Consider the following 144,179-nt stretch of genomic DNA (forward strand, 5'->3'; position numbering starts at 1 on the left):
ATCTTGAAATTTAGTAAAAACAAAGGGTTCCTTTCTGTGTCTAATGGTTCATGTGTGTCTTTTTCTGTGTGAAAGGGTTAGAATATCAATCCTATAAACGTTGTGCTTTGAAATAATTGAGGCAAAAGTTAAAAAACCTATTTTACATATAAAATTAAATGTAAAACTTTTATCCTACCAATCAGAATTAATTCTAGCCTTCAAAACAGAAAATTGCTCAAGTCTTTCAAGATTCTTAACTAGTGCAAAGATAAAATAAAGCCATTTATGCTAGTTATTTGCACATTTGGATAATTTGTTGGAAGGCAACAAGATAAATATGGTTTGATATTTATTGAACAATATATTTATATTATCTGCTCTTCTCTCTTTGAGGTCTGAAGTACTGGTAGATGCAGCAGAAGTACTGGTAGATGCGGCAGAAGCTGGGAAAAGTATTCGTAATGCCTGCCTGTCCTTCGCCAACTACAAGACCAAGATGACTGCCTTCCGACGTCCTGATGGATCCATCACATTCTCCAGAACGACAATGGAGAAGATTATCCATGACTTCTACTCAAATCTCTTCGATAGCCATGTCCACTTGCCGACATACCAAATTCCACAGGATGGATATGTCGTTCCCAATGTTCTCCCTTCCGAAATCCGACACGCCATTTCGTCGGTAAAGAAACAAACAACACCCGGCCCAGACAAGGTCAGACCTGAACACCTGAAGAACCTGCCGTCAGTACTCATCAATACACTGGCTCGGCTCTTCACTCGCTACCTGTCTGAATGCAAGGTTCTGTCCCAATGGAAAACCAGCAGGACTGTACTACTGTTCAAGAAGGGAGACATCCATGACATTGGCAACTATCACCCGATCTGCCTATTGTCTGTCACCTACAAGTTGTTCACTCGAGTCATCCTAAATAGGATTGGCAGAACACTAGATGAAGGACAACCATGCGAGCAAGCCGGGTTCCGCAAAGGATTCAGCACCATCGACCATATCCACAAGATATCCAAGCTCATTGAGGTTTCTCGGGAGTTCAAGATGCCGCTCTGTTTAATGTTCATTGATTTAAAGAAGGCCTTTGATTCTGTTGAGATGGAAGCGGTCATTGAAGCCCTAGCCAATCAGGGCATTCAAGCCCAATACATCAAGATCCTCCGTGTGCTGTATTGCAGATTCACTACCAGGATCTCACCATTCTACAAAGAAGTGATCGTTGATGTCAAGAGAGGGGTTCATCAGGGTGATACCATTTCACCAAAACTCTTCAGTGCCACCCTCGAGAACATCATGCGATGACTGAAATGGGAAGGAATGGGAGTGAAGATAGATGGTCAGCAACTACACCACCTCTGCTTTGCTGATGACATTGTTTTAATAACACCAAACATCAGCCAAGCGGCACAAATGCTGGCCGACTTTGACCGTGAATGTGGAAAGGTAGGACTACAGCTGAATCTTACAAAGACAATGTTTATGAGAAACAGCCTCGTTCCTGATGCCCCATTTGCTCTCAATGGAATTACCATCTCCGAATGCAACAGCTATGTGTACCAGGTCGAGAAGTCAACATGACAAATGACCTGGCACCTGAGCTGTGCAGGAGGAAGAGAGTGGCTTGGAACGCCTTCAAGAACGTCGAAGAAATAGCTAAGAGGACGAAGAACCTCTGGCTCCGGGCACATCTCTTTGATTTCACTGTTCTTCCTGCATTAACATATGCCTCAGAGACCTGGGCCCTATGCAAACAGGATGAGAATGCTATTCAGGTCTCCTAAAGAAGAATAGAAAGAGCTATGCTTGGAATATCACGTTTCACTCAAATGAGAGAAAGAATCCCGAGTTCTGACATCCGTCAACAATCAAGAATCAGGGATGCTGTCTCATTTCCCAAGGTGTCAAAAATCAGATGGGCTGGTCACGTAATGAGATTTAAAGACGACCGCTGGACTAGAGCTGTTACTGACTGGATTCCACGGGATGTCAAAAGACCGCGTGGCTGCCCACCTACCAGATGGTCAGACTTCTTCGTCAAGATCATGAACGATCGGTTTGATGCTCTTCATGTTCCCAGAGCGAACAGATGCCATTGGGCTACACTAGCACGTGACAGGGACAAATGGAGACGTTACTGGCGCCCGCTCGAGCAAATCGATGACTAAAGGGAAGTTAAGTGATAAGTGATTAAGTGATATTTATATTATATTAATATAGATATTCAGAAACATCTCAAAATTTTATGCATCTAAGAATATTTGACCACTGAAACTTTAAGTAACTTAAATTTCTAAAGTTACTTATTATTTTTTTTAAAAAAGGCGTTTGCACTAATTGACGGTTTCAAAAAATAGAAACCGTCTGGAAGGACGGTTTTGGGTCTGGAAGGAAACCCAGCTCCAGAAAATGTATTGTCTGCTTGTTAAGAAGTTATCTATTGTGGAGGAAAAAACTGTTTTAAAACTCAGTCCTTGCTGCAAAGAGCCACTTTTACTTCCATGGTTTCTAAAAATTGAGAATTGGCAAAATATGTGGAAAATAACTGTAGCCATCTTTTTCAGATTACATTATTAGGCTGCATAACAAGAAAATGCATGCTATCAAAATAACTTTGTTTCATGTCAGTTTTGTCACCAGATCTCAAGCATACTACTGACCTTAGGAGAGCTTTATTTGGAAGTGTGAATTTCTTGCTTGTCTCGTGGTAGTTTACATGTTTTAACCCTACAATATCATGACTTTTTTTCAGAAACCAAAGTTCTAAGGATAAAAACTCTTTAAGATAAGTATGTTCTGGTTGATTCATAACAGAGTAAACTTTTTTCCAACTGTAACATGTAAGAGCTCTAATTATGAGCATACTATAGTATTTTGGACATCTATTGAACTGATATACTGTTTTTATTCAGAGATATCTGCCACAAAACTTTAATAAAAAGTACTATGGAGTACAATTATTTTGGGGAGACACGAGCTAAAGGTGAGGGTCATGATAAAGGAAAGAATCAAGGATGACTTAGGTTGTCAGATTACTTCTGGGTGGTTAGGGTTCTCCTAATTGGGGAAGAAAGGAATAGTGTGAAGAATCAATTCCTGGATGCGGTAGGAATCAAGTTATCCAAATAGAGAGCTATCCAAATAGAGAGCTATCCAAATAGAGAGGTACCCTAGATACCTATGCAAGGGTATAGTTCAGAGGTCAAGGACAGACATCACCTGCATGAAGATGGCAGTCATGTGCATGGGAGGTGCTGAGGTCAAGACAGAGTGGAACGAAGAGGGGGAGGAGAGGTGAAGAGAGGGAAAAAGAGAAGGAGAGATGGAGATGGAGACAGGGAGAGATGGAGTGGGGAAAATAGAGAGGAGAGGGAGAAAAGGGGGGAAGTGAGAAGGAGGGTGAGAGGCAGAAGAAAGAAAGGGAATGAGAGAGGCAGAAAGGGGAGAGAGAGAAAAGTGGGGAATGAAAGGGTGAGAGGGAGAGAAAGGAGAGTTGAAGATGGGACTGAGAGAGGTAGAGACGGGAAGAGAAAATGAGAGGGAGGATGAGAAGAAAAAGTGAGAGGGAGGATGCGATGTCACCACCATCCTCGACTTCCTATTAGTGGAGCCTGTACAGAACAAGGAGTGACAATTTAGGAAAGAGACATGGGAAAGGAAGGGAACCCTGGGTGCCAAGCAAATGAAAGAGTTCAAGAGGAAGGATGATCAGTCCTGATGAGACTGAAGCAGAGAATAGGAAAATGAAGGCAGGAAATCGAGGACAGGAAGAGCTTCTGGACTTGGCCCCGCAGATGCTGGTGGTGGCCTCAATAGGGGTCGCTTCCAAGGCAAGATCAAGGGAGACTCAGAGCAGGTGAGGAACAAGTGGGAGGTGAGGAAGAAGAATGTGAAGAAAAATATTAGTCAAATTTTCTTCCTGGATACCTGGTGAAACTATTTTGGGTGAGATGTGATGTTCTCTGTCTTGGCACATACGCAGCCGAACACAAGAAGTGATCTTCAGAGCTTGCTTGTATTTGGCTCCATGATGGCCCAATTACCGTTGCCACAAAACACAGCAGTACAACAGTCCTTCTGTGCCTGTGCTTATCATTTTGTGGCTTGGCCTGGCATCTCTGGGACTGGCTCCTGTGTGAGGTAAACAATGGCTGCGGCTGTGGATGACTGAAAGCTGGCCTGAGGGTTCCGCCCTTGTGGCCAGAGCTGATGCTAGCTGCAAACCAGAGTGCCAGTCCATGGACTTTTTAGTGTAGAGACCTCACTGGACTCAGGCTTCTTACATAGCACCTGGCTTCCCCTAAGCGAGTGTTGAAGAGAACCAGAGTCAAGCTGTTATTTTTCTGATGTGGCACCAAAAGTCACCTAGTGTTACTTTGGCTGTTATGTAAGAGCAGACACAGGATGGCCCATATTCAAGAGGAGTGGTCATAGATCCAACCTCTTATGAGAGGATGCCAAGTAATTTTGTGGTCATATTTTGAAACTGATAGCTATTACTAGGTTTTGAAAACCTAGCTATTACTCTGTAAGTTAACCTGTCTTTCAACGACCCCCAGTTACTCAATCCTTCAACTGCCAAGCTACCACCAAGAGCCAAAAAGAGGAAAAAGGATTCAACAAGGTGTATAGAGATAGCTTTTCCTTGTTGTAATGGTGTTGGCAGTGGTAGTACTTGAAGGCCAGGGTCTATACCTGTAATACTAAAAAATATCCATTTTCTACAGATGAAAAGATCCAAGGACCAGAGGCATCATACAAGGGTACAGCTATGCCTTAGACTATTGTCAGTCTCAGTTTGATCTCTGGTACTGCATATGGTCCTCAGAACTTCATTCGGAGCAAGCCCCAAGCACAGTTTAGTGTGGGCCTCCTCTGAAAAGAAAATTGGACTTGTGTTTTTGTTACTAGAATCTGATCTTGTCGAACCCTTCTTTCTCGATGATCATTCCCCTGTGGAATGTAGGGTGCTCTCTTCTCACACAGGTCTGGGTCAGGAGGATGGGAGACCCTACCTGGGCCAGCCCCAAGGAAGGGCAGCAGGAACTTTGAGTAGCATGGCTTTCTACCAGCCCCCTCCCTAGCTTTGTTTTGGCCTGCTGAAGGTTGCATGGTGGACCCTCTGGGGAAGACAATAACAACCACTTTGTTATGAATCAGCTGGTTAGAACTGGATATTTGCTGGTATATTGGGAAATGTAGATAGTCATCAACTGATGTGAATGTGTTCTTCCCAGATTTAACAAATCTGCCAAACTGCATGCAATTGAACAAGCCTATTGTATTGATGAGTAATCAAGAGAAAAGTGCAAGTTTCCCACCTCTGCCATCCTCTCCCAGGTCCTGGCAGATGCCCCAAGCCCCATTATCATAAACTGCCACAGTTAAACTTCAAGTGGCTTCAGCCAGATATGTGGGTGACTTATGTTCTGTGGCCCTGTCTTCCAGGGTATGGTTATGCAGTTCTTGAGTCTGTCCTCTCCTTGTTCTTGCCCTTTCCCAACCACCCCCCCCTTTTGTTTGCTTTTTGGGTCACACCCGGTGATGCACAGGGGTTACTCCTGGCTCTGCACTCAGGAATTACTCCTTGCAGTGTTCAGGGGACCATATAGGATGCTGGGAATAGAACCCAGGTCAGCCACGTGCAAGGCAAATGCCCTACCCGCTGTGCTACCGCTCCAACCCCTTGCCCTTTCCCTTTTAAAAAACACATTCTTCTTTTTGCTATCACAGTGATCCATGAGAAGTCATATGTGTCTTTGTGTCTGGAGAGAAGGCAAAAATTTTCCTGAAGATGACAAGTGAGAATTGAGACTGAATGTGTGTGTGTGTGTGTGTGCGTGGGGGGGGGGGGGCAATAGGGAGGGAGGGGCCTCTTATTCTGTGATAACTGCAAAAATGTTCCCAAATTTTTCACTTTTGTTGGTCCCCACACCCTGACAACATGACCTTATGACCTCTCCCTCAAATCGGTGACTTGCTTCAATCAACAGAATAAGGCCAAGAGATGTGTCAGCTCAGAAACGAAGGCCTCACTCTCACCACTCAACAGCCCCTCTTTGACCAACCAACTGACCAGACACAGGAATGTAACTGCTGAGATCTGGCAGCCATCCAGGCTGCAAGCATGTGACTGGCACTCCCTGGAGCAGAGGCCAAGCACCAGCAGACGCATCAGTGGACCTAGCATGAGTGAGTCCCAAAGAAGTTCCTAGTCAAACTGCAGACTTGTGAACTAGGATTTGAGTTTCTGGCTCCAGACTGCTTGTTCACTGTATTACTGTCCTCCCATTGTTCATCAATTTTCTCGAGCGGGCCCAGTAACGTCTCCATCATGAGACTTTGTTGTTACTGTGTTTGTCATATTGAACATACATCACGGGTAGCTTGCCAGACTTTGCTATGTGGGCAAGATACTCTTGGTAGCTAGCCAGGCTCTCCGAGAGGATCAGAGGAATCGAACTCAGGTCGGCCGTGTTGCCTGCTTGTTGTGTAGTGCTATTGCGACATGATCTAACTGTGCGGTCTTTTGCACCAGCATGATGCCAACTCAGGGTTTGAAGACCAAGCACAGCCAGAGCGAATCCTGGTTTGTGAAAGAATTCCATTAAAGACACCATCTCTCATGGAGAGTATCATGCTAAGTGAAGTAAGTCAGAAAGAGAGGGGCATAGAATGACTGCAGTCATTTGTGGAATATAAAATAACATGAGACTGATACCCAAGGACAGTAGAGACAAGGACCAGGAAGATTGCTCCATGGTTGGAAACCTGTTTCATGAGCTGAGGGAGAAGGCGCTGGAATAGAGAAGGGATCACTAAGTCAATGATGGTTGGAGGGATCGTGCAGGATGGGAGATGTGTGCTGAAAGCAGATAAAGGACCAAACGTGTCTGTATTGCAAACCATAATGCCCAAAAGTAGAGATAGAGTATGGGAGAAAATTGTCTGCCATGCAGTCAGGGGTAGGGTTGGAAAGTGGGGGAGAATACTGGGGACATTGATCGTAAATGTGCACTTGTGGAGGGACAGGTGTTTTATCATTGTATGACTCAAACTCAAACATGAAAGTTTTGTAACTGTAGCTCACGGTGATTTCATTAAAAAAGCAAAGATACCATTTCATCTATGTTTAAGTGAAAAGTGAGCTTGTGATGAAATTCAGCCCCACACGCCCACATAACCAACCTGGTCTGGATAAAAAGGAGCCTCCCTTCTTGGAAGGTGGCCACCTTGGGCCTGTCCCGCCTGGTCCATCTTTTGAGCTGAGAAGGTCCAATTCCTCCCCAGTGAGGAGACACTTGTGGGTTTCAGTGGGAGGTGCCAAATCTGAAAGCACTTCAGTGCAGACATGCCAGGAGGGGTGAGGAAACCACAACAATGTATGTCCTTCCACAGAGCTCGGGCCGGGGATGCCTGAGGTGGACACACATCAAAGACCAGAGGTTAACACTCACGCTTCTGCGTGGTTCTCACCAGTTTTCTTCAGAAAACAGTGGGTGTGGGAAGAGTAAGAGGCTGAACTTTCTTTGAACCCGATGCCAAACTGAGTGATTCTCACAATAGCTCGGCGCCCCCTGTTTATGGTGGCTCCAGCTTCAACAGCTCCCTCAAAAAAAAACACAAAAAAACCCAACAAAATCTGTTTCCTCACATAGCGAGAAGACATTTTTCGCTGTCTATTTGCTCTGCGAATGAATGTGGGTGGGCAGCGCCTGCTGCTGGATTTTTCCCATGCAGCTTCAAACCCAGAGGACTGACCCTGAAGAGTGTCCTTCGGAGTCACCTGGGAACCTGGGGATCCTCTGCTGGAGCCCACAAATCTTTAGGGGACCTGCAGACACGGAGCTGGGCCAGGATTGCTTGGGATGAAGCACAGAAAGATCTTGGCTTACTCAAGGCTCAGTGGGTCAGTGGGTGGGATGAGTGCATGGAGGTGCTGATGCCAAGAGCTGCAGAGTGTGGTGCTTGATGTGGCAAGCACCACCGCATCTCCTCTCCGCCCCCCCCCCCCCCCCCCGTCAGACACAGACACACAGACAGACACACGCACCCAGTACCATATGGCTGCCATGCCTCTCCAGGGGTGTCCAGTTAACAAAGGAATCCTGGAGGAAACCAATCTGTCCTTATTTCAAGTGGCTGGCTGCATAGAGGCTTGTTCTAAGAACTTTGGTCATTGAAACAAGAGGTGCTGAGGCATCAAACTGTGTGACCAAGTTCCCCTCCAGCCTCCTCCTGCAGGCATCCCATTGTCCTCCTCTGCCATAGGCATTCTCTGTGCTGTCCCATGACTAACGGGATTGTTGATGGTCTTACAGATGCTCCTGGCATTGGGACTGGCCCCTGACCCAATGAGGTGATGGGTTTCTCTTGTGTCTAGTGTGGTGCTTGCTGCTGTGGGAAGGAGGTGGTCAATGAAACATGGGCCTTGCTCTGGAGAGAGAACCTGGGTGCGAGAGAGTGTGGTGGGAGCGACTGATCCTTGAGCAGCTGATTAAAGGAGAGTCCCACTACTCCGTGCCCCCCGGAGCAGGGACAGGAGGGTTGGAGGGAGGTTCGAGGTGTGCTGTGAGGCTTGGACACTCACAAGGAAAGAAGCCCATCATTCCTGGTGCAGGGTGGTACTGAGAAAGCTGGGGAGGGGGTCTTCTTGACCTGAGCTCGATCCCTCTGTGTGTGATAAGAATGTGGCACTCGTGGCCCATGTCCAGCTCTGCGCTGCAGGGCAAATTGTTGTGGAGGGGCCTTTCGTTCAGCTTTGTACCCTGCGCCAGTGAATCGTGGTTCTAAGTGCTCCTTGTTCTAAGCGAACTGCGACCCCCAGCCCTGCTGCCACAGGACTCTGGGAGGTCAGAGTTTGGTCTTAGTTCAAGGGGAAGGGTATCGGGGTTGAGGTCAGCGCATTAGAGAGCGTGCGGGTCAGAGATGATGAGGGTGGTGGTGGGGAGGTGGTACCCATGGGTCCCTGGGAACATCTGCTTGCTCCAGCCTTTCTAAGATGCTATGTTCCAAGATAATGCTCTACCCTCCAGCATGGACTGCCACTTAGACCCCCACTGGCTGATCTCGTCATTCCCGATAGCTCGTTGGAATGAAGACACGCTTCTGTCAATGTCATAGTGTTTTGCTTTATTTAGAATCCTGAGATTATAAAGAAAACATTTCTGAATGGTGCAGCGGATGCTTACAAAGGATTATGTTTTGGGATAGAAAAGATATCCCCCCCCCTCCCAAATGTGGCAGGTGGGGTGCTGACATTTGATGTGCTTCTGGGTAACTCTTTGGCAGATCAGAATGAAATGGGCTTCTAGGCCTGCTATCTCCGAAGGCCCTGAGGATGGAGGATGAGTCAATTAAAGTGCAATTCTAATTCTGAAGCTGCCCTCAGAGGCTTAGGCGCTGCTTTGCAGTCACCAGAGAACGCTCCTTAGGGCGTTCAGAGGAAGCCTTTGATGGAAGATGTCTCCTGAAATTTACAGATGCACCTTTACTATGTTGAAGACTTGCATCAGAGGAAGAAAAAAGGCATTCGTTCAGTCTTCCAGGAAGGTGTCACAATCAGGGGAAGCGCCTACTCGAGGCGCCACTAAAGTGTCTGGTGGGTGTTCTGTAAACGGGATGGCTGGTTCAGCAGCGCCACGGCTGGCGCCTGGCGTTGAGCAGCACGCACACACATGTGCACCCTGCTTCATCCGCAGCACCTGGGAGGCAAGGGTGAGGTTCACACCTGCGGTCAGTGGACACTTCAGAAATGAAACCCCAATCAATGAAACTCTGTGGACATCAAATCGTAAGACACAGACTGGAGAGGTTTTCATCCCTAAGGGCGGATTTCCTTTCCCAAGTCTGGAATGGCTTTACTATCTTAGGGGACAGGTGGAAATTTCAGAAAAACTGTCCCCTTTGTTTGTATGTTACATCCTGTGGCTTCTCATTTCTACACTCCAGTATCCTGACAGAGGGTTTCTTTGCCCACAGTTGGCCCTGTCCACCTGAGGCAAGTGAGTCCAGCCAGGAACGCGCTGCTCCAGCCACCTTATTCCCACAGATGTGTACGCATGCATGTCTGGTTGTGGCTGGCCAGTGTCTTCAGAGATACAGTGAGGCTGGCAGGGCAGCGGGTCTTGATACTGAACAGTGAGTGTGACTGGGATTCCAAGAGCTGGGCCACCAACGGGGTATTTGTCCTTTTCCTTTGAATAAGGATCCCAAGGACTTTTCCTTCTTGGCGATTTCCAGTGTAATTCAGCCTACTGGCTGGGACCACCACTTGAAAGAGCTGTGTTTCACGGCCGTTTGTGTTTCTAAATATCAACATTCAAAAGAGGAAGTGACTTACATACAAAGCCACACTGAAACCGACCGAGACAGGTCCTGGCTGGGTGGCACACAACAAACCTGAGTGGACACAGCAATGGAACAAAGGGCAAATGTCCACTCTGCACATGGTATGAATCTGCCGAGACTCTTCTGTGGTGGAGGGAGAGAGACACAGACTGGGGTGGTGGTGGGTGGGGAATCTCCTCCTCCCTGTCCAAGAGGTGGAATAGGATCCTCATGTCTGAACACATCTCCAGGGGTCAGGCGCTGGCCGAGCAGCAGGTGGTAGGCAGCATGGATGCCAGGGACCTGGCAGGTGGGGAGTGGGGTCCAAGACCCGAACAAAGAGGATTTCTGATTCACCTTCAGGTGGGAAGACAACTGAGACTCTCTTGGATGGGAACTTGCTGGAGCCCTTAGAAGCTGCAGGGGTTGAGTGCTGGTGCAGTGTGGTTTAAAATACATATACATACACATATACATGTGTATGTACATGTCAATGTATATGTATGTGTGTATATGTATTTAAAATAACAGGTATTTAAAATAACACACATATATGTGTATGTATATGTATATGTGTATATTATGTGTATATATACTTACGTGTGTATTAATATGCAGATATATACACATATATTTAATTTTAGTGATTTATGGGGCGTGTAAGTAAAAGTAGTGTTTCCTGTCGATAAAGTGTAAAGTGAAGCCATCGAAATCCAGGTGCTGAGGCTACAGGAAATCACTTCCATCATAGATCACAGGCCGGTCAACTGTCAAGTGGTAAAACACCTTCTTGGAGACAAATCTGAGGAAAGAAAAAAGAAAAGGAGGTTATAGGCAGCAGCTGCCCTTGGGGCAATGACTGGAAGGATGTGGCTGGCTAGCTGAGCTGTAGGATAACACTGGTTTTTCTTTTCAGCCTTGCCACAGGGAGCTTATGTTTATTGGGTTACTCCCATCACAGCACTCCCATTCCTCTGTTTTATTTGTAACCTCTTTGTGTTTTGCTTTCTCAACCAATCAATCACCTTTCTCTCTTAATCAGACTCTGTTAACTTGTATATATTGCTTTTCTCTTCTCCTTAAGTCCTTTGCACAGTTAATTCAGAGCAATGTCCTTTTTGTATAGACACAGGAAGACAGTTAAATGCTATGCTTTTGTAACTTGGGAGTTAATTGACTCCGAATGATATTCACTCCTGGGCATCTGTTCTCTTAATTTAAGCCTCAGTTGCCCTTACTTCCTAGCAACCCAAAACAAGGGACTGGATGGACCCAAGGCAAGCTGTGAGCTACCCTGGCATCAAAATGGGCCAGGCCAAAGCACTATAATACTTAACTATAAGCTAACAGCATGGTCATGGACAAATTCTGTCATGATCCAAAAAATAACAGCTGGATTAGGACCCTGCTAGGGTTATAAAAGATTAATCTGGCCTGAGCACTGTAGTCTGAGATCTATAGTGAGATGTCCCCAGGAGAGCCACCCTACAAGCTTAATATATCTCTGTGACCATACTAATAACTAATATTAAGAAGTAGAATTAAGTGGTTAATTAAGATGTTAATTTAGTTATTGGACTAAGGAAAGGAGAAACACCCCCAAGTGGTATTTTGCCCTTGAGCAGAAGAAGGGCTTTCATATGTTGATTGTGCTACCTGATGGGGTGTTGATGGCTACCCCCAATGTGGGAAGTTAGAGAGAGACTAGAGAAAGACCAGGGTGATGAGACAGAGCACAGAGAGACGAGCCTGGGGAACAGGAGGAAACAGGAATGAGGGCAGTATGAGACTGAAATGGGGTGCTGAGTGAGACTGGACAGACACGTGGGGAGAATGGAATAAAGGGCAACTGATCACCAACTAGCTTGGCTCTTGTCTCCTCCTTTGTGCGCCCATGGCATTGGCTGTCCCGGGTGGGGAAGTGGTCTGAGACTACCGAACACAGGTGATGAGAGAGAGCCGCAGGGTTTCCTAGTCGCCTGGAGATTACACACTGAGCTATGTACTCATCGCTAAGTCTCATCCACCAGAGTTCTCTCCCGGCAGAGGGTCAGAGGATGTGGGATGTGACAACATGAACTCTGCCAGGACTTGGGAGCACAAGTGCATCTTTAGACCCCTGCTGTGAACCATGCCCTGTGCTGCTGCTCTGAGGAGCCCAGGGATCTCGGGGCTCTGGGTGGCTTTGACTGCAGGAGGGAGTGGGGGGGGGGGGAGCAGCACCGGGATGAGGCATATGGTGGGGGTGAGCACAGGCCTGTCAATCTGCTCTATTATCCTTGACTTGGAAATCTCCGGAAGCCCTGGAGTTGATGTCAGTAGACTAAAGTCAGAGTTGTCAGGGCACTGGGCCTCAGTGTCCCTCTCCTGCCTCTCTACTGACCCACACACAGAGGCTGAGTGAGGCAATGATGATGCTCACGGACATTAGGAGGAAACGGGCCACTAAGGCCACAGAGAGCAGGGTGGAGCATGTCACTGCTAGATGCCATAGGTCAGCCCTGACTTTTGCCCCCTGCTGCCTGGAGTCACCCTAGACTAGGTGGGGATTGAAGGCCGCTCTCTGTCCAGGGAGTCCTGCAACCCCCAGGCACGTTCCTGTTCATGGGGACAAGGACACTGTGCAAGTCTTACCCTCCTGGCCTCTCCTTTGATGGATGCTCTTGGCTGTAAGCTTGGGGGAGTCAGGGCCTGAAGTTGGTGAGGAGAGGGCACCACTTTCCCCTAGAATGTCTAATCAAGCGATCTCTAAAAACCATCATGGGCTGGAACGGGGAAACCCAAGATGCGATGTGGCCACTAGTTCAGGGTCCAGCTCGGAGTGGATGTGGCTGGTTGTTGGGTGCTGAGTATGTCCAGTTCATAAAACAGGCAGTCCCAGGAAAGAGCTTATGTTGAAGTCAGAAGTGTAAGAGAGAGGAGTATACCCTTTCCCCACAGTAGCCTAACCACTGCCTCATGTGTCCATGGAGTAGGGCTTCTGGCTCACTGTCCATGCTCACTCAATACTGACCCTCTACCCACCACTCTGCCTATGGTAGTTCCACTGACCCTGTGGGGACGGTGGTGTGAGTGCGCACTGCCACTCTCATCTCACAGGTGCACAGCGCCCTCCTCGGTGACATGGAGGGAACAAGCCAGTTCCTCACACCTGGAAATGCTGTGGAACTTGAGTGTGTCCATCAGAGTGGACCATCTCGGACACAAGGACAGGGCGAAGGCACTGCCAGCATGAGCCTGTGACCACAAAGGCGATGGCACAGAAACACCACAGTCCAAGGGGAGGGATTCCCAGAGGGAGTGGCGATAAATCACCAACAGTTCAACATGGTTTAACTCTATCCCGGAGGCCCAGTGGTGGGTGGGCGGGCTGGGTGCTGTGTGAGGTGGCCCTTACCTGGAGAAGGTGTTGTCGAAGATGAGCATGTAGATGCCGGGTGTGCGGACCTTCAGCTGGCCGCGGATGCTCTCCTTGTGGGAATTGCATCGGGTGGTAGGAATGAGTACCTGAAGGGGGAGGGCAAAGGAGAAGTGATGGAGGCTGAGAGGGTCCCTCAGAGCCTCAGAGCCCTGACTCTGAGCAGGGCTGGGAGCCCAGAGCAGCGGCGGCTGCACACAACACCTTCCACACACCCTGGGTTTGCTCGGAAACTACAGTGGAGGAGGGCCGTGAGTTTGAGTTTCAGCTAAACTCACCAACTGGCCGGAACCCGGAATAAGTGGTGCGCTAGCCTCCTTGGACTATGCCCAGAGCTCACCTGCTTCTCCACCAGGGCAAGGAGTACTTCTCTCTTTCTCCCCTAGAAGTTGGAGTTTATTCTAATAAAGTCTGTGGGAATGGCTCCCTCCCGCCCTGCTGCTGCCACGAGGAGTGGGGGTCTCACAGTCCAGGACAGGTCTCCTTCTATACCTTTTTGTCTGCTTTAGCACAATGCCGAGCAAGAGTTGCTCCCAGGTTCCTCCCGGTGGTGCCGAGATTTGAACCCAGGGCCTCGTACAGGCAAGGCAGCGCACTGTGGCTGGGCCACCTCGTCCCCATCTCTCCCTGCACATTCTCACTCGCTTGGGAAGCTGTTGGGCCCACTCCCCTCCAGGCCAACACTCTGGGACCCACTCTCGGGTCCACCACAGGCTGCCACTTCTGGCCTTGTCCTGGTTCATCCACATGTCCCAGAGCTCTTTCACATGTCCGAGTCCTCAGCCTCTTTACTCTGCATTCCACAAGTGCCAGACATTTGTTATAGGGGACATTTTCTCCAGATATGTTTTAACATCCTCAGGGTCAGAGGGCAAATCTGAGCAAATGAACACAAAGTCTGGGTGCCTGAAAAGGCCAGCCTTTTCCCCATGAGTGCGGTCTTCAACCCATTGACCAGCAAAGACACTTTTCAAAACCAAGAATGTAATAGGAGACAAGGAAAAAGGAAGTACCACAGAAGTAACCAAAATTAGAAAGAAAAATTTTTTCTTAGAAGGAGCGCTTAGAGAACTTCCCTCGTGATGTCTTCATTTCAACCTGAACGTAAACAAAAGTTCTCCTGACCGCTAAGTGGCTTCTCGGGCAGCTCTGAGCTTCTGTGGTGACCACTTTCATGCTTTACAAAACGAATGCTTCTTTTTCACTGGGTTTGGTTCTAATTTTTCCATTAGACATTTTTTTTAAACCTATAACATGTTTTAAACTCAAAACAGTTATAAAGATACAATCACTGTTTCAACTTAAATATAGTTGCATATTTCTTCCTGGCCACAAAGTCCCCAGAGTGAAGAGGGTACCCACACAAGTCTCTGCCCCAAGGCAGAGTTTTACGGATATAAACAGACAAGAAAACAGTCTATATGGCAGCTAAAAGCGCCAGGAGCAAAGTGGAGTAAGGACAATCTTCAACATGTTTGTGCTGGTAAAAGTGCAGTGACTTTGCAGGCCCCAAACACGAATGTTAACATCATCAAAATCATGTTACCTCAATAATTAGAAAGAAAATGCTTAACCACTAAAGAGTATAAATAAGAAAAGTGCCAGGACAGGAAAACTGGGAGAGATGCCTCTTCCAGACCGAGGGAGGGGAGAGGGACAGGATGTCAGGGATGACTTCCCTGAAGAGGCATCACTGGGAAAGGTGTGGGGGGCATCCGTTCTCTTCAGAGTAGTAAGAACACCACATCCAAACACATGGAAGATATGGCTAAGATTGATCCTCTCAGAAAACAATGGAAATAAAATTGACAAAATAGAAAACAAATTTAAAAACTGCTGTGGGGGCAATTCCCGGTGGTGTTCAGATGGTGTTTGGGTGCTACCTTGTTCTCCCATGTGGTTCTTGGGAGACGGGCATGCAGTACCAGGCCTGCACATGGAAGGCAAGTGATCTGCCTCACTGGCTTATGTCCTGGTTTTCATTTGTTTCTAGAATTCTTAATTTCTTTTAAAGTTTTTCACTGACCCAATAAGCTATTCACTAGCATGTTTATTATTATTGTTATTATTATTATGATTATTATTTGGCTTTTTGGGTGACACACGGTGATGCACAGGGGTTACTCCTGGCTCTGTACTCAGGAATTCCTCCTGGCAGTTCCCGGGGGACCATATGGGATGCTGGGAATCGAACTGGGGTCGGCCACGTGCAAGGCAAATGCCCTATTAGCTGTATTATTGTTCCAGCCCCCTAGCATGTTGTTTAATACCCCAATATTTATGATTTCTTCATATTTTTGTTGTTGTTGTTGACTTTGAGTTTCATACCACTGTGATAAGAAATGATGCTTGAAATTATTTCAAGTGCCACAAATTTGTTGAGACTAGTTTTGTGTCACTGAAAATGTTTCATGCAGAATTTCAAAGTATTCTACTCTTTTAGACGGCACTTTATGTATCTATTCAGTCCATCTGGTTAAATGGATTGCTACGACCCTTGTTTTTCTGTTGAGTTTCTGTCCCAATGATCTACCCACTGATTTAGGTGGGACCTGAAGGTCTCCCACATTCTACTGTGTTATCAATGTCTCCCTGTAGGTCTGATACTATTTGCTTTATATATTTTCGTGTACCTGTGTTGGATGCATACGTATTAGTAAGTGCAGTGTCTGTCTTTTTCATTATTAAATCATGTCTATTTTTTTGATATCTTTTTCAGTAGGAGACTTTTACCTGCTTGCTGTTCCTGATTTCTTTGGTTCCATTTCCTTGGAGAATTATTTTTCCACCCCTTCATTTTAAATTTATGTTTAACCTGAAGCGGAACTCTTGGACACATCATATAGCTGAGTTTTGTTTTTAAATCGATCTACCCAGTCTGTGCCCTTTGGTCGAAGAGTTCAGTTCATTTACATCTAGGGTCATTACCGAGGATTTCTGCTATCATTTATTTTAAATTTTCTGGCTATTCTACATATTCATTGTTCCTTTCTCATGGTGTTTTCCACTTGCCATTTTATTTAGGTCAATTTCTATCTTGTTTTCTCAGTTTCCTTCTTATTTGTGATGTGTCTCTGCTCCAGATCATTGTTTTGTGGTTACTATGGGGTTTGTATAGAATGTTCTCATAGCTGTAGTAGCCCCTTTTTGTTCCTCTGATGTTTCCTTGGCCCCATGCAGGTCACTGAACTTCTCTGGTCCCGAATAGGCCTTTTGCCTAGTACAGAGCCTGGGTTTTACTCTCTCAGCGAGCTTTCAGGACAGTTTAGCCAAGAGTAGCCTTAAGTCCTTGATTATATATATATTTTTTCAAATTCACAACTTCTAATCTGAGTGTTGAGGTCTGACCTTGATGGAGGAAGTCACTCTAGAGAGGTGGCCTCAAGTGGTCACTGCTTGGAGAGTGCCACCTGGCCTGGAGCTGCTTGGGCTGCCCTGTGCTCTCTGCTGGTTGCTTCGCTGCTCACCCTTTTCTCCTTTCTCACTCACAACCACTTCTCCTGGTTCAGCCCAGCGGTGATCTGCCTTGATTAACTCAACACATGCACGGCCACCGTGCCTACATCTTAACACACATCTCTTGGAATCGGGGTTGTCTGTTTTCTAGGGCTTTTGGATAACATGGGGTCATTGTTGCCCCAAAGTTTCTTTCTCCCCTCTGTGGGTCCTAGAGGGCCCTGGCATACAGCAGAAATGCAATTCGTGGTTGTGAACAGACTGCAATGCACCCAGTACAGTTCTTTGTACTTGTATTTCCATAATCGTGAAATGTGACTGGTATGATTCACATGATAACCTGTTTTTTCCTAAAAGGCCTAGGCTGGTCAGGGCATCACAGAGGGTCGACCAGGAGAGAAACTCTGGTCAGGAACAAATGAAAGCCGCTGACAGGTAAGAGAGGGCCGGGGCAGGGGAGGGTGGGGGTGGAAGGGGGGGGGGCAGCGGAATGTCTGAGCTTCTGTCTCACCCAAGCTGTAGGATCTACAAAGACGACGGACTCTTTCTGCCCCCTAGCGTCCACTGTGGGGAAAACGGCGTAATCACCACTTCCTACTTTCTGCCTGGAGAAGTCAAAATACTGTGTCCTCTGTCTCAGGTCCCAAAGTTTCTCATTCCTACTAGGAGTCACACAGGACTCTAGGGCAATGAGGACTTGGCAGGTGAGGGATAGGATGAGGAGAGAGGCCCACAGCTCAGTTCTGTGAGGGCAGGTAGAATGGCAATCACGTGGACATGTATTTAGTCACCTCCTCCCTCCCCTGCCACAGACACTCATCAGTGTCTGAACTGGGAGGACAAAGTGCCCGATGTTCGGTCGGTGCTGGGAGTCTGAGGGCAGAGAGCAAGGGTGCTGGTGGTGAGCTCCTGACAGTGGGGCTGCTTTTAGAAAAAGAGCTCACCAGAACGATGCTGTGAGATGCTGCTTGAACAACTGCCCGAGTGAAGCACTCTTGAGTTCAGTGTCCTGAGCTGAGAACTTTGTCCAGGACTAAGATCTTTCCCCCACAGAGGGCACCCTCTCTGTGCGGGCTCAAGCCTGAATCCACTCTCAGGGTTCAAACCCCAGGACCTCCTGGTTAGAGGTTTGGAAGCTCTCAGGAAGGGCAGGCTTCAAAGCCAGGCATGCAGGGAGGCTGACGTGTGCAAAAGGGAATGACATATGGGGACTGCCAGGACGGAGATCTCGGGCTTCGCCAGGAGTGAGCTCTGAGTGCAGAGTCAGGAGTAAGCCCTGAGCACTGCCAGGTGTGGCCCAAGAACAAAGGCAAAACAAAAAACAAAAAAGGAAATGGAAGGCAGTGGAGTTTTTAAATAAGAAACTAGATGAGACACCAATGATCAAAGCCATATTGTGGGGACATGTTTGGAGTGAAGTCACAGAGGCCAGAGAGGACAAAGCAACCTCCCAGCAGCAGATGCAAACTGGGTAGGGATGGGAGGGGCACAGGCTCCTCTGGACACTTTCCTCCATGAGGATGCTGGAACTGGTGTGGACACTGCAATGCACCCCACTCAGCATCAATTTGACTTTCCTGTGGCTCCAGGCCTTCCCGTTCCTCAACCTGGGCCTCCTGAGGGCACCCAAAGGGTCACACAAGTAAGGGGCCAGTGGATGTGACTGCAATGACTCCACACATGTTATGTTTCACAACAATTTCAAATTTCCCTTCTCTATCTGAATCCTTTTCATTCACAGAAAAATGGAGATTCTACAAGTATTTTAGCAGCCTCGGCTCTCCTTCGAGTGCAGGTCGGGTATGTTTTGGCTGTCCTTATCTTTCCTTTCCTTTCAAGTACTATTCATGCTTCCACCCTAACCAGTTCTGCCTCCATCTGCCCTTGACCCCTCTCCACAGAGACTGTGGGCATAGGTCTCCCCCTTCCTCTCCCAAATCAAACAGAATCCTGCTCTCCTTCCTGCACTCCCCTCTATCCTCTTCATTCCTGGGATCTGGCCGTCACTCATGGCTGCTCCCGGGAATCACCTAGGGATGCCTGGAGATTGTCACCTAGTGGTATGGGTGTGGCCTCAGGATGACCTCAGAAAAGCTGCCCAGGTACTTGTCACATGCAGCCCAGGCTGAGAACTGGAGCTGACGATTGTCAACATTTCATGACGAGGCTGTCTTGGAGTGTATGAAAGTGCCAACAAGATACTTAAGCCCAGAAAGTGAAACAAAGGGTATGTCTCTCCTGACATCTTTAGGGGGAGATGCTGTATACCACAAGCTACCTTCAGAAGCAAAAAGTGGACTTCCTCCCATGGGGACCCTCTAGTTCGGGTCAATTTTCTTCCTGTCCTGGACAGTTTTGTTGAAATACAAGCCTTAGATGAAGTCATCTATGTGGATTTCTCCAAGTTTCACCTGCAGATCAGACCAAAGCCCTCTGAGAACAAGACGGCCTTCAGGATGAAATCTTTCTTGGGTCCCCGGGTTCCTCTTCTCCCAGCTGAAGAAGCCCAGGGGCACTATCTGCTCCTTGTGATGCAGCTGACAGGGTGCCCCGGTTCTGGTTCCCTCCTGCCCAGCTGGAGGCGAGCTGGCCCCAGCCCTGCTCCGGGAGGAGGAATGTACGAGTGGCCTTACCTTACACTGATCCAGCGGTGTGTCCTCGGTCTCCTGGAAGACAACGCTGAAGGAGATGCTCTTGGGGTCAGAGGAGAAGACCCAGCTGATGGTGAGGCCTGCCTCAGCCACGGTGATGGGGATGAGGCTGTAGGTACTAGATCTCACGAACAGTTCCCTTTTGCTTTCCCCAAAGTTGGTGATTTCATCAACCGTGAGGGGCAATTTTATCCTGAAACAGAAATGCAGGAAAGGGCGTGATCAAAGGAGTCTGGGTCCGCCGGCCAGGTCATCTGGGGCCTAGAGGTGGCTGGAGATCCTGGAGGCTCCTGAGAGGACAGAGCTTGACCGGCAAGTTTGATGATGGGAGAAGCACAGCTCACACCAGCAGATGCTTCCTGAGCACTCGGTACACACCATCGTTGCAGGTGCTGGGCATAGAGAGCAGATAGTGAACAGTCCTTGCTGGCACAAAGCTGGAGTGGCCGCTGTAAGCCTGGGGCAGTGAGAGGCTAGCGGGATCCACTCCACGCCTCTCGTGGACAGGTGGGCACTGAGCCTTCTGTTTGCAGAGCTCTCCTGGAGTGGCCCGCTAGGCAACTCCTGGCAGCCTTCTCCCTGGCTCTGGTCAGTTTCCTGCCTTGCCCCTTTACTGAATGAGCACAGAGGAAGCATCCTCTCCTTGGGAGTCTCTAGACTTGTCGGGGGTCCCTCTTCATGCTGAAATCGGAGGTCTGCTACAAGACTCTGAGCAGGCACTCCTATGAGTTCTCATATGCAAATGCCTCAACTCTCTCTAAAGCAGGGGTGGCAGGGTGGTCCTGGAGACAGGGGCTTCTAGCCCTCAGTGGGTGGATAAGAGCCGCTGTCAGAAGCATTATAGGTGTACCCTCTGCCCAGGGCGCCTTCTCTAGCTGTGTCTTGACACAGATCACAGAAACACAGTGGTGTTGGTGCCCCTCTCCACTTCGTGGGACCCTGCACCTCCCTGCCATTCTTGGGCTGGGATGTGCCTGAGGTCACAGGTCAGGCTCTCCCGTCCAAACTGCAAATCCTCCCTTCTTCTCCTCCTGTCTCTATATCACAGCAAGCATCACCTTGGAGCACATGGCACGATTAATTCACTTACCTACGATTACTGGCTATCAAGCACTGTTAGAACAGAGACTTCATGGGGGCAAGAAAGTGTGTTTTGTTCACTGCTGTTCTCTAAGGACCTAGAACAGTCTCTGACAGGCAGATGGCATGAAAAAAAAATGAGGATGGGCAGCTGCCTGTGTTTAATTATAAAGTCATGGAGCATAAGAGCAGAGGAAAAGTCTGATAAAGGAAAATAATGTAGGCAATGTGAACTAAAATGTAGACTCTTAATGTACATTAAAATTATATGTATAAATATATATCATTTATCTATTTAACTACAGCATCACTGTCACTGTCACTGTCCTCCTGTTGTTCATCGATTTGCTCGAGCGGGCCCAGTAACGTCTCCATTGGAGACTTTGTTGTTACTGTGTTTGGCATATCGAATACATCACGGGTAGCTTGCCAGGCTCTGCTGTGCAGGCGAGATACTCGCAGTAGCTTGCTGGGCTCTCCGAGAGGGGTGGAGGAATCGAACTCGGGTTGGCCATGTTGGCCGTGTGCAAGGCAAACGCCCTGCCGCTGTGCTATCGCTCCAGCCTTATTCAACTACAGCATAGATAATTATATATTTAAAAATTATATACGCATGCCCAAAAAACTCTATACCAAAGTAGTCTGTTACCTGAATTTTCCTTTTTAATGAAAATGCAAAATGAAAACCACTTTTACAATAAGAAAAAAAGGGCGGCATTAATTAAAAGAGCTGATATGAAAATGAGTCTGTCCATATCATAAATGATTGGATCCATAAAATGTGATACATATATTCACACACATGTATATACACACAATGGAGTACTATTCAGTGATTTTAAAAAAAGCATGAAAATTTGCCATTCACAGTAAAATGGAAAGAACTTGAGGAGATTATGCAAAACATAAGTCAAAAGAAATACAACAAGTATGGATAATTTCACTCACATGTGTAAGGAAATAAAAATCAATGCACAGGAGAAAAACAAAATAAAAATAAGCCAGTGAACACTTACAACAGAACTGAGTTCACCTGATTTACTTTCTTCCCATTGAAATCTAAAAAATATTAGTAATTATAAAAATATAAAACCAAATTACCATTAACTGCTAAAAATTAGAAACTAAGAGGCTGGTGAGACAGTACAGTGGGCAGGGCGCCTGCCCTACGTACAGCCAACTGACCCAGGCTGGATCTTTAGCATCACAATGGGTCTGTCTCCCAAGGCTTCCTGGGGGGAGCCCTGAGACCAGAGGCAGGAGTAAGCCCAGAGTAAAGCAGGTGTGGCCACCCCCACTATCCCTCCCCCCCAAAAAGAAAAGAAAATATAGTGTAAGGAAGAACACACAGGATGGAGCGAGGGAAGGGGGTCCAAAGGGAGCACTTTTGGGGGGACATGACAGTTCTCATCTTCATCATGGTGCCTGTGGGGCCTGCATTGTCCCCTCTGGCAGAAGCAGACAGGGAGCTGGCAGGGTGCTGAGGTCCCCAGCGGCGGAAGCCACTACCGAGCGAGCTGTGCGCCTGCCAGGCTGACTGGTGGCCACACTGAATTACTAATTGAAATCCCAGCAGTGGAGTGAGGCTTGTCAGAAGGAATGAACAAACCCGGGACAAACGGAGGATTGAAATGAGTCAGATAAAGAGAGGTACTCAGTTGTGGAATATAAAATAACATAACATGAGACTGACACCCAAGGACAGTAGACACAAGGGCCAGGAATATTGCTCCATGGTTGGAAGCCTGCCTCATGAGCTGGGGAAGAAGGCAGCTGGAATAGAGAAGGGATCACTAAGTCAATGATGGTTGGAGGGATCGTGCAGGGTGGGAGATGTGTGCTGAAAGTAGATAAAGGACCAAACGTGATGGCCTCTCAGTATCTGTATTGCAAACCATAGTGCCCCAAAGTAGAGTGTTTGGGGGAAAATGTCTGCCATGGAATCAGGGGTAGGGTTGGAAAGTCGGGGCGGGGGGGGTGGGGGGGTGGGAACACTGGGGACAATGGTGGTGGAGAATGTGCACTGGTTGGAGGGATGCTTGTTTGAATTGTATGACTAAAACTCAAACATGAAAGCTTTGTAATTGTTGCACCTGTATCTCACAGTGATTCAAAAACAAACAGAGTGAGGAAACCTCAAACGGCAGAGGCAGCAGGAACTGGGAACTGCTCTTCAGTGGGAAGCTCGCTCATCCTGGGCCAGGGGATAGGAAATATGGAGGGTAGCAGACACTCTGGGGCCTCTGATGTATGTGTGATGCTGGCTATTAACAGTACTGTCAATCACGGTGCCTAAAATAGAACTAGTTAAGAAAAAGGAACAACCCAGCAGTGTGAACTACAAAGGAAATACTGACCCCTTCATGAACAACACCTAAAGCGGAGGAGAGGTGAGCCAAATCAGCCAAGTGTGCACCTCAGGGTGCTCCCCAGCGCAGGCCAGGGAGCACTTCCCCCCCCCCCCCCCCCCCCACCGTGGCCTCCCTCAGGGTGGCGTGCGTCACTCACATCAGTTCTCCGGAGCGCAGCAGGCAGATTTCGGCATCCTGCCCCAGGTGCAAATCTTCCACATCCTCGGGCGTCAAGGAGTTGGATGTGGTATCCCTGGAATGGCAGGAACGAGAGAACAGCCACTGAGCTCTGGGGGTAGCAGAGTCCTGCAGCCAGCCTCAGCAATGCCCACAACACCCACAGCCACACCTGGGGGAGGCACGGGAGCTTGTCACCTCCACCCCCTGCCCCCTCAAAATCCAGGGCTCCAGGGAGAGTGCAGCTAGAAATAAGGGGACAGACAGCACCCGCATTCTCAGCAGGCTCTGGCCTGTCAGGGAACCCCTCGCCCCCTCACCTTGGCTTGTAAGCGATTCTCTGCCTGGTCAGTCTATACCCTGGAAAGCAGGTAGGAACATTCACCTTCCTGTGGGGGAAGGTGTGGGCATCAGTGGGCAGAGAGGCAGCAATGCCACATGCTTAAAGATGTATGGGAAGGGGAGCAGAGAGATATAGCAGTCAACACCAGGTGCTGGAGGCCAGGGGCACCCCACCAACCCACAGGAGCCTGGGACGGCACCTATGGGGGTCCCTCAGCTCACGACCTCCCTATGCCTATGGAGGCATTTAAAGACTCTGGATCAAGCCAGTCCTGACAGCCACTCCGTCGGGGGCTGGCAGGGATCAAGGCAGCACTGGGGCCTGTGTGTGGTGACAGCACTGCTCTGGGAGCAGGTGACGGGGAAGGGGGCAGACAGTGATGCCCCAGGGGGGCGTGCTGCATCCACACATTGTTGCTGTGTGTGACCCTCGGGGGCTAGAGGGTTGCACGTACTACAGCCCCAGGTTGGGCGGCGTGGCATTTTGTGACCAGCGCTTTACACAGTCTATACTTTGCTGTGGGCCTCACGACAACAGTCGGGTGGCATCCGGGGTCCCCGCGCCTCTCCCTGTCCCTCTTCTGTCACGGTCCTGCCCATACTGAGCTGACTGCCTTGTGGCCACGGACTTAAGGCTACTTGCAAAACTTTGTACACGGGGTGTGCATTGCTAGTGTGCAAATGCGGGGATCGGAGAAGGAGGAATGTGGGTTGCTGAAAGTAGACTATCGACCAAACATGATTGCCACCCATTGCCTCTTTTGCAAACCACAACACCCAAAAGGAGAGAGAGAACAAAGGGGAATGCCCTGCCACAGAGGCAGGGTTGGGATGGGGGGCCTGGGGGGTGGGAGGGATACTGGGACCCGTGGTGGTGGGAAATGGGCACTGGTGGAGGGATGGGTACTTGATCATTGTATAACTGAAATCCAAGCACAAAAATTTGTAAGTCTACAACTGTGCCTCATGGTGTTTCACTAACAAAAATTTTAAAAAAACATGTAAATGATGGAGAATGGGCACTGGTGGAGGGATGGGGACTTGATCATTGTATAACTGAAACCCAAGCACAAAAATGTGTAAGTCTACAACTGTACCTCATGGTGTTTCATTAATAAAAAAATAAAAAATAAATAAGTAAAAGTAAAGGCCCTCCCATTGATCATCGATTTGCTCGAGCGGGCCCAGTAACGTCTCCATTGGAGACTTTGTTGTTACTGTGTTTGGCATATCGAATACGTCACGGGGAGCTTGCCAGGCTCTGCCGCGTGGGCAAGATACTCTCGGTAGCTTGCCGGGCTCTCCGAGAGGGGCGGAGGAATCGAACTCGGGTCGGCCATGTTGGCTGTGTGCAAGGCAAACGCCCTACCGCTGTGCTATCGCTCCAGCCAAAAATAAATTAAAAAAATTTAAAAAAGAAGAAGAAATGTGGGCGTGGTCAAGAGGCGGTCTGGGGACAGATTCCCTGTGGCGGAAGTCCTGAGTGGAGGAATGGCACAGAGTGTGGGTGAAAGGGTCTGACCAGCGCCCGAGGCCGCTCCCGGGATTTCCTGACACAGAAGCCATCTCTCCCACCCGTCTCTGAACTGCCAGCTGCTTGGGGAGGCTGGACACGGCTTCACGCAGCAGCCTGTGCCTCATGCCCGTTTGCTGCCTGTCCCTGCAGCTGCTTCCTCTGCCCAAGGCTCCCAGACGGTGCTGAGGTTGTGGAAATCTGGGGACAGGGCCTGACTCGGGCAGCCCCCAGCAATGCCTAGATAATCTGACCTGCATTAACATCCCCAATGGGAGGCTCCCCCTGCCCTCCTGGCCCCCTAGCCCCCTGCCTATTGGGGGCAGAGCCTGTGAGATCCCCAGAGGGGTGCTCCTGGAGCTGGCGCTCACCCAGAGGTCAGGGGAGACAGAGCCAGTCCCAAGGGGAGTCACTCTGAGGGGCTCTGGCCTGGGTTCTCTGCAACTGTTTAATTCAGGGGGTGGGGGTTGTCCACGACCTCCTCTGGGGCACCAGGTTCCACTAACTCAAAAGGCTGCTCGTGTCCAAGGGTCCTGAGAAGAGTTTTTACAGAGTCCACAGAAAAGGAAGCCCACCCTGGCACCCGGCGCGGGGCTGCCTCCCTGCGCCCCTAGGGCAGTGCACACAGCACCCTACAGAGCCTGTGCCACCTCCCCAGCCTAGCCCAGCAGCTCCTTCACACGAGTGCTCCTGCCAGGCCCCCAGGTCTCACCCCAGGACAGGTCATCACAGAATGCCCGCAAGAGAAGCAGCTTGAGACTATGAAGTCTAATACCCCCGAGAAAGGCAGGGAAACGGGGTCCTGCGCAGAGGACACAGGCCCGAGATCACGCAGGCCCACCTTGGCTTCATTTGCTTTTTTTTTTTTTTTTTTTTGGCTTTTTGGGTCACACCCGGTGATGCACAGGCTTTTCACTCAGGAATTACTCCTGGTGGTACTCGGGGGACCATATGGAATGCTGGGAATCGAACCTGGGTCGGCCACGTGCAAGGCAAACACCCTACCCGCTGTGCTGTTGCTCCAGCCCCTTGCTTTCATTCTTTTCCAAAGTGCCAGGATCATGAGAAAATGAAATAACCCTGAACATGCAATGGGTTTCAATTTTCCTATATTTGGGATGAGATACTCTTGCCAGTTCATTTGCTTTAGTGGTTCTTATTTCACATGAATGAGGGCATCAGTAATTGTCTCTTCCTTATTCATCTTCAGTATAATCCACAAATGGGATTGTGCATGGGTGAATGATGCAGTTTTGGAGGTGACCATTAGGGACAGAGCCTCAAGAGAGTGAGAGAGCAAGAGAGAGCAAGTGAGCGAGCGAGCGAGAAAGACAGAGAGGAAGGAAGGGGGGGGAGGAAGTGGGAGAGAGGCTGAGAGGGAGACAGAGAGGAAGGGAGGGAGAGAGAGGTGCCTGCCATAGAGGCAGGCTGGGGATGGGATGGGGGGTGATGGGAAAGAAACTGGGGACACTATAAATTGGGAAATAAAAAACACTGGAGGAGAGATGGGTGTTAAAATACTGTATGACTGTAACCTAACCATGAACAGCTTTGTAAGGATCTATTTCATAGTGACTCAATTAAAAAAAATTAAATTGATTGTAATTAATCTATCTCATAGTGATTCAATTAAAAAAATATTAAATTGACGCCAGAATCTGGAAAAAACCCCAGTGCCCGAGAACAGATGACTGGTTAAAGAAACTATGGTACATCTACACAAGGGAATACTATGCAGCTGTTAGAAAAGATGAAGTCATGAAACTCTCATATAGGTGGATCAACATGGAAAGTGTCATGTTAAGTGAAGTGAGTCAGAAAGAGAGGGACAAACATAGAAAGACTGCACTCATTTGTGGAATATAAAGTAACAGAATGGGAGACTAAAACCCAAGAACAGTAGAGATAAGTACCAGGAGGACTGCTCCACAGCTTAGAAGTTGGCCTCGCATGCTGGGGGAAAAGGAAGCTCAGACAGAGAAGTGACCACCAAGTAAAGGGTTCTAGGAAGGCCTGCTCGGGATGGAAGATGTGGACTGAAAGCGGACTATAGACCGAACATGATGGCCACTTAATACCTTTACTGCAAACCACAACACCCAAAAGGAGAGAGAGAACAAAAGGGAATGCCCTGCCACAGAGGCGGGGTGGGGTGGAGGGGAAGGGGCGGGGGTGGTGGGAGGGATGCTGGGACCATTGGTGGTGGAAAATGGGATGGGCACTGGTGGAGGGATGGGTACTTGACTATTGTATGACTCAAACACAAGCACAAAAGCTTGTAAGTCTGTAACTGTACCCACGGTGATTCACTAATAATTTTTTTAATTATGCTAAAAAATTAAAAATTAAATTAAAAAATAAAAAAAATTGAAAAAAATTACTCCCTCCCTTCTTTCCTTGAACTTATCCCTGGCTCTGCACTCCAAAATCACTCCTGGTGGTACTTGGGGACCATACAAAATGCTGGGCACCCAATTCTGGGTTGGCCATGTACAAGGCAAACATACTTCCCACTGTACCATCTCTCCAGCCCTGAGTTTGCTTTTCAAAGACATTAACAGACCATGAATCAGGGAGCCACATAATGGACTGGGAATCAATTTTTTCATAATTAACACAAAAATAAGTATAACAGAAATATACACACTGCCTGTCAGGACTGTTTTATGATGCTGTCTTTTTGATTTTATGTCTATGTGCAGTGGCAGTCAAAAGAAAAGTATTTCCTACCGTGGAAAGACCACTAGAGGGCACCCTTTCTCCGACCAGAGCCAGTTCCTTTCTTGCTGTCTCTAATTTCTCAGAAAACTTCAAAAGCAAACACACTGCCTTCAAGTGACCTTCCTCTTCCTTGGACCACGGGTGCCTTCTGCCTGCTAGGGGGCCTTGGAGGGCTAATGGCATGTCACCCTGTCCTGCTGAGTTTCTGCTCCTGGACCTGTCTTGTCTGAGGTATGTACATCTGTCTGGCCATAACCAAGAAAGAAATCAAGGGGGTGACCAGTGAACAAAGGGTTTGTTGAGGAAGCACCTGGCAGCGTGGCCCAGGGGGTCAGGCCTCTATGGACGGTGGGTCCTGGGAGTCGGGAGGATGCCTCCAGTTTGATCTTTGTAGCCGGAATCTAGAATACTCTGGAATCCTTTTACAAACCGAACTGTCTTCATTGAAGCCAGTACTGCAGACTGCCTGGTGGGCGGGCAGACAGGTGGGGGAAGGGACCTTGAAAGGCCCATGGTGTGAGAGTTTCACTGGTGAGTCTTCTCTGGGGGTTCATTTGCTCCTCAGTCCCACGGTGGCCTCCACTGAGAACAGCCCCAGTGAGCGGGGAAAGGTCATGGCCTACACTGCTGGACTCCTAATGTGGTAGCTACTGGTCTCAAGTGACCATCCCAACCCCGCGTAGGACTATGCTTGTGGGCAGCATGGAAGTGGGGTGTGCCCGTGCGTCATCCTAGAGGCGGGTCTGCCTGCCAGCCTCCTCGGGTTTGCTTTGAGTGCTCAGTGGCCTCTCCTGGAAGTGACTAAAACCAGGCCTCCTCCATGAAAAGCGTTCAGTTGGCCCACTGAGCTCTCTCTCCAGCCCCGTGCACAAGCTTTTATTTCACTCTTCATGTCAATTCCTAGTAGGTTTTCAATTTTTTCTTTTTTCTTTTTTTTCTTTTGGTGGGAGGTTTTTGCTTTTGATCACTGTCTTCCTTCTGGCCCTGAAGTAAGTGAAGAAATACACTCTAGTATCTTGGTTTCTGATTGTTCGGTAACAGTGGTCTGACTATAAGACAGGCAAACTTGTGAGTACCTCCTGGAGCCGGCTCCCCAGCACCTCCAAACACACCTCAGCCAGCACCCTGGCTGCAGTCTGGTGATGTCACTTCTCTGAGGCTCTCCCAGCTCATGAACTGCAGCCTCTGAGCCCCCCCCCCCCCAACACACACATATACACACACCAACAATGGCCCCATACTTGGACTTTTTCTTAGCACCAGGTTCTAGAACTGACTGGGGACTCTCCTCCCTGGGCCCTAGAACCGACATTCTGACGAGGACTCCAGCTGGAGATGGTCAGGGCTTGGGCGGGCTGAGCAGGCCCACAGCCTGCCTTCGAGATGACCGCAGCCGGCAGCAAACTAGCTCTATTTACCCTCCCGTCAGCTCTACTCAGAAAACTGGGTTTCTAGGGGGAATCCCAAGACGTATGGTTAGGCCTTGCCCTTGAGAGGTTTAGGGTTTTGTTTCAAATGAAAAGTGATGGCCCTGAGACCCCCCCCCCCCAAGCCGGCCCATTTTCCTCTCAGTACAGCGGATGGAGTACCATAGTGGCCCCCATATCATGAGTGACTCATCTCCTCCAGCTGAATCGCAGGCTGCACACTGCAGGTTGATTTTGATAAATGCGGTGGTGGTCTCCCAAGTAAAAGCACTGCCCCTCCTCTTAAGCACATGACATGCACAGAGTCACGGGGGGCATCAGGAGCAGACCTGCCTTCCCCCCAGAGGGTACAGGACAGCACACTAAGAGGGAAGAGCATGTCTGAGCGAGCGGATCTGCCAAGGCGTCGGCCACCCTAGTTCCACCTTGTGAAGTGGTCCCAAGCAAGTAAGTTCCGGGGAAGAGCCCATCTCTCAATCTGACATGTCCAAATGCCGGCCTTGCTCACTCTCAAGAAGCCGGCTTGCCCCGATAGATCTCCTTTGGAAGGAGGTTGCTTTGGCTCCTCTCGCCTTCAGATCTGCTTGGGTCTGTTCACTGGCTAATTTCTTCTAGCCATCTTTCCATCTGTCTGCACAGCCTCTGGGCTTCTGCTTTTCACTGTAACCGGTTTGATAGAGTAAGATGTTTGAACTAGGCTGCTGATAAGAGACCCAAAAATCCATGAGAAGTCGTCATACTTTTTTTCTCCCCAAGGCCCCAGGGATAGCTGCATACTCAGAATGCTTTGGACAGTGAGCCTGACTTGGAGTCAGACTCCTGGTGAGCTAATCTTGATCATCTGCTTACTCCTCTGTCAGTGACTAGGGTTACATGATGGTACCTGGGAGTATCCAGGACAGGACTCCAGCTCCTAAGAGAATTGAGTATTAGTCCCTAGATCTTGGGGCTATTTCCAATGCCTAAAACCTTGCCCTAACGAGGAGTCAGAGGTGAAGGCTTGGGGACTGGGGAGTGATGGGGAGAGAACATCAGTCCTCGAAGGAAACAGGCTAGATGCAAGTACAGCATCAGAGAAGCAATGCCCGGTGACTCTGAAGAGAGAATCTGCTTCCAGGAAAGCAGAAACAGAGTCCTTGGAGTCCTTCTCCACAGAGGAGAGCTACCAGGGCACGTAACTCACGCAGACACTGAATTCTCACCTCCTGAGGCGCTTTCTGCCAGGAATGCCTGCATTTGAGGGGTCATGATTGATCATGAGCAGAACTGTAATGTTTTCACAGTTCCTCAACCTGTGGGGTGATCCCAGGAGTGGAGCGGGCAGTCTTGAGGACCCGCAGCACAGCCTATGGGAGTCCCGGAGTACAGGGGGACAGGTGAGTACAGCCTGCAGGAGCCCTGGAGTACAGGGGGACAGGCGAGCACAACCTACGGGAGCCCCGGAGTACAGGGGTGCAGGCGAGCACAGCATACGGGAGCCCCAAGTATAGGGGGACAGGCGAGCACAGCCTACAGGAGCCCCGGAGTACGGGGGGACAGGCGAGCACAGCCTGTGGGAGCTCCGCAGTCAGGTCAGCTTAGGAGGCAGCGCTGCAGCAGGCTCTCGACAGTCTGTCTGACCCACTGATCTGGAGACCCCCGAGACTTTGGCAATTAGCCATGTGGGACTGTTCTGGCTGCAGTGGTTCTCAGTGTTCTCTAAAGTCAAGATCAGTCCTGCCTTACTTGGCTGCGAGGGGGCTGGGGTCCCAGCTGTGTAGGGCCTGTCCGCCCACAAGCACTAACTCAGGTCAGAAATGCACTTGGCCTTGATCAGGCCCCAGACGGCCCCAGGGACAATCCATGACTCGTGACCGAAATACAGTTCAGACACCAATGCCACCATTTCCAGTAGACTGCCAGAGCCAGCTCTATTTCAGTGCTACAGTACAGACCCCTGAGCCAGGCAAAGGGGAAGGGCAAAGTCTTCAGTGAGGAGGCGGGTTGTGGGGAGATTCAGAGCCACTGTCTTTGGCCCGCCCCCGGCCCCTCCAAATATAGGCGGAGTCAAGTGACTCCTGACCTGTGATAATGGGATAAGCTTAGCGCTCATATTCACCAACCAGGAGCTCTTCAAAAACTTTCATCAGAAGCAAGGTTCACATCACAGAGGAGCAGAGGCAGACCTTGGCAAGCTCCTGTCTGAAACACACACAGTGCATCTCTGCTGGTAAGCTGTTTGCCTTCCCTTGATAGCTAAGGCAGGGGCTGACCCTGCGATGTTGGGGTTCTGACTCATGCCACCGTAGCGAAATTCTAAGCTTTGATGCTTGATGGTTCAAAAGCCACATCTTGTCATTTGGTGCCATGAGGGTTCGATGACTAATATGTGCAAATGACTTACCGTGGCTCTGGGCACAGAGTAAGATTGGGTATGGTGATGGCGCTGGTAGGCAGACAGTGGGGCTCTCCCAAGGAGAATAAGAGTCTAGTCACACTGTATTTGTTCCCTGAATAATCACTCCTTCTTGCATGTCTTCAACTTCTTTCGTGTGTCATTGGAGAGGCTATTAGCCAAGACTATTGCTTACTTTCTTTTCTCAATTTAAGTAAATGCATCATGACAGAAACCTTGAAAGTATGGTGAAATGTTAAGGAGGAAGGGGCTCAATTCCCTAGACACAAGTTTGACTTGTGTCACGCATTAGGAATTCTTAAACAAGGTTCCTCTGGAGTGTGTGCTAGACGGGTTCAGCGGATCATGAATGTACAGAGCTATAGGCAGCTATTCTGCATTTCTGAGGAAAATGCCTACGGCTTTCCTAAAACTCTCAAAGTGGTTTCTGATCAAAAACATTAAGAATCATGATCACAGAAGGCTCAGAAACATGAAGAGCTACAGATCATATTGCCTTCAATTCACTGTGCTAGTAATTTGCATATAGGTTCTTATTTGCTATGAAAGTAAGATGAGCTACTTTTGGAGTCTTAGAATTCTTAAAAATCTCCCATATACATGAGTGACATCAGCATTTCCAGATTCCCCTAATCGTGTCAAAGAGGAATGTTTCAAATAAAGGGGGGATGGGTGAGTAGCCTGTATTTATTTTGTCTTATTTTGGGGAGTCTCCCAAGCAGTGCTCAGGGGAACCAGGCCTGACTGTCAGTGATCTCTGGCCAGCAGAGCAGCAGGGCCATGCCCAGCCAAGGAAGTGAGGCTGCTCCTCTGACCTGCTCTGTGTTCAGACCCCACCCAGTACTTACTGTGTGTGTAAACAGTCCTGAGGGACCAAAATGCATCTACGTTTCCCTAAACCACTGAAAGTACTTTCTAAGTTTAATAGTAATACTCTGTTTTATGCCTGAGTAATAATCTGCTTCACTGCCAGTGACAAGACTATTTCTAGCTTTATATATTTCCAATTTTCAGAAATCAAGACTAACTTTATGGAAGATAAAGAAGAAAGGGATTGTTCTACAGCGTGTGTGTGTGTGTGTGTGTGTGTGTGTGTGTGTGTGTGTGTGTGTGGCACACCCAGCAGTGCTCAGGGCTTACTCCTGGCTCTGTACTCAGGGATCACTCCTGGCAGACTCCAGGGACCATATGGGGTGCTGGGGTTTAGCTATGTGCAAGGAAAATGCCCTACCTGCTGTACTATTGCTCAGGTCCCACCTCTAGATTTTTTTAAAGTCAATCTATAAGCCTCATTATGCAGAGAATTGTGCCATCTAGTTAGTTAACATTATATTCAAATCTACCAATTATAACAAGTGAATTGGTGTCATCCTTTGAGAAAAGAGATAATGCTAGCATAAAGATCATAAAGATGATTTGAAAAGGCAACTCAAGCAATAATGGGAGATTTGACATATTCTTCAGGAAAGCAAAAAAATCCCGTTTCACAGTGATGGGGGGAAACTTTTTTTGTCCTCATGAGCAATAGTAACATCTAAACTTTGACATTTGACCCAAATAGCCCCGAGAGCATCAAGAGCAGTGGGAGGGATGGCCGCAGGCTGGCCCTTTACTCCAGAGAGCCAACAGGCTGGCCTCAGAGCATACACTTCTCACTGTGTGACCTCACCCGGAGGTGAGGTCCTTCTCAGGAGAGTGTGCTTAGCCCCAGGAAAGATGGGGTGCCAGAGCTTAGCCTGGCACTATTTCCAGTCTGGACCAAGACCAGGAAAGAAAGGTCTCCAAGTAGATTAGAGAAGAGAGATGGTCTTTCCTTTTATTTGTTCTTGACTGGATGGTCAATATGTGGCTTTACTCAATCAAATTTGCTTTTCTTAAGACATCTTGAGGTGCTGGTGGGTTAATGGAAAGGATTCACTGCATGGTAAGGAACTGCAGGGCCAGGCAGTACAGGGTCAGTGCTACTCTCACATCAAGGGTTAGCTCACCCTGATGGCTGTCTGGCCCTCAGCAGGATCAAAGGGCATAGAGAAGGTTATAAGGAGAAGTAGGTAAAGGGACAAACAGGATAACCTTTCAGTACCTGTACTGCAAACCATAATGCCCAAAATAGGTGAGGGGAGGGGAGAGAGGGGGTAAAGAGGAAAGGAGAGAGGAAAGAGAAGAGAGAAAATGAGGGAGAGAGAGAGGGAGAGAGAGAGAGGAGAGAGAGAGAGAGAGAGAGAGAGAGAGAGAGAGAGAGAGAGAGAGAGAGAAAGAGAGAGAGAGAGGTGCCTGACATAGAGGTAGGCTGGGGGAGTTGGGGGAGGGGGGCGGGAAGGAAACTGGGAACATTGGTGATGGAACATTGTATGACTGAAACTGAATCATGAACAACTTTGTATCTGTGTATCTCACAGTGATTCAGTAATTTATTTACATATAAATATCAATTTACTATATAAATAAAAATATATGTTATATCTAAATATACATAATGATAATTTAAAAAGAAGATGCAGTGTTGAAGGGCTTGGGGGCCCCAAGCAAGGCCTGGCAGGGATCTATCTGAGCTCTCAGCCTCAAGGGAAGGCCGGTCCAGGACTGACTGCAAAAGGCTGTCCTTCTCCTGTCCCATTCCCTGTGAACCACCTCAGCGCTATACTGCTGATTCTCAAAGTTAAAGCTGGGTTCCCTCCTGGAGAAACGAACCAAGAAATCAGGAAATGAGGCCCTGATAGTGGGATGGCGAACTGATGGCAGACAAAGCGGAAAGTCTGGGTCTGGGCAGAAATGCTCCATTCCTTGATCCTTGGCTTTAAGCCAACTCTTCCAATGCTCCTTGTGTCCCCCTTTTTTCATTCTATGCAAATGAGGACAGGAAGAGGCAGGATGGACCCAAGGCCTCGGGAGAACACCTCTTCTTGCAGAGTGAGGGGTTGGCAGGGTGGGCAGCTGCTGTGAGCCGCAGAGAGATGAGGACAGGCCCTGCCTGCCCAAGAAAGAGCATGGCTGTTCCTGCAGAAGCACACTGCGTCCATTCTACCACCTGCAGCAGACCTCTGTTCTCAAGACCATTTAGGGCAGGACTTTTTGCACTGTGGTTTGAGTTGTCTTCCAGATGGGTAAGATTATGAAGATCATAGTCAGAGTGAAAAGTCTGTCAACTAGTTAGAGCGATTTCCCCCTCAGAACTATATCTGGGCTGGGCAGGCATTTAGCCCAAGTGGGAAGTCTTAGGAGGAGACTATTTGCCCTCCCTGAGGGCCCTGGGCAGTGGGAAGACAGGAGGTGGGAGGGGCATCCTCCGACCCAAACAGAACTTCTGTGTCTGACTCACAGGGTTTATCAGAACAGACATCATGGCCGAAAATAACCTTGAAGACCTTGAAGACCTACTTTTCCTCAATACTTCGGATGACAGCGACCAGGAGCATCAAGCCTTCCTGCACTTCAGAAAGTTCTTTCTGCCCTGTACGTATGTGGTGGTGTTCCTCTGTGGCCTCATGGGGAACTCTCTGGTGCTGATCATCTATGTTTTCTACCAGAAGCTAAAGAGCCCGACAGACATGTTCCTGGTAAACCTGCCCCTGGCAGACCTGCTGTTTGTCTGTACTTTGCCCTTCTGGGCCTATGCGGGCTTCCATGAGTGGGTCTTTGGTAACATATTGTGCAAAATCCTGTTAAGCATCTATACTCTGAACTTCTACACATCCATGCTTTCGCTCACCTGCATCACTGTGGACCGCTTCATGGCCGTGGTGAAAGCCACCAAGACCTACACCCAGCAGGCCAAGAGGATGACGTGGGGTAAGGCCACCTGCTTATCTATCTGGCTGATCGCCTTGCTGGTTTCTTTGCCTCAGATTATCTATGCCAAAGTCAGCCACACAGACAAGGGCTACTGTGGCGTTGATGAAGAAAGACTTTCCACCGTGGTCCTTGCCACCCAAATGACACTGGGCTTCTTTGTGCCACTGCTCACCATGATCATCTGCTACTCAGTCATCATCAAGACCCTGTTTCAGGCACGGGGCTTCCACAAGCACAAGTCCCTCAAGATCATCTTCCTGGTGGTGGCTGTGTTTCTGTTGACCCAAACGCCCTTCAACCTTGTGAAACTCATCCGCAGCACAAACTGGGAGTACTCCACCATGGTCAGCTTTCAATATGCCATCACGGTGACGGAGTCCATTGCCTACCTGCGTGCCTGCCTCAACCCCGTGCTCTATGCTTTTGTTGGCCTGAAGTTTCGGAGGAACTTCTGCAAACTTCTCAGAGACATTGGCTGCCCTTATCTCAGGGTCTCAAGCCAGTGGAAGTCTTCTGAGGACACGTCCCGCACTTCTGCCTCCCACAATGCAGAAGCCACCAGCATGGTCCAGCTGTAGGCCTTTCTGAGATGAAGATGGGCTTGCAGGAGCTACACAGGAGTTGACAGGACCATGGCTGTCTCCTCTGGGTGTGATGGACAAAGTCTTTGCTTACAGCTTGTGTATCTCATAGAGAAGTAACTAAATGTGGAATGCCAACAGTTCCAGAAGAGAGGATCCACTGCCTACCTTCTAGAGGAAGACAACTCTTTGACTGGTCCCAGGTGTGATCTGCACCCGCAAGAGGGACTCATCAGCCCTGGAGATTTCCAGCAGCACCCCATCACACCCCCTCTCTGGCCCAGCGATGCACTCCCACATCCGTGGGCACATGGCAACCGTACGGATGCTTGCCACCTTCTTTGACTAACAGAATGTAGAGCTGCTGTTTCTATGCTGGTAAGAGACAAACCCTCTGCCACATCCTGGCAATGCTCATCCTGGTGCATTGCCATGGAAGACTCAAGACAACTTGAGAGAAGCTTCTGCACGATACATAAAAAAGACCCCAGAAGGCAGCATTGGATCTGGCCTCACCTCTGGCAGATTGTGCTGCACATGCTCCAGGTACTAACTGAGCTAGGTGCTCCTGCTGGTCTTCAGGACTTACAACGCCTATGTCCCCCTGGCTGTGTTGGTCAGACCAGGCACGGGAGACCCGTGATTCCTCTAGAAGAACACCAGGCCCCCGTAACCTGATTTAATGATCCATGCCCCTAGCCTGGGCAAGCTCCCTGATGTGGCAGGCGCCAGAGTTTCCAGGTTACCAGTCAGGACTCGACTTACCTCTCCCAGCAACAAACACATGCCCTGCTCTCTTCATTGCATCCTGAACTTGACCCCTTAACCCTCATTCCCAAGGAAACCCAGAAAGCAATTATTTTTAAATTACTCTACTTTTTTTAAACTTGCCAACTTCCTTCCTTTTATTTTTCACTTCATTCCTTTTTTGTTTATTGAATCACAATGAGATACACAATTACAAAGTTATTCATGGTTGGATTTCACTTATACAATGTTCCAACATTCATCCCTTCACCACTGTATATTTCCCCCCACCAATGTCCTCAATTTTCCTCATTCTGGTCCTTTTGCTATCCTACACTGCCTTTTGGCCCCCCACACACTGTGGCAAGTTTCCAACCACTGACCAAACCCTCTGACCTTGTTTTTCCTGGCCTTGGATCATTAATCTAATACTATTATTTTTGTATCCAAAATGAGTATAGTCATTCTATACCTCTGCCTCTTCTTCTGACTCATTCCAAAACCCAAGTTACAATTAAAAAGTCTAAGTTTTACTCAGTGACCAAAAAAAAAAAAAGAAGAAGAAGAAGAAAGAAAGAATAAGAAGAAGCAGAAACAATCAAATGTTACAGTTGGTGTTGGGTGCAGGAACATATTTTGTTCTCTTCTTCAACACCCAGGTGGGAGATCCCCAGAAATGGTGGCACCATGGGAATGAATGATATGGGATATGGAGGATATCAGGTTCTTCACCTGGGAGTGGGACTGAAATTAGAGAGGGCTGACAATGCTGTTGGTGACAGATAACGCTATGGGCTCCCAGGTTCAGAAGATGCTTCTAGCTCCCGGGAAGCAAGGGTCATCAGACGGCCATAAAAACAAGAGCAGCTGGCACATGGCTCAGCCCTCCTTTAAAATGACCCAGGTTATGCTTCTCCTTAGGGTCTGACTCATGCCTCTACATGCCTCTATTCTCTTTCTGGCTAATCTTTGGAGGACTAACATCAGAGAACACAAAATGAGCCCACATAAATCACAATCAGCTGAGAAGTCGAACGGTCCACAGGAAGCTAGAAACCAATTTTAGACTACATGACTATAAAGAAGCATTTCGGACATGGATTTGCTCACTTAAAAACAGAATTATCCAACACCTCACACCACCTCCCTCCCAAACACACTATTAATACATAGAATAAAAACAATAAAAACCCACTCATATAATTTTTGTGACTAGGAAAGAAAACTTTTAGATAATCTACTTTATCCTTCAAGGTTCTTTTATCATTAGGTACATTCTGATTTAATGTGGCATGTCTGAAATCTACCAGAGATAATTAAATGTAGGCTCAGAACATGAGAAATAGGTTGAAATTCAAATTTTCAGGCCACTGCTCTGTCAAGGAAATGGAATGTACCCGTGATGATAACACTTAACTGTGGTTTTCAGCCTCCTGCCCAAAATGTGAGGGGTATTTGTTTAACCTCTGCCTTGCGGTCACAGAATGAGGCTGTTTTTTCAAATGTCAGATGCTTGTGCACAGTTATTTGATCCCTGTAATCACTCAGCAGGCTTTAAAGTTGCCTTTTTGTTTCAATAATAAATAAATAATAAAGAAATTAATTTTAAAAAAAGGCAATTTGACTTTTTGGCTCACACAGCTCAAAACCATTCACTGGATGTTAGAGAACCAACAGGTGGATAGTGCGCAGGTAAGTTGCCCAGAACTGGCACCACAGGGTGGCTGTGAGGTCTGGAGAAACCAGGAAAAATCCCAGCTCTGTTCCTCCCTCTTCCTGGTTGGAGAAACAGGAACCAAACAACACCCGCCTTGCAGAGGACTTGAGCTAAGACTAGCTGGGTTTGCGGTTCATGCGAGAAGGGTTCCAATAAGTCAGTAGTCATTCCCTGTCTCTGGGAAGAATTAGCAAAGCAACGTGGAACCTTCCACCATCCCCTGGGAGCTGGCAAAGCTCAGGGACACTTGCCTCCATGCCTCTAGGAGATGTGCGCATGCCACGTGCATGCTGGTCCTTCCCAGGACAGGACAGCAGGCCCGTGGCTCCTACCCACATTTCCTACATGTGTCAGACACATCCTTGAGAGAACAGCACTGCTGTGACCGAGCCACACAGACCTTCAGGGTGTCAAACACCAGATCTACCCTCTTTTCAGGGTCTGACGCTGACCTCGGTGTCAGAAAGGATGTTTCCTGCATCTCCCCTTGAGCGCCCAGCTTGATACTGGGCACGGTCAGGTGGGAGGCGGCTCCCCGGCCTCCCCAACTGTCCCACCCCAAGAGACTGGGAAGGAGCGAGGAGCAGGGAGCCCGCCTGCTGTGGTAACCTCCCCACGTGGCCCCATGAGGGAGGGCGGCTGCTGGGGTGTCGGGGCCCCGAACTCTGTGATGGTCCCAGCTCTGCGCATCCATGAACCAGCCACTTGGGCCCCCCTGGCCCATTTCTCCATCCACACTATTGACTCGTCAGGGCCCTCGTGTGAGGAGAGCCTGGGAGCAAGGCAGTGCTCTGCAGTGATTACTGGGCAGCTGCAAGGGACTCCCCTGGGTTATCGCCAACCAGGTGCCTGTCTGGTTGTGCTAGTCAGTGGAGAGCAAGCATACACTGAGCCGTGTCCACCCCAAACCTGCCCTGCCAGTCGCCTACGCCCAGCATAGCAGCTGTGCTCCCCCTGCCTTGGCCCCACACACTCTGGGCCCTTTCCATCATAGTGGGGTAGAGAGACCAGCCGGCCAGGCCTCTCTGGGGCAAATACCGTCACTGCAGCAAACATGGGCAGCGCACCTCGCGAGGTCCAAGGGACTCTTTCATCTAGGCCCCTGTGAAGGGCCAGTTTCCCCCTCAAACCTGCGCTTCCTCTGTCCGGGGTCTCTGCTCACCCCATCACCTGATGTCAGCCCTGGGGAGGGGGCAGGACTCACACTCCCCCATTCCCCAGCACTTGTGGTCTGGGTGCGTTAGTGATGGCCATGGGGTGGGGGGTGCTCCATGGTCTTCAGTGTGGGAACATGGAGTGACTCTGGTTCCAGAGGCTCCCCAGTAGCCCGAGCCCAGGGATTCTGTGTGTGTATCCAGGTGGAGGGCACAGGGCTGCAGAAGTGAAGTGGACAGAGTCCCAGGGGTGGTGATGGCAGCAGACACAGTATGTAGAGCCCAGAACAGAGGGTTCACTCGCATTTCCTCTCCCAAGGAGCTCCAGAGGCTGTGCCCCCTCCCACGTGTCCAGCTACAAGGCTCATGGGAACAGCCAAGGCCCTCGGGTAGGGGGCCCGAGACTACACCCCACTTGCCTCCTTCATGTGAGGAAACCAGTTCAAACAGATGAGTGGAGGGAGTGGGGGCCAGAGGCCCTGCGGACAGCTCTCTCTGCCCCCATGCACTGCCCCAGGGTGTTCCAAGCCACTTCAGGGCCTCAGTGACTGCCAGTTTCGATCTGGGTGCTGGTAGAGACACTGGACTAAGCCGAATGCAAGGTGGCTTTCTAGCCTTAACCACCATGCCATATCCTGTTCTCATTTTGTTTCCAAGCTACCAGGCATCAAACCTCCTGGTGGGTGACAAACCCACCAAAAGCTCTCGGAAATGCTCTGACCGCACGGCAACAGTTCTAAAATGGCGACAGAAAGTCAGCCTGTGAGTCAGGCGCGAGTTTCTTGAGTCGGTCAAGCTCGGCATCGTCTGGGTTCTGGGGCACCTTTCCCTGGACAAGAGCATGGCGCTGAGTGCTGGGTTCCAGGGCACACAGGAGGATGTCTGCATGGGTCAGCCCCTAGCATCGCCAGAAGACAAGGCCCGGTGCCAGGAGGCTTCTGTGTGCGAGGCTCAAGGCGCAGGCCTTTGTTCACACCCATCTCATCAAATCCTCCCAACCACCCTGGTGGGAGACACGTGTCTGCTGGGCAGGCAGGGGCACTGAGTGCAGGGGGCAGAGGTCCCCACATGCCAGGGGGCCTAGAGTGGTGGCCAGGGATCTGCAAGGGTGCCGGATGCTAAGGCCCTTTGCTGCCACATGGTCAGTGATCAGTAAAGAGTTGATGGCTGGATGACTGGGCAGTAGCTTGGCAGGTAATGGAGCGGAACATGGCCAGGGGAAGGACCATGGACTCCGGGGGGCCTGGGAGAATCTGCAGGGTGAGGCACAGAGAGAAGGCTCCAGAGAGGGGGTCAGGGTCAGGAAAAGGCAGGGTCCAAAGCTGCAGAAGCAACAGGGACAGCCTTGAGCTGGCTAAGGGAACTGGCATAACCGTGAGGCCTCCCTCAGCCGCTCTCGAACCTGAGACTAGAGGCGAGTGCAGAGATGCACAGAGGCGAGAGCCTCAGGGAAAGGAGGCACCACGGGAGGATCGACTCTACGAATCCATTCCGGCCTTCCTCTGAGAGCAGCACTGCCAACCGTGATGCCGGTGGCACAAGCGTCACGAAAACCAAACGGAAAGTAGAAGAGGAAGTGTCCGTCTCTGGAGTCACGTCCAGTCCCCTGAGTTTCTCTGCTATGGAAACAGCCGCGGAGTCGGAACCAGAAGCTGAGAGACAGAGTGAAGCTGCGGGCAGAGACAGCTGACCCCACCCCATGGGTTCTGAGACGTCAACTGCCAATGTCCATAGTAGGGGGGCACCTTCCATGGTTATTCCATGTTTTTAAAAAGGAGCCCTCACAAAACTCTGCCCCTACCACCCAAGATATAAAATTGTTCCACCTGAAAAATACACACTGATGGAAAATACACACTGAAGGTCGCCCTGGAGCCCACACTATCAGCGCCCAGGCCCCCGGGAGGATCTCAAGATAGTGGAGATGGTTTGAGGGAAAGTCCCTGCAGGGCACAGGGGAATGGACTTGTTTGGATTGGGGGGGGGGGGGGGGGAAGGCATTTCTACCCAAACAAAGGAATCTAAATCCAGCTTTCCTTTCTCATGGCACCATTACCATCTCTGATCAGCGGCTCCACAAGATAAATGTGATTTTTATTTTTATTCACTCATCTTGGGGCTGGGCTGGAGCAATAGCACAGTGGGTAGAGTGTTTGCCTTGCACGCAGCCGACCCGACCGACCCGAGGTCGATTGCTTCGCCCCTCTCGGAGAGCCCCGCAAGCTACCGAGAGTATCTTGCCCGCATGCCAAAGCCTGGCAAGCTACCCGTAAACGTATTCGATATGCCAAACACAGTAACAAGTCTCATAATGTTACTGGGCCCGCCCGTGCAAATTGATGAACAACGGGAGGACAGTGCTACAGTGGTACAGTGCATTTTGGGGCTAAGGGGGAGTACACCTGGCTGTGTTCAGGGCATCTGGGTGGCTCAGCGCTGGGGATGGGGGGTAGGGGAAAATCACCCAGATCTACATGCAAGGCAAGCACCTAACACCTGTACTATCTCTCTGTTCCCTGAACACAGTTTTTAAAAAGGGACCAATTGCTCTGTGATGGCCCTGGCTACCACATAGAAGGGCCTTCTTAAGGGCCGAATTGTGGCCCCCATGGTTGCTAGCATGAGCCCCCAACCCCCACCACACTTCAAGAATGGGACTTTATTTGTAGACCGGACCTTTAAAGAAGTCAGACCATTAAAAAGAAGCCAGTCTGACACTACGGTGGGCAAACACTGAGGGAGGAACAAGTGTGGAGAGTGAGAGAGCACGTTTGTGAGCCGGGAGGGGCCTCAGGAGACCCCACACCTGCTGGCCATTGGGTCTCTGACTTTCCACACTCCGGCACTGAGAGAAATCTGGGCTCTTTTGTGATGACAGTGCTGAGCAAATTAATACACTTGCCCCAGCCCACAGACATCTTAGGAGAGATGCCAAAATCAGGGGGCTGTGATAACGCTGACCACTGACCACTCCCTATCCCTGGTGCTCTTCAAGGGCGAGCCAGCCCCATGCACCAGAGTGAGGCCCCTTCCATTATGCAAAGACACCTAGGGTTGCTTCACAAATTCCACAAGTCCCCAGAAACCCAGGCATAGGGGCCAGGGCTGGCTGAGCGCCAGGCTGGGAAACATGGTTTCTACTCACTGTTCAGCCATATTCGGGTCAAGAGAGTCAGTCTCGGTGGGCGTCTCGGGCAGGGAAGAGCCAGACTCCTGGATCTGGCACAGCTCCTCGTCTGTGATGATGTCAAACACGGCGTCATCTGGGGTCTTGCAGTCTGGGTTTGAATGCGGGACACAGAGGCAGGCAGGGAGAGAGAGACACACAGTGATGAGCCAGCAGGGGATGAGGTCTGGGCTCCCCTGCCCCCTGGGATATGGGGGAGAGGGCATCTAACACAGGACACCCCAGCTCACAGTTGTCTTGCGCTGCTGCGAGAAAACAGTGCTGGGGACATTCCAGAGGGAATAGGAGGGAACCACAAGTGAACCCTTAAGCACTAGGGAGACTTCTTTCCGTCGGGATGTAGAGAATGTTCAACCTCCGCCATATTCTCCACGTTCCCTTATTTAGAGGGAAAAGGCCCTACCCAAACCTGACTAGGCAAAAACCTGATGGAAAAGGAAACACTGATGCCTTTGAATCCTTGTTCCACGGGACAAGGGCTCTGCCTTCTTCTGCTCTGAACGTGGCGTGGGGGTGAGAGGCGGGGGGTCTGACTCCAGGAATCACCTCCCCACCCACCCCCTCAGCTCACATCAAGGTGGGAGAGCAGCTCCTGGGCTTGAGGAACCGCAGCAAATATCATGCTTCTGACCAGAGCCCTGGGTCTGGCTCCACAGGCCCCTCAGTCGGAAGGACACTGTGGGACAGCCCATACCAGTCACCTAACCACAAGCACACACTCTGCACATGTCATGGAAAATATGGCCTCAGTCCTTGGGTATGGGTATGTGTGTGTAAGTCTGTGTGTGTGTGTGTGTGTGTGTGTGTGTGTGTGTGTGTGTGTAGGGAGGGGGAGTGGGGGGAAGTGGGGGGAGTGGGGGAAGGATGCTAGTGAGAGGGAGGGAGGAGAAAGGAAATGTCGGAAATCAATGCAAGTGACCTCGGAGCCTTTGTACCGTGGCACTGCAGTGCCGTGTGCAGTTCCTGACTGCCCGCCATTGTGAGGCAGGGCAAGGGACCGATTCTTGAGCTATTAGCAAGGACAGTTCCCAGCTGGTCCCACTGCTTGGCTGCTGGGGCACACTGTGCTTGAGAAGGAAGCTCCTCCTCTCAGCCGCAGTCCGCTGGGTTGGGGACACATGCTGAAAAGCGGGGCCAAGGGCTGGTTTCCTTCCACAGACCCGGCCACACTCCTGAGCATGCCTTGGAAGGCTGGCAGAAGCATGGGGAAATGAGCAGTGGGGATTCAAAAGTATGTCCATAGAGGAAAACAAAAATTACTGAAAGAAGAGCTAAATAAGTTAGAGAGTTCATGGGTGATGGGTCAGAAGACCCAACTATACTAAGATGTCAACTCTCCCAAAACTGATCGAGAGATTTAATGCAATTCCACACAATACTTCATCGGGGGCTATCTGTGTTCTTGTTTGCAGAGCCAAGGACCGAAACCTAGGACCTCCACGCGTGAGGCTTCCACTCTACTCCTGAGCTGCATGCCTGGCCCTCACTAGGATTTTTCTTTCAGAAATTCTCAAACTGATCCTAAAAGCTCCATGCAAAAGCAAAGAAACCAGCATAGCCAGTTCTTCAGTTGAAAAACAATTGGAGAACCTATTCTATCTGATTTTAAGGCTCAGAAAACTACTGCTGAGCATAGCAAGTATGGTAGTGGTGAAAGAAAGGACACTTAAGGAGGTTGTTTGCCTTGCTTGCAGGAGACCAGGCTCAATCCTCATCAGCCCAGTTAGTCCCCTAGCCCTGCCAGGAGTAATCCAAGGAAGGAAAGGAAAGGAAAAGGAAAATGAGAGAGAGAGAGAGAGAGAGAGAGAGAGAGAGAGAGAGAGAGAGAGAGAGAGAGAGAGAACACAGACAAATGAACAGAATAGATAGTCCAGATACAGACCCACTCATATAAAGGTTTTTTTCCTCAGTGTAGGGCTCAGGGGACCATCCAGTGCTGGGCACTGAACACGGGGCTTCCACAAACAAAAATGCCACATGTGCTCCAGCCCTTTGAGTCATTTCTCCAGCCTTGCAACTGTCTTTTGCTTGTCTATTAATTTGTTTGGGGACAAATATGGAGGTGCTTTGGAGTTACTCCTGGCTCTGAGTGGAGGTTGTTCTGGTGAGGCTCAGGGGGCTCTGCAGGGGTTTAATCACTATCAAACTCAGGCCTCCTACATCAAAAACAGGAGATAAGCATTTCATTCATTCAAGCCACTGATATCACTTGGCTCCTCTGCAACTGATTTTCGACACAGGTGAAAAGGCAAGTCTAAGGCAAAAAAAAAAAAAAAAGGCTTTCAACTAATGTTACTATAAAAATTGGACACTGTATTTAAAAACATGAACCTCTAATCACAGCTTTCTGCCTACAGAAAAGTTGCATCGAAATGGATCACAGATCTAAATATACAACTTAATGTTCAGAAGACTTATAGGAGAAAACAGGTGATCTTTGAGTACTTGAGTTAAATTCAGATATCTATAATATCAAAATACATATATATCAAAAACAACTGATCCTTAAAAGAAAAAAATGATATAGACTGGATTCCATAAAAATTATAAACTTTGTTGCTCTTTGAAAGAAAATGCAAAGGTAATCTGTAGATTGGGAGGTTATAAAATCTGACAAAATAAAGGGGGAAAAAATCCCTTATATCCAGAATATATGTAGCACTGTCCTCCCATTGTTCATCGATTTGCTCGAGCAGGCCCAGTAACATCTCCATCATAAGACTTGTTGTTACTGTGTTTGGCATATCGATAGGTAACTTGCCAGGCTCTGCTGTGTGGGCAAGATACTCTTGGTAGCTTGCCGGGCTCTCCGAGAGGGGCGGAGAAATTGAACTCGGGTCGGCCAGGTTGGCCGCATGCAAGGCAAATGCCCTACCACTGTGCTATAAAGTCTCAAAATTCAAAATTGAGAAAGCCAATCATGCAATGGGCATAAGGTTAGTAGAATATATACTCACACTCCAAGCAGAGATTTGTACTGGATATGAAAAATGGGCCTACCAACCTTCCCAGTGATTCGGTTAAACTAAAGAGAGAAAGAGCATTTCTGAAGGCTGACTGGCCTGGACTATGTCAAAGGCCTTGCAAGTGATATAAACTGCAGGCTGTACTGATACTGGAGCACAGATGAGGCTGACTGCTGCCCAAGTCCTTCCAGTTCTGGCTCCCTGGGCCCTAGATCCACGTCCAATCCTAGAGAGGTCAGCCTGGGCCAGCCGAGAGGCTGTGCTCAGAGAAGCAGCAGCAGAAACTCGTCCGGCTTCCTTTTACTCAATTAAAGTAGAATATATCCTCCTTGGTAACTCAGAAAATGTGACCAACAGAGAGAGCACAGAATACCGGTCACCTGGGAGGGTTGGATATTGGGGCCACGGTTCTGGGAGACAGAGTTTTCCAAAGCGTGGGCTGCATCGGTGGCACATGGGTGAAGAGGTCCACACCACAAGGTGGCACAAAGATCATCGGGCTGGAGTGCCCGCTTTGCAGGCAGGAGCCCCAGGCCTGATCCCTGGCAAGACAGGGCCACCTAAGCACTGGTTCAGGAGCAGCCGCTGAACAGGCCCGGGTGTGGCCCAGAAACCAGAAACAAAAAGGGTGCAGACCTTAGGTGAAGGAACTCTGAATCATATCAAGTGAAATTATTCCCTTTTCAATTCTCTTTCAATCCTAATCACCTCAAAAAGAAAGTCCCAAAGTGGTTTTAGTACCTCTTTAAATGCCTGTTTGGAAAACATCAAATTAACCTGAGCCGCTGGGGTGGCAACAGCACCCAGGGCCCGCTCAGGAGCCTCACCTTGGCCTCCTCCGGCAGGGGTCCGTGACCCGGCTGGCGATGACGCAGGGCTGGCATCTCCCTGGCTCATGCCTGAGCTGCTGCTGTCGGGGGAGCTGGGTGCTCCGCTGAACTTGTGGAAGCAGGCTCGGCAGCAGCGTTCCTTCTTGCCGTTGGGCTTGGTCAGGGCGTAGTTGTTGCAGCAGTAATAACAGAAGCAGCGGCCACATATCCTGGGGGTGAAAGCAGCACGGGCTGGTGAGGACGGCGCCCTGGGCAGCAGCTCCTGGGCTGTGCCTGGGCCCCGGGAACTGGGTTCCGGGTGCCACAAGACCCGCCTCCTTCCAGGCCCACTGCTCAGATCCCAATGACGCCCTACGGGTGTGGCAAGCAGGACACGATTGCGTCTGCCAAGATCCTGGGAGGCAGGGGGCAAAGGTGTGAGGCCGAGCCAGTGGTCCCAGATGCAGCCCTGCAGGAGTGCATGCCAGGCTTCAGCGTCCAGGATCTGGGCAGGCACTGACTCTCCCAGCCCATGCTGATGGTTCCCCCTCTTCCCATAACTCTGAATCATATTCAGGGAAAACTATTCCCCAGGTGAAGGCATTCATGCGTGTGTGTGTGTGGGGGGGGGGGGGGGGGGGGGCGGGCGGGCGCTGGCTCTCTGCTGCATCCCCTGGCTCCAGCACAGTCGCTTTCCTTCTCTTCCCTGCAGGGTCCCCTGGGTGTCCTCTTGGGACCCATTCCCAGAGAGCCAGCTGAGCTGCCCGTGCCCCCACCCCCAGGCTCCTGGGGCTGGGCCACCGGCTCTGCCTCGGGGCAGTGCCCACTGACCTGCAGTGGTGACGCCGCACCATCCAGCTGAACTCCCGCTTGCAGTCTGCGCAGTGGTTCACCTCTGCTTCTGCGAGTCCCTTCTCCTCAGCACTGAGCTTCTGCTGGAATTCCAAAGCATCTGACTTCTGCCAAAGAGCATCCTTGTCCCTGTGACAAAGCCACAGGAGAAGAGCAGAATCCATGAAAATGAGAGAGTCATCCCCGACGCCTTACAAGAGGTTGATTCCACGTGCGCCCATGGCAAGGAAGGAAAATTCATTCTGACTAAACAGCCTGGTGTCAGTCTCATGTGCCACCCCACCACTGCCCCCCGCCCCGGGTCAGCCCTGATGGGATCATACCCCACTCACACGTCTCCATGGCAGTGTCTGCCCCTGGGAACTTTAGCTACAACCCACACTCAGTTACACAAAGGCCCAAGGACCACGGGTGTCTTCCATGTGCTCTGGGGGCTTTTACACTCATATTCCATTTTTGGCTCATCACTAGAGAAGAGAAAATATGCCCTAGGTTGAAAGTCTCATCGAGTCCACACACCCCAGACACCACCGCGAGCAGTGGGGGGCTTCCAGGAGCACGTCTGATGCCAGGAGAAGATGCAAGTAGGCCTTTCTTACTGCTGACAGTGGTCATTCTGAGAGTGTGGGAGGGTTTAGCTCTTTATTCCAACCAACATCCTGTGGGTGATGGGGCCCAGTGGCTCCTCAGCCCCAAAGACTCACATCAGACTCAGGTCAAGAGGTATGGGCTCCAAAAGTAGAGACTATAGGGAAAAATTGTCTGCCATGGAGGTAGGGAGAGGGCTAGAAAGGAGGGGTATATTGGGGCTATTGGTGGTAGAGAACGTGCACTGGTGGAGGGATGGGTGTTTGATCATTGTATGATTGAAACTCAAACATGAAAGCTTTGTAACTGAATCTCATGGTGATTCAATAAAAAAAAATTAAAATTAAATAAATAAAAATAGGTATGGGCTCCATCAGAGCCAAGGTCTCCAACTCAGCAAGACTCTCCCTCTTACAAAGGCCAGAACACTGGCCGGAGTGGTGGCATGCAGGACCGGGACCACTCCCCCAGCAGGTCCACACTCTGCCTGTTCGACCAGGAAGCCAGGCACTGGCCCAGCCTACGACGGGTGAGAGCCTGGGTGTTCCCCTCACAGTCTTCGGGAAGCTGTGACTGTCAAGTTCCGATCTGGCACACTGATGGTCTGTGGCTGCAGATTTTAAACTTCAAAATTAGTCGTAGTTCAGTATCACCATGTTTCAAGCCCTGGTGAGTTAGGAGATACAGGCACTGTTTACCTACGACTGCTAACACAGCAAAGAAGGGGCTAATCAGATTTTAACCACATCAGATCTCCTGTAGTTCTTGAAGGAAAGAGTCTAGACTGTGAACCGACTCTATATGGCACCCTTGCCCATGTGACTGTATCTGGGTCTGAACCAGCTGCCAACGGAGCTGGGGTTCTGGGCTCTGGCTACCTTGACAACAGGACTGCACTCCGGGCTCAGATTGGTTGGCGTGGACCGGGCATCATTTTAATAGCTCCATTACTGATCCTACTCTGTAGCCAAGGTTGAAGGCTACTCAACCCACTAGTTCAGAAAATATTCTAGTTTTACCTATCAATGAGGAATTATAAAGGTTGGGAGAAGCTGTTAATGGCTTCACAGGGCAGGGCAGAGAGGGCGGGGTGGGGAATCCCCATGAAGAAAGGCCAGGTTATGGGGGAGTCCTGGTGGTATCTACCCTAAAGGAAGGTCTTCCAGATGAATGACCTGGTTTCTTTCAAAGTTAATTGCAAGAGAAAGAAGAGGGGGGGATAGATGGCAACTGAAAAATCTAAAATTAGATAGTTGATAATACTAAGGGTTAGTTCATCTTAAAGCAGGGCAATGAATGATACCGTAATTGTTTAAAATGGAGGGTCCCTGTTGTAGAAAAGCACATGCTGAAATGTTTGAGGGTAAGGAGATACTATGGCTGGAATATGCTCTAAAATAATCTAGAGAGGTGGGGGAAAGCAGAATGAAACCAGACTGAGTGTTGTGGGCTGAGTAACGTAGAAGCTGGGGGTGAAGGGGGGCAGCTATACAAGAGTGCAGTACGTTAGATTATTTTTGTATATTTGATTATTGTCATAATCACAAGGAAAAGAGCTTTTGGAATGACTCTCCAATGTGGACAATCTTGAGTGTCCACTTTCCCTTAGGAAGGCAACCTGACCGCTGAGCTGGGGTCTGGAGCTGCAGCATGCAGTGGGGACGCGAGCGTGTCCACTGTCCTGCGGGTCCAGTCCCTGCATTTACAACAGCTGTCTGCTCCCTGGAGACACTGGAGTTTGGGAGCCCTCACACCAGGGAAAGTGGGGTGGAGAAGGGGAAGGGAGGTTAAGAAAGAAACGCCAGGTCATGGGGAGAGGCCTGACGGTATTAAGATGTGCCATCTCTTTTGCGGTTCAAGTACACAGAGATTTTGAAAATAACTGCGTCAGCATTCTGCATGAAACCACACAGTCAGCCGAACTCCAGTGGGAGCAGCGAGTCCCGCTCTGAGGTCACTGGGGACAGAGCAGGCCCTGGACATGTGTGTGCAGCCCTGACAACTGAACACAGACAATGGGGCCCGTTTCCTGTGAGACATTTTTGTTTTTTTTCTAGAACAGCTGAGTTTCTTCCGAGAAAAACCCAAAGTGCGGGGAGCCCCTGGCCCGCTGTGGGCCCGACACACACCTGAGCAGCTCTATCAGTCGTTCTTCCAGGTATCGCTTGGTGCGGTTCAGGTCGTCTAGGTCGGCAAGGAGTTTCCGGTCACTCTCCTCCCTATTCGTCACCTCCTGGCAGAGTCTGTCATAATACTCCTGGATTTTTGTTTTGGCTTTCTCAAGTTCCTTCTGTGTCCTGGAGGAGGAGTGGTCAAGGTTTGGTGGTCACCCATGGTGGTCACCCGTGGTGTCCAGCCATCCCTGTGCCTCTGGGCTAGCCCAGACCACTGAGGAAGGTGTCTCCGTGTATAGAAGAATCCCCCTCTCATTTAGAAACTCTTCGCACTCAGCCCACCACACACACACACACACACACACACACACACACACACACACACACATCACAGACCAGGGTTATTCCAGGAGCACCCAGAGATCTTGGGTTGTCAGGCCAGCCCCAGATGGTGAAGGCAGCACCGCTGGTTTCTGAGGCAGGGACTGAGGTGGCGTGGGGAGGCCACATGAAAAGGCGCACATGCACGGCAGGTGATGTAGGGATTTGCTCAAAGACAGGGGACTCAGAACCGAGAAGACACGGTCTGCTACCTAGAGGGACCACACTGTCTTCCAGGGCTCAGCGGGGCTCCGAGTATGGGGCGGAGACCAGGCAATCAATCTGCACTGAGGGGCCGGGGGGACCTATCCTGCAGGAATTCCGCCCGGGCATAGCAGACTCTCTCGGACTACAGCAAAAGGCCCACATCCTTCCTGCCCTTGCCCGCTGCACTCTCAGCTCACCTATATCCTGAGGCAGTGGTTTCCCCAGGATGCCAGCAGGAGGTTCACAAAAGCTCTACAGAACACAGGGCTCTAAAGAGACAGACCAGTCTGTACATGCACGCACGACCAGACCTGGTCAGGTGAATTATGCAACCGTGAGCAGCTAAAATAATTGCTCTGAGCAATCTAACAAAGAGCTGCTGTTATGGTTTTTTTTTGTTTATTTTGTTTTGTTCTGGACCGCACCCAGCTTAGTGTGGTCAGTGTGGTTACTGCTGGCTCTGCACTCACTTCTGGCAGGATTCAGGGACCATATGGGGTGCCCGGGATCAAACCCAGGTCGGCTGCACGCAAAGCAAGGACCTTATGCGCTGTACTGTTTCTCTGGCCCTGTTCTATAGCATCAAAGAGAAAGACAAAAAACATCAACTTGGGAGGTTCTCTGTCTTCCCACTGTCATGTGAAGAAGCTGACCACATGCAGTCAGAGCCCTGTAGTATTAGAATTCTGGAAATACCAGTTGGGAAGAAATGGATATCCAAGTGACTGAATCTCCAACGTGCCCTGTGTCTCCCCTCCAGCTGGGGGCAGCAGACGGCAGTTCAGTCTCAGATGTCTCTCACCATGACCCTGGACAGGACTAGCTTGGCCCCATCCACCAGGTGACCAGCTCAGGTTCACGCTCTATGGGGGTCCCAGTTCTGAAGGTGATGAGGCTTGTGGATGACTCAGGGCTGGCCACAAGCCAGGCTGAACTTGAAGGCAAACGAGTCACGATGAATGGGTCATGGAGTGATGGGCTCTGCACAGGGACACGTGGTCCCTGTCCTGGGAGAGGTGATGGAGTGATGGGCTCCGCACGGGGACACGTGGCCCCTGTCCTGGGAGAGGTGAGCCAGTCCCGTTCCTGGCACACGCACTCTCTGGCGAGTCTGGGAGAATTCCCCCTCCTGACCCCGCTGCACCTCGGGGCGCAAGACAAAGCTTCATGGTGAGGGAAGACAGGCACTCATGCCAAGCTGAAACAAAGCCCAAAGGATCTCTGCATTGTAAAGGAAACTGCCGAGGGAACCAGACTCCGGAGCCAAACGGGCTGGGCTGCCAGCCCACCACTCTGACTTGCATACCTTCTGACCTTTAGCTCCACTGAGCCTCGTTGCCCTCTGTAAAATGGGAACAAAGAAGGAGAGGACCAGCCTCCAAGGACTGGAGGGAGGGCTACCTGGGGAAAGAGCTGCAACAAAGTCGAAGCAGCGCCTACCTCCCACCCCACCTCCACTGAGGCACTGTTCAAACGTTTGCTCCTACCCTGACCATTACGAGAGCCCACTTTTCAGTTTATCCTGGTTCTTCCAAAACATCTAGTTCACTGAACTGGAAAATGCCCTGCAGAGATAAGGAAATGGAACCGGCAGAAAGGTCCTGCGGCTGCCGATAGGGCACCGCGGGCCCCTTGCCAGGGGGCTCTGACGCCAGCATCTGTGGCTTTTCTCGCAGAAGAACTTCTCGGGGCCTGGTATGAGTGTCTGACTTTCTAAATGACTTTCCACCAGAGCTGCCTTCCCTGCAGCTCGCTGCCCCCAGGGAGGGGGATGGGAACCAACCTGCTCAGGCTTTCTCGGAGGGCGGCCCCCTCCTCGTCCTTCTTCAGCACGGCCGCCTGGCACTCGGAAAGGCAGCTGTTTGCGTGGCTCAGCTTCTCGCTCATGTCCTCCAGGGCAGCCTGGCACAGGGCATCAGGGAGAGACATTCAGCTCACAGAAGCCCATGCTGGTTGCCCTGAGTGACAGGTGTGCCCGCCCCCCCCTCCCCACACTGAGCTGGGTCACTTCCAATGGGACAGACTTTAGTTTGTTTTTAAGTTCCATCGTGGAAGGGACGTGACCCTGTTTGTCACTGTCACTGGGTCCTGCGGCGGCAAGGGCGGCAGGATCGGGCCCTCTGGGGCAGGGGTGGAGGTGGGGTCGCCGGGAACGAAGTTCATTTGGAAAAGTCCCTGTTCTGACACTGGGTCTCGGGACCACCCCCTGCACCAGGTGGAATCAGTTAACTGGGCAATGCCTGCGGAAAGGGCCACAAAGGATGACCTGTCTCCTTCCCACAGGCCACTGGGATGGACAAGAGACACAGCTGGCAGATGTCAGCTGTCAGGTGTCCAGACACAATCAGGCTTCCAGGTAGTGGGAAGGGGCTGTCCAGTGATGACAGTTGCAGCATGAGGGTGGCTAGTTCCGCGGGAGCCCTCTGAGATGGGGCAGGGAAAGGGAACCAGATCCTGCTCCTACAGTGACCCCTGCCCCCCTCCCCCTCCCCTGCCTGCACTCACCACCCCACTGCCCGGTGCCCTCTGGGGCCTGTCAGAGCTCCCAGGTGGGCTCTCCCGGGCTGCCCTGGCCAGCGCCTACCTTCAGCTTCTCCATGGCCTCCTCGGCAGCCTGCAGCTTCCGGCCTTGCTTCTCCAGCTGGGCCTGGAGGCTCCTGCATTCCTCATTGGCAGTCTGGAGAGCAGAAACGGTGGTAGAAGGGGAGGGAACTGTTCTGAGACTCCTCTGACCCCAAGGCTATAAAAACAATGTCTCCCCTGCCCCCTGCCCCCACAAACTCCATAAACTTTGGACTTCCGTGGTAACAATATCTTCCAAGTTTACTAAGAGACTTAGCTTGACTCCCAAACTTTGCATTAAAATTCCACAAAAAAAAAAAAAATAGTGGCCTCTGAGAGTCCCATGGGGTGGGAAGAGCTCTGTGGAAATGCCACAGCTCCTTGGAGGAGGGTGAGGAGCTGTAGGAGACACACATGCCTGACACACACAGCCAAAGGCACAGCACCAGAAACCAAAGCCCCACGGACAGCCTCCAGGCCCCCAGTCTGCGCCCATGGAACCTTCTTCAGGCTGGCAGGAACCCACCACCCATTCTAAGTTCCTGTATCCTGGGGTTTTGTGAAAAGGCACCATGTCTGCTCCCCAGGCTGCACCTGGTTTCAGGCCAGTATCTGAAGGATCAGAAAGGCCAGATGGCTGTGCAGAGGCCTCGAACAGAAAAACACCCCATGCCGTGTACCTCCTTTGGGGTGGGTCCACCACCCAGGGCCTGCGGCCTGCCACCGTATAGAAAGGAAGGCACAGGTTTCAGGCCTTCTGAGATCCCAAAGGAAGTCCCTAAGCTGAGTCGGTCACATCCTGCTCTCCAGCTTCAAACATTCCGTGCGGAACAGATTGCATGCCGTGGTTTTGAGTGGGGAGGTCCAGACCGAGGCCCCTAGGGCTGTGCGTGAGGAGGGCAGGAGACCTCACTCGCCCGCCCCCAACCCCCTACCCCGGTACATCCTGGGCCCTCACTCACGAGCCACCTGGACCAAGGGGCAGCCCTCCTCCCATGCACCCGATCCCCACTCCACCCCCAGGAAGCGGACGGGATCCGGGAGTGCAGGGCGAGGGTTACCTTCAGCTTGCTCTGGGAGTCCATGATCTCGGTGCTCATTACGAACTTGAGGGTGTCGTGCTCCTGGCGCGCGGCCTCCTGCAGGCTCTGCACGCGCTGCTCGGCCTGGGTCAGCTGTGCCTGCAGACCCGGCAAGGAACTGGCTGCTTCCTGGGCCGCCCCCAGCTTCTCCTGCAGGCTCTCCTTCTCCAGCTGCAGGCTCGCCACCTGGCACTCCAGGGCCTGGCGCTCCCGGCAGGCGGCCTCTTTGGTGTCCTGGAGTTCCTGGACGGTGCGGGCCAGCGTTCCCTCGACCCGCTCTTTCTCGGCGGTCAGCGCACAGACCTGGATGCCGAGCTCGGCCGTGTCGGTGTTGGCCCGGTGCAGCTGTTCCTGCAGCTCAGCGTGCTCTGCCTCGGCTTCCTGGGAGCTGCACTTTGCCTGGGTCAGCAGCTTCTGCAGGGCCTCCAGGTCCTGGTCCCTCTGCAGGGCCTCGCCGGCCCTTTCCTCCCGCAGGGCCCCTTCCCGCTCCGAGCACTGTAGCAGCTCCTGGACATGCGCCCTGTTGAGGGCCTCGTTCTGCTCCTTCAGCTGCTGCACGAGGACCTTATGGTCCCTCAGCGCCGCCTCGGCCACACTCAGCTGGCTCTGCACCTTCTCCTGCTCCCCCAGGGCTGCCTGGAGTCGGCTCTGGAGGTCCGCCACCTTGGCCTGCAGCCGCTGGGCCTCCCCCTGGTGGACCTCCACCTGGGCCTGGGAGAGAGCCAGCTGGCCAGCGAGCTCACAGGAGGCACTGTCTTGGGGTGGACCGAGCCCCTGCGGGTCCTTTGCTGCTGGGTGTGTCTCGAGCAGCCGGGTCTGCCGCTGGCACTGACTCTGGAGAGCCTGGATCTCCTCGGCCTGGGCCTGGGCGAGCCGCCGGCTCTCCTCCGCCTGCTCGCGCAGCTGCTGGCATTCGGCCTCCTTGCTCTGCAGGGCAGCGTCCTTCTCGGCCACGCGGGCCGTCATGGTCTCCTTGGCCTTCCTCACGGCCAGGAGGCTCGCCTCCATCTGGTCGCCCATGTGCCGGATGTTGGCCTGCTCAGCCTCCAGGGAGGCCACGGAGCCCTGGATAGACGCCTCCCGCTGCTGCAGGGCCTGGTACTCGGCCTGCAGGGCCTGCAGCTTGCCTTCCAGGAGCTGGTTGCGCTCCAGCACCCTCTGCAGCTCCTGTTCCAGCCCCGCCGTGCCCTGCTGGAGGTTCTCCTCCTGGGGGCTGCCCGCCGTCTGGGCCTCCCCCACCTCCTCCAGCTTCTGGCTGGCCAGGGGCTGGGCGGTGTCTCGGGGACCCAGCGTCTCCCTCTGGTCGGGGTGCCGCTCCCACATCCCCACCTTCTGCATCAGGTGGTCTTTGTCCTGGATGAGGCGCTTCTTCTGCTCCTCCAGGTCGCTCACGTGCTGGCTCACCTGCGCCAGCTGGGCCTCCAGCAGGGGCAGCTGCCGAGTGAGGGAGCGGGTCTCCTGCTCCAACAGCACCTTCTCATCCCGCAACCCCTGCTCCTCCCGCCGGGCGTCCTGCAGCTCGGCCTGCAGGGACAGCCCCCGGCTCACGGACTCCTGGAGCTCCTGGTGGAGCTGGGCCACCTGCTGCTGCTTCCTGAGCAGCTCCTCCCGGAGAGGGCCCATCTCCTCCACCTGGACCTCCAGGCGGGCCCGGGCCTCCTCCTTCAGCTGCAGCTCCTGGAGCAGCTGCTCCAGCCGGGCACCCTGCTGCCGGCTGAGCTCCCGGATCTGAGCGTTTTCTCCTTCCAGGGCTCGGAGCTTCTCCTCTGGTGCCTGGAGCTCCGGGGCCGCACTGAGAGGGGTGAGCTCTGGTGATCCCGTTGGCTTGGGCACCATATCCGCCTTGCACTCGGCTGTGCCCAGTTGCCCTTGGATGCTGATCAGGTGCTGGTTCTTCCTGCCTAGTGCATCCTGGGTGGCCTCCAGCTCCCGAGCCAGGGGCTGCAGCAGGGCCTCCAGCCGCTGCAGGGCTGACTGATAATCCTCCTCCTTCTCGGCTGCGCCCTGTTCCAGGGCCTGCAGGCATACCTGCAGCTCCTGCATGGTGCTCTGTGTGGCCTGCGTGACCTCCCACTGCTTCTGGAGCTCGGCCAGCACGTAGGGGAGGTGCATGCTGTTCGCCGCCGCCACGCGACCCCGCTCCTTCTCCTCTCTCAATTGCTCTTCCTGCGAGCGGATGGTCGTCCTCAGCTCCTGGTTCTCTCTCTCCAGGTGCTGTATCCGCTCCTGCAGCTGCTTCTCCCGCAACTCCAACTGGTCCAGCTCCACCCGCATCTCATCAAAGCCTTCCAGAGCCTCGTTGTTTAAGGAGCTGTTCAGATCAAAGCTGGAGGCCATATCCTGGGTCTGTGGTGGCAAAAATAAGACAAGTGGCCATTGGAATGAAGCCACAGAGCTACCTGGGAAGACTTAGTGTTCACTGAAAAAGAAGTAAAAATGCAGAAACTAGAAGACCTACAGCTAGTTTATAAAGAGCGATAGCACAGCGGTAGGGCGTTTGCCTTGCATGCAGCCAACATGGCCACCCGAGTTCAATTCCTCCGCCCCTCTCAGAGAGCCCAGCAAGCTACCGAGAGTATCTCGCCGGCACGCGGCAAGCTCCCCGTGATGTATTTAATATGCCAAACACAGTAACAACAAAGTCTCCAATGGAGACGTTACTGGGCCTGGTTGAGCAAATCGATGAATAATGGGAGGACAGTGACTGTATCCCCTGAGTGCACAGCAGCGGACAAAGGCGGCAGGCGGCACAGCAAAGCCCAAGGCTAGGCCACGAGTCCTGCTGAGGCTCCTGCACTCGCCATCTGCCTTGCACTGCAGCTTCAGCAACAGCAGCGGGGCTGGTTCTGACACACGTGGAGTTTACTGAGACCACAGTCAACCCTGCTCACCCACTGCACCATTAACTTCTGCACCATAACATCTGAGACGAATAAACCTTGAAACAGGATGAGAGATTTATCTATTTCCTACCTTTAATACTTATCTTCGTCAACTTTTATTGGTTGATTTCAGTTTCTTCCCGTAAAGCAATATGTAACCAAAAATGTTTCCTGTTTCTAACAAAACTAACCCTCCAGCAAACGCCCATTAGTCGGCAAACACTCATTAATCGCCTGCTTCTGTCAAACCCGGGAGCCTGGTACATTCCGTCTCCTGCCCCACCTCCATCCTCCCGCCCGCCCCAGTGGGCTCAGAGAGCTGTCATGGTCCTCATTTTCCAGATGAGAGATCTGGAGCTCTGAGAGAGCAGGTCATCTTCCCTGGGCCATACAGTTGGCAGAGGAAAGACCGATTTGCCTTAAACCGCTTCTTTGAAGATATTTCAAAGTTGGCATAAGAATTAAAAGGTTCATAGGCCTAGATGCTACTAGGCTGTCGGAATCTGGGGGGGAGGGCGGGCGGGGCAGGTGTCTGAGGACATGATGCTGCGCTGCTCAGAGTGAGGGCAGACCCTGGTGCACTAGAGAGAAGAAGGCCTGGCCGTCCTGGCATTAATTACCTGCAGGTAGCTGCTCACCAGACTGCTCATGCTGGAACTTCGGCTGGGGGGTTTCCACAGGTAGGCAGATGAGCCAGGAGTCAGTGTCCTCCTGTGGGGCCACAGAACAGACATGCTCAGATTCGCACAGGAAAGAACATGGACATATACACACTTACTCAGAGGACAGATGTCGTTAGGCAACTAGGTGGTTGTAGGGCAAAGCCTCCTGAGTAGAGTGTACAGTTTATGTCAACCTTCAGCACAGGAGCACTGGCACTAACATGCAAATGTGACAAGTTTCCACTTCTTGCCAAAACAGAACTAAGTGAATCTAACAACAACTGATTTTTGGCTTATGTTTTCCTTGAACCTTTCATGCCTACTCTGGTCTGTCCACTAGGGAGGATCAAGCAGCTGTGGATCTGGTAAACAAAGGTTGCATTGTGCTTACAGGCCCCTGGGTACCACTTAACAGTCTATCTATGCAGTGTGGCTGGAAGACCCACTTCTAATTCAAGTGCATGCACTGGTCAGTGCAGACATGGAGTATTTCCTTTACTGGAAGACAATTCAGTTGACCGCACTAGTCTAGAAACACAACAGCTTCTTGTTTGAGTGGGAACACTATAAACTAGACACATTTTTACTTAAATTTTAAATTTTTCTTAAAATTCATATTTTACAGAATTTTCTCCTTAATCTAAAATTGTTCCATTTTAATTTATTTGGTTTGGGGGTCACATCTGGTGATGCTCAGGGGTTACTCCCACCTCTGAGCTCAGTAATCACTCCTAGCAGTGCTCAGGAGACTATATGGGATTAAACCATGGCTGGCCATGTGCAAGCCAAACGCCCTACCCATTGTACTACTGCTCTGGCCCTAAAATTGTTCCATTTTTAAAACCTGTGTCCGCAAGTCAGCAATTCCGCTTTTCAGTGTCTATCTTAAAGACAGTCACATAGTACACAGAGAGAAACAGGGAGCTACTCCCAGCAGCACTGGCAGGAAGAGGAACCAGCCTAACTCACTGCTAGGGAAACCGACTGGTTTATATGAACAACAGACTCTGCATCATGAATCGCTTCTACCCACAGGTCTGCAGACCAGTCAGTGTCAGTCTGTCGGCATCAAGAAGACAAAAATCACTGGCCTCACTCGGTGGTTATCGCAGGAGCAGTGCTGGGCCAGGTGCCTGTAGCAGGTGTGAAAGGGTAGAAACCATTGCTCTTCACCACAGGGCAGCAATCTTTCCTTGCAGAGAAACAGGATAATACCGAACCTCAAGCATATTTCTATCAAATACAAATACAGGCTGGAGCGATAGCACAGCGAGTAGGGCGTTCACCTTACACGCGGCCAACATGGCCGACCCGAGTTCAATTCCTCCGCCCCTCTCGGAGAGCCCGGGAAGCTACCGAGAGTATTCGATATGCCAGACACAGTAACAACAAAGTCTCCAGTGGAGACGTTACTGGGCCCGCTCGAGCAAATCGACGATCAACGGGAGGGCCTTTACCTTTACCTTTACAGATAAAAAATGACTAGCTGCACCCTCACCAACCACCGTGGCCAGCCACCAGGGCTGACCTTGCTAGTGGTGAGCATATTGGTACTGTATGTCTGACGAAACAAGCAGAAGAGGACACAATGCCAAGCATTCTCACCACCAATGCTGAGCCTGAATCTGCTAATGAGGAAACACCAGACAATCACAAATGAAAGAATGCTTCACAGGAAAAAGAACAGGGCCTACACTTTTCAGGCAATTTGGAACAAAGACTGCTAAACTTCCAAAGGAAAGAGGACCAGAGAGACTGTACATACTGCAATATGTGATGCTGGATTGTAAAAGACATTCTGGGGATAATTCTCAAAAGTTGCATAAGGTTTAGATAGCAGTACTGTATTGGTGTTAATTTTCTCATTTAATAAAAGGAGGGCCATGCTTTCAGGAAATGCACAATGAACTGCTTGGTCTAAGGAATTAAGTGTATAATATACTCCCAAATGGCTCAGAGAATAAACCAACATAAAGAAAAAGAATTTTTCTAAGAGAAATAGAAAATATTGATAACTAGGGAATTGAGGTGAAAGACAGATGGGTACATGACACTATTTCTGAAACTTTTCCGAAATTGTAAAATGGTTTCACAGTTAAAAAGTTTTTAAAAAGATAAGTAACATAAATATGACAAAATGTTGGTTTATAACCCTAGTGATTAGCACTTGCCCCCTCAGATATTTCTCTAAAAAAAAGTATTTCCTAATGAAAATATGAAAATTGAAATTCAGAATGCCTCATTGAAGTAAAGCAAAACAAAACAAGGAACACTGGCTTTCAGTTTCATCAGACTTGAGTCTTATGTCTTGGTCCTGCCATTGATCAGTAATGTTTTTGGACAAATCCCTCCACTTTTGTTTTTTTTGTGTTTTGGACCCAAACACCTTGGCTTTTGTATATGTATTGCCACAGACCCACACCAGTTGGTAAATTAGGTTAATTTAAAGTTGGAGCTTTCCAATGTTATTATATTAGTTATGATTCAACAAAGTCTGTAAAATTAACAGGCATATGAGTTGCAATGCTTTATGCAATGTACTGAGCAAGTAACATGGCTCTGAGTAAACTGGTGTCAGTCTTCAACATGACAAAACACCTTCCCCTTTGTCTTTTAAACCAAACACATCTTCAAGGTACCTGGCGAAGGTGGGCCAGGCAGCATCCAAGTCATAGCCCCTTGATGCCAGGTCAAACTGAACATCGGTCAGCTCATAGAGTTGGCCCACAATGTCAGAGCTCGCCTTTGGCTTCAGAAAGGGACTTCTTGCATAGTACCAGTCACTACAGGGAAAAATGAAAGGTATCAATTACAAAAGCAACCAAGATAAGGAAAGAACGAATTTAATGAGTTCTTCCAGAATGGCTCTACCTTATCAAATTCTAACTCAAGGTTACAAAATGAATTACAAAATCAGTTAAAGACAAAAAAAGGACAAATTTAATTTTCATAGCATAATTATATAACTCTCAAACAAACTTATTCCTCAAAGAAATTACGAAAACAAATGAATTATGTAATAACATATATTATATATGATATATCTTTCCCAAAATAGATGCAAGAAAACATATCTAAATTGCTTGCCAAGAAAGGTCTGTTAAAGAGGATTAAATACTTCTTTTTTAAAAATATAATGTCATCCTCTATTTCTTCTGGAAAATTCAACACAAAAAGCTGAACTTATGGCTAATCTCTATGCTGACAACAATTTAAAAGCCAAGTGCAAAGAAAAACTCCACTTCAAGGTGATAATTATTTCATGGAAAACAACAAAACAAAAAATTTAAAGTGAAAACTTTTAAACAGATGAATTTAAAGACATCATGTAGCTGATGTCTGTGAACTGTGGTATGCCGGAAGCCCCCGCAGTTTATGAGGGCTTGACCAAACATCTACAAACCACCATCAAATCAAGCAGGCAAAGGTTCTCAACTCAAAGGAATTTACAAGGCCTACCCATGCAAGAGAAATGGATCTTTATATAAATTAATTTTGAAGGAGACAAGATGAAACAAAAAATTTTCCACCTTTTTTTTTAAATTCAGAAGTGATTTGTTTTTGATCAGCTGGGAAGACAGGCCAAGGGAGAGGAGAGGCAGAGCCGGAAAGGGGTGCTCGCCAAGCCCAGCTGTTGAGTATCCGCCAACTCCTCTCCCCTGCATGGGCTCAGTGCCTCCTCTCTCCTCACTTCCTGCTCTCCCAGGGTTCTGCATTTGAGTCACCAAGGCTAACCACACGGACTACCCAGGGGGCCACAGCAGCTTCAGACAGGCCCAGCAGGTATGACTCAGTATCTCTCCCGACATCAGGTCCCACTGACATAAAAAGCCTCACCAGTGATTCTGCTGAGTACCCAGTTCAGGCCAAGCACAGGGAAAACTACAGTATGTCAGGAGGAATAAAGAGACCTGGGCCAAAGTTCCTTTAGGGCCCAGCACTAGTGTAGCCAAGAAAACGGCATGAATCCCTTCCTCGCCTGCCCTGCATGCATCAAGGGTGGTGGAGGAAGAGGAGAAAGACAACGGCTGATGTGGAAAGACTTCACTTGAGGCGTGACACCAGCAGGCACAGCAGCATTTGTCTTCATCACTGAAGATGGGATTTTAGTGCATTGCTGAACATGAGAGGCGATTTACCTGGTTACTTTGGTGTTCATGAAGCATTGCTGCAAGGTGTCTGCCAACCTCTGGTGCACCAAGGAATAGCGAATAAATGCTCTGCCTTTGCCCAGAGATGTCCGAAGCTGCAAAGAAACAAGATTACATAGAGACTGACAAACTTTCCACTCCAAACTGGGCCTGAAGGATGCCTTTCAAAACAGAGAAACCAACTAGAAAACATTCCCCAATTTGATCCTTTATGCTGGTTTTACCCGTGTCCCTCAAAAGATGAACGTTGATAATGTCAGCCCCAGAGAATGAGGCCTGACAGTATGGACTCCTTTCTTTTCTTCTCAGATGCCACCAGAGATAAACCTGTGGACTATGGCACACACACTGAGGAGGACATCCTCGTGAGCAGCCCTGGACCAGATGCCACTCACCTTTTGCTGCTCAGCTAGCCTCTCTGGGTTTGGAGTCCCATTGGAAATGGCCTGATTCCTTTTGGAGTATGTGGACTGAAACAAGGAGGTAAACAAAGAGCTTCTCCCACAAGAGGGCTGCTTGGGGAGACTCCATCCAGCTAATAATGGGCCACAGAAGGCCAAAGGGGGGGCGTGGAAGAGGGACTTTTAAGATATCTGAATGGAAGTCGAAGTACTTTGTGTCCTCAAGAAATCATCAGTAAAATTCACGTATCTGTCAAAGCTTTTCTAGTTGGACTTATTTCTTTCCAGATATGCCAACTCATATTATTTAGAAGGTGCCCGGGGGTGAAATGAGGGACATCTCTGGATGACTCAGTCATGCTGGAGTAACAACAATAGAAAATGCCCATGGTTCTGTGTGAGGTGAAGAGCGCAGGCGGGGGTTAGAGGGGTTGGTGTCCAGATGGAGGCCTGTCTCTGAACCCTCTCCCCATGGTGCCAAAATACAGCTTGTGTTGAAAAAGGGATAGGCTGCTCAGGGATTTGGCCACACAGGGGTCAGCCAACTGTGAGCACACAGCTGCCAAGACAGATGGAATATAGGGGACAGTTTGCAGAGGACACTTGAGACCAGCTGATCCCTGCAACTTGGGATCCCCAGAAGCTCAAAATAAGCAGGTACAAGTTCAGAACTTCTAGGCCTGCCACACGCACCTGTTCTAGCAGATGTGTTGGGCAGGGTAAGCAAACGCCTATACCCTCCTCGCGCCTTCAAAGGTCAAAAGGTTTGATTCAGGGCTGAGGGCAGGGGCAGTCCTGTTGAACTCAAAACATTATCCCAACGCTCCATCCCACCGAGAAAAGACTGGACAGGAAATCTGTGGTAGCCTTGGCTCTGATACACTTATGATGGTGTAAACATCCTGGTGTTTACAAATTGTTCCTCCTCAGAGCATGCCCTTACTATTGACGCAATACCTTAAGTAATTAAAAAAAAGAAAAGAAAAAGGTGTGAAACCTCATGAACAACTGGGGTTCAGATGCTTCTCCAAGTTAACTCTGTGGGTTTGGGGTCACTGGCTTTATACAAATTGCCAGGCTATGTCTGCAGATGGAGGGACTTTTAATTCGTTTGGCTTTGTTTCGGTGGGCCAGCTCCCAGGAGTGTGGCTCTCACTCAGGGATCACTCCTAGCAGTGTTCGGGGGCCATATGTGGAACCTGGGTAGGCCACAAGCAAATCAAGGGCTCTACCCACTTGACTCTCTGTACCCCAGGAGGGAATTTTGATGACGCGCCCTGTCCAAACACTTTTTTGTCTCATGAGGGAAGAACAGAGTATTGTGAGACTAGTACCCTGGGGCAGATGAAACAGAGTTGAGTGGGACCCTGTGAAGCCAGACGTGTCAGTCATACCACGACACCCTCCCCAGGAATCCTGAAATTTCCCCAAGAGCCTCAAGTCACTGTTGTGAGGTCCCAGGGATGGGTTTGTCCTAGCAAAGCAGTTGTCCTCACTGCACTGAAGACATCAAAATTTCCTTAACGGCAAATATTTGAGGCTGTATTTTCAACTGAACCTTTGAGCTGAATTGACAACCTGCAAAGGGAGCTTTTTTATTTCAAAGGTATTTAAAAACCTCTATTGAGGTTACAGTACAAAGGGAAGAGAATCATTCCTTTGTACTGTAAATAAAACACTCAGTCACATCCTAGTTTTTGTTTCTGACACCACAGGTCTGCTCTCATTACCCAGTTCCTTAAATCGGTTTTCATCTAATCCCAACTCCATTGTGCTGAGATGCGAGAGCATGAAGGGCAGGAAGTCTATAAGGGCCACAGGAGGCGACTCTCCATTCAGGCACAGGGACCCAGGAGCCTGGACAGCGGGACAGCCTGTTTTCATCCAATCCATGGAGGGAACACATGAAAAGTCGGGGCTAGACTCTTTCAAAAGCACTTGAAGCAGTGCACCAAAGCATTAGACCATATTGTCCAAGTGGCTGTTTCCAAAGGACCCTGAGGGGCCCATGGGGAATAGAGTGGGTAAGGGGTGATACCTGGCCAGGCTTACACCTGGCTCTGTGTTTAGGGATCACTCCTGGCAGTGTTTGTGGGACCCTATCTGATACCAAGGATTGAATCTGGGTTGCTGCATGCAAGGCAAGTGCCCTATCAGCTATACTACTGCTCTGTCCTCCTGGTAATGCTTCATGTAGATTAATGTTTACCTTCTGGTTTGTTGGCCTGGATGAAACTTAATTATTATTAAAGTTACCCTGCGTATGGAACAGCCCATTGCCCAGGTGATATTCTAGGCTGTCCTACCTCATGATGCCTCTGAGAGGAGATTTCAGGGAAGATGAGACGAGTGAACCCTATGGGATGTGGGGAGCCTGTGACAACTTCCAAGGAACCACCAGGTCCCGTACAAGCAGGGCTGATACTCTGAGAACTCAGGTTCCCTGCCCCTGACTGTCAAAGGGTCTGGCTGCATCATCAGAAAAGGAAACTAGCCAGAAGTAGTTGTGTGTATTTCATAACCCTGGGAACTGAGGATTTCCCACTTATAACTAAAACCAGATTTATTTCCAGACTTGAGCTGTCTGAAGTCACAAGACTGAAGTCTGTTTTTGCTCTGCAGAGTGGAAGGGAGAGCAGGGACACTGGGAACCTTCTCTGATTTCAGGAAGCAACAAACTCTGCCCGATGCCAGCAGCTTGAGCAGCCTCTGGGAGGATCCCACAAGACTTGTCTGAGCCACAGAGTGTTTAGAAAACCTGCAGAACAAACTGGCCAGGGCCTTCACTCTCTGAACTGTCAGATGGTGCAGCTGGTGGAAAATGTCTAGCTCTCAATGCTGGTGCGGCTCAAACTGTCCTTCTCTGTTAGAAGAAACCCACCTGCCCCAGTGGGCAGAGTGTGGGAGACCTTCCCAGAGCACGTGACTCTGACCTTTCCGGGAGGCCAGCCAAGGGGCAGGTCTCCTGATTTTACAGGTACTGATACGGGAGAGATGAAACAGACAGTCTTAGTCCACCCTGCCCCTATGGTTTACTAGATTGGAGAGAAGTGGGGGAGGAAGAGAGAGAGAGAAAGAGGGTGGGGGGGAGGGAGGGAGAGTTGGAGAACTGAAAAACTGAAATTGCTTATTAACACACCAGCATTTGCAGAAATCTCATATCTCTTAAGATGTCATCTCACTCTCTTCATTTTAAGCCCAAATTTCCTGGGCAAAACTGTAAGGAAAGTAGCTTCAAATACCAAATAATCTCATCTAAAAATTTAACTTTTAGAGGTGGAAGCATCCTGTGCTCTCTCCTCCCGTGGATACCCAGACAGACATCAGGGCCTGCTGTACCAGGCATGTGAGGGTCCTATGTACGACCTGTCGGGGTGGATGGAGTTATTCCTCGACTTGGAAAACACTTGCCAAGGAGGCTTCTGGAGCCCAATCCAGGGCAATAGTGGACAACGAGTCTACCTGATCTGGGTTTCACTGGGTTTCACATCACTTGCACACCCCAACTTCTGCATTTGGCTGTCAGCAGCAAAAATATCTGCATGAGACACCAGGCAGAGGAGAGGAAGACGAGGCCCGGAGCGGCTGAGCTTACCTCCGAGATGGACTTGACAAACCGGATCCCGTCATTGGCGCCCTTCACCTTCGCCAGGCAGGCACAGAAGTAATCCCAATAGTCCTTCCTGGTGCCTAGGAGGGTGGCCTTCTCCTTCTGATCGAACTGGGCAGGGGAAAAGGACAGAGGGAAGCGGTCTGAACCCACTGCTGGCCATCTAGTCATTTAAACCATACAAAGTGAGGATAACTTTGTAGCCATCCAGCATTAGGCAAGGTCTTTCACTGACCTTATTTTTATTTTGTGCTAATGAGGGTATTTCGTTCTCCAAGTCGCAGATGAGAAAACAGAAGCTAGGAGAGGTTAACTGGCTTAAAGTCACATAACTAGTGAGATTCACAAATTACTGCCCCCTACCCCAAATCATCCCTTGAAGGGAATTCTGAGTCCAGGACTGAGAGGAAGACCACTGAAGTTGCGATTAACAACAATGATAAAGACACACAAGGGTACAACATTTGGGGTAATGACTCTCTCAATGAACAGAGATGAGTTAGTGACATTTTTATCCCCGTCACTCAAGTGCCAAAGCTGTCTCAATAAATACAATAAATTCAGGTAAGTGTCAACTATGAATCATCTCAAATCCAAATCCAAAATGAGCCAACTGGAAAACAAATTTCCCATCTATATTTCCCAAGGCTGAGATGCAGCTGAAGAGGCCTGGGCAGGGCAAGCCCATCTGTGCGTTGGGGTAACTCATCTGGGGACTCATTAGCAATCTCATTAAGATCTCTAGATGTGGTCCTACTCTCTTGGATGAGAGCATAAAAAGACTCACCACAGCCATGCTCCTGGACCCCGTGCCAGGCTGTTTCATTTGGGGCACCCTGGAGGCGGGTAGGTGAGGCCCCTCCCTGCCCCAAGGGACCCAGCCCTGGGAGCCGAAAACCTCCAGACCTCAACTGCCATCATGCTCACAGTTGCTCTCCACACCTCAGGCCGAGCCTCATCCACAAGTAAACCTATCCCTGGACCACAACATCTCATACCTCACACCACTCATACTCCAAGAGTAGTGCATCACATTTGGTGATGTTTAAAGTAGAAGGCTATATATATTTATATAAAAGCACACAAGGCTCAACCCTTAACAACATATTAGTAATCTCTTATAGAAGGGCTTAATAGCCCCTGGGTGAAATACAACAATCTTCACACACTCTCCTCTAAAGAAAGTTTTTTGGAGCATTTTCAGCGGTTTATTCATAATAAACAATTTTGGTTTTGGTTCTGCTTTGGAGCAGGGGTTGGGGCTAGGGATGGAAACATCCAAAATACGGTGGTGGGAAGGTGTAACGGTGATGGAATTGGTGTTCAAATATTAAATGTAATCAAATATTGTGAACTACTTTATAAAAATAAAATTGAATTTTAAAAAATAATTTTTTTAAAAAAAGATTTCTAGATGTTTTTGTGGTCATGACACCACAAACCACCGGTTGTTCAAAATGACACGGATATCCCTTCTCTGTAACAACCTTCATTTAAAAATGCCTTTTTCTGATTATAGCAGGAAGATATGCATATACTGTTAAGAAATCCAGGTCAAACAGTAATCATAATTTTTTGAAAAACCCATAAAGCGTCATCCCACCATCACTAAGAATGTTCAGTAACACTGTGCTACCAGAACAAGGTCCGCTTCTGGCAACACTGCCACCTTTTCCTCCTGTCTGTTAGAGTCAACTGCACTTTTCCACATCTGCAGAGTTACCCCGTTAATGGTGTCCAACCATCCTGACACTGGCAGAGCAGCCCTAGAGGTGGAAACCCACTGGTCACAGGAGATGGTACTCTGGGCACAGAGTTGACACCAGCATCGCAGGTGTCAGTCATTGTGAGCAGGTCGGAGGCTTCCTAGAGGCACCGACTCAGCAGGTCAGGATGGAGCCACAGCAACGTGTCTAATGTGCTTCCCCCACGATGCTATGGCCACCGGTGTCACAGCTCTGGCAGGAGCCTCCAGACAACCTGCTGAGGGGCTGCACAACCCAGCGTGAGTATGAGGGGTGTGCACAGATATGCATGTCTGCCTGGCGAGAGATCCCATGGCTTCCACAGTGTGTCCAAGGGGCAAGTGGCAGCCCAAAGGGATGAGCCCTTCAACATGGGGATCTTGAGGCCTACTGTAAGATGATCTAGATCACTAAAGAAAATTCTCTATTTCCAAAACCATTGTAAGGGGAGATAGTCTAGCTTTCCAGAGGCTCGAGCCCACAGCGGGCGCTGCTCTGCTCTTCTGTCTACGCAGGGATGCTAAACAGTCCCAGGGAGCTTCTGGATTCATACCCTGAATGTTAAATGGTGGCCAAGAACAGAAACAAGAAACAAGAAACGGTAGTACAGAAAACAAAATGTTCCAGGAGTCACTTACTTGAAGGAGGTACTCAAGTTTATAGGAAAACTTGTGCAAGCTGGTGCTGTCATCGGTGATGGGTTCCCCTATTTCCTTAAATTCGTTGCTTAGTTCTGTCACAGCATCTGTATGACAACAAACGGAACAGGGAAGCAGAGAGGGAAGCTGAGTAAGCCCGGGAGTGTCAAAGGCCAATGATGGCAAAGCTCCTGGGCTCCAACCGCATCCCTGTGGAGGTGTCCTGAGAGCAGTCACTTTGTAGCAACACATGGACCGGACCTGGCTGACCCTGTGTGCCCACCAGCTGGGGTTCCCTGGCCAACCACTTAGGGTCATGTGGCCAGACAACTGAGAAGGGTCGCAATATTGATCCCAAGGTGCCAACCCTTTCCTTGAGAACCTGAGGCTGAAATGGAAGACGGAGACTCTGAAAGTCGGGGTTAACTCAGCTCTGCAGGAATGTACATTTCCGCAGGGAGCGCACAGGTGTGGTAAAGAGCGCCTGGTATGTGTGCACACACTGCTGTGTGGGGCCTCAGGGACGTCACCAAACTTCTCTCTGCCTGTCTCTATATCTGCAACATGGGCACAGCAACGGTTTCTGCCTCACAGGCCCAAGTGCAGGTGCCTGGCTGGTTATCTGTGAGGCACCATGTAGGACTGTGTCTAGCACACAAGAAACACAGGTAAACATCTGCTCTCAGAGGCCCTGAGCACTCTGTAAACAGAAGAGAAGGATGAGCAAATGCCGTCATACGTCCTTGACTTTTGACCTCCAAAATGAGGGCTGGACTGTGGCTGTAACCAGCTACTGAGCACTTAGGAATCTGCCTTCTGTATGTCAGGAGTGGCCCTGTGTCTCTGTGTCTTTGTGTCACAGAAGTGGTCAGCTTCTGGCTGACTGTTTTATAAAAATGGGCCATGCTCCAAAGAGGCTCTGGCCTGGCACTCAGCAGAGGGTGGGAAACTTGCCAAAATACTGACCCTTGGGGTATCACGTGGACAGGTGAACCTGGGACCCTAGACTCTGCAGTGCACTGCCCCTGAGTCCACACCTCCTTATACATGTCACACACGTCCCCTCCCTGCCATTCTCCAGTGAGGCGGTGACATGCTAGCCTCTCTCACTGGGCAGTGCTGGGCTCAGGGAAGTCGGGAGACTGCGGGCCCAGAACTGGAGCGCGTCACAGGCCAGAGGATTGCCAGCTAGGTTGGAGAGCAAAACAAGAAAGACGGGTATCTCATCTTCCTGCTGAGAGCAGGGGAAAATCTTACTCCTCAAATGAGCCAACTGAGCCCAGAAGCGCGTGATCCAGCCACACTTAACAGGTAACTCGAAAACACACACACACACACACACACACACACACACATACACACACACACTGAAATCAGACCCTAACCCTGGAAGGGAGGTTTTGATTTTGTTCACAGAGTGGTTTCACCAGGCCCTGTGAGGAGGGCCCAGCCAACTCCCCCAGCCTTACATAAAGAGGCCAACTGAGCCTTAAATACTTCACTAAGATGGGGTCGAGTTACTCCCAGTGGGACCAAAGATGAAAGGACTGGATTTCAGTTGGCAGCAGCCAAAGCCCAGTCACAGACCCCTCTAAATCAAGCCCGTTGGACCCTGGGGCCTAACTGTACCTTGCAAATCACGGATAATTCTTTGGAGCTGGCTCTCGGAGCTAGCAGAAGCCATGGCCACTGGCTGCAGGCCACCTTCCTGGGCTGTGTGCTCCTGCCCGGGTCCGGTCAGCAGCCGTCAGACTTCATGGTGGCACCTGCAGCGGGGAGGGCGAAGAAAAAGTCAGTGACACAGGCCAGGATGCCAGAGAAGAGAAATGCTGCTCTGGACCCAGAGCCGTCCCATCCGTCCGGGAAGGTCTCACCACTCCTATGTGGGCCTTGGGCTGTGGTCACTCTCCAGGTGGTTTCACGCACACCAACACTCAGGCCTAATGATCTGACTCGGGGCTGAGGAAAACAACACGATGACCCAAATGGGTGGCCTGGTCCTTCCTGGGTCTCTTCTTACGGCAAAGCTGCCTCCCCCTCCCCTGTCCCACCGGCCAGAACTAGCCCAATCCACTTTCAGACAGGCCCCTAAGCCTATGCATGGCTCCCACCCAAGCCTGTCTCCCCTCACCCGCACCCACAGGCTTCCTCCATCACCCTTGGCCAGGTGGCAGTAGAGCCAGAGGCTCAGGACACATACCCTCGTACCCTCGGGGCTTCTGGACCAAGGTGAGCCTGGCGGCCTCAGCGAGGAAGTGGCTCCCTGGGGGTGCGGTCAGCAGCCCTCGGCTGCCCAGGGCCCCACTCGGTCACGGTGTGCAGACGCAGTCTGCCTGCCATCCAGAGCCAGTGCAGCCCTCTGTCCCAGGCAAGGGACACGTCTCTATTTTAAGCTCGGTTACAGTCCTCTTGTGACTGGTGTGTCCTGAGTTACCAGGCCTACTTGGGCAGCTGTTGGGAGTGATTTAAGGACACAGTAATGGCCGGAGACCAAGAGAAGATGAGGAGTTGTGAGCAGCAGTGGAAAGAAGTCTGGACAGGCCCTGGGACTCCCGTGTCCTTTCATCAGAACCTCTGACTCTTTCTTGAATATCCAACAGAGTCCCGTCCACCAGCAAGGGCAGAGGGGCCTGTGGGAGCAGCCAACATACATGAGACTTGACCCTGAGCTTCACGTACGGGATCAACTGAGCTCTCATCGTCTCCCAAGCGGGGTAGACCTAGCATTCAGAGAGGTCACGTAATGGGTCGAAGGCCAGGGCTGGGAAGGAGGAGAACCAGGGCTGGGACCCTGGCCGGTCTGAGTTCAAACCCTGCAGCCTTATAGTGGACGCTGTCACTATAGCAGATGCCCAAGCATCATTCATCGCAAGACGGTGCCACCACCCCAGGCCTTTCCCACTAGTGCTGGCCGTCCGACCACCACCTTCTCCCCTCCCCCCCTCCTGCCCCTTTTTCCTGGGGTTGAGGCAGGCAAGAGGAACTGAGTAGAAGAGATCCCAGCCACAGCTCCTCCAAGGAAGTACAGAAGCCATCCAGTGTTAGTCACCGGGAGGAGAGGCCCAGCTCTATTTTTAACGCACAAGCCAGTAGAGCTGTGACTCAATGAAAACAAGGCCCAAGGAGGGCTTCGCCAGCTGGAGGTGGAATCAACAGGGGCACACCCCGGGCCACGCCCTCCTTCTATGACATCAGCAGCGCAGCAGCCTCCAAAGCCCATTGGTGAGCAGTGCTAGTCCGCCCTCCACAGACTCCAAGCTTGGGCTATGAGGTGTGAGGAGCCCGTCCCTCTGCAGGACCCTAACACGTGGCTGAGCAGGACCCAGCAGCCAGAGCCCAGGCCTTTGTCTGACTACCCGCCACCCCCTCCACCCCCACCCCCCTCCAACCAAGCGCGCTCAGCTGGTGCCAAATTCCCAGGTCTCAGGAACTGCTGATTACACAAGTGAGTTTTCCCAAGAGTCCCTGTCGCCAGCAAGAAAGTGAACCTAAACAAAGTGCCGGGGCTGGAGGTCAGAGTGCACCTCTCCACCCCACCTCTGTCCCCGCTTTACCACGTAGCTGGAGGGGGGCCGGGGGGGGTCACTGACTCGTGAATTTTCTAAAAGGAAGGAAGCTGGGTTGCACAGGGAGGCTGTTCTCACAAACCAGTGCAGGCCCACTCTTAGCATCCTGCCCCCTCCCACCCCCATCCCTTTTCCTTGTCTGGGGCCATTATTCACCTGTCCCCACACGCTGCTCAGTTTCCTCATGTCCCAAGATGAGCCTGTCCTCTGAGGAACAGGCTAAATATTACTTGAATATCTCTGGTACCGAATATGAAGCTTTTTCACACACCAATGATCTGACGCGTGCAGTGTCCAGTGACTAAATTAATTTCTGACCCCTCGCTCGTTCCGTTCAGACCCCATCGAGGGGCTCAGGCTACAGGGCTGCTGATTTCAGACACCAGCCTCAAGTCCCAGGTGTCTGCTTAGATTTCTGGCCAAGAGAATATAAACTGGCATCGCATGATCCCCTCCCCAGGATGGACGATTTGCTCGGAGGGCTTTTAAAACTTGGAGAAGCACTTTGGTCCTGCATGGGCTTGCCTTAAAAGACACTATTTGGGATCAGTTGAATGAAAGATCTGCGCAGACTTGGGGAATGGGAGGAAGGGGTGGCTCATGGAGCTTCTGTAGCCACCCAGGGCTCCCCACTGTCCCAGACCCTGCCGGAGTGACCAACTCAAAACTGTGCTGTTTTGTTTTATTTATTTTTGTTTGGGGGCCACATTCAGCAGTGCTCGGGACCTTAACTCCTGGTTCTACACTCCTGGTGGCACTGCAGACAGTATGTCGTAATGGGTAGCGAAGCCAGGTCAGCAACACGCAAGGCAAGCACCCTACCCGCTGTACTATCACCCCGACCCCCAGAACTGTGCTATTTCAGGGGTCACAGAGGTCTCATGACATGAACACGACTGATTAAGTCCCCAGCCATGGGCCCTCACTCCATCCTCAATCCCTCTCCGGAGGTCATGAATTACGGGAGATGAAAGTTTCCACCGTCTAATGACACGGCTGATTCCTTTGGCTCCCACCCCAAGCTGTCTGGGTGCCCAGCAGGAATCATATTACTAGGTGAGGGCGAAAGAGCTCTGTTATGACGAATAAAAAGGTGTTGTTTTTGCTTCTGCCACTCAGGAAATTCCAAGGATTCTGAAGTTCTGTCCCAGAATTCGAGACAAAGACCAGTTTCTTACTGTCACGGAAATCACAAACCAATCAGACAGATCCTGACCTCCACACCCATTTGCAAACTGCTGGCCTAACTCACCAGGGACTCAGAAAGGCACGTGTCCAAACAATACAGAGACAGAGCAGGTGTGTGTGTGTGTGTGTGTGTGTGTGTGTGTGTGTGTGTGTTGGGGGTGGAGAGGGAGGCCTCCCGGCTCCCACACCCTGCAAGGTACTCAAGTGAAAAACACCTCCATGAAATCAGGGAACTTAGTAAGGACATGTGAGATTCTCCCATCACTCATGTGGCTGGCCCTGGTTTGATCCCCAGCACTGCATATGGACTCTTGAGCACAGATCTGGGAGTAGGTCCTGAGCACTGGGTGTGATCCCAAAATCCAATCAACCAAACAAACAAAAAACAAGCAAACAGAAACCTAATCACTTCCCTGACAGATCCTTTCAAATGGGGGGGGGGGGGGGGGGGCGGGGGGAAGAGGTGGGAAGGGTTTTATAAGATTTTACCTAATCCTAGATTCTCTTCTGCCAACATGAAAATATCCAAGCTTCTGATAAAAAGAAAAACACACTAAGTGCAAAGAAAACACCTGGAACTATTACCTGTATTTCCAGTCATGGCCAAGGTATTATTTTAGTGACTAATGCCCGCCCCTCCCCCCCACCTCCAAAATTCTCCTTCCCTTCCCAGATGTTCAAAATGTCTTTAAGAATAGAGAGCACAGTTTAGTCCCAAATTAAGACACAAAGACAACCACTGACTCGTCTAAACTTATTTACACTATGGCAAAAATGACTGGTAGTCCACAATGTGGCTCAGAATCTGACTCTGGCAGGAACAATACAGCAACTGGGCAATGACATAAGAAGAAAAGATCACAAGGGGAGGGGGAGAAGATTTAGAGAATGAAAGACAGCCCTGCCCGGCCTTCAATTTTTGTTTTTCAACTTGCTCCCAGCAGCTAAGGCTGACCCACAGAGGACCCCAAAACAGATGGGCTTCTCCTCCTACTCTCAAACCCAGGGGAACAATTCTGCTGTGAATTCTACCCAGAGTAGAGACCGCTCAGACAGCTGGATCGAGCATGCCTTCCAACCCTTGCCCTGGCTCGGCACACCCATCAGTGTCTCTTCAAGTCCCCACCTGTGGGAAAGGGCAGCGCTGGGCTGGTACCTGCAGTGGGGGAGGTCCTGACGGCTGAGTGCTGAAGTGCTTGGCGGGCAGGCAGGCTCCCTTCGGGAGGGTACTTCAGAGAGTGCTCAGGCATCTGTCCGGGGCAGACACTTCCGCACACGTGCACAGGCCCATTAGGTGAGCCAAATGTTTAGACCTGTTATTAAAGTATTGACCAACCAACCGCATGCCTGAGTCTTCTTTACCAAACACATCGCCTCTCTCAAAGGGAATGACACCTGGGCTTACTGTCACTTCTAGAATCTTCTCTGGCTGGTCTTCTGCCTCCCTTGCATTAACTATTTCAGGTTCCTTGATCACTCCCTTCCCGCCCCCCTCCCCCTGCGCCCTGGTACACACATGATACTGGCCCCAGTTCCAGCCCACTGACCCAGAGCTGGACCAAGAGAAACCTGTGGGTGTGGGATACTGCTCCTGGGCCTGGGAGGAGCTGACTTCTAATTTATTTATTTATATTTATTTTTTAGGAAACCAGGCAGCTGCTTCCAGGAGAAGTCACGGGTATGTACTTGGAGCTGCTGGGCCCCCTGGAGAAAACAACCAAGAGAGGTGACAGCACAGGAGACAGAAAACCTGAGCAGATTCCAGGAGAGCTACCCAGGTCACTGAGGGTCAACCGGGATATCTGCTCCTGCCCCAAACAGCACAACCCACACAGAACTGAGGAAAACTGCAAGTGTCCAAGATCCCTGTGAATCTCCCTGGCCAGTATAACAGGGAACACCGTCCCAACAGTGATGAATGGCTGACAGAATCTAGGTTTTGGCAACCAAACACGACCTTGGGGAAGATATGACACCAACATGTGTTAACCAAGTGCCTGCCTGGCAAGAGAGATTTGTTGGGAACCTCGAGTCTGATGCTAGCGCGAGCCAGGAGCTGGGGTTACAGTTGAGAACAAGCCCAGAGAAGCCCTGGTCCTAAAGGGATGGCAGTTCCCCTGGAAGAAGACAGCACACACCTCAACAGGCTCAGTCAAGAGAGAGAGATCATTCAAGGCCCAGCAAGCACTTGGATAAAGACGTGAGCACACAAGGCACCAAACCCAAGCTGTACTCTGCACAAATTGTCAGCGTCCTTGGGAAGGGGGTTCTCAGCATCCCTGGGAAGGAGGTTCTCAGCATCCCGGGGAAGGGGGTTCTCCTGCTTGCCTCTCCCAAGGAGTCACACTCCACCAGTCATCTCTTGTTAACTTCATCTTTGCCACATGTTGTAAGTGACACTCTCGTCCTTACATGCCCATCGCCCATCACAGTCTGACACATGGAGCACAATTAGTAAATTTCCTGCTAATTGGTTAATGGGATAAAACCAAGCACATATTTTCATACCACAAATGAGTTAAACATCAGGCATAGAAATATATTATAAAAGTACCAAAGCGTAAACAGTAATTATCCACCAATAATGTAAAATATGGGCACATTTAAAAAGAAATTCTATGTCCTGATTTTTTATTTTCCTTTATGAAGCAAAAATTACTTTTATTTTTTTTAAACACTTCTTGGTTTGGGGGCCACCGCTGGTGATGCTCAGGAGACCACACAGTGCCAGATAACAAAGTGCATGGTCTGACCCTTCCAGCTGCCCTTTTGTGCTCATGAGTTACTTTTACTTTGATGAATACAATGCATTTAAAAAGTCAAGATGCGATTGCAGACATTATATGAGCAGCACTGTGAACATACATGGAGTTATTTCAAGAGTAACTGGAATAAAGACAGTTAAGGAGCAGACGGAACAGATGTAATGTGTTTACAAGAAAGAATGCAGTATAGATTTGCTGAAAGGATGCTTACCCAGAACCTCCTTCACCCATCCAATGCTAACCACACCAGCACCACCATCCTTACCGAGCCAAGCCTCCTAAAGGGTCCTTTCCTATTTCCATCCCTGCAAGTTGGATCTGGAACCATCAAGCAGGAAATCTGTCACTGTCACTGTCACTGTCCTTCTGTTGTTCATCGATTTGCTTGAGCAGTCACTAGTAACGTCTCCATTGTAAGACTTGTTACTGTTTTTGGCATATCGAATACACCATGGGGAGCTTGCCAGGCTCTGCCACGCAGGCAAGATACTCTCAGTAGCTTGCTGGGCTCTCTGAGAGGGACGGAGGAATCAAGCCTGAGTCGGCCAAGTGCAAGGCAAATGCCCTACCCTCTGTGCTATTGCTCCAGCCCAAGTAGCTCTGAGTTCTGTTTTCTACTTGGGTGATTGGAACAGAAAACAGCGCAGAGTCTCCTGCCCCCGCGCCTGGCTGTCCTCACCAGGGCCCCTTGGAGGGGGGCGGGTTGAGTTTCCCTCCCCAACCCGAGCAGAGCTCCAGCAGCCGAAGACCTCCAGAACCAGCCACAACCATACTGAGACCACTCTCCACACGCATGAAGGTACTGGCAGAGGAACAAAGGCATGCGGGTCCCGGGGCTGAGATCTCCAAGCCTGCTTGGATCGGGGCAGAACATCCTCCACTCAGATCCTCCATCTTTCAGTAGGCAGGGGTCACACCCACCAACTGACACCCCCGTGCCCCCCTGCCCCCCCCCCCTGGCACCGTGTAATCCCATCAACGGCCAAGACCCAGAGACTATAAAACCCAGCTCCCAGAAGCGCACGACATCTTATCTCTTTCTTACTTTGGACAACCTGGCAGGCTACCAAATGTAACCTGCCCACACGTCAGAGTCTGGCAAACTCCCCATGGTGTACCCAATATGCCAAATACCAGTAACAGTGATGGGTCTCGTTCTCCTAACCTTGAAAGGGCCTTGAATATGGCAGTTTAAAATCTCAGGGCTAGGACGAAGGAGACGTTACTGGTGCCTGCTTGAGGCAATCGATGAACAACAGGATGATCGTGATCGTGATTCGTGATTGGAACAGCAACCTGAGTGCAGGTGGGGAAGGGGATGATGCAGGCAGACTGAAGCAACAAGGAAGCCAAGATGACTCTGAAGTTATTATGGTAACTAGGCAGGACATCTGTCTTCTCTCCTGTCAATTGTAGCTGAGCACTGCCCTCTTTGGACCCTACTTAGATTATGGCCAACAGATCAGTCATGTGAAATTTCCATTATTTATCATTCAGGAATAATGTAATCAAAACTGTGTCATAACTGTGTGAAATCTATGGTATATTAAACCCCCCAGATTTTTTTCCAGCAATTTTAGAAAACTTATCTATCCAAGGGACAACATTTGGCGCGTGTGTGTGTGTGTGTGTATGTGTGTGTGTGTGTGTGTGTTCAAATACAACATGGAGCGGTTCCCTCTTTACCCTCCTTCATCATAGAAGAGAAGGGAAGGACAGACATTCCCAATGGCTAACTTTGGCTGTGGTTTCTAAGTGTCCATGCTCATGACCAAGGCTGCAGATGCTGTGGAAAAGGCACCCAGAACCACAGGTTAAGGTTCAGGAAATTAATTTGAGCTCCATGTTAAAGCACCACCTCTAGTTTAGTGTCTAGCTTGTCCCAACACTCTTCCCTACACTAGTCACTTTCACACTAGCAGTCTGGTAAGAATGCTTTTTGTCCCCCTCACATTTTCATCTTGGATTTCAAGGCCTCCTCTAAGTCAGTTTTTTACCCCAGGTTCCTGGGAGGTGGTTGATAAGGCCTGTCCTTGGGTTCCAGAACCGGATACAGGTGACAGAGCCACAATCAAACCACAGTTCCCCTTACATCGGTCCTTAGAACTGCACTGATGCACAGGTTCTCATCCCTGAAAAGAGGATCTGGCCCATCTAAAAGCAGAGCTTGGTGTCTCTCAAATACCACAAAGAACTGTGCAAACAGGAAGGATCACTGGGAGCCACTAAAACCATCATGTCAAAGAGATTACCTTCTGCTGTCCTCTTCTGAAAGCCATGGATGGCGTCCTGTATACATTCATGGACAGGCTCTGAAACCGAGGCTCTTATCATGGACACAAGTAAGGATATTTTAAAAGACTCACTTAAATAAAAAAAAAGGATAAACACTGACTTGTGGCAGCATTATAATAGGCACTATACCAATTTATTTGGTAGTTCAAACAAAGATTATTTTGTTTGAACTACCAAAAAGCAAAAGCTGCTTCTTTCTTATACTGGCATTCACAAAGAGAAAAAAAGCCTTATTTATTTTTAAAGCTTACAAAAAGAAAATGCTTTATTCTTTTGAGCAAGACAATGACATTGCAGCCATGGGAATAGTAGCTTTGGCAAGGTCAACCTTGAATCATCTCTGCTGAAGTTATTATGGTGGCGCCCAAGGGTGACAAGGCACCAGTCACAGCACTCATCTAGTGGGCTGCTTGGGGCTTCCCCAGCAAACATGCCTCCAGATGTGCCTCCAAACTTCCTACCACTGGTTTTCCCCCATGAGACCACAGGGAGAGAGCATACTTCCTCTGCCTCACACTGAAAGGACGGCCTAGTCTTGAGTCACAAGTTACCTTAGGAATCATTAGAAAACCCAAACTGCCTGGTGGTCAAGCCCCTCCTCCTGTAGAGCAGAGGGGGCTGCCATTCCAATAGTGCCCCCCCACCCCCGCCCCGGGTTCTCCTGGCAGAGGCTACTCTAGTCATGCTTCTTTAAGGAGGGCTGCTCTGAACACAAATATCTGTGGATGTCATTCTGCCCTAAAGAAGACAAGGGGTCAAAGTGTGACACCTGAGCCTGTGCTCTTGCCTAAGGAGAAGCCAGAGCATCAATTACAAGGCAAAGACAAAAATGATCAAAGCCAATGAGCAAGAGCAAAATCTAACAGGTGGATAGAGGGATGTTTCTTTTACCCCAAACAATGTATGATACATATTATACCTTGTATATATACATGTGTAAGTGTATACACACAATATGTTGTAGCCTTATATCCTGTACAATATCCAAATGTTTTCATTATTCTAGTTGCTTAATTTTCTCCATGAAAACAACTCAAAAAAATAAACCCTGAACACTTCTAATTGAAGCAAAAAGCCTATTCTGAATGCAAGAGTCTTTTCAGGTCCTTTTCATCAAAGGAGGCCAGGTCTGATCATAGAGAATGAACTGGGCTTTCCAGGGTGATCAGAATGCTGACCTACAACTCTTAGGAGGGTGTCTGGTAACACATGTACACTGGCTGTCACAGGAAAGAGGGCCACTGACAGAGGCCAGAGAGAGAAGACAGGGGGTAGGGAGCTTGTCTTGCATGCAGCTGCCCTGGGTTCAATCCCGGCATCACATATGGTCCCTGGAGTCCCACTGAGTGATCCCTGAGCACAGAGCCAGGAGTAAACCCTGAGCACCATCTGGTGTGGACAAAATAAATAAACAAACAAACAAACAAACAAATAAACAAACCCAGCTACAAACAAAACAAAAATACAGAAAACAGGGGACCCTGGAGGCATAACACCTCAGCCAGCAGAACACCCAGAACTTGCTGACGCTGACTCTCTTTCCAGCCTCAGTAAGCGACAACCCTGCAGGAGGCAGGGGAGTTAAGGTTTGCTCCGGAGAAGACCACAGAGCCCTGGAGACAGGAGGGCAGCGGGCCCACAAAGGCTGCTCCTGCGACCTCAGAGTCCGCTGACCCATTTCTCTGCAGGGAAAGGAAACTGCTGCGGTTAGAGGAGCAGAGGGGCAGCGGGGCTGTGGCCAACACCCGCAGTTTCACTGCTACTCCCCCCTTAGCAACCCCCCTACCCCGACTCACCCCTCCCCTCCTTTTTTTCTCTTTCTGGAGGTGGGGGCTGCCAGCTGGAGGTATGAGGAGCCACAAGGGCATCAGAGGACCCGTGCAGTAAGAAGGAGCAGGAGGGCTGCACCATACGTGTTCTTCTTCAGGAAAAAATAAAAGCCAGCCCTGCCCCTCCAACTCCGCTCCCCGGGCTCCGAGCGTGGACTCTAGCCCAAGTCCAGAGCGGCCGCACCGGACAATCAATCCACAAGCGGACAGGTGCTTGCGGGCATCCCCGGGGCCATCGCCAAGGGGCTGAACTTGGATCGGACAGTGGCCCCGCGGGGCGCCAACCGTCCCCTGGGAAGAGACGCGAGGAGACCCCCGGCACCCGCGAGGGTCCTGCCAAGGGCAGATCGGGGCTGTCCCGGCCCAGCTGGCGCCCGAAACGACGCTTCTGGGGCTGAGCAGCCTCTCGGACAGGATCAGTGGACACTCGGGACCTGTCCACCGCCCGAAGAAGCCCAACCTCTTGGGCAAACACACCGGCCTCCGAGCAGGCTTGCCGGCGGGGGTCTTGGAATGAGTGTGGGGAGGGGGTGGCAGTTTCCGTAACTGACCCCCGGAGGCAGCCCGGGCGCCCGCGTCGGCCTCGGCGGCCAGAGATGCTCCCCGGACCCTCCGGGCAGGAGCCAGGGCCAGGGCGGGGTCTGCGAGGGACCCGGGGGGCGGGGACGGGCCCCGCAACAGGTGACAGTCGCCCCGGAGTTCTCCGCTCCCGGGCCGAGAGCGGCCGACACAGCCCCCGAGGTCCTGCTGGCTTCCCGCGGCACTTACGCGCTCAAGGGTCCAAGGAGGGGCAGAAGCGAAACTTTCTGGGGCCAAGCGGAAGAGTCAGGGAGCGAGGAGCGAGCGGCCATGATACGCAGACGCCGGCACAGGAGGGGGGGGGGGGGCGGACTACAACTCCCGGCATGCTCCGCGCGGTCGTGATCGACAGTTCCCATCGGACCTCACTGGCGGACGGGCGCCGACTACAACTCCCGACACGCTTCGCGGAGCCCAGGTTGATAACTCCCACTAGCCCTGACTCCCGCCTAGCGGGGTCGGGGTAGCAACAGCGAGTGAGGCTGACGCTGGAACCCGGGCTGCCCCCCGGGGGTCGGTTACGGAAACTGACACCCCTCCTCCTTCTCACACCCCACCCTCCTCCTCCTCCTCCTCCTGCCCCGCCCGCTGGCCCGCCCTGCATTAACCCTTTCCATCCTGGACGGCGTGTATGTGTCCACAAATCACCTCACTGGGATTTTGAACGCAGTGCCTTCCAAGTGTGACTTTGGCAAGTTGAACTCTGACTGTTCTAAGTTGATTTGCGCCTGTGCAGTCAATGAATAAATATAACTGCGTCCCTAAAACTGGGTACGAAGAGCACTGAGTAGTATAGCTCTCATATTTTTTTTTTATCTTTATTATGTTCAGAAACGATCATCTTTTCCATGTACTGGATCTACATTAAGAGTATGTCATATTTCTGGGCATAGTGTCCCATCTTTTGATCATACTCATTTCTTAACATGGGGGTTCACTTAAAACCAGTGTTAATAAAATACCATCCTCAGGCGGAGCCATAGTACAGCAGGCAGGGGTTTGCCTTCCTGACCGGGGTTCGATCCTCAGCATCCCTTATAGTCCCTCAAACATCGTCAGGAGTGCAGAGCCAGGGATAACCACTGAGTGTCACCGGGTGTGACCCAAAAAGCCAAATTTAAAAATAAATAAAAATGTTTAAATACCACCCTTTAGCTTTTGTCCCACTTTTAGGTAAATTTATATTTATATTTTATAAATTTCAAGCCACTTCATGGCTGACTCTGTAGGCTGGACTCAATTGAACAGGATGCATTTATCAGTAATATCTTTTGTAAGAACAGTTGCACATCTGATTCTTCAGTCTGTGATTGGATTCCATCCTTCAGTTCTGGCTGCGCCATCCTTAACTTCTGCCCATGTTTCCACCACTTAAAACCTGAAAGACCTAAGTCACAGGACTTAGCCAAAGAACCACGGCTCCATGAGAAATGGAAAAAAGATGGAACTTGCAGTAGAATGCGACAGGCAAGAAAATTTCTTAGTTAATTGTGTGTGCTGTTGTTTTTGTTTGGTGGTCACACCATTCCTGGTTCATTCCACTTTGGTGCTCAGGTATTGCTCTGGGTAGTATACTGGTACCATGCATTGCTGAGAATCAAACCCTACGTCCTCAGGCCATCTAGCGATCTCCTTGACCCTTTTTTGGTTAATTTTAGATGATTTATTATTGGCCATCTTTAAATTAAGTATAAATACAACAGTAAGTTAGATAAATAGGGAGGGTGTTGGGGAGAAGTGATCTTTTATTCTCTTTCCCTATTAAAAAATTCTGAAAGGAAAAGGAGGAAGAAGATATCAAAGGGAAACCATTGTTCCAACCACTGTCTGAAGAGTTTTATGAACTATGAAGAATAAAAAGGATTCCATTTCAGTCATCTGGTCCAGCTGCCTTCTTCAGAACTTAGACCCAAAAGGACTTTGAAGAGAAAAGAGGCACAACCTAATATTTTTTGAGGATCTATTTTATGCTGAACACAGTATTATGTTTAAAACTCACAGGAGCCAGAGAGCAAATTCAATGTTCCGAGTGAGTGCATGCTTTGTTCAATCCCTGGCACCACCTGGTTCCCTGAGTACCCAAGTACTGCAGGGAGTTACCCCCAAACACAAAGCTGGCACTGCTGGGGTATAACAAAAAAAAGTGTAAATAACAAAACTCACAGCAACCACCTTGCCCAATAATTGGCAAGACAGATTATATGATAACTTAGATGGGGCAGCATATGGTCTGTGGTTGCTGATGCTGTCAGCTGGGAGTGCCATTGGGCTGTGGGTTCTGGTTACCCCAGCAGAGAGTTCTCAAAGAGCAGGCTTCTTCCCTGGCATTGGTCTAATCACAAAGTACAACTCCAGGAGACGAGGTGGAGTCTGGGTAGCTTATTCTGCCTCCCCTCCAAAGTTTCCTAGGGTCACTTTAGCTGTTCTCTGTAAATTATAAAACATTCACCAAGACCAGGCAATTTAGGGAGAGGATATGTAGGCGCCTCTCCCCACTCTCAATGAGAAGAGTGTCACAGACTTTGTGGGTATGTTTTAAAACTGCCATACTCACTGCCTTCAAGTTTGCAAAAATGTCATCTTCTCAGAGAGACTTTCTCAATCTACTCATTTCTTTACCTCTGCCCCACTATTTCTTTCATTTGCTTTATTTGTGCAATGTGAAAACTTGGGTTCCAGGGTAGGGAAGAAAGAAGGATGGAAATCTGAGCCCTCGATGCAGACTTGACCTGGACAATTTTTGCTGAGGTTGAAAGTTTCCACCATTTTAACTTTTATAAAGATGTTTCACACGTTTCCCTCCAATCTCTTTTCTTTCCTCCTGCCTTAGTTCTAAATCCATATCAAAATTCCCCATAAGCCAAGTTCTCTCAGGAGCTTCACATAATAATTTGGGTGGGTTCAGAGAGAATGGGAAAATAAAACTAGTCTGTGCTAGATTACATGCTAATCTTTTATTTGTGCAGAATTTTTATTTTTTTTAGATAACAAAGCAAGTAATTTTATACACATGATCTCATGTACACTTTATGAAGTAAGAAGAGTCTGCCTTTATGTTGTTGGCATTTAAAGTTTATGGATGAGGACGCTGAGGCTAAGAGACCCAAGGTTATGGTGAGTAAATAAAAGAGTTTCAGGGGTGACTTCGGGGTGCACACTACTCAGTTTACTTTGGAGATTGCTTCTGATGAGTCTCTTTGTCCCATCTCAGGTAGGTTGAGTACTTGAAAACCATTATGAGTTCAACAAGCTCAGTGATGTCAGGGCTAGGTTCGGTGGGTGCTAGAAAAGAGTTCATGGGTATGTAGCCCTTTGGGTGGGGACCCTCAAGGAACTTCCAGTCTGGCTGAAGTCTTTGAGTTCTCAAGCTGCCTTGGGCTGGGAGGTCGGTTCCTTTTCAGACATCAATGATTCTGTCCTTTTCTGTCCTAGAGACAGTGAAAGGGGTGATGTTTTCATGGGGATTTTCTCTGAGAATCACTATGGGGTTTCTGTTGGAGATGTGGCAGGAGATCTTCAGGCCTGTGTCCAGAGAACATTTTTCTACTGGAAGGGAGGGTTCGGCCTGTAAGAGTTCAGCTGAGATTGAACAGGAGTTTCAGTGCTTGGAAGGCAGGGGAAGCAGCAGCAGTAGACCAGGGAGATCTGTGGGCTGAGCACATAGAATGTGGTCACTGGTGTGCAGCACTCTGGTTGCTCATTTCGACAGACTTGTACCCTGTACTCTTAAAGGATGTTCCTCCCTTGCACAATTCCCATAAAAAGTGAGGACTATCAAGAGAAGATAGAAGTTGTAAGTATCTTCATCCCTGGATATCTTGGCCAAGATGGTTGTTCACTTTTGGAGGACCTGTAGGCTGGTCTCTTGGCATTTGGGGATACCCACTGTGCTTTATTCCTCTTTATATTCTCCAAATGAATGCATTCTGAAGAATGTAGCACTCTGGGCTTTTTAAATAAGAGTCTTATGAAATCAACATGAAAGTTCCAGTTTTTGTATATAAACTGGAACTGTTATACAGAACTTGTCTCCAGTGCAGGAGGAGGGTATCGGAATTCAAATTTCATCCTGAGTATGCTTGTTTAGGATGTGGTTACTCTGGTTTTGTGGACAGGTTCACCCCTGCATCTGTTGGAGAGCAGAACTAACCACTACCCAGATCAGCTCAGAAGACACTACAGGCAGGGAAGGAAGAAACATTGTGACAGTTCTCAGTATCTACACAGTTTCAGGATCTTAAAAAGTTTTGAAAGATGCTCTTTTATGGGAATCTTCCCATCTTTAGGACCCAAGTAGTTATGGGAAATCCATGTCTATGTGAATGAATAAATGGGGGATGGGGAATTAATAATGGAGCAGAATTCAAGAAGCATTTTTCTAGGTGGTAGTATAAAATTTCCTGGTGGGAAACCACTTTTCCTGTGAAGGGCAACAGTGTGGGGGAGGTTATCCACCCCACCTTTGCAGCCATAGAATCCTCAATGTTGCACCTTCTGTCATTTCTCTTTGCTACTTCTCAAGGTCCTCTGTGCCTGAACCTCCAAACTCCTTTCAGTAAAAGGACGCACCCTCATAGTTGAATCCACCCACAGAGTGAGGTTTGGGGGGAGGACTGGGTGCATGATGTTGGCGGAGCCAGTAAAACCGAAACAGTCTTTTGAGATGTCTGCGGAACTTGATGCCCACGAAGACATAGAGCACTGGGTTGAGGCAGCAGTGGGAAAAGGCAAGGTGACGGCAGATGAGCAAGGCATAGTCCACCTGTTGTTTGAACTGACAGTGTCTAATGATTCCAAGTTTCAATAATGTCTCCAGAAACATGACCAAGTTGTAGGGAGCCCAGCTGAGGAAGTAAGCTACCACGATGGTGAGGATCAACATGACTGTTCGGTGGTGTCGTTTGGATCGCATGCGGAGCAAGGTGCTAAGAATCCTCACATAGCAGAACACAATAGTCACCAGAGAGAGCAGGAAGAAGATATTGTGCTGGTAGACTGAGACAGCATGCCACCTGATCTCTGAATAGTCACAAGGACCATTATTTACCTTGTGGAACATAGCATCGGGGATGGAGGACAGGATGCTGGCTACCCACACAGTTGTGGTCACCAGCAGACGCCACTTGAGGGTGTTGAAGCTCAGGGATGAGAGAGGGTTGACCACAGATAGGTAGCGGTGGACAGTCATGATGGTCAGGAAGAAGATGCTGCTGAACAGGCTGACAGAGAAGAGCATGTTGGAGAGTTTACACATGAAATCTCCCAGAAGCCAGGACGTGTGGTATTCCAGGACCCACAAAGGCAACAAGCAAGAGAATACCAGGTCTGAGAGGCACAGGTTGAGGATGAAGACATTGGTGAGGGATTCCAGACTCTCATACTTCACCAAGACCCACAACACCAGGCTGTTGCCCATCAGGCTAAGGAGGAACACCAGAGGATATAAGATGGTAGTGATTATGGTGACAATATTAAAGGACTTGTGCTCACACACAATACTATCATAGTCATAATCATAAGTGAAGTTGTCCCCTGGGTCGTCTGTGGACTCCATCTAGATGTTGAGGGTATCTAAAATTAGAGAAACATAGTGTTTTAAGTCAGATGATTATGTTAGAGACCAACAGGACTAAAATCACAAACACCTGAGGGCCGGAGACCAGCTTCCAGTTGATGAACAATTTGTAATGAGATTAGACACTTTTGCCAGAACATGAAATCCCAAAATGTACTGTTTAGTTTGGTAAGTGATTCTTCTTAGCAGGATTTTCTTGATGTAAGAAGCAGTGCATTAACACCCAAATTAAGAGACTTGAAATATTACATATGGTTATTTTGTATTCTTTAGATTTCTGGAGAATAGTACAATGAGTTTGTGTGGCTGTTCACTTGCAATTCATATCTTTGGGGTTTTGTCTATTTTTTTTCTTTTTGGGTCACACCCGGAGATGCTCAGGGGTTACTCCTGGCTCGTGCACTCAGGAATTGCTCCTGGCGGTGCTCAGGGGACCATATGGGGTGCTGGGAATCAAACCTGTGTTGGCCATGTTGACTGCGTGCAAGGCAAACGCCCTACCCATTGTGCTATCGCTCCAGCCCCAGTTTTGTCTATTTTTTAATTGGGTAACTGCATACTGCTTTCTGGGTTTTTTTCTTTAGCATTGTTGGAGATCAATTTTGTTATGGAGTTTAAAGATTGTTTTATTTACTCTTGACCCATGAAACTTAATTATACTTATGTTCTTAATTTTTTCTAATATGGAAATTTCATATTTATATTTTATAGATAAATTCATACAACAACCCTATCACTGACATATACCAGGTGCTATGACAGATGTTGGATTCTAGTCTATAAACTTGGGTAATTAACAGTTTAGAATGAAATTAGAAATTAGACAATGTTTGTTATTTCCTGTATAACAAATTGGAAGTGGAACTGGTTTAGAATAGAAGTCTTCTAATTACCTATTTTGTTGTTGTTGTGGGGCTAGACCCAGAAGTGCTCTGGGGTTACTCCTAGCTCTACACTCAGGAATTACTCCATATGGGATGGTGGGGATAGAACTCGGGGTAAAGGTAAAGGTAAAGGTAAAGGCCCTCCCGTTGATCGTCGATTTGCTCAAGCGGGCCCAGTAACGTCTCCATTGGAGACTTTGTTGTTACTGTGTCTGGCATATCGAATACTCTCGGTAGCTTGCCGGGCTCTCCGAGAGGGGCGGAGGAATCGAACTCGGGTCGGCCACGTTGGCCGCTTGTAAGGCGAACGCCCTACCCGCTGTGCTATCGCTCCAGAACTCGGGGTAGTAGTGTGAAAAGCAAGCACCCTACTTTTCACACTATCTTTCAGGTCCCCGTCTAATTACCTTTTGTATCAGATAGGTAACCCCCAACTCTATTGCATTGTTTATTTTTTATTATTATTTATTTTTTATTATTATTTGCTTATTTCAGTTTTCTTCTAATAATTTTTTAAAAAAATTTTATTAGTGAAACACCATGAGGTACAGTTGTAGACTTACAAATTCTTGTGCTTGGGTTTCAGTTATACAATGATCTAGTACCCATCCCTCCACCAGTGCCCATTTTCCACCACCACAGGTCCCAGTATCCCTCCCCCTCCTCTACCCCCCCATCCCACCCTGCCTCTGTGGCAGGGCATTCCCTTTTGTTCTCTCTCTCCTTTTGGGTGTTGTGGTTTGCAAAAGAGGCATTGAGTGGCAATCATGTTTGGTCTATAGTCTATTTTCAGCATCTATTGCATTATTTCTTATCTTTACCAGGACCACTGGAGACTGATCATCTTCTTAATATAAGCACTCTAGCTTCATAAGTAGAATTTCTTCAAATTAAATGACTTCTTTCCCCACCGCTTTTATTTTAATACACCAGAATCAAGCAGTTTTTACAAGCTCCATGTTTTAACATGTCTTACGAATACAAAACAAAGCAAAAGAGAGATGAGTTGGCTTTTTGGATGATGGTTTTTGTGGCCTGCGGCACTGGGGCATCATAATCTCACATCTCATCTCTGATGACCACTGAATTTCCCCTCAACTTTCCAGGAGTCCTTAGACTAGTCTGCCTGACAGAGAAGCAGTGGCTACTAGACAAGTTTACTTCTATTTCTCCCACATGTCTTGGTCTTTCCCTGCTTTATGGCCCTGAGCAATGCCATTGGAATGGGTTGGTAAGTGAACTCTTCAGGCATGCCTATTAGGTTGTCAAATACTGGACTCTATAGATAGAGAATAACTAACTTGGTTCCATATTCCAGTACCCCCCCCATTTTTATCAAGGCCCTGTGATTTACAGTCTGTTAATGATAGTTTCATATATACATTATTCCAACATCACACCCTCTGCCATGCATACATCATTACAACACTACACCCACTACCAGATTGTCCACTTTCCTTCACCGATGTCCCAAGGACCGCCTTCTCCCCTCACAATCTGCACCCCACCCCAGCCCATAATCCTATTTCTATGGACCAGCTCTCCAGTTCCCATACCTTTGACCATTTGTTGTTTTCTTACCGCGTTTATTTATATTTAGCAATGACTGAATAAAATCTGGTGAGACCAACCCTACAGATGAGAATGATGGAAAAAACTTCCAAGGGTTATATTGAGCTACCAAAAGACCAGAGTGAATACTGTACAGATTTTTTTCCCAGTGGGGGGATTATTCCCTGATCGAATGCATGCAAAGCATGTGCTTTGCCTCTGAATGATGCCTGCAGCCCAAGATGGTGAATACTCCAAGAGTTTAAGGTAAAACAGAGAGCAGCAAAGTAATATAGAGTGATATTCCACTTTTTGTGGTTTTGACCAAAGAGTAGGCTCTAGTTTTGAGAAGCAGTTAAGATTATAAAAGAAAACTCACAAATTTTTCTTTAGTTTGAAAATCCAGAGGGTTATGCTTAGGGAAATTGTAGCTCCTGAAGATTCAGGGGAGCAGAAGTGGAGAAAACTAGAGATGGAGAACTCTGGATTCCATGTATATACTTTCCCCAAATGTTTTTAATGGGAGACGACTGCACCCTGGGATCAGCAGTCCCAGATATAATTTCCACCAATATGTGGCCAACTGGGTTAGAAGGTTCAACCCTAGGACATAAGAATGTGGATCATCTACTCGGGTGCCACGGACCATCAGGGAAACATGCAAGGCTGCTTAGGGTCTCTGGGGGTCACACTTAGCAGTATTGGGGAACCAGGTGGTGCTGGGGATCAAACTGGGGTCTAACATATACAAAAAATGTACCACCCCCAAATCTCTGTGCTATCTTTTTGTCCCTTTGCAAAAGTTTGACTGGCCTCTAAAGAATCACTGTATCAGTGAACATTGAGAGAACTGAACTGAGGTTTGTGCTGCTGCTAACTTTAAGGGTTTAGTCTGTGAACTAAGTCAGTCAACTGCTAAAATAACAAATACACCATCAACACAAATACAAAGCAAACAAAGACACCATCAACAAAAGAAGAGAATGCTGGGGACCAGAATCCAGAATGCTGGAGACCTGAGATGCAGTGCTGCCCCTGGGCGGGTCTCCTAGAAGAATTTCCTCTGAAGGAAGTGCTTTACATCTGTTTATGTTTATGTTCAACTAAATCCATATTTGTGTTTATGCTTAACTAAACCTTTTTATATTTATATTTGACCAAAGCCCTCAGATGTGTAAAAGTCTAATCCAACTAAAGAATTTGTAGTTTTCCTGATGTTTTATGGTTCTAATCAATAATAATACTAAAAACTGAAGACAAGGTCTCAGTGCTTTTTCTCTCTGATTTCTGTCTCATTTCTTAGTCCTATACTAAGTTCCTCCCCACTTGGGGACCTTCTATTCTTCTCTCTTCTACTTTCCAATAAACTTTTCTACTTTTCAACTCAGAGTCTGACCATCTTTAACAAACTGCCAGTTCTGCCTTATTTACATCAAAATAAAATATGCAAAACCAAAAATTGGTTGAATGGAAAAGAATTTTTAAGTAAAAGTTATAAAACCTTAGCTGGGTTGAGAAATAAGAGAAGCAAAGATACATTGCCCCTAGCAGAATAAAAGAAGAGTTCATTGCTACCAATCTTACAGACTGAAAAAGTTATTATGATTATAAAAATAAATAGTATAATTATAAATAGTATCATTATATTATATTATGATAAAATATTATAACCAAGTTAACAGATTTATCAATTTAAATTAAAATGGCCAGATTTCCTTAATGATTCAGTCTACAAAACTGACATAAAATTATATGAAAAAATATAAATAATAAATATCTTATATTTATTATAGATATTTATTTAACCATAAAATAAGCACAAATAAAACTCCTGGACTATATCATTGTTCCAGTGTATATGTTAGTTATGGAAGAAAGAAATAAAACAAAAAATTTATATTTAATTCTTCATGAACATAGACATGAAAACCCTTAACCAAACATTGATAAATCATATTTAGCTATAAATTTGAATGGAATAATTATAAATATAGTGATTATAAGATTGGCCTAATGTTTGAAAAATAAATTAAGTCACCTAACTGGTCTTTACTGATAAATGCACAAAATCACTTCGCAAAAGTCAATATCCATTCATGATATAAATTCTCATCAAATTAACACTGCATGAGATATCTACAGAAACCATTTGCTTTTCTGTAGGTCTTTAATGAACTTTCTTAACATTGTAGAGACACCCATGGTTTGGGCCTTGGGGATACAAAGAAGAATGATTACTTGTTCCCAAACAACTCTCTTACATTCCAGGAATTTGGCCCCCTTTCACCAACTGCTGTTCTCCCTCACCATCACTGTGGTTCATCTTGATTCTGAGAATAAATTTAGCTTTCTAGTCCACAATATAATTTGGAGTGAAAACAAAAACCAGCTCAAAATTTTCCAGCCATTAGTAGTAATAATAATAATAATAATAATACCTTACATAAAATCCTCCACTTCTCTGCAGCATAAGAAGGGAAGCCTTATTACAGCTCCACTCAAAATATGGTTCACAGACCAGTTTTGTAACAATACAGGGTTTTAGAAATCCTCAGATCAGGAGGACCAGAACCTCTGGAGGTTGACTCAGGAATCTGAATATTCACTGGCACTTTAGGTGATTCAGGAGCCCAGAACATCTTAGAATTCTGGTTTAGACTATTAGCTAGAGAAGAAAACATGAATTTAACATTTGTAAGGGAACTCACCTGAATACCCACTTCTTTCCGTGAGTCTCAAGGCAGAAGTGGTGTTTCTCTCTTTTATACCTTGCTAAAAAACCGAAACTCCTGTCTTGACTGAAAAGGGAAAGTGAACTGTATAAGGGGGAGGGGAGGGAAGGGATTGAAACCTGTCAGTGGGGGAACAGTCAGTCACAATAACATGTCTACAGTTGAATTGGAAGACCCACAGCACAGCTCAGTAACGAAAGGGCCCACCTTGCAAGCTTGAAGCTGAGAGTTGGAACCCCACTTGCTAATGCCATGCACTGAGCATCGTCTCTGCCCTCAGCTGTTTGAGACCTCCAGCATGGAACAGTGTGCAGTCTCTGGACCACTCCAGCTAGTTATGCATGAGCGCTGCAGCCAAAGTGTTCACCCCAGGCAAGTACCACAAGGGAAAGATGAGCAAGCAGTGGCCAGAATGTGATCCCCTGGAGAGCACATATGTGAGTACCACAGTGACCCCCTTTTGCCACAACCCAGAAAACATTAGAATCAAGGAGTATGGTCCTGATGCACACCTTAGCTGAGTGTGCGAGCACTACAGTCAAACATCTGTGTGATCCTCAGTCATTTCAATAATGAAGGGAAGGGGACATGGTTTTTATTTTTTAAAAATGACAGAAAAAAGAGAAAGAATAAATGTGGATCCCTACCTGGTGTGTGATACAAACATGTATGACAATGGATCTAAAACTATAACTCATGTGTGCCAAAGGACACTATCTGGAAATGAGAGAGGAATTTTGGTTAGGCCTGCATTGCAAGAGGAATTTTGGTTAGGCTTGCTGTTTAATTTGGAAGTATTGACCGCTTAATGAAGGATTGACTCTTCTAAGCCCTGAACATTGACGCTCCTGGACTAAGATCTTCAGTTTTCCCTCCATGGTGTCTTCTGTTTTTCAGTATTCAGATATCACACTCTTTTGCTTATACTTATTCCAAAATGTTTAATTTAATGGTGAGAAAGGGAATGCTTTTTTTGGCTTGAAAATATAAAAATACAATTTATTTTAACATATTAATTGTGTAGACTTCATCTTTGCTGAATTCACTAGCATGAATGATTTTTTTGAGACATTAAGAATTTTTGATTCTGGAAAAGAGACTCACATTCCGGAAACAGATGGCAAGAGAAGATCATGATGAAGCCAAGAGGAGTAACATAAGAATTATTGGAGTCCCAGAGGGACAGGAAGAAAATTCTGATGAAGAAGAAACTGTCAAAGACATTGTTACGACGTTCCCACAGCTGAAGAAAACATGCAACCACATTCAGGAGGCCTGAAGGGTACCAGCTAGAAGAAATATAAATAAAAATACCCCAAGACACATCCTGATCAAAATGACCAAAACCTTAGAGACAAAATTATGAAATCAGGAATATCAAAGAAAGAAATTGGCTATAAAGGAGCATCCTTAAGTTTCACAGCTGATCTGTCTGATGATACCCTCAACAGCCTGAAGTATAGTGAAAAATATAGTGGTGGAATACAGTGAAAAAAATCAATGAAATAAATGCCTCACCAAAAATACTCTACCCAGCTAGACTCCCATTCATAACAGAAGGAACAACACACAGTTTCACAGACAAACAACAGCTCAGAAACTTCATAGACTCAAACCCATGGTTATAAGAACAACTAAATGGGCTACTTTAAGACAAGATGGGCCCCTCAAGTACACCAAATTTCATCAGAAAAATGGGACAAAACCCCATAACAATAATCTCTCTCAATGTCAATGGGCTAAACGCACCAATTAAAAGACACAGAGTGTCAGGATGGATTAGAAAATTGAAACCAATATTCTGCTGCCTGCAAGAAACACATCTCAACAGTCAGAGCAAACCCAGGCTCAAAGTCAAAGGCTGGAAAACAATCCTACAGGCAAACAACTCCCATAAAAAAGCTGGGATAGCCATCCTAGTATCAGACCACATTGATTTCAGACTTAAGAAGGTCACAAGAGACAGTGAAGGTCATTTCTTGTGAGAGCCCACATAAGTAACCTACCCTCACAGCTTAAGAGCTTGGAGAATGATCAACAAAAGGAACCCAGTCCGAACAGGAGGAAGGAAATAATAAAACTCAGAGCAGAAATTAACGAGATGGAAACCTAAAAAACAATCTGAAAGATCAAGGAAACCAAGAGCTGGTTCTTTGAGAAAATAAATAAGATCGATAAGCCTCTAGCAAGACTCACAAAGAAAGGGAGAGAGAAAACCCTAATAAACCGAAAGAAATGAAAAGGGGGGCATTACAACAGAAACTACAGAAATTCGAATGATCCCCAGAGATTACTTTGAGAAGCTTTATGCCACCAAACACGAAAACCTTGAGGAAATGGGTAAATTCCTAGATTTCTATAGCCTCCCAAGGCTGAACCAAGAAGACTGGAATATCTAAACAGACCTATCACCATCAAGAAAATTGAAACGGTAATAAAAAGTCTCCCCAAGCACAAAAGTCCTGGCCCAGATGGATTCACTAGTGAATTCTTCCAAATATTTAAAGAGGACTTACTCCCAATCCTCTTCAAGCTTTTCCATGAAATTGAAGTATCAAAAACACTTCCGAACAGTTTCTATGAAGCGAATATCACCCTGATACCAAAGCAGACAGAGACACCACAAAGAAAGAGAAGTACAGGCCGATATCCCTGATGAACACAGACACAAAGATCCTCAACAAACTATTAGCAAATAGAATCCAATGACTCATCAAAAAGATCATACATCATGACCGAGTAGGATTCATCCCAGGGATGCAACAATGGTTTAACATTAGGAAATCGATCAACATAATCCATCATATCAACAAAAGAAAAGATAAAAATCATATGATCATACCAATAGATGCAGAGAAAGCCTTTGATAAGATCCAGCACCCGTTTCTGATGAAAACTCTCAGCAAAATAGGCATCAAAGAAACTTTCCTCAATATAGTCAAAGCCATCTAGCACAAGTCCACAGCAAGTTTCATTCTCATTGGGGAAAAACTAAAAGCCTTCCCTCTAAGATCAGGCACAAGACAAGGTTGCCCACTTTTGCCACTCCTGTTCAATATAGTGCTGAAAGTCCTGGCCATTGTAGTTAGGCAAGAGAAAAGTATCAAGGGCATACAGATAGGAAAGGAAGAGGTCAAGCTCTCATTATTTGCAGACGATATGATACTATACTTAGAAAACCCTAAAGACTCTACAGAAAAACTCCTAGAAACAATTGGTTGGTTTAGTAAAGTGAAAGGCTACAAAATCAACACCCAAAAATCCATGGCTTTCTTATATACAAATAACGAAAGAGAAGAAAGAGATATTAAAAAAAAATCCCATCCATAATAGTACCTCTGAAAATCAAGTACCTCAAAATCATCTTTACCAAAGAGGTGAAGGACCTATACAAGAAAAATTACAAAACACTACTGCAAGAAATAAAAGAGGACACTAGGAAATGGAGACACATCCCCTGCTCATGGATAGGGAGCATTAACATTATCAAAATGGTAATACTGCCCAAAGCACTATACACATTTAATGCAGTCCTTATCAGGATACCCATGACAGTTTTCAAAGAAATAGACAAAACACTCCTGAAATTCATATGGAACAATAAACTCCCACAAATAACTAAAGCAATTCTTGGGGGAAAGAAGATGGGTGGCATCACCCTCCCCAACTTCAAATTGTACTGCAAAGCAGTAGTAATTAAAACAGCATGGTACTGAGCTAGAAACAGACCTGCAGACCAATGGAATAAAGCTGAATATTCTGTCACAGATCCCCAAATATATGGCCACTTAATCTTTGACAGCTTGCGGTTGCCTGAGGCATGCGCCAAACCATGCTGGTGAATTAGCTCGAGAGTTTTCGAAGATAGGCGATTTTTTGTGGCTATCTCTCTCTTGGCGTTCCTCGCACATTCATGGAGGTGCTGAACCAGACGATCGCATTCCTCATCAATGTTGTCAACAATGGCATCTTCCCATGTTGCCGCAATAGTACCAAAGAGTTCCCAGTTGGTGGTCATTCTGGGAGTTCTCTTTTTGAACTTTGCAGCCCTTTCTCCCCGCTCTGTGAAGTAGAATTTTGCTCAAAGGAGACGGTGGTCCGATCCCGTTCGAAATTTTGGGACAACAGCAACATCAGTCAGGCAAAACCGTCGATTGAATATGATGTGGTCTATTTCATTGTGGAATCGTCCACCGGGAGACTCCCATGTCCATCGTTTAGATTCTGCCTTCTGGAACTGTGAGTTACCATGAATGGTCTTGGTCGACATGATGAACTCAGACAGTCTCTCACCCTGTTCGTTCCATTCTAGGCCATGGGTCCCGATGTGAAGTTCTTCAACTGATCTTCTCGGTCCTATCTTGGCATTAAAATCACCCACAATGATCTTGTAGAAGGTGTGGTCTTCTTTATAGAACTTCTCTAGCTCCATGTAGAACTTCTCGATTTCTCTTTCATCATAATGAGATGTTGGTGCGTAGACAACGAAGATAGAAACTGCAGGCAGTGAGCCACATCTATTCAAACGTAAACGTCCGATTCGGGTTGTTAGGCATTCAAATGAATCAATGCTCTTGGCCAAGTTTGTGTTGACAAGGACACCGACGCCTCCGACACCTCTTTTATCACATGTTCCAAGGAACAATTCTCCAGTGTCGAAAACGGCATGGTGAGATTCGTGCCTTCTTGTCTCGGTCAGACCAATGATGTCGTACTTGATCATTCGCGCTTGTACCATCAGGTCCTCGATGGATGCATCTGATGCTAGCGTACGTGCATTGAAAGTACAGACGATCATTTTTGTCTTCCTTCGTTGTGGCAGCCTAGGTCGGCCTTGAGATTTTGTTGGCCTCTCCTTTCTCATCCTTCTCAGTGCTGCCATGTCGGTGAAGCCTTCAGGGTCAGGTGAATGAGACCAGTTGTAGTTACTGGTTTTGGCATATCAAATACACAACGGATAGCTTGCCAGGCTCTTCCGTGTGGGCGGAATACTCTCGGTAGCTTGCCAGTATTTCCGAGAGGGATAGAGGCTTTTGGGGCGACCTCTAATCACCTTTGTAGGCGTTACCATACTTGAACCCTATCAAATACGGTATGACAATTCCGGAAAATGGGTATTTAGTGTCTTATGATGTGTCGCACAAGCTAACGTCCGAGCTCGCAAAGCAGTGCAGAGATGCGATCAAGGGAGACCTCAAAGAGAGAAGAGCAGAAGTACTGGTAGATGCGGCAGAAGCCGGGAAAAGTATTCGTAACGCCCGCCTGTCCTTCGCCAACTACAAGACCAAGATGACTGCCCTCCGATGTCCTGATAGATCCATCACATCCTCCAGAATGACAATGGAGAAGATTATCCATGACTTCTACTCAAATCTCTTCGATAGCCATGTCCACTTGCTGACATACCAAATTCCACAGGATGGATATGTCGTTCCCAATGTTCTCCCTTCCGAAATCCGACACGCCATTTCGTCGGTAAAGAAACAAACGGCACCCGGCCCAGACAAGGTCAGACCTGAACATCTGAAGAACCTGCCGTCAGTACTCATCAATACACTGGCTCGGCTCTTCACTCGCTACCTGTCTGAATGCAAGGTTCCGTCCCAATGGAAAACCAGCAGGACCATACTACTGTTCAAGAAGGGAGACATCCATGACATTGGCAACTATCGCCCGATCTGCCTATTGTCTGTCATCTACAAGTTGTTCACTCGAGTCATCCTAAATAGGATTGGCAGAACACTAGATGAAGGACAACCATGCGAGCAAGCCGGGTTCCGCAAAGGATTCAGCACCATCGACCATATCCACACGATAACCAAGCTCATTGAGGTTTCTCGGGAGTTCAAGATGCTGCTCTGTTTAACGTTCATTGATTTAAAGAAGGCCTTTGATTCTGTTGAGATGGAAGCGGTCATTGAAGCCCTAGCCAATCAGGGCATTCAAGCCCAATACATCAGGATCCTCTGTGAGCTGTATTGCGGATTCACTACCAGGATCTCACCATTCTACAAAGAAGTGATCGTTGTTGTCAAGAGAGGGGTGCGGCAGGGTGATACCATTTCACCGAAACTCTTCAGTGCCACCCTCGAGAACATCATGCGACGACTGGAATGGGAAGGAATGGGAGTGAAGATAGATGGTCAGCAACTATACCACCTCCGCTTTGCTGATGACATTGTTTTAATAACACCAAACATCAGCCAAGCAGCACAAATGCTGGCCGACTTTGACCGTGAGTGTGGAAAGGTAGGACTACAGCTGAATCTTACGAAGACAATGTTTATGAGAAACAGCCTTGTTACTGACGCCCCATTCGCTCTCAACGGAACGACCATCTCTGAATGCAACAGCTATGTGTACCTAGGTCGAGAGGTCAACATGACAAATGACCTGGCACCCAAGCTGTGCAGGAGGAAGAGAGTGGCTTGGAACGCCTTCAAGAACGTGGAGGAAATAGCTAAGAGGATGAAGAACCTCCGGCTCCGGGCACATCTCTTTGATTCCACCGTTCTTCCTGCATTAACATATGCCTCAGAGACCTGGGCCCTATGCAAACAAGATGAAAATGCTATTCAGGTCTCCCAAAGTAGAATAGAAAGAGCTATGCTTGGAATATCACGTTTCACGCAAATGAGAGAAAGAATCCGGAGTTCCGACATCCGTCGACGATCAAGAATCAGGGACGCTGTCTCATTTGCCAAGGTGTCGAAAATCAGATGGGCTGGTCACGTAATGAGATTTAAAGACGACCGCTGGACTAGAGTTGTTACTGACTGGATTCCACAGGATGTCAAAAGACCGCGTGGCTGCCCACCTACCAGATGGTCAGACTTCTTCGTCAAGATCATGAACGATCGGTTTGAGGCTCTTCATGTTCCCGGAGCGAACAGATGTCATTGGGCTACTCTAGCACGTGACAGGGACAAATGGAGACGTTACTGGCGCCCGCTCGAGCAAATCGATGACTAACGGGAAGTTAAGTGATTAAGTGAAGTGATTAATCTTTGACAAAGGAGTAAGAAATGTGAAGTGAAACAAGGAAAGCCTCTTTAACAAGTGGTGCTGGGAAAACTGGATAGCTACCTGCAAAAAAATGAACTCTGACCTCTGTCTAATGCCAGGCACAAAAGTCAGATCAAAGTGAATTAAAGACCTCACTATCAGACATAAATTCATAAGGTATATAGAGGAAAATGTAGGCAGAACTCTCCACAACATTGAAGCTAAAAGCATCTTTAAGGATGAAACAGCACTGACCATGCAAGTGGAAGAAAACATAAACAAATGGGACTACATCAAACTAAGAAGCTTCTGCACTTCAAAAGAAACAGTGACCAAAATACAGAAAGAGTCCACAGAATGGGAAAGAATATTTACCCAATACCCAATGATAAGGGATTAATATCCAGGATACACAAGACACTAGTAGAATTGTACAAGAAAAAAACTTCCAACTCCATCAAAAAATGGGGAGAAGAAATAAACAGAAGTTTCCTCAAAAAAGAAATACAAATGGCCAAAAGGCACATGAAAAAATGCTCCACGTCGCTAGTCATCAGGGAGATGCAAACAACAATGATATATAATCTCACACCACAAAGACTGGCATACATTCAAAAGAACAAGAGCAACCAGTGCTGGCATGGATGTGGGGGAAAAAGGGACACTCTTTCACTCTTGGTGGGAATCCCCACTAGACCAGCCTTTCTGGAAAACAATATGGACAGTCCTTCAAAAACTAGAAATTGAGCTTCCATATGACCCCACAATACTACTGATGGGAATATATCCTGAGGATGCGAAAAAGCACAGTAGAAATGACATCTGTACCTATGTGTTCATTGCAACACTGTTCACAATAGCCAAAATCTGGAAACAACACAAGTACCCTAGAACAGATGACTGGTTAAAGAAACTTTGGTACATTTACAGAATGGAATACTATGCAGCTGTCAGGAGAGATGAAGTCATGAACTTTGCTTATAAATGGATAGACATGGAGAGTATCATGCTAAGTGAAATGAATCAGAAAGAGAGGGATAAACAAAGAAGGACTGCACTCATTTGTGGAGTATAAAACAGCATAACAAGAGACTAACACCTAAGGATATTAGATACATTGGACAGGAAGATTGCTCCATAGCTGGAAGCCTGCCTCATGGGCAAAGGGAAGAAGGCAGCTGGAATAGAAAAGGGATCGCTAAGAAAATGATGGCCTGAGGAACCAGTCGGGATGGGAGATGTGTGCAGAAAGTAGACAATGAACCAAACATGATAACCTCTCAGTATCTGCATTGCAAACCATAATGCCCAAAAGTAGAGAGAATGGGGAATATTGTTTGCCATGGAGGCAGGGGAAGGGTGGGAAAGGGGGTTTATCGGGGATATTGGTGGTGGGGAATGTGTGCCGGTGGAGGGATGGGTGTTTGATCATTGTGTGATTGTGGCCCAAACATGAAAGTTTGTAACTATCTCATGATGATTCAATAAAATTAAAAAAAAGAATTTTTGATTTATTACATCATATCATCTGCATATAGAGATAGTTGTCTTGTTGTCTTGTTGTTGCTGCTGTTGCTGTTGTTTCACTTTTTGTGTTGGAGCCTGACCAGATTCATGAGGAAGTTCCAGAGACACTGCCTTGCAAACAAGGTCTTGTCATAGCTGTAAACAGCTTGGAACTCTGATTGATCTGGACTGGGGTCAGTATGTTACAATGCGGCTACTCTTTATTATGGATGAACTGTGCTATGCATGGATGAAAATTAAACAATTACCTTACTGGGCTATTGTGTAAGCTTGTGTAGGTTTAGATTTATAGAGAATGAGGAAACAGAATGTATGGGAGTGGGATGTAAAAGATTTACAAGGTGGACTGGCTTTCTTTATTGGGAACGCTGTGCATTACTGAATCACTAGACAATATGTATTTTGATGTACTCTGATGTACACTATGTGCCTGATTATTAACCCAATAAAAGGAAGCTGCAGAAACCTATCAGACCTGAACTGCTTTGAGTGAGCTGCAGCCCTCTGTGCTTGATCATTCCATCTGCCTTGACTTGTCTCTGCGCTCCTGACTGATTGATCAATCGAGAAACATCACTTTGGGTCACACCTGGTGCTGTTCAGAGGTTACTCCTGGCTCTGCATTCAGGACTCACTCCTGGTGGTGCTCAGGGGACCATATGGGATGCTGGGATCAAACTAGGGTCCAAACGCCCTACCCGCTGTACTACGGCTCTGGCCCTGGCCTCATATAGAGATAGTTTTACTTCCTTTTCAATTTGGTTACTTTCTACCTCCCACCACCACCCTTTGCCCCAAGCCCTCTTGCTCCCTCCCATCCCACCCCCCCCCACTGCCTTTCTGCACAGTGCTGAGGTGTGAGCAGACATTGTGAAAGTGGGCAGCAAGGGCTCCCCTTTTACTTCTATTGTGTGGCTAAATTATTTCCCCAGGGTGAAGGGGAAAAAAAAAGTCAGGTTGTCTGATTCCAAGGTCGAAGACCTTGTGAGTATAGCTTGTTTTAGATAAATGACACCATTTTCTAAGATTGGGCTTAGTCTTGGGTTAGGGACAGTAAGAAAGCTCTATCTAACCCCTTGCACTCCTTCATTCATACTGCTATTAGAAGTGACTGCTGGCCTTTTTTCCCATCTTTCTCTCATTCTCTTCCTTCTCCCTCCCTCCCTCCCTCCCTCCCTCCCTCCCTCCCTCCCTCCCTCGCTCCCTCCCTCTTTCCATCCTTCCTCTCTTTCTTTCTTTCTTTCTTTCTTTCTTTCTTTCTTTCTTTCTTTCTTTCTTTCTCTCTCTCTCTTTCTTTCTTTCCTTCTATTTTTTCTTAGATACTGCACCAATTTATATTTCCCCAAACAGAGAAATAAAAATGAACTACCATATGATCCATGGGATACCACTTATAAAGGATATAACCAAAATTTTTTCAAAAAGCTTTTTGTACCCCTGTGTCTATAGCAATATTATTCACAATAGCCAAAACATGGACTCAACTTAAAATGCCCATTCACAGATGACTAGAGAAATAAGAACTCAATGGAAGAACTATTCAACTATTCACAAAGATAAAATTGTACATATGGGACAAAATGTATAGATCTTGAGGTCATTCTAAGTGAACTAAACAAGAAAAGGAAAGACAATTGCCAGAAGATTCTACTCATATGTGGAATATAAATAACTAAAGTAAAGGAACTGGTAAAATCCAACAAAAGAGCTACTGGACTTGATCAACACTATGATGATTACCAGAAGTGGAGTGGAGAAATGGATAGAAAGGGTCTTTTCAGTGGGAGGATGGCACTGTAATGGTGCTGGTGGATGCAGGGAATTCTATACACAGGCAGCATTGTTAAGCAATACTCTTGACCTCTTATAACCAGTGATAAATAAATAAAGGGGGTGGGAGAAATGACTTCTTTAGATGCAGTCCTCATCTCATGTATATGTGTTCAACACATTCAACAATGCATCCAAGGGTGAGTTTATATACGTACACTGGTGGACTATAGCCAGTAAGGTAGAAACATGATTTTGAACTTTTTTTTTGGGGCCTGTGGACTGGCACCACTCTGTCAGTTTGAAAACCACTAAATGTACTTGATTGACATTTTTAGATGTAATAGCAATACAAACTACTCATTCGCACAAAATTTATGATACACATAGCAAGAGCTGTTGGGTAGCACGTTTAAAACTTGAAGGCGTGGCAATTCAATCAGCTAATCAGTGGCCAAATAAATAGCAGTACTCCTACATTAAAAAAAAAACTTGAAGGCATGGTACAATCATTCTGATAAACAGTTTAGTAGTTTCTCATAAGGTTAAGCACACCCCATGTTTATCTCTTTTGTTGCTCATATTTAGAGACTAGAGAAAGTAGGCAACAACCTGTTCTTAGATATTTACTCAAGGGAATCCAAAAATAATGTCTCTATAAAATGTTTTCCGTATTATGATATGACAATATGTTAGAGTGAAAAACCTGAAGCAATTAGAGTGAAAAACCTGAAGCAAATTTTAGAGTGAAAAACCTGAAGCACCTGAAGCATCACCAGGTAAATAGATAAGTTAACTGTGGAATATTCTTAGCAACAAAAAAACACAGATGATGAACATATGCTGCAAGTGGGTGACCTTACAATAACAACGCCAAGGGAAGAAAGTGAGAAATAACACATGCACACAGCATATATTTCATTTACATAAGTGTGATATTAAAATGCAAGCGACATATAAATCTGCTATGACAGAAAGCAGATAAGAGATTGCCTGGGATAAAGTTAGAGGACGGTTCTATTACAAAAGGACGGGCAGAGACTTATGGGGGTGGTGCTTAGGAGCTATTGGCTCTGTGCTCAGGAGTACCCCTGCCTGTGTTGAGGGACCATAGATGGTAGCAGGAATCAAAACAAGGTGGACTACACCTTATCTCTTGTACTGTTTCTCTGAATCTATTTTTCTTATTTCTATCAACTTCGATTTCAAAAAACATTTAGGAGTTTTAATCCCTAAGCCCTCTATTTCCTAGCTTCAGAATCGTTAGCACATAAGACAGTGGTGATTCCCACGACCAGCTCTCCTGGTGATGAAGAAAGAGCCCATTAATATTTTCCTTAGTAGGCAGAAAGACTGTTGGCTGCAGGGAGAGGCCAAGGGAGGCAACAGCTGTAGAGATGGTGCTGGTGGCTGCTGAGGGAACAGCATGATCAGCATAGGCACAGGACAGGCACAGGAGGGAGGAAGGCATTCAACCTTTCCATCCAATTTCGCTCTTATTTCTCAGGTTTTATTATCAGAAAAAATAGTTCATTCCTTTCCCTCTCTGCACGTTAAGTGGAGTCCCATCTGAAAGGAGTCCTTGTTGGGCAGTAAGTAACATAAAAGCTTGGATATATGGTATTTGTATCTCACTTACCAGGCGTTTGGCAAAAAACTTCTAAGAGAGTATCATAATTTAAGGAAACATTTATGTGTCATCTTTTTTCAGATTCTTTTACATGCTTTGGCTGAACAGTGTTACAATGGAAAATCATTTTTTTCCCCTCATGGGCCTATAACTAAAGGTAGTTCAATGTATAAACAAATGGAATCCAAACATTATAAATCAATGTTTGGGTTCCAAACAATGTTTCCAAACATTGATTTATAATGTTTGCTGGCAAATAAGGACTTAAAGAATGAAGAAAAGTGAATATATTTTCTGGAATGGTAAAGATTAAGGACAGAAGTTTAAATAAAGGAGAAATAAAAAGAGTTTTCCTAAAAGAAGAATGGAGCTGGAAGAACTTTATAAGAAGGAAGCACGTATATGTGAAAAGTAGGTTTATGGAAGAATGTTAGGAAAAAAGGGAGGGAGCGGGTTGAGCCTTCCTCCCCGCCCCGAAGACCTCCAGGACCAGACACCACCATGCTGAGACCACTCTCCGCACAGCTGAAGGTACCGGCAGAGGGACAAAGCCACGTGAGTTCCGGGGCTGAGATCTCCAAGCCTACTCAGATTGGAGTCGAGCATCCTCCACCCAGATCCTCCAAATTCCAGTAGGTGGGGGTCACACTCACCAACTGGCCCCCTGGCGCCGTATAATCCCATCAGCGGCCAAGACTCAGAGACTATAAAACCAGCTCCCGGAACCGCGTGGCCGCATTCGCGGACTCGCGACATCTTATTATGACATCTCATTCCTACTTTGACTAACTGGCAGGCTACCTAATGTAACTTGCCCACACGGCAGAGTCTGGCAAACTCCCTGTGTCGTACCCAATATGCCAAATACCAGTAACAATGATGGGTCTCATTCTCCTAAAGAGCCTTGAATATAATCTCAGGGCTAGGATGAAGGAGACGTTACTGGGGCCTGCTCAAGGCAATCGACAAATAACAGGATGATCTATGATCTGTGATCTGTTAGGAAAGAAACTTTAAGCATGGCCATGGATATAATGAATTGTAAGAGTTTTAGATTATGTTTTAATATATGTAACATATTTACATATTACTAGACTTCAGCATTCATTTGCTAAAATAACATTATTCCTAAGACTTTAGTTTTTAATACCAGATAAAGGGATATTGTTTTCCCACAAGGTCAGTTTGTCCTAAATACTCTTTTCCCTCACAATGACCCTGATAGGAAATAACAAGAAATATTTAGGTTGCCTAAATATTTCCATAGAGTATGAAAATAAACTCCCAATGGTGCGGTTAAGAACTAATGAGAAAGAAAATTATTTTGACTTTAACAGCAAAAACTCCTCTAAGTACAGACTGTTCAATAGACATAGACATGTGACTGCAACAAATCCAGTATCATTTGCAGATGTAAAAGTAAGGCCCTCCCGTTGATCATCGATTTGCTCGAGCGGGCCCAGTAACGCCTCCATTGGAGACTTTGTTGTTACTGTGTCTGGCATATCGAATACGTCATGGGGAGCTTGCCAGGCTCTGCCGCACAGGCGAGATACTCTCGGTAGCTTGCTGGGCTCTCTGAGAGGGGCGGAGGAATCGAACTCGGGTCGGCCATGTTGGCTGCATGCAAGGCAAACGCCCTACCGCTGTGCTATCGCTCCAGCCTTTGCAGATGAATGAAACTATTTAATCAATTTATTTTCTTAGACATCAGCTATAGTCCAGTCCCATACTAAAAGACACCTTGAAACTTGGTTTAAACTTGATTTACATACGTAGGAAAGAGACTAGGGAAGCTCGGAAAATTTCATGCCAAACAGCACCCCCTGGTGTTTAGTTCCCTGCTAAACCCATCGAAGGGTTGTTTCTCCCACCACATCAACCTCTTGCCCCCTTGCCCATGAAACCCTAGCAGAGATAGCCAAACTGGATTCAATCTCCAATTTCCATAGAAATGGAAAGGAGACCTTGACAATGGGAATTGGTGAGGATGCGTTGCTTAGTGATGCTATCCTGTTCTTCACAAATGTCTTCTTAAAAAATCCTCTCATTTTTGCTTGGTTCTTATCCAGTTTCAATAGATGTTTCAAACATTGTGTGTTTGATGTTGAACCGGATCCAGTTAGAGATGAAGTGTTAAACTCAGGACAGTGACATAAAACACCAGGGGGTGGGGATTAACACAGGAGGAAGGGGCATTTCCGGTGCCCTGGGCCCAGAACAAAGGAACTTGCAGCACCTGTTTTCAGGATAGGGTTTTAGTAGTTAAACCATGCTGAGTTACTGCTGGGGTCAAGATGCAGGATTGTCTAACGGCTATTCTTCCTTGCTTTTGCAACCTGTTTGCTTGCTTAGGGAGATTTCAGAATAAGGATTTGTCCTATAAAGTACCCTAGCTTTTTGCCCTCAGTACTGCCTCCTTCCAGGCTGGACTTGAGAGAACAGTGGCTTTATTACCAGCCAGCTAATAAAGACTCCTTAATTTGGGACAACACTGACACTGTGGAATATTTTGGGGTGCCTGCCTAGCATAACAGGAGCAGGGTGGCTGAAGCAAACATCGGACTCTCTGAGAACAGTCCTAGGAATTATTATGCCCCAGGACTCCTCTTATCCCACTTAACACAGGGCCTTCTGCAAAGATTCCTAAAGTTTATCTGACTTCTTCCTCCTGCTCATCCATTTCCCACAATTTTCAGCTAACATACTTTCCCAGTCAGCTCTAACCACTAACCTCTGAATGCAAGATAGCTTTGGGGGGACAAGAAGTCTACCATCTTCTGAGATTGGTAACATCCGCAGAAGTCTATTTTTCTCCCAACCATTATTGTCTCTTGTATTGTTACATTTAAGTGGTAAGCACATGAACTAAGGTTCAGTAATAAAAAAAAAGTTTCCAAACTTCAATAACTTACTTAGACTTGCATTCATGTCCTTTATAGTTTCATCTGTTGAAGTGAGAAAATAGATCAAAAAGGAACAGGATTTGAAACTTAGTGTGGAGGTGTATGAAAAGATAGTAAAGAAGCTGAAGTTTTAGAATCTTTAAATCCTCCTGATTCTTCTTTGTCATTAAAGGCAACCACCTTGCTATCTATGTCTAACCCACCCCACGCAAAGGTGGGTGATACATGATATGGAGTCCAAGAAGGTACTGACAACAGGATGTCTGTTAGATGAGGATATAGTTTAAGTGTCCATTGTCTTCACTGTTTCTATGCTGTCTTCTCTCTCCCAGAAAAGGTACTTGAAGGTACTTAAGGTACTTATATACAGAACCTGTACATAGGTGTTTGTGATTTCCTGTTCCTATTATCAATTCCATTCTCTTTGCCCTAAGAAAGTATTCCTACTGCTTGTAGTTCTTTTCCTGCAGGACAGGTCATAACTTAATTCATGAAATCTGGACTACTGGTTTTTTTTAATCAAGCCATTATTTTTCAGTGACTCTGATTACAGGACATGGCAATAGCAGGATACATCATTAACATTTTTCCATATTCTCTCTCACTTCTATTGTGTGTAAATAGGCCGATTTCCCTTTGGTAGAGAGGGTCAACCAGCCCGTTCAGTAAAAGAGCTCCATTCTCTGCCTATTACGTTAGAGGCAAGAGGAACCCAATGTGACACATGGCTGTCTTGACCTATAGAGCAATGAATCATGTTCTGGCAAAAGCATTACTCCCTCTGTAACTAAGACAACAAGATTGGCAGAATGTAAGTTAGGAGACAGAAAGCAAATATGTTGTTAGTTGATCAGTAGAAGTAAACATGGTGCAATTCTCATTCTACCCCTTGATTTGTGGCCCCATGAATCCTGGTTATGAGTGAAATAGCACTGTATATTGATGCTGATTCATAGCATATTTTACCTCTTAAAGACTGTTACCCCGGTCCCATGCAGTACCACTCCCTATTTGATAGGGTAACTGAGTCTTTTAAAGAGTTTTTGGTCATTCAAAAAAAATCTATCTGTATGAAGAAGGTGGGGAATTAAAGGTAAGTTCAGGGAATTTCATATGCATGGACCTGTTGCTTTAGAATTTTAGATGTGAAATGAGTTTTTTAAGCAGAAACTATGTTGTGAGGAATACCATGAGTGTAGGTATCACATTTTTTAAAATTTATGGATAGGAGTTTTTGCATAATAATATAAACAGTGCTGCAGCCATGGCTGGTATGTACGCAGACCAAAAAACTTGTGGAGTGGAGTGGGGAGGGCCAGCTCCTGCCTTAGCAAAGCCCCAGCAGCCCACTCTCACACTCCAGAGCTGCCACCTCTGGCCAGACTGCTCAGGCTAATATTCTGAATATTATGGAGTGCAGCAGCAACATCTCCAAACTCTACAATACTTTCATCCCAGTAGTAGCACAACAGATTGGATAGGATATAACATAAAAGCCAACCAATCTCAATTAACAAAAACATTAACACAGACGGTTTCACTGGCAACAACAGTTTAGTAAATCCTCAGATAAGGATTTAATGTCCCCATAGTGAGAAGAAACAATTTTCACAAATATGGAAATATTTTTTGATCAATTCCATTAGCCATTTAGTGGTAACAAGCTATCTAACAAATCACGGTGAACGACTTTGTAAACCACAGTGTTTATTTATTTATTTTTATTTATTTTTTTGTTTTTTAATGAATCACCGTGAGGTACAGTTACAGACTTATAAGCTTTCGTACTTACATTTCATACAGTGATCGAGTACCCATCCCTCCACCAGTGCCCATTCTCCACCACCAATGTTCCCAGCATCCCTCCCACCACTCCCACACCATCTCCCCCACCCCTCACCCCCACCTCTGTGGCAACCACATTCCCTTATACTCTCTCTCTTCTTTTGGTGTTGAACCACAGTGTTCAGACACACAAAAAAAATCTTGGAACTGAGCAGCTCACTGCAGGGATGCCTCTGGACTTTAAGCCAGGCCGATTTCACCGGGTGCCACAGACAGGAGCAGACATTGTCCCTCCACCTGATCCCTAGGAATCCCTGTGGTAGCCAACTTCCAGAACAAAATGAGAAGCCCAGGTACGTGGGATCTGTGGCAAACACCAAGCTTCAGACGATAGGGGATGGGCTGGTCCTTCTCATCTCCCCATCTGTATGGGACCCTGGAGGTCACACCCATGAACCACCTCCAGCTGCTATTTGAGCTCCTTGTTGACCATGATCCAGAGGCACACAAAAGAATCTCGGAACTGAGCAGCTTGCTGCAGATGTTTCTCCAAACCCTAATTTTCTAGAAATTTAGGAGCACATAGCCAAGAGACTATTCATAAGAAGCAATATAAAATGAATTATCTCGTATCTGCCTTTTCGGCAGCTTTGAGTGGTGGTGGGGAAATTCAAAATAATGGTGGTGGGAAGGTGTAATGGTGTTGGGACTGGTGTCAAAATTGAATGCAATCCATTAATGTGAATAAATTTATGAAAAATAAATTTAAAAAATAAAAAGGGGGGAAAATCCCACAGTGTTTAAATAAAGTAGGGAGAAAAGAAAAAAAAGAAATACGTGGGGAATGGATTCCTGCAATGATGTGAACAAGTGATTGCTAATTCTCTTGCAGTGTAGGAGATTACACACAGTTGCTAAAGTCTTATTACTACTTCCATGGAGATGAGAATGAATTCTTTGAATGTAATTAGACTTTTGTGACTGGCTTAACTGAAAGAATATGGTTCCCATGACATTTTGGGACTTCCAGGTCCTAAGAAACCTTCTAGCCCCAGTCAAGTCCCTCAGAACGTTCCATTTGGAAGTCTTGAACACCACTTGGAAAGTCCAGCTATATGAGGCCCTAGTATTGGTGTGGACAGCTGATCTTCCCAGGTGCAACCAGTTCCCCCGTCTTCCCTGCTGAGGGCTAGGCCTGCAAGGAACACTGTCTCAGAGCAGTCGGTCCACCAGTTTTAGGATGCAAGGGATCTCCATGAAAGCCACATGAAAAAGAATCACCTAGCAGAGCCCCCTGGATCCCCCTCTACCCAAGTCACAAAACCATAAGTGGGTCCTCATGTAAGACTTATATTTGGAACACTAGTCAGAACACATAGTATAAGGTGGGGAAAATACCTGGACTGATTTCCCTGTCCTTCCTCCACCCATCCCGTACTCTCAGGCTCCCCTTTCATGTGGCTGTAGCAGGGGTGTCTCCTCAGCAGTGCTTCCATTTGCTTCACTGCCACTGCTGGGAAAACTCCCAAATGCAGGACTGCCCACTCTCTAGTGATGCTCTGATTGCTGTGTTGTTCTTTGCCACCTGCTAAATCTTCACATGGTGTCCTTTCACATTAGGGCTCAGAGAAGTCACCAATAACTGAATAGAGGTCCTGTTCCTGGAAGGCTGCTCAACCTGACCTGGTCCTCCAAATTAAGAGTTAAGAAGACATAGGTGGCTGGCTGCGGATGTGTGTCCCTTATTTCGGTCACCTTGCTCCCTGGATGGGACGTGTCTTAGAGCAAATCAGTGCACCATCATCACCAGGACTTGCCTGTGAAGAGTCAGAAGGTGATCGTGGTTCAGTCAAAGTGCCAAACTCTGTCACGAGTGTGTGGAACACCTTAGATGGAGCCCATTATACATTCCTGATAACATTACTTGCCATTTCGAGAAACTTGACCACTCTCGGCTTGCCCTGAGGCTGCATGGGGATGTGTATAGGGCAAAGGAGGCATTTGGCAATTCATTCTGAGCAGAAAGTTCTCCCTCTCATCTCTTCCTGTATTCAGGCATACTTGGGTGGGTGGGAGGTGGTGACACTCCTGGGAGAGGGAGAAGAATTTAGAGAAAGGTAAATGCAAGACAGATAGCTCAGTCCCAGATCTTATAGAATCTTGGAAATTCCTTGATGTTTTGAGAACACTGTCATCATTTTTTAAGTGGAATGTTGGTGATGAAACTGCACTGCATGGAGCCATGAAGACTGCACCTTTCCAAGTCTCTCCTGACCAATAGACATAAGCTCTTTGCACTTGGAACAAGTGTAGCACTGCTTCAGAACAAGGAAACGGTAAGTGTTGAGACTAACACCAATTAGGTAACTGGAATTAGGTAACAAATACAAACTCAGTTTTTCCCAAGGATCCAATATCCACATATTTTTGGCACCTCAGGTTTCCCTTTGTGAATTTCAGATGATCACAACGTCAGTCTTACTGAGTTTTAAAAGGATTAGAAAAAGCCAATGAATTGTTGTCTATGGTCATGTTTGAATAAAGGCTCAGTAACTTACAGCTCCAGCTGCTTGGCTGAGGCAGCAGATGAGATGTAAGAATGTGTACCTTTCATACAGGGTCAGGTCTCAGAAAAGTATTTGTTGAATTAAAAATATCAAAGGGATACTTAAAAGATGAATAGGAATTATTCAGGAACAGGGTGAATGGCAGGTATGGAGGAACACTTATGCAATGGAACTCTTCTAGTCTATTCAGCAAGTGGATGAGTGGCTGCAGTATGTGAAGCAAGAGGCAGGATCAACAGAACTTGAGACAGAAAAGTTGAGAAGCAGCTGTATTTTTGGTTCACTTGGGTTGCTTGATGCTTTCAGTTCTGCCCAGTTCATTTCATGCACTGTGGTGTGTGTGTGTGTGTGTGTGTGTGTGTGTGTGTGTGTGTGTGTGTGTGTGTGTGTTGGGTTTTTAGACACAGGGAAGAGGTGGCACCAGTGATTGAATTAGGGTTGACTACATGGAAGACAATTGCCTTAACCCCCTGCGCCACCATCAGGTCCTTTCTGCACTGCGTGTTCTTATCACAAAGGTCAATTTGTGTGGACAGACTTCTCCTGGATTAGCATATTACTTTAAAGCTCAGAGAATATGAAAAATTACAAATGCTCATAACCCTGCCCCAGGTCACTACTCTCAAATGGAGGAGTATTCATCAAGTTTGGTACCAAGTGTTTTTTTTTCAAATTTTATTTTCATAAAGTAGTTCACAATAATGGATTACATTCAATATTCTAACAAAAATCCTGCCACATTACATCTTCCCACCACCATGATTTTAAATCTTCTCACCACCACTCAAGCCTGCCCCACAGGCACATGCTAGATAGTCTATTTTTTATTGGTTGTTATGAATAGCATGAGATGTCAGGCAGCCACAAAAGCAACTGTGCACTCCTGGAATTCTAAAATTTTAAAAAATTGGGGTCCACCGTGGTGGTGGAGGATGGGCACTGGTGGAGGGATGGGTACTTGATCATTGTATAACTGAAACCCAAGCACAAAAATTTGTAAGTCTATAACTGTATCTCATGGTGTTTCACTAATAAAAAATTTTTTTAAAAATTGGGGTCCAGAGAAATCACTGCTCTGTGTTGCTTGGTTCTGAGATTCACTTGTGAGTCTTTGGGTCAAGGCTACTAAGAAGCTTAAATGGACGCCCTACCGAGGCCACGAGTTGCCCCCCACGAGCGGCTCTCCAGCACGGCCATGGCACCAGAGGCACTCAGACCTAATCCAGAGCTCAGGAGCTTGCGGCAGAAATGTGAATGAACTATGAGCTAAACTACCATGCCATGCCCCTCCTGGAGGGAAAGGGTGTCTGTCCCTTCCGCATCCCCCCCAACCCCAGCAGCACAGTGGCTGCCGCCTCAAAGCTTCTTGGACAGCCAGGTATGATCCAGGGGTGACAGGGCAACTGCAGCTTCATGGGATGGGGTTCTTGGTGGCGAAAAATAATTACCAGTGAAGGGATGGGTATTTGATTATTGCATAACCTGAAAGCTTTGTAACTTTTCTCACAGTCATTCAATAAATAAATTTAACAACAACAAAAAAAGAGTTTAAATGACACCCGGAGGCAGTTGAGGGTGTGACAACCAGGACCCCATAGGGGCAGGGAGATGGGAAGGAGCAGCCCCTCCCCGATCCCTTGAGGCCTGGAGTTTGCAGTCACTGGTCCCGAATACCTGGGTTTTTCATTGCGTTCTGGAAGTTTGCAGCCACCAGGATTCACTGGGGGCAGGGGGAGGGACAACACCTGCTCCTGTCTGAGATACCCCAGTGAAATTGGACTGACACAAGGTCCAGAGACATCTCTGCCGCAAGCTGCTCAGTTCCAAGATAAGTATCTGGATCATGGCCGTTAATCAGTCCCACATTTTAAAGCCACTGAAAGGAGATTAAGAAAAACTTCCTCCAGGGGATGGCATGGACTAGGTTTTGAAAGGTACTTGGGAGTGAAGAGGAGGAGAGGAGAAAGGGCTTATCATGGAGGAGACCAGCAAATGTGAAAATCACAAAGTACACAATTTCAGCACCGGTTCATAGGATTCTGCTTGTGATGTAAGAAGAGAAGGGGAGTGCAGAAAGAAATTAAGACAGAATAAGGAGACAAAGCCCATTGTGGGATAAGATCAGGAGTTTGAAAGGTATCCCAAGTGGAAAACTAGTTAAGGATTTAATAAGAGGAGAAAAAAGCCATCAGTACTATCACTGGAAAGTTCTTGGTGGTATGTGACAGAACACAAGATCAAAGCTGCCAATAGAGAGAGAGATGGTTTATTTTCTTTAGCAAGAGAATGCTAGTAATGTTGCAGCAAGTCAGTAAGACCATCCTGATCCAAGGCCTTTTTTATGTCTTGGACACACCTTCACTGTGGTATCATTCCACATGATTGTCGTGGCTCTTGGCAAAGGTTGACTTTGTGCAACATCCAAAGCAGAAAATAAGGAGCCATAGGTAGATCTAAACAAGTGACTTTCATTAGGAGCAACTTTGCAATTTCTGGGGATATTTTTGGTTATTATAATGAAAGAGAATCTATGGGCATCTGTAGTGACCAGTCAGGGACAAATGCCCAAGAAAAGAAAAATAACTTACGTGCCAATAATGTTGATGTGCAGAAACTCTTGTTTAAAGTGATTGGGTGAACAACCTTGTCTTGTCCCAGACCTCAGAGAAAAGGCTTTACGTTTGACTCCATTCAGAATAATACTTGCTATGGACTTGGGGAGATGGCTTTGGCTATATTTAGGAAAGTTCCTTCAACTGGTATTTTGTTGAGAGTTTTTTTTTAGTCATAAATGGGTGCTGGATCTTGTCAAATGCTTTCTCTGCATCTATTGATAGGATCATGTGGTTTTTAGCTTTTTCTTTTATTGATGTGGTGTATAATGTTGATTGAATTGCAAGTGTTGAACCATCCTTGCATCCCTGAGATGAATCCTACTAGGTTGTGGTGTATGATCTTTTTGATGAGTTGTTGAATTCTATTTGCTAATATTTTGTTGAGGATCTTTGTGGCTGTTTATACCAGGGATATCAGCCTATCATTCTCTTGTTCGTGGTGTCTCTGTGTGCTTTGGGTATCAGGGTGATATTTGCCTCATAGAAACTGTTTGAAAGTGTTTTTGTTTCTACAGTTTCCTGGAAATGCTTGAAGAGGTTTGGGAAAAGATCTTCTATAAAGATCTGGAAGAATTCCCTGGTGAATTCATGTGGGCCAGGGCTTTGGTTTGTGGGATACTTTTGATTACTTTTCAATATCCTTATTAGTGATAGATCTGTTTGTGCATTCTAAATCTTCTTAGGTCAGCCTTGGGAGGTTTTGGTAATCCAGAAATTAATGTATTTCTTAGAGGTTCTCTTATTTTGTGGCATAAAGATTCTCAAAGTAATCTACAATAATTCTTTGAATTTCTGCGGTTTCCATTGTGATGTCCCCTCTTTCATTTCTGATTCTGCTTATTCGGGTTCTTTCTTTCTTTCCTTTGTGAATTTGCCCAGTGATTTATCGATCTTGTTTATTTTCTCAAAGAATCAGCTCTTGGTTTCATTGATCTTTCATATTGATTTTGGGGCTACCTGCTCGTGAATTTCTGCTCTAAGTTTTATTATTTCCTTCTCCTGCCTGATTTGGGCTCCTTTAGTTGGTCGTTTTCCAAGATCTTAAGCTGTGAGGTTAAATGACATACATAGACTCAGTCTTCCTTCTTCATGAATGCTTGCAGAGCTACTTTCCTCAGCTCTGCAAACATTTAATACTGCTTTTTCCATGTACCATAAGTTCTGGTAACTCATATCTTCATTCTTGTTTCTTTCCAAGAATGGAATCAGTGTGCAATGAGTATGAGTGAGACTCACCTCAGTGAGTCTGATTTGAAATGTAGAATGAAAAAGTGACTAGTTTGTAGTGACTATGGAAGTTTCATGTTTAAGGTTTTACAACTTGAAATATTGGTTAAAGGGAATAATTTTACTCATCCATTTTCTTCAAATGATATTGCCGTGTTTGTTACTGTCCTGGAAAAGTGGAGTAACCAAGAGAAATTGGTCTGGTTCTCAAAATGCTAGAGAAATATAGAATAAGAAAAAGAGTTTAATAAAGATCCTAGTGTGTCTTTTTGCTAATTCATGGGCTTATCTAGCAATGCTTGGGAGATCTTGAGGTGCCAGGAAATGATCCCGGGTCTCTAGATTGAACGCCAGCCCTTCATGCTGGAAATGGAACCAGGACCACCTGTACGGAAAGAGAGGATTAGCTTAGAGCTCTCTCTCTTGCTTAGTGCATCTTTCTTTGTTCTCCAGTATTTATGTAAATTGTATATGAGCTTCATATAAGCTGCAGGGTTTTTGTTTGTTTGCTTGTTTGGCGGCCACAATTGGCTGTGCTCAGAGCTTTCTCCTGGCTCTGCTCTCAGGAATCACTCCTGGCAATGCATCGAGGATCATATGTGATGCCTGAGATCTAACCCAGGTTGGCAGTGTGCAAGGCAAGTACTGTACGACCAAGATGCAGTTTTGAATGACCAGGGTACCACCTAACATAATTTGCTTGTTGTGAATTTGGTTATGTTTCTTCTCCAGGGTTCTAAATGAAGTTTTGTATCTTGAATGAGCAGTATTTTACAGTGTTACATTCGAAGTTGCTTTGCTCTTCTCTTGGCATTTGTTCCAGTTCTTATAATTATAAAGGATAGTACAAATTCATGATTGTTAAAAATATAACCCACTTCTCTCAGGGGTAGGCCTGCATACAGGGTACCAGGGATCAAGCCCTGATCAAGCACGTGCAAGTAAATAGCCTACCCGCTGTCCTATCACTCCAGCCCTTCTCATTTGAATTTGTGAATGCTGAAAAAAGACTTGGCATTTTTAATGGACTCAGCACCAATGATTAAGATGGATCAAACAAAAACTAAAATGGACTCTTCCTATTCACAAAATCAAGTCTTATAAAAGAACATTAAATCAAGATGTGAGTTCATGTTGGCCAGGAAGTGTATTCTAGGAAAGAAGGGCAAGATTCCCAGGGGTGTGAGGGACAGTGAAAAAACCAGGGAGGGAGAAATAAGGACGATGTGGGGTGCCAAGAAGGACTCCTCCGCCCCCACCCCACCCCATTCCCGCCAGTCCCAGGGTCCTGGTCTCTAAGGGTGTCCGTTGCTTCCACCATGGACACTATGTTTTAGGACAAGGTAGCACAAATACCCGCTTTCACCAGACAGGAAAGAGCCTCTGAACAATACACCTGCAGGTTGGGGACAGCGCTCTCCTCTTCCGGAGACACCATGCATCTGACAAATGCTCAATCTCGGGGGAGCAGGAGGGAAGGCGACTCACAGGGACTCCAAAATGGGGGACTTTTCTGCTGATGCTTGAGCTGTTTTTCCTCAAAACTTTTGGAATACCCTTTGATAAAACAATCTGTTATACTTTTTGATACCTTTGATCCCTTCTGAATAATTTTGTTTTTAATTTTTTGGTCATCCTCAGCAATGCTCAGGAGTTACTACCGGTTCTGGACTCAGGAATCACTCATGGCAGGGCTCAAGGGATCATATGGGATGATGAGGATAGAACTGGGTGGGCTGCATGCATGGCAAATGGCGTGCCTGCTATACTATCACTTTCCCCATTTCTGAATAACTTTTGATAAGGAAGAAAATATGGGCTCGAGAGACTGTACAGTGTCAGGCACTTTGCTTGCTTGCTCAGCAGGTGGTAGAACAGTGACAGTTTGGTCTCTGGACACTTCTAGGAGTTATCCCTGTGTGCAGAGCCAGGAGTAAGTCTTGAGCACATCTGATGTGGCCAAAAAAAATATCAATCTAAGCAAAATCAAAACACAGTTCAATTTGCCCTCTATCACTGCCACAATTTCTTTGAGTTTCTGTTCGCTTGTTTGTGGGCCCCACCTGAAATTGCTTAGGGGTAACACCTGTCCTTTCATTTTGGTCGATCTCGAGGGGTCACCAGGACAGTACCGGTCACAACCCCAAACAAGAAATCATCTTACAGAGGAAATCATGGTCCAAGATTGTTCTTTCAACACACAGTCATCGTTGTATACACAAAGCCAGAAGTGGAAGATTATCTTTGTTGTTATTCAACTTGTTCTTCAAATATTGAGGGAAAAATGATTATATATTATAATATACATGCAAACCAGTGATGTAAGGGATTACTGCTGGCTTTGCACTCAGGGATCACACTCCTGGCAGCCACAGAAGACAATAACAAATACCAGGGAACAAACCAAGTTGACTGTGTGCAAAGCAGGTATTCTACCTGCAACGCTAATGCTCTGACCCACTGTCTCTCATTTTAAAAGGTTAATGAGTGAATCATTTGTTGGTATCTAGGCCACACCTAGCAGTATTTAGGGTTAATCCTGGCTAGGAGCTTGTGTAAACACAAAAAGACAGCAGCAGTCTATCTCTCCTACTGCTCACGTTCGGTAGTCTTGGGCTGCTTCCCCCACCCCGGGGAGGTCGATGGTGATGGGCAGCCAAAGGAAGGAAACAAGGGCCAGGCTGATTGATGTCAGTTGCAGTTTATTCCATTCCCATCTCCATTCTCCTCTGACTCTCCTCCTGCTTCTTCCTCCCCCATGCTACTTCATTCTCCTTCTTGACCCCCCTTCATCTTCCTTCTGGCTCTGGAATCTGGATCCCCTTTCTCCTTCTCCTTCTGGAGTCTGGATCCTGATCCCCCAGGCCACTCTTATAGTCTAGTTAAATCCCAAAACCATGAGGAGTTGAGGTAACAATTACATACAGGTGTGGTCACAATCAATAGGAGTAAAGTTCTTTCCCTCGGAAAGCCACTTCTAGGATAGATACTCTTAGCAGAATGACCCACCCTATAGTGGAATCCCCTGGGTATGTTTCTCCTCTCTTTGTCCAACAAACATATAAGCATTCATAATATTAATCATTTTGTATGGACACAGTAAGAAATACATTAAGCTTATAGAATTGCTCTCCTAGGGCCATCTCGATCTCAGACTACAGTAAAAAGCCAGATAGTCTTTCGTCTCCCTAGCAGGGTCCTAGTCTCATCGTTACTTTTGGATCATGACAGTATTTGTCTATGATCAAGCTCTTAACTTTATAGTTAAGAATCGTGGCACTTTGGCCTGGCCCATTTCGATGCCAGGGTAGTTCACAGCTTGCCCTGGGTCCATTCAGTCCCTCATCGAGACCCTGCTTTTGGGATGTTAGGAACTAAGGGCAACTGAGGCTTAAGTCGAGAAAGCAGATGCCTGGGAGTGAATAATATTCAAAACCAATTAAATCCTAAGTTACAAAGCATAATATTAACTGTCTTCCTGTATCTATACAAAAAGGACAGGAGAAAGGCATATTAACTTACAATACAATTTCAGTGTCTAGAAGGATCTGACCTTACAAATTAACAGATTCTGATTAGGGGAAAAGCTGATTAACTGGTTGGGGAAGTGAGCAGAGAGAAGTGGTTACAGATAAACAAAGGAATGGGAGTGACTCGGGAGCACTGTGATGGGTGTAACCTGATAAACCTAAGCCCCTTGTGGCAAGGGAGAAAGGACAAAGCAATGTCATCCTACATGAGCTCAAGGCTAACTTTCAGCAGTGCATGGATGGGGGCAGGGCGCAGGGGCACATAGAAACCATGTAATAATTAATCCCTGTATTATCTCTTCAGCTTCGTTCTCTTTTCAATGACAGCTGTGTTCTGAGGAAAGTCAAATAGAGCAAACACTGTTTGTGTATCGTCCCCAGATGCCATAAAAATAAAATGCTGGAGGAGCAAAGTGTCGCATCCTGAGTCTCGGGAAACAGAAACCAAGCCGATTGAGTTCTGTCACCTCATCTGCACCCTGTGCAGGGGGGAGGTGTCGAGAGCCCCTTGCTCCTCGCACCCAGTGCTCCTCCCAGTTAGAGCCTCTGTCCTCTTCCCACCGTCACAGGGAAACGTCGTGGCCCTTGTGCATGACCGCGGTGATGCTGAAGATGAGAACGACCTCCTGCTGAACGGCCTCTGTCACCAGAGCCACCTGGTCCTGCGAGCCGAGGGCCTGGTGGGAAAGGCTGGGGCTCTGTGAGGATGCGGGCCAGGTTGGCTCCAGCCTGACCCAGATACCGGAGCAGGTCTCCTGGGTTTCCTGTGTATGTTCGGGTCACACCCTGCAATACTCAGGGCCTATTCTCACCGCAGTGCTCAGGGATCACTCCAGCTAGCGCTTGGGGCATCCCGGGGTTCCGGGACTGACCCCAGGCTTCCTGCTTGCCTGCATGGGCGCAAGCACTCAGGTCTTTGCAGCAGGTTGTCCACCTCCTTCCTTTAGTGACTGAAGGGGTAGGATGCAGTGTCCTATCTCCGCCGCAGAGGGCGCTTCTGTAGGAGAACAGGCTTTGCTGTCGTGGCCAAGCAGACAGTTCCTGTCCAATGGAGACGCAGGGACCTGAGCGTGAGTGCAGGGACGCAGGTGCGTGCCTGCACATGGCTGCCCCTGGCAGAGCCCAGCTTGAGCAGAGCCCAGGAAGGAGCTCTGAGCACCTGCGGTGTGGCCCACCCATGCCCCTGAGTAAAGTTAGGGAAGCTGTACCCGGAATGAGGGCTGCTAGCGCCTCTGCTGAGAAGGTCGGGCCCCCAGCAGGAGCTGAGATCCTGCCCTGGGAGTGAGGTCAGGTTCTCGCCTTCCCAAGCCTGCCGTGGCGCTCTGCCTTTGAAAACTTCTCCTGAAATCCTCTCCAAGGCCTCCCCGCAGCTCTCGATTAGCTTCCTAACCAACACTACTGACCCATCAAGGTGCCTGATTGCCTAAGTCCAGAGCTGTTCAGAGTTGAGTTGGGTTGGTCAAGCACATCCACAAGCCAAGGGCGCTGTATGTGGTGCCCCTGGACACAGCTGGGGAAGGTCCCACAGGGCAGTGTGTGGCCTGGCCCTGGAGCCTCTTCTCCGTGAACATTTCATCCATCATCATAATGAACATCAGTCTTCCTGATGTCCCTAGATACTAGAGGGATGTTTCCTAATATGTTAATTTACAAAATGAATCTAGTCCACAAGAACAAAACATGCTTAGCCAAAGTCCCCCGAGCAACTGAGATTTTGAAAAGGAAGAAAAAGTCATCCACAGATGCTGACTTTAAAGATCTCCTTTCCTTCCTGCACATCTTCTGCCCAGAGTCAGTGCCACTGTGAGGGTGCAGGTGAATCTTTTGTTACCTTTCATTCCTGTGGGGGCCACACCCGACTGCACTGGGAACCCTGCAGTGCTGTCGATTGAATCTGAGTCTCTCACACGCTTGGTTTTGTTCTGCCACTCGAGCCATCCTGTCCTTGCACCTTTTCTTTTTGTAATCATCTGTGTTTGGGACGTTGGTTCCATTCCCATGTACTGAACTCATAGAGGTCTCAGGGAAGGTCACAGATGGGCCATGTGGGGTTTACGAGAAGCAGGTTTCTGAGGGGATGTGTGTAGGGGACAGGAGCCGTGAGGTACACCTCCCTCATTCTTCTCTCTGTCACTCTAGCTGAGGATTCTGTGGAGACCACCACAGGCCGCAGCCCATGGGGATTGGTTGCTCACTTACCCTTCAAGATACAGGACAAGAGTGTGTCCTTTTCTCTCAACAAAATGGGAATTGGTGAAGCTCTCTTCAGTACAGTCAAAGCCACCCACTAGAAGCCCACAACAAGCATTATTCTTAATGGGGAAAAACTCAAAGTTTTCCTTCTAAGATCTCGAACAAGACAAGGTTGCCCACTCTCACCACTTCTATTCAGTCTAGTCCTGGCAGTACTTGCCATAGCAGTTAGGCAAGAAAAAGATATCAAGGGCATCCAGGTAGAAAAGGAATAGATCAAGCTATCACTATTTGCAGATGACATGATACTATATTTAGAAAATTCTAAAGACTCTAAATAAGAGCTTCTAGAAACAATAGGATTGTATAGTAAAGTCGCAGGTTACAAACTCCATACTGAAAAGTTCATGGAATTTCTATACACAATTAATGAAAGAGAAGGAAGAGATATTAAAATAAAGTTTACAATTCACAATTTACAGTTCACCATTCACAATTATGCCCCAGAAAGTCAAATATCTTGGAATCATCTTAACTAAAGAGATGGAGAAAACTATACTCTACTTCAGAAAATAAAAGGACATAAGTAAATGGAGATGCATCCCCTGTTCATAGATCAGAAGGATTAACATTGTCAAAATGTCGGTACTTCCCAAAGCATTGTACAGATTCAACATGGTCTCTATACTGATATCTATGATATTTTTCAAAGAAATATACAAAGCACTCCTGAAAGTCATATGAAACTATAAACCCCCATGAACAGCTAAAGTAATTCTTGGGAAAAATAAGATGAGAGGCATCACCTTTCCCAACTCCTCAACTTCAAACTTTTCTACCAAACAGTAATAATTAAAACAGCATGGCATTGGAATAAAGACAGACCTGCAGACCAATGGAATAGAGTTGAATATACTGACACATACCCTCAAATATATGATCACCTAATCTTTGATAAAGGAGTAAGAAATGTGAAGTGGAACATGGAAATCCTCTTCAACAAGTGGTGCTGGGAAAACTGAACAGCTACATGGAAAAATATGAATCAGACCTTTGTCTGATGCCAGACACAAAAGTCAGACCAAAATGGGTTAAAGACTTCAATATCAAACCTGAATCTATAAGGTACATGGAGGAAAAATCGATAGAGTCCTCCATGACATTGAAGCTAAAGGTATCTTTAAAGATGAAACACCACTGACCAAGCAAGTGAAAGCAAAGACAAACAAATGGGACTACATTAAGCTAAGGAACTTCTACATCTCAGAAGAAACAGTGATCAAGATATAGAGACAGCCTACAAAATGGGAAAAATTATTTACCCAATACCCATAAGGTAAGAGATTAACATCCAAGATCTGTAACACATTAGTAGAACTTTATAAGAAAAAAAGCTCTAACTCTCATCAAAAAATTTTTTTCATTTCATTTCATCATCCTGTTATTCGTCGATTGCCTCGAGCAGGCCCCAGTAACGTCTCTTTCATCCTAGCCCTGAGATTATATTCAAGGCTCTTTAGGAGAATGAGACCCATCATTGTTACTGGTATTTGGCATATTTGGTACACCACGGGGAGTTTGCCAGACTCTGCCCTGTGGGCAGGCTACATTCGATAGCCTGCAAGTTTGTCCAAAGTAGGAATGAGATAATAAGATGTCATAAAAAGATGTCCTGATAAGACGTCGCATTTGCGGCCACGCAGTTCCGGGAGCTGGATTTTATAGTCTCTGAGTCTTAGCCGTTGATGGGATTACACGGCGCCAGGGGGCCAGGTGGTGGGTGTGATCCCCGCCTACTGGGATGTGGAGGATCTGGGTGGAAGATGCTCAACTCCAGTCCAAGTAGGCTTGGAGATCTCGGCCCCGGAACCCGCGTGGCTTTGTCCCTCTGCCAGTACCTTCATGTGTGCGGAGAGTGGTCTCAGCATGGTGGTGGCTGGTCCTGGAGGTCTTCGGCTGCTGGAGCCCTGGTCGGGGTGGGGAGAAAAGCTCAACCCGCTCCCCTCCAAGGGCCTCGGCGAGGAACAGCCAGGCGCGGGGGCAGAAGACTGCACTGTTCTTGTCCGGGAGCTGGATTTTATAGTCTCTGAGTCTTGGCCGTTGATGGGATTACACGGCGCCAGGGGGCCAGGTGGTGGGTGTGACCCCCGCCTACTGGGATGTGGAGGATCTGGGTGGAAGATGCTCAACTCCAGTCCGAGTAGGCTTGGAGATCTCGGCCCCGGAACCCGCGTGGCTTTGTCCCTCTGCCAGTACCTTCATGTGTGCGGAGAGTGGTCTCAGCATGGTGGTGGCTAGTCCTGGAGGTCTTCAGCTGCCGGAGCCCTGGTCGGGTATAGACCAACCATCAAAAAATAAGGAGAAGAATTGAACAGAAACTTCCTCAAAGAAGAAATACAAACGACCAAAAGGCACATGAAATAATGCTCTACATTGCTGATTATCAGGGAGATGCAAATCAAAACAACAATGAGGCATCACTTTCCACCACAGAGACTGGCACACAACAAAAAGAATAAGAACAACCCCAGTGCTGGTGCAGATTCAAGGAGAAAGGGTCTGTCATTCATTGTTGGTGGGAATGCCAACTGGTCCGACCTCTTTGGAAAACAATATAGACATTGCTCAAAACACTAGAAATTGTGCTCTCATTTGACCAAGCAGTGCCACTTCTGGGAATATACCCCTAGGGTCCCAAAATACACAGTAGGAATGACATCTGCACTTGTATGTTCATTGAAGTACTCTTCACATTAGCCTGAATCTGGAAACAGCTGAGTGTCTGAGAAAAAACGACTAGTTAAAGAAATTATGGTACATCTGCACAATGGAATACCATACAGCTGTTAGAAAAAAGTTATGAAATTTTCTTATAAATGAATGGACATGTAAACACGAACGTTTGTAAGTATGTTCAGTACCTCACGGTGACTCACTAATAAAAATAAAATAAAATATTTGTGACAGAAATAAATAAATAAATCGATGGACATTGAAGAGTATCATGCTGAGTGAAATAAGTCAGAAGGAGAAGGACAAGGCATAGAATGACTGCATTCATTTGTGGGATATAAAAAAAATAGTATGAGACTAACATTCAAGGACAGTAGAAACAAGGGCCAGGAGGCTTGGCCCACAGTTAGAAGCCTGTCTCAAGGCTGGCAGATAGGGCAGTTGGGTTAGAGAAGGGAACATTATGACAATGATAGTTGAAAGGGATTGCTCTGGATGGGAGATGAGTGCTGAAAGTGGGTAAAGGAACAAACATGATGGCCTCTCAGTATCTGTATTGCAAACCATAATGTACAACAGGAGACACACACACACACACACACACAGAAACAGACAGACAGACAGAGAGAGAGAGAGAGAGAGAGAGAGAAGTGCTCGCCATAGAGTCAGGCTGCAGGCTGGTTGGGGAGGAGGTGGCAGGAGGGATATGAAGAATATTGGTGATGAGAAATGTATACTGGTAGAGGGATGGGTGTTGGAACATTGTATGACTGAAACCCGATAATGAAAGCTTTGTAACTATCTCACAGTGACTCAATAAAAATAAATGAAATAATAAAGTAATAAAATATTGGAGGCTCTTATCTTAAATGGGTTAATTAGTTTTACAGGCTTTAGTTTTCTCTCACTGCATATCGGAACTTAGAGCCCAAATATCCATTTTTATGGATTAGCTGTTGAGGGGCCCTGGATGTTGTCATATAGGTAATAAATTATAAAGCTACAACCTATAAAATTCCGATTGAAATATAAGGAATTATAATGTGATGTCTGGCAGACATTAATGGTTTTCAGATGAATCAGTAAAGACCTAAGTGTTCTTACATTAAATGCTTCTATAATATGCTTGACAGGGCATAGATTTTTTTTAGGGGGATTTTGGGTCAAACCAGGTGGTGTTCAGTGGCTAATCCTGGTTATGTGCTCTAGTGCATAAAAATAAAAATACAATATATCAAATCTTATCTCATTTTTTACTTTGGAGAACCCGGCAGGCTACCGAAAGTATCCTGCCCGCACGGCAGAGTCTTGCAAACTTCCCATGTCATACTCAATATGCCAAATACCAGTGACAATGATAGGTCTCATTCTCCTAGACCTGAAAGAGCATTGAATATGGCTCTTTTAAAATCTCAGGGCTAGGAAGAAGGAGACGTTACTATGCCTGCTCGAGGCAATCGACAAACAACATGATGATCATGATCATGATTGTGATCAAATCTTGTAGAACAGAGTGAAAGCAATTCTAAGAGGAAAGTTTTTGCATTATAAGCACCTATATTTAATAAAATGCTTCATGAAAATACTCTAAGCTCCTAACAAAAGAATATAACCCATCCCCCCACACACCAGCACCACAGGAAGACCCCGTAGACCCCACCAACACTTGACATCTTCCTGCATAAAAATGGTCCAGCTCCACAACTACACTAAACAAACAAACAAACATGATGATGCAAAATTGTCCCAGATACATGGTCTGGGCTAAGAACTCTGGGGTCTTCTTGGAGTGGGGGCAAGGCAATTCCCAGTCCTCACCCCCAGAGACCCAGCAGTTTCTGCCCCCACCTGACATTTTCTGGTATAGAAATGGCCCAGTTGAACATCATCAAACTGCCAAACCACCCAGTTGTTCCAGGCCCTGGAGTGCACAGCCATATATGCTTCCAAATTCCAAGGAGCACAGGAAATGTGAAGAGGAAGTTGCATAGAAGACCACCAAGCACAAGGAGCAAAAACAAAACACAGAAGTTCAACTAGCACAAACCAGTTACTAAAGGCACCATTGAGAGACACAACAAATATCGCTAATTGGTTTTTATTTATCTATCTTTGGATAATTCCATTTACCTTTTTGTTGTAACAAGCAATATGAAGTAAATTTGTTGTGATAGCTAAGGAGGCAGACTTGGGTGATGGGTAGGAAACTGGGGACAGTGGTGGAGAAAGGTCCCGCTGGAGGTGGGATTGGTGTTGGAACACTGAATGCCTGAAATGATCGTATTATAAAAAATATTGTAAATCTCAGTGTTTTAATATGTATAAGTATAAAGAAATTGGAAAAGTAAAATGAAAATAAGCACAAAGAGGAAGGAAAAAATAAAGAGGGGCTTAATAAAGCTCAAAGCATTAATATAATAGATGTGAAACAAAAATGTCAATAATAGCAATAGACCTCCAGCAAGATTGACAAAAATATACAAATGTGTCCAGGGTCTGCCTGCCATCAGACTTGCCATATAATTGCACTTGAATTTAAACTAAAAGAAATTCTGGAAGAATTTGATTCCAACCTTAATGGACCTATGTGTGGGCACTCATAGAAAATGTTGATCCTCTAAAGGAATTCCTGTACCCATGATACTAATTCATGATGCTTTCTTAAGTCTGTTCTAAGAATTTGATATATAAGTATTTTTTTGTTAATATTTTGTTTTCTTGTAGTTTTGGGGCCATATCTGGTGGTGCTCATGACTTATTCCTGCTTCATTGCTCAGGGATCATAGAGTTTGGGGGACACTATTGGGTGCAGAGGATAAAACCTAGGTTGACTACTTGCCAGGCAATCACCCTACTAGCTGTACTATCTTCCCAGCCCTATATTAACTTTTTTTTCAAAAAGAGAATCTGTTCTCAAAAACGGATCAGTTAGGTACTATTATATAGTGGGGATACAGAGATACAAGTATCTTGCCTCTGAAACCATCCAGTCAGGAAGAAGCAAAACAGACTCCAGAGTCTGATTACTCATCAGCTATTCTGCCTCTTGGATGCCTCTGATCCCCTTCATCTGATCACCACAATTGCTCTGCAGTCTGTTTTGTTGTCTAAATAGCTGCCTCCTATTTGGAATCCCTGCTCCTGAACAGCCTGGTCGGTGCCACCCTGTTGAACAATCCTGCCAGGATTCTCCTCAAAAGGAGAGGGCTTGGGGGCTGGAGCGATAGCACAGTGGGTAGGGCATTTGCCTTGCACGCAGCCAACATGGCCGACCCTGGTTCGATTCCCAGCATCCCGTATGGTCCCCTAAGCACTGGCCAGGAGTAATTCCTGAGTGCATGATCCAGGAGTAACCCCTGAGCATCGCTGGGTATGACCCAAAAAGAAAAAAAAAAGAGAGGGCTTTGGAGACCCCTCTCCAGAGACGGCAAGGGACAACACCAAAAAGGGCACTGTCTTCCTATAATTTATATTTGTATTCAGCAAAACAGACTTTGTATTCCCAATTTGATGAATCATTTGCCCCTCCATAGTTCCAAGCGACTCAGGCTTGACTTTGGCTCGTCCTTTGTCCCTTGCACAGAACTTATGTTGATGGAATTGCCTATCACCTTTGCGGCCATTATAACACACACTGCAGTGCTCTTGAGGCACACCCAATTCCACAGGGGCACCCCCAATTCTCCATGCTTATGTTTAACTTCTCCTTTGTACCTTACTTCCCCCCTATCAGTCGTTTATTACCTGGTTCCCCATTCTATCCCTGTCCCCCACCCTTTATGGAGCATAGTTTCTCCTTGCCTATATGAATGCTCGTTGATTTCAATAAAGTCGTTGTCACCACCATCAGCCTGTGGACATGTTCTTCCATCCATCAGTCAGGGCAATGACTTCAGGTCCCAGCCTCTGTGACACCTCCCATTTTAGGCATTCTCAGGTCCTTCAGAAGCTCCTGTCTTTGCAGCAAAATGCCTTTGGAGGAACAGTCCAGACCCTCTTACATTCCACTAGCGGCTCTGTTTTAACTTACAAATTCCTTAGTCCAGACTTGACTTGCTTTGCTGATTTGCAAGGTGGTCTCCTCATTTTCTCATCATTATTAATGTTTATTAAACCAAGAATATGCTAGCGAGTGTTACAAGTCAAAGACACTTTCAGTGGGAAAGAGCCCTTGTCTGGATAGCACGACAAGCTCACGGTATAGATGAAGTCCAGGTGAGTTCAAGGCTTTGCTCGTATGCTCCTTTCCCTTCCACTACCTTTGACTGCTTGGTCTACCTGCATCGCCAAGCCTTGGAGGTTGCTCATTTTGCTTTGCAGGTTTTTGGTTCTCCTTGGCTCTCCATGAACTTTCCTTGTTTGTCCACCAGGGGGAGATCGTCTCCTCTTAGATTCTTGACTAGTGACCCCCCTGGCAGTGCTGCTGGTCTAAACTGAAATGTGCTTAAAGCAAGTTATACACTAGAGAGTGAAGATTAAGTACCAAAATGAGAATTAAAAAATAGTATTAGTAAAGGTAACACTTGTTACTTGTTTAAAGTTATATTTGATATGGATTATTATATATCAAAGGTACGATTTTTGGCATATCGAATCCTCTCGGTAGCTTGCCGGGCTCCCCGAGAGGGGCGGAGGAATCGAACTCGGGTCGGCCATGTTGGCCGCTTGTAAGGCGAACGCCCTACCCACTGTGCTATCGCTCCAACCCGGGTAGGGCGTTCGCCTTACAAGCAGCCAACATGGCCGACCCGAGTTCGATTCCTCCGCCCCTCTCGGAGAGCCCGGCAAGCTACCGAGAGTATTCGATATGCCAGACACAGTAACAACAAAGTCTCCAATGGAGACGTTACTGGGCCCGCTCGAGCAAATCGACGATCAACGGGAGGGCCTTTACCTTACCTTAAAGGTACGATTAAGATGAATTTTACTATTTATATTTAGGGTTTTGTTTTGTTTTGCTTTTTAGACCACACCTGGTGGTGTTCACTGCCTTTTCTTGGTAAGCGATCCATCACTTCTGGTAAGGCTCAGGAACCATATAGGGTGCTGGGGATAGAACCCGGGTCAGCTGTGTACAAGACAAGGTCCCTATCCATTGTTTCATTGTTTTGGCCCTATTTTTAGTGATGAAAATGTTGTGTACATTATTTTAAACTTCACATGTGACATGCCTTATATTTCTGTTAGGTGGCACTCATGTTGAGGGTCCCTCTGAGGGGCATACTCTAAGGTAGAGTTGCAGAACCCTGGACTCCAAAGAACCAAGTTAAAAAAAACCACTGACTTCATTTGACCATGAAGAAACTGAGATCCACATTGGCCAACCAGCTTCCAGAGTTATTGAAGTGATAGTATCTTGTGTTTACATTAGAATTAAGGTTTTTCTATACTCTACTTTCTCCTTTTCCATTTATGGAGACTCGTACCCAAGGATGGACACAAGAAGTATTTAAGATCCTCAGTGAAGTATTTAAGATCCTTAATTAAGAAGTGGCTCCACTTTTAGTCTTGCCTGTGTTCCTTTTTTATGAGCCTCCTACACATCCAGGAAGCTGCTCTCTGACTCCTCCACTGCCCACCCCAGAAGCTTTTCCTGCCTCCCGCGTGACTGCCAGCCCATGCTTTATGTCTCCATCTGTCTCTTCCCCCTGCCCCCCGAGACTGCATACAGACACTGTGGGTGTGTTCCATTTCACCTTTAACTCCCTGTCTACCTGCCCAACTGTAGCCCTGGTCTCTGGTTGCTCTTCATGGAAGAAGTCTAAGTATTGGAAAGATGAGAAAGCACAACTAGTAAGACTGGCTGCTGGCTGACCCCATGACCACCACACTCTGTGCTATGTTCACGTACTCCATAGGCCCTGCCTGCAGAGTCATGACTGGTGACCACCTGGCCAGTGATTCACATGGTTGCTGGAGGAGACCCTTGGTGGCCTGACTTCTCTAATGTAAAGTCATGAATCAGCAGTGGGGAAGATAGAGGGCCAGACCAGACCCTGAATCTCAAGCACAGCCTTGAAACCACGCACTGTCTTCACTGTAGCACGGCAGAATTGCAGCATCCTGGTCTGCAGAAGTTTCATTTGTAGTGGGCGCTCGAGACCCAGATCATGTGTGAGCCTGTGTCTGTGTGGGTCTTCCCAGGAGAGAGGTCCCTGTGGCTGACTCGCTTCTCTCTACACAGAGAACCTGCGTAAGTGGGAGCACGGGGTTGCAGCCACTCACCATAGCCCAGGCTACCTGGTCAGAGGAGCTGTGCTGGTCTATGCCCTTGGAATGGCCAGGGCAGTGCCAGAAGCCATAATACATGTGTCTGCATCCACATATTTCTCTCTTCTTCGCCCAGTTAGATGGTGAGACAGAAGAGAAGTGTGCCCTGGGGATCGGCACTCACAACATGAGGCCTTCCTTCCCAGCTCTGCCCTGCTCCACCTGTGTGACTTTGGAGCAGTCACCACATGCATAACACATATTTCCCATTCGTATAAAGAATGCATTGATTGCCTGTCCCTTTCATAAAGCTGACTTCAAAATACAGAGACTTAAAGTCATAAACATTCACTACCTCACACCATTACTGTGGTCAGGAATTTGGAAGTAAATTCAACTGGGTAGTTTTGGCTCATAGTCTTTCATATTTTAGCTTTAAAATAATAATTTTTAAAAAAATTTATTTAAACACTGCAGATTACACAATTGTTTCTAATACAGTTGTTCCAGGCATTCAGTGCTCCAGGACAATCCCACCACTGATGTGATTTTCGCTCCCCTATTGACCCAGTTTCCCACCCACCCCCAAAATTTGCCCCCTTGGTATAAAATAATTTTAATAATTTTTAAAATTTAAATTATTTTAAGCAAGCATAACATAATTTACTTTATATTGCTTGTTACAACAAAATGGTAAGTGGAATTATCAAAAACAGTTTAATAAAAGGAAATTTGTGACAATTTTTATATCTCACAAGGGTGTTATTAAAGCCTATGTCAGGATTTTCTGAGCTGGTTGTACTAGTTGAGCCTTACGTGTCATTATATTTGCTAAGTGATCTTAATGAGCTTCTATGCTACTTTCCCATCTAACTTATTGTACTCCTACTGGGCTGTCAGGATTGTGGAATTTGGAGGTGTCGAGTGGCCACATATGTGGCTACATGCTCCAGAAGCAAAAGGATCTGTGAAACTGGGACAATCCTCAGCCCATGTTCTTCCTAGAATGACCCAGAGTTTTCATCCTAAAGACTGGTGTACCTGGGAGTTTCATCGGTTGGCATATCTTCTGATCGTGAAGTTGTGAAGCTGTGAATTTGGGATGTTAATATGGTGGAGGTTGTGGGATGTCTTAAAGAATTAATTTTAATATAATGTAGTTAACTAAACATATTATTTTTAATGTAATTATAATGTATAAACTATAAAAACATTATATTTAATGATATCACATTTAATGTATAGTTATATTATGGTTACAATAGTAGTAATTTTATGGTCTTGATGTACTGAATTACAACACCCCAATATCTTCAAAGTGCCCACATGCTTCACTAATGTCCTTATGCTATTTCTAGTCCACATCTCCCTCTACCCCTCCCCTGCTTGATAGCCTGAGTTCTATAACCTAAGACCAAGGGTTTGTCACTGTTCCATACTATTTCCACAGTTGAGATCTCATGAATTCATTTTGTGATGCATTTTTTGAACAAAAGAAATTATTTAAGCATAACGATCTACAAAGTTGTACATAATAGAGTTTCAGATGAGATCAGGTGCGTTCAGGGTGGTATGGCCATAGACATAATAGAGTATCAAGCATACAATGTTCCAATACCAAGTCCTCCACCAGTGTCAGCTTCCCTCCACCAATTCCCCTGGGTTCCATCCTATCCTCAAGTCTTAACAGGCACAGATTTTTTTCTTTTCCTAACAAGCACATTTTTTTTCTTTTTGGGTTATACCCGGTGATGCTCAGGGGTTACTCCTGACTCATGCACTCAGGAATTACTCCTGGCAGTGCTCAGGGGACCATATGGGTTGCTGGGAACTGAACCTGGGTCGGCCATGTCGGCTGCGTGCAAGGCAAACGCCCTACCCACTGTGCTAACACTGTGATCCAGCCCCTAACAAGCACATTTTTAAGTTTGGTTATTGTAGTTTGGGTAATCTATGAATTCAGAGTAGATTTTTATTTCTTTCGATTTTAGTTTATCACTTGTGTATAGGAATGTAACAGATTTTTGTGTTGACTTTGCAATTGTCTAATCTGCTGTATTGATTTCTAGGAGTCTTTTATTGGATTCTTAAGGCCTTCTTGTCATGTCATCTGCAAACAGTGAGGGTTGGGTGATCTAGCCCACACATTCCTGTTGTTGCTCAAGCTGTTTTGAATCAAGCTTCTGGTGAATTTGTCCACAATCAGCATGCTTGATTTATAAGGAATAAACTTTGACTTCTGGCTGAAGCCTGAACTTCTGGCACTTCCTTTCTGTTAAGGCCCACAATCATCTCATCAGTTCCCTTGAAGCTGCCTAATAAATTGGACCGAGGACCACTTAGCCCCAACAAAATACCCTCATATACAGGTGCAGTCAGCTTGTGATGGGTGTGCGTGGCAAGTGTGTGCTCTTGGGCTTGGCAGGACAACCACACAGCTGGACTTGCCCTTAGTGGACTCACTTCAGGTATATTGCAGATTCTTTGAGCCTTGCTTACTGATGTTTGATTTCTTATTCTCACTAGTTACCTATCCAGGCAAATGGTATTGTGACCTTCCAGTAAAAACTCAGTTTTCCAATATCCAGTGCTAATTAATCCTGTTTCCTTAGCATGGCTGAATCCTGGGTCTTGGTCCCAGTTTTTCCTGCCCAACCCCTTGTCCGTTCCCATGTGAGCACTGTGACTCCAGGGTGAGAGTGATGTGTGGACTGTGATCTTTGAGAGGAGTGGATGGCAATGGGGCCTGTGTGTCCCCTGCCCTCTGCATTTTTCCATTCTGGCTCCTCATTGCCTCTATCATTGTTTATATAATGGATACACTCTCCACTCGGGGTCTCAGTGAGCATGAGCCTCAGGGCATCTCTTTGCCCCTTTCATGCAGAGGAAGCCAAACAATATTAGGCACCTCTTAGACTTCCACATTGTGGGGAAAAATGTGAACAAGTGGGGTCAGAGAGATAGTTAAGATGTTTGCCTTGCACAAGCCTGACCTGGGTTTAATCCCTAGTACTGCATATGGTCCCCAAGCACAGCCAGGAGTGATCCCTGAGCACCTCTGCGTATGCCCCTCACCACCTCCCTCCCTGAAACAAACAAACAAATAAACAAACAAAGTGAGCATCATTTATTTTAGTAATACTATTTGGAATTTAATCACAGCAGCTAATCATCTTACATTTTACATTACATTTACACTCATACATTTTACATTAAGGAAATGGCTACCTTTAAGCCAACTGCCACAACTAGTAAGTCTGGTTGGGGCTCCTAGGCTCAATGCCCACCTTTCTCCCAGTGGCCACCCTTGCACAGAGAATAGTGCAGAACAGATGTCTGCATCAGCGTCTCTAGAAAGGTCAGTTTCATTCAGGAAGCTATGCAGTGAAGCAGGTTGGCCTCAAACAGGCATGACAAGCATTATTCATTAGTCTGGGCCCTTCTAAGGCTTTTGGCAAAATTTTAAGAGGTAATTCCTGTTAAAATGATGGGTTAAGAAGCATTGATTTAAGCTGCTATTATTTCTACTGGTTTCCTGTTATTTGCAGCCATATCTAATTTTTGTGAATAAAGAAGATGTTTCCCATGATGGGGCCAGCCCTGAAGAATCCAGTGCTGAGAAGCTCACTCATGAGTTCTCCCATTTCTCTGTGCCCAAATCCAGGACAAGCAGGCAAGACTCCAGAAAACCCTCATTTCCCCAAGTCAGACCAGGTGAAGCATGGGTAACCTTCACCAGAATTGTCCTGGGACTCAGATTCTTGGAAAGCAAGGCTCCTGGTAGCTGCCTTCACCCGACCCTCTGTCTCTGGATCTTAGAGCATCGGAAGGTAGATGTTGGTTTATCTCAGAGAGGGTAGGTAAGGAGGGTCTATAGTCATTTTGAAACCTTGAGGCATTGTAAAATAGGTCATTCTTCCTGGAAGAGTTCAACTTCCGTTTTTAAACATAGGCGTTTTGAGACTGTCACAGCTCTTCTGTGACTCATATGTGGTTACCTAGAAGAATCACAGACTCTGGTACAAAGCTCCAAGAAGGACCCCCACCAGCTGTGCCCCTACCAGAACTAGGTCTGGTGAGGGCTGCGAAAGAAATTTCTAAGGTTTTATCCCAATGCTGAATAACATTCTAGAGGACACTTCTAGGCATGCTATTATCCAGATGCAATTATTTAACTAAATCACATGCAAGCATTCAACTCTGGTGAGCCAACAAAATGTAATGGTTAAGAACATAAGTCTGACTTTAGCATCATAATTATACTTTTCTATTGAATCCTGTAGTTATATAGATCTTAAGTAAAATATGCATTTAGGTATATGTTGCCTATTGGTTACATTTTAATTGATTTTTTAATTGTTTATTTTTTAATAGTGTAGTATATACTTTAACTTAGGAGGAGGGAAAAGAAAGAGAAATGAGAGACATGGCAATCTTGATTATTTCAATTGTCATTTTACAGTGCTCAGAAAATACGATATAAAGTCCTTTAATTTTATAAAACTTATTCTTTTTTCATTTCTTTTTTTCTTTTTTTTTGAAGGGGGGCTTACCCAGTGATGCTCAGGGCTTACTCCTAGCTCTGCACTAAGCTATCACTCAAGGATCATATGGCGTGTCAGAGGTCTAATCAATATTGGTGGCATAAAGACAAGAATTCTGATCTGCTGTACTATCTCTCTAGCCCCTAAGTTTATGATATATTTTTAAATATTTTAAAATTTATTTTTAATTGAATCACAATGAGATACACAGTTGCAAAGTTGTTCATGATTAGACTTCAGTCATATCATGTTCCAACGCCCATTCCCTCACCACTGTACATTTCTCACCATCAATGTTCCCAGTTTGGGATATTTTTAGCCTATAAAGTCTGTAAATTTGTGTTTTAAAATAACTTTCTTTGATTTTTGAAAATAATGTATATTCTTGTTATTTTGGTCAAAAGAACTGCCAATCATTTCGTCTCCATAACAACTCAACTTTTGTTTTTTTAATTATTTTACATGACCCATATTTATTGTTTTTTAAGTAAAACAGATTTTACTTGGAGATTTTGAAGGAAAGAAGGAAGAGAAAGTGGGAGAGAGTGGAGAGTATGCTCAAGAGAAAACCCGGGCTTCACCAACAGTGCAGAGAGCCCCTATACACATCCCAACATTAGAAGCAAAGTATGAAAGTACACATCTCAAGAGGGGAGATGCGGGTGACACAATGTGTTCGGGCACCACATGTTCTTGGGCACCACATGTCCTCAGCCACATGGGCACAAGCAGCACATGGGCTCAAGCAGCAAATATGCCATCAACTCAGATTTTATAAGAAAGTTATTTAGCACCTGTGCGTGCACATATGAACTTGAGTTTGAGATTCAGAGAGCTCTTGTTTCAAGTTCTGAATATGCTATTACCTTTTTATTTGCATAGTTCTCTAAGTTTGCTAAGTCTGAGTTCCTCTGAATAAATTCTAGTTCTGCAAAGTTAACCTGGGTTTCCTCATTTCTATGCAAAAATAATAACAGCAGCCTCTTAGAAGTTGTGGTAGGTTCAGGCACTCAGCCTCGGGGAGAGTTAAATCCACAATTGCTGATTGTGGGTTGGTGTATAAACTTGATAGGGTTCTCAAACTTGAATGCACAAATGTGTGGCCTGGAGATTTTGGTAGGAGACAGTGACTAGAGTCTATCCAGAAAGTCTGACTTGGGAGTCTGAGAGTCTGTGGACAGAAAAAACATCCTGGAGCTGTTGCTGCTGCCTGGGGAACATACAATACATGGCAGGGTTCCAGGTCCTTACTAAGAACTAATTTCTAACTACCCCTTGGCTAGTCAGAGCTCCATCCTGAAATTTCAGGCTCTAATTACAAAAATCAAATGTATTACTTGTTGTCACAGGACCTTATAACCGAGTTTCTGTTTCTCTTTGTTACATGCAGTGGATTGCCTAACTGCACGATGGAGAACTTCGTTTTGTATAAAATGCCCACATCCTTGTCAAACTGTGCAGAGCTGTTCAGTCCTGTAGACTCTAGTATTGTGTGCAACTGGGTTCCTTGTGGCCTGCAGTCTTCACATGTTTAGAAGGTGTCTCTCAGTTTGACGTGGCCATTTTTGCTTCGGTATGTCTTTCAACACACTTCCTGTTACCTTTGTGAAACAGACACCAGCTGCCTCTTTTCTCGAGGCCATGACCCAAGTAATAACAGGTAAGTAATAACACACCCAAGTAATAGTAATTGAGGGCTAGAGCAGGTCCTGAGGCCCATCGGTGTGTGTGGACTTGGGCCTTCTATGTGAATATCACCTATGCGGACTTTAGTTTCCTTTGCAGCAAATAAATGCAATTCAGTTTTCAGTACCTCACAGTTTCCAATTTCAAGTTTCAGCTTTCCATAACCACGAAAAACAGAGAGTGACTGTTTACCACAAAAGATTCCAGTACAGGGGTTGGGGTGCATGTCTTGCATGCATGGGACCCTGATTCCATCTGGAAACCTGAACCTCACCAGGGGTAGGCCTAGAGGCCTCCAAGCACTACCAGGATGGTCCTAGTAGTACTTGGAGGACCTGAGCAGCACCACAAGTTGAGGCTTAGCTTTCAACCATACGAAACTGTTGACTAAAAATCCATTCCCTCTGGAAGAAAAAACAGATTTTTCTGGGTAAGGGGCAAGGATGTAGTTCAACGGTAAGGCAAATGATATGTTCCTGAATTCAATCCACACAACAGTAAAAAAAGGGAATGGGAAGAAATTGTCTTGGTCACTTGGTCTCTTGAGCTCACTGGCAACGCTCTCAGTTCCTTGAAATTCAGACTCATAACTATTGGAGATGAACCGAGCCAGAGAACTTGTAAAGCTAACTCCACTTTTAGATTTTTCAGGCTCTTTTAAGATCCACAGAGGTGGATCTTTAAGTCTAGAGAGGTTAAGCAATTTGCCCAGCATCACACAGTTATTCTGGTCTTTATGGTCATTGCAGAATCTTCCGCAAATATTTCTTTGTTTAATCACTTTCAGATCCTAAAACTCTACCCATCAAATTCTAAAATGATGTATCACAATCACGATCATCCTGTTGTTCGTCGATTGCCTCGAGCACACCAGTAACGTCTCCTTCATCCTAGCCCTGAGATTTTAAAAAGTGCCATATTCAAGGCTCTTTCAGGGTTAGGAGAATGAGATCCATCATTGTTACTGGTATTTGGCATATTGGGTACACCACAGGGAGTTTGCCAGACTCTGCCATGTGGGCAGGTTACATTCGGTAGCCTGTCATGTTGTCCAAAGTAAGAATGAGATAATAAGATGTTGAGTAAATTTGTGCTTTAAATAACCTTAAAATGATGTATAAATCACTTATTTTTAATGCGTTTTTCCCTTATGAATACTATAAAACAAAATAATTGAAAGTTAGGGGAAAAGACCCCCATAGTCTCTTTGACCTGATATCTAAGGATGACTTTTTAAATTTTTTTTATTTTATAAGGTAGTTCACAATATTTGATTACACTTAATATTCAAACACAAATCCCATCACTGTTATACCTTCCCAACACCAAACTTGGGATGTTTCCATCCCAAGCCCCAATCCCTGTCCTGAAGCACAACTGAAATAATATATTTTGTATTGTCTGTTATGGAAAACCTCTGAAAATGCTACAAAAAAGTATCCATAGAGGAGATGGTGTGAAAATTGTTCTATTTTGGCAGGGGCCATTGAGACATTCTTTAAGAGCAATAGTGTAGCGGGTAGGGCGTTTGTCTTGCACGCGGCCGACCCAGGTTTGATTCCCAGCATCCCATATGTTCCCCCACCCACCCCCCAGCACCGCCAGTAGTAATTCTTCAGTGCATGAGCCAGGATTAACCCCTGTGCATCCCCTGGTGTGACCCGAAAAGCAAAAAAAAAAAAAAAAAAAAAAAACCAAAAAAAAAAAAACACCCATTCTTTTTTTTGTTGTTGTTAAATTCTTTTATTGTATTTTTCCTTTACTTTTTTAAAAAATTTTTTAAAAACCATGAGGTACAGTTGTAGATTTACAATTTTTTGTGCTTAGGTTTCGATTATACAATGATCAAATACCCATCCCTCCACCAGTGCCCATCTTTCACCACCATGGATAATATCCCTCCCACCCCCATCCCCCCCGCCTCTGTGGCAGGGCAATCTCTTGTGTTCTCTCTCTCCTTTTGGATGTTGTGGTCTGCAAAAGAGGCATTGAGTGGCAAACATGTTCAGTCCATAGTCCACTTTCGACATGCATCTCCCCTCGTGGGAGGATCCTCCAAACACCCTTTATTTGGTGCTCCCTTCTCTATCTGGACTGCCCTTTCCCCTAGAATGCCCGGCTGGCCTCTAAGCTATGGAGTAATCCTCCTGGTGCTGATCTCAGCTATTCTTGGGTATTAATAAAAACCCCATTCTTTAGAACATGTTGTTAAAGGTTGAGTAATGTGAGCTTTTATATATATAAATATATATATATCTGAAACTATGTATATATGCATATATGGCTTTTAAGATCTTTATGCTAGCTTTCTTTCCAAATTTTCCTTCTAGTAAGTATCTCCTTTTGATTGTGCCTTTCTATTTCTTCTGATACTGATCTTGGTTGATATTGCTCAATATTATGTACTACATCTGTGTCATTTACCAGTGTTAGCACCAGTTTTAAGCATAGGTTATTTTATACTCCAAGAAGGTAACTTATTCACTTAACCTCTTCTCCTACCTCCAAAACATTGATAATTTTTTATTTTTACTTATTCTGATGGTTAACCTTATGGTTTTATATAATATCCTGTCTATATGAATACACAAATTACAGGCAATAATTCCCTACATGTGGAATTTTCTGGAGTTTCATGAAAAGCAAACGTGCCATCTTTATCATATTGCTAATTCCCTTCTGCTCTTAAAGGATAGAATTTCTGGAATAATCCAGAATACCCTGACTTTTGGCTAGGTCTAGTGCTTATCTGTGCTGAAGTTTCTTTAATCACACTTCTGGACAGGCTGAATTTTTTCTTTCTTTTTTCAGTTCCCATCGTTTCTTTTTCTTGGGTAGTGCATCATCATTTAAGCTTACTTCCAGAGAGAATGTTTGGGAGTGAGTTCTCAAGTGCTTGCATCTCTCAACCAGCCTTCATTTCTCCTACAAGAGGGATTGGCAGTACATGGAATTCTAGCCACGAAATTATTTCTTTGGTTTATGAAGGTAGCTCTTCCTTAGCTTCAGCAGACAGTAATGTAGCTAAGAAGAATGTTATCATTTTTGTCCTTAATGTTTTGCTGGACATTTCTGAGTGTATTTGGGATCTTCTTTTATTACCAGTACTCAAATTACATGAGGTTACTTCTTTGGATCGCTTTTATTATTCTGGGTACTGGGTTTCTTTCTATCTAAAATGCTTGTCTTTCTTCAGCACTGGGTTATTTTCTTCAATTATTTCTTTAACCATTTACTCCCTTTTTTTCACCCTTTCCTCCTCCTAAAAGTCCTGCTATGTAAACATTGACCTTCCTGAATTAAAGCTGCATGTAATTTTTCTCAAGTTATTCACTATTTTGCCATTTAATTTCTTCAAGATCTTGAATTTTAATTGTTGTTTAGCTAAATTACTTTTTATTGCATGTTTTGTGTTGATTGTACTAGTAATTAAATTCATAAATTATCTTAGTCATTAAGAGGTAGAATCAAAGAACCATTTACAATAATTTATCCAAATAAAAAATATTTTATAAGTACATCCTACAATATAATAATTACAAATACATTTATGTATAAAGGGATTTAAAATAAGCTTTTAGTAGCTAGCTGGTCCTTTTTTGTTTTGTCTTATTTCATTTTGGGGCCACATCTGGAGGTGCTCAGGACTATTTTTGGGGGGAGGAGCACACTTGGTTGTACTCAGGGCTTACTCCTGTATCTGTACTCACTTCTGGCAGGGCTTGAGGGACCATATGTGGTGTCAGGTTCAGACACTCAAGGCAAGTATTATCCCTCTGGCCCCTAGCTGCTTCTTTTTTAACATAAGAGTGTTTTTGTTAACAGGCAGGGGAAAGGTTGGAATGGGGGCTGGTGTGCTGGGGATTTTGTTGGTGGAAAATGTGCACTGGTGAAGGGAGGGGTGATTGATCATTGCATGACCAAAACTCAGATATGAAAGCTTTGTAACTGTATCTCACGGTGAATCAATAAAAAGGGGAAAAAAGAAAAACAAACCAAAAAAAGAGTGTTTTTGTTTTATTGGTGCATCATCTTGATTCTTCCTGAAGGTAAAATATTTAGCTCTGCCACTATTGGGCTTATTTTTTTCTGTTTACTTATATTGGTCCCTTTCTCTTTCTATATGAGTGAATTTCTCTGGCAGCATGCTCCTGTGTAAGCATGCCTGGCAGAGCTATTTAATTATGGTAACAGGGGAGAATTTCCTCTTCTCTGGGTGAGAATGCTGATTGTGAGTTCTGTGGGTCCGGAAGGGGCATTGACTGTAAGTTTCACTTCACCTTATCTGAGATGGGGTAAGTCCAGCCCCTTCCAGTTAGTCTTGATGGACTTGGAAAAAAAACGCTTATTTTTTCCAAGTGGAGGAGGAGGAGGTTGCAGGATTGGCAGAACACTAGATGAAGGACAACCATGCGAGCAAGCTAGCTTCCTTAAAGGATTCAGCACGATTCACCATATCCACACGATAACCAAGTTCACTGAGGTTTCTTGGGAGTTCAAGATGCCACTCTGTCTAATGTTCATTGATTTAAAGAAGGACTTTGATTCTGTTGAGATGGAAGCGGTAATCAAAGCCCTAGCCAAATAGGGTGTTCAAAGTCAATACATCAGCATCCTCCATGAGCTGTATTACAGATTCACAAACAGGATTTCACCATTCTATAAGGAAGTGATCATCCATGTCAAGAGAGGGGTTCGGCAGGATGATACCATTTCTTTTTTTTTCTTTTTGGGTCACATCCTGCGATGCACAGGGGTTACTCCTGGCTCATGCACTCAGGAATTACTCCTGGCAGTGCTCAAGGGACCATATGGGATGCTGGGAATCGAACCCGGGTCGACCACAAGCAAGGCAAACGCCCTACCTGTTGTGCTATCACTCCAGTCCCAGGGTGATACCATTTCACCAAAATTCTTCAGTGCCACCCCCGAGAATGTCATGCAACGACTGGAATGGGAAAGAATGGGAGTGAAGATAGACAGTTGGCAACTACACCACCTCTGCTTCACTGATGACATCATTCTCATAACACCAAACATTAGCCAAGCAGCACGAATGCTGACCAACTTCTACCGTGAGTGTGGAAAGGTTGGACTACAGCTGAATCTCATGAAGACAATGTTTATGAGAAATGGCCTCATTCCTGACGTTCCATTCTCTCTCAATGGAATGAACATCTCCAAATGCAACAGTTATGTGTACCCAGGTCGAGAAATCAACCTGATGAATGACCTGGCACCTGAGTTGTGCAGGAGGAAGAGAGTGGCTTGGAACGCCTTCAAGAGCATCAAAGAAATAGCTAAGAGGACGAAGAACCGCTGGTTCCAGGCACACCTCTTCGATTCCACTCTTCTTCCTGCATTAACATACGCCTCAGAGACCTGGACCCTACAAAAACAGGATGAGAACACTATTCGGATCTCCCAAAGAGGAATTGAAAGAGCTATGCTTGGAGTACCACGCTTCACTCAAATGAGAGAAAGAATCCGGAGTTCTGACCTCCCTCAATGATCAAGAATCAGTGCTGTCTCGTTTGCCAAGGCATCGAAAATCAGATGGACTGGACATGTAATGTGATTTAGAGATGACTGCTGGACTAGAGCCATTACTGACTGGATTCCAGGGGGCTGTCAAAAGATCATGTGGCCGCCCACCTATGAGATGGTCAGACTTCTTCATCAAGACCCTGAATGATCGATCGGTTTGAGGCTCTTCGTGTTCCTGAATCGAGCAGACGCCATTGGGCTACACTAGCACGTGACAAGGATGAATGGAGACGTTACTGGTGCCTGCTCGAGCAAATTGATGAGTAATGGAATGTCAAGTGATCAAGTGATTTTTTCCAACTCCATCTTTGGCACAAGAGCCACTCCCTCCTGCTCCTGCTGATTTCCCTAGTAATTTATTTAAAGAAAATCCATCAGTCATGTCTTTTCCCCTCCTGAGCTTTGTACCTGACCATTTGTCAAGGTTCCACTGTGATGGACCTCTCCTGTTCTGATCAGTAACTTTACTTCTACTCTAGTTCCAAAGTGCTCCAAGCATTGGCCTCTAAAAATCCAGATTTTACAGACACATTTTACCTTCTTTCCCTCCTTGCAGATTTCATTATCATCTCAGTCTGCTGAATTCTTTCAGGTTCATAGATTTCATGAATTTATTCAACATTGTAAGTCTGTCTTTTCTTTTCTTTTTTTTTTTTTTACAATTTTACCTTTTACAATTTTATTTTATTTTTTTATTTTTTTTATTTTTTTATAATTTATTTCTTTATTGAATCACTGTGGGAAAAGTTACAGAGCTTTCGGGTTTAGGTCTCAGTCATGTAAATATCAAACACATTTCCCTTTACCAATACTTATTTTTAACCCCGAACCCCAATAGAACCCCACCTCCCACCCCTCCCAATTCCTGTGAGGCAGATGAGTTCTAGTTAATACTCTATCTACTTTGACTAGATACATTGTTTCGATAGAAGATGCACAATTATTGTTTAAAGTTTACGACCTACCCCCCACAATCAGACATGCTGAAACAGCGTTGTGAAATGATTTGCTTTCTACAACTTGGTTTAAGAATAAAATGATGTCGTGCGGCCGCAATAGCGGCCGCGCGGTTTTGAATTTCTGCTATTTTACTTATTGACCCTGGAAGAATTTCCATTAAAAGTGAGATAGTTAAGAGATTGGTTTCTGTGCCCTGGAGTCGTGGCCGTGCCGGAGAGCCGCTCCTGGGGGGCAGCTGGCGACCTCGGTCGGGCGTGAAGGATGGACCGGAACGCCCCCCTTCCCATGAGGTCCCTGCCGCTCCCACCAACCCCAGCTCAAACCTGCTGTCCACAAGGCTCCCGTGCGGCCGCCATCTTTCTTTCCAGTGCAAGTCTGTCTTTTCATTTCAACAAGTTACCTATCAGAAGGGTTGATGGAGCCCAAGGGATGTTAGTGGTAGACTGCCCAACTTGAAGGCAAGAGAATATGATCCCAGCACCACCCCACATGCTGTGTGATTCTGGCGGTGCTGCCATTTGTAGTACTGGCAATATTTTATGATCGCTGGCACACTATAACCAAAGTGCAGGTTCCACAGCTATGTTAAAACACAGCAACCAAGGGTGTGATCCCTGGTGAGCACTGAATCAAAATGTACATGAACACCACAGTTCAAGAGTATGAGGCCACCGAAAAGTGTATGCTAGCTCATTTAAGAAATTCCAACCACATTTATAACAATAATAATAACATTTAAAAATAGTAGAGGATTGCAATTGTAAATGGTTGTCATCTTGAAAGGTAAGTTAGCTATTATTTCAAATACATTAATTATCCTTTAAATAATGCCCATTTTAAATGTAAAAGAATGTTTTCAATGTAGATAACTAAGGAATAAATTATCCATATGTCCATGTTTCCTAAAGTTGTGGGTAAAATTATAATTTTTTTCTTAATAAAATATAATAACATTAAAATTGATGTGATACAATACTTTCTATCTCATTTATCTCTATTAAAATAACATTAATTTCCATCAAAATATGTTCTAGTTATATCTGGGTTTTATGATGGGATGCCCAGAAGGAATATCTCTGAAAAACGTTAGTAGAAGGGGGTGTGGTGCCACCAGCAAGTCAACCTTTACCTGTGAGGCAAGTGCATCACCAGCCTCATGGTGCCTTGAGGCTTCCTGATACCTGCAAAATGTCGCGGTGTCTCTGGTTAAACCCCAACAACTTGGGACCAAGTTTCCGGATAAATTAAATGGCCAAAAGTTAGGTATGCGGGAGCCATGCCCACAAGTCACCTCCGGCTCAGCTATACAAGTTCATTTATTGGCCTTGTTTCAGAGACCCATAAAAAAATCTCAAAAGAGATCAAAAGCAGAATTTAATTTCAGACCCGTGCAAAGCTGAACAGACTAAGGTAAATTCGAGGGTGGTGGATCAGCCTGGTGCCTGCCCAAGCAGGGCCCCCAGCAGCAGCTTGCTCCCACAATCCAAAATCGCCACCATGCCCTCAGCAAACATCTCAGGACAGACCTCACCGAGATATAATCTGCTGAAAATTCGGGTATGTGGCTTTTATGACTGAAATCGTCAAGCTTTCTTGTTGTTTGGATGGACTACCTCCCCCCACCTCCCTATACTCCTGGAAGCACTGGCAGTCACCTCCACACCAACTGCAGTACCACCGTGTAAGTTTTTCTAGGGGCCTTGCTTCAAAGATCCGTAAATTAACTCTGAAAAAGATCAAAAGCCACAGTTAATATCAGACCTGCACAAGGCTGAACAGATGAGGGTAAATCAGAGGTGAGTGGGTCAGTTTGGTGCCTACCAAGCAGAGACCCTGGCAGCTGCTTGCTTCCACAATCCAAAATCACCACCATGCTCCCAGTTGAACTCCATCACCTCAGCATGGACCTCACCAAGATATAATTTGCTGAAAATTTGGGTATGCAGGTTTTGTGACTGTAATCTCCAGGCTTTCTTGGGGTCCGGATGGGCTAAATTCCCCACCGCCCTGTACTTCTGGAAGACTCAGCAGTCACGTCCACACCCCAAAGCTGCCACCCAGTTAGAAAAAGCTACCCCAGCCTTACCTTCTCAATAAAAA

The 144,179-nt window shown here is 46.9% G+C and overlaps 3 protein-coding genes across 3 annotated transcripts; 1 reads left to right on the forward strand and 2 right to left on the reverse strand.

Annotated features, from left to right (window-relative positions):
• Positions 1-9,107: 9,107 nt before the first annotated feature.
• FYCO1 (FYVE and coiled-coil domain autophagy adaptor 1) lies at positions 9,108-81,204 on the reverse strand. The gene is made up of 18 exons (XM_056129425.1): positions 81,092-81,204; positions 70,310-70,446; positions 68,681-68,787; positions 66,283-66,408; positions 62,275-62,381; positions 60,775-60,918; positions 58,094-58,184; positions 54,571-56,937; positions 53,532-53,624; positions 52,731-52,849; positions 50,375-50,542; positions 47,637-47,786; positions 46,824-47,035; positions 42,989-43,121; positions 23,435-23,530; positions 19,829-20,039; positions 13,719-13,828; positions 9,108-11,123 (listed from the first exon to the last, which is right to left on the reverse strand). The coding sequence occupies exons 2-18, from the start codon at positions 70,362-70,364 to the stop codon at positions 11,048-11,050; spliced, it is 4,365 nt and encodes a 1,454-aa protein (XP_055985400.1). The 5' UTR covers positions 70,365-70,446; positions 81,092-81,204; the 3' UTR covers positions 9,108-11,047.
• Positions 31,608-36,222, forward strand: CXCR6 (C-X-C motif chemokine receptor 6). The gene is made up of 2 exons (XM_056129426.1): positions 31,608-31,666; positions 35,174-36,222. Exon 2 carries the CDS (start codon positions 35,194-35,196, stop codon positions 36,220-36,222), a length of 1,029 nt encoding a protein of 342 aa, XP_055985401.1. The 5' UTR covers positions 31,608-31,666; positions 35,174-35,193.
• Positions 81,205-85,454: 4,250 nt separating the features above from the next.
• On the reverse strand, positions 85,455-86,456 carry XCR1 (X-C motif chemokine receptor 1). The gene has a single exon (XM_056129839.1). The coding sequence runs from the start codon at positions 86,454-86,456 to the stop codon at positions 85,455-85,457; it is 1,002 nt and encodes a 333-aa protein (XP_055985814.1).
• Between the last annotated feature and the right edge of the window lie 57,723 nt (positions 86,457-144,179).

Source organism: Sorex fumeus, unplaced genomic scaffold, assembly GCF_029834395.1.
Source record: "Sorex fumeus unplaced genomic scaffold, SorFum_2.1 ptg000072l, whole genome shotgun sequence".
Lineage (NCBI taxonomy): Eukaryota > Metazoa > Chordata > Mammalia > Eulipotyphla > Soricidae > Sorex > Sorex fumeus.

Bases quoted from the DNA above. Each gene is read 5' to 3' on its own strand.
- XCR1 (XM_056129839.1), bottom strand. From the start codon at position 86,456: ATGGAGTCCACAGACGACCCAGGGGACAACTTCACTTATGATTATGAC.
- CXCR6 (XM_056129426.1), top strand. From the start codon at position 35,194: ATGGCCGAAAATAACCTTGAAGACCTTGAAGACCTACTTTTCCTCAAT.
- FYCO1 (XM_056129425.1), bottom strand. From the start codon at position 70,364: ATGGCTTCTGCTAGCTCCGAGAGCCAGCTCCAAAGAATTATCCGTGAT. The intron at 60,919-62,274 runs GTAAATCGCCTC...TTTTCCCTGTAG, and splicing joins ATGAACACCAAAGTAACCAG to TGACTGGTACTATGCAAGAA. The intron at 50,543-52,730 runs GTTGGTTCCCAT...CTCCTCCTCCAG, and splicing joins CTCCGAGAAAGCCTGAGCAG to GACACAGAAGGAACTTGAGA.